Genomic DNA, 139,184 nt, shown 5'->3' with positions numbered 1-139,184 from the left:
CTTCACCCCTTTTTATCCTTTGGGATGAATGAGGATTGACCATTTTTTTCTTGGATGGCAATCCTTGAAGCACTTTCTGGTTATGGCAGGTGATGTTGAAGGACTCAACTCTTGCTCACATTTGTCCTCATAATAATTCTCAGTGGCCCTTCTGAGCTGTGAGGACATAATTCACAGCATACTTTACAACATAGCTGCACATGTAAGTGCACATTGAGTCTTCTTGCAGAGATGCAGAATTGGGAAACCAATGAGTGTGGGTGTCAAAATTGTTTGCTTCAATTCTCAATCCATCTGCTGTCAGCTACAGAGGTTATCCAGCATCATCTGGTTTCTCTCTCTTAAAGGGATGTGCTCTATTAGATGTAGATGGCAAAGCTTGATTTTTTTTCCATTGGGAAGATTACTCTCTTATGCATCTTTTTTTCTTTCTTGTTGATCAACTAAGGTTTCTTGTATATTTCAAATTAAAGTTAATGTAACAACTAATCTAATATCTATTTTGAGATTTTTAAAACTAATATCCTATGAGGATAAAGAATCATACTACAGTCTTATCGAAAGAACGAAATCTTAAAAAGTAAGATTTTATTCTTCTATATATCTTTATAGCCGATAGAGAGAGATAAAAAATGCAAGAAATATTTTTAGCGCTCTTAAGTTTCTTTCGAGGTTGTCGAAAAAGTGTGTATTATAGAAAGGACGAGTAAAAAAGTATAAATTCTGTGAGAGTATATTTGATTTTACATGATAAAAATTTTAATTTTCTCTAAAAGTGGATCGATTCCTATTCAATTTAACTTGTAAACATTGATCAGACTCCATGTATTGATTAATCAAAAGTAATGATCCGATTTCCATCCTATCCAGTCTAAATGCAAAAGAAAGGATTAAGTTCTATGACTGTTCCTGTGCGTTATAAAACTGTATCCTCAAAACTATGCACTCATACCTTTCCTTCCACTCCGAAACTATTTTCTAGTGCTGTCTGTAGGATAAAGCTAGTCAGCAGAGTTATTTTGTGTGAGCTGAGGAATAAAGAAGAACATATTCAAATGCAAATGCAATTTTTTATTCTGCTCTCCTTTATGATTCAGTAAACAAATAATATTAGAATTCAGAAACAAGTCCTATCCTCTAGAAACCAACTGTAAAATGTCAGAGCTCAGTAGTAGGTCTTCTGAGTAGTCTCTTTCACTTCAAGTGGCACACAATTATGCACTAAAATAAGCAATCTTCTCTGTAAAAGTTGGCCACTCCATGAGACAAAACAAGAGGATGGCAGATGAACAGGTTGGGTTGCCTTTTGATCTTGACTTGAGAAGTGGCAAACCAAAGGAAGGAGTCTAAACTTGGATTGACCTTAAACCATTGGGTGCTGATCAACTTAGATAGAAGAATCGCAACATGTCAATCTACACAGACACACAAAAAAGCATCTTTAGAATGTATTATTTATTTATTTATTTTGTCTGCATTATGAAATTTCAAACCTAAAATTTATCTTCAATATTATATGTTATGAAACAGTAAAAACATTTATGGTTGTCTACAATTGTTTTGCCAGTAAAAAATTGAGAGAGATCATAACTTTTCATGAAGTGAATGCATTCAAGAAGATGATAGGAGCAAGTAAATTCTAGTAGAAGGTCATAATATATAAATGTTATACTGTAACATAATACATCAAATTATTTCCACCAAACAGAAGCAAGTGCGAGCTTAATGCTTTTGTTTTCTTCACTCAAATCTCTCAAGAAGCATAGTGCAAGATGCCATCGCTGGCTTTGTTTTTGGTTTTCTCTTTGATGCAATTGCACTGCTTCTTTTTGTGATTATAGGAAAAGTGTTTTGGAAAAGAAGAAGAAGAAGAATAAGAATGATGATGATGAGAATTGCCATCAGCTTTGAAGATTTGTCGTGGGTCGGCAAAGGTGGTATGTGCTCCCGAAGTGATAAGATTCGAAGGACCACGAGCATAAACTTTGTGCCAAAGGATTAGCATCTCAGATTGCTGACTGTTTTGCGAGATTATAAGAAGATAGAAGAGAAAATAATTAGGATGAGAAGCACTTGGTTCTTGTCATGTGGTCGGATTGCCGACTGTTTTGTGAGATTATAAGGAGAGATAGAAGACAAAAAGTATGGTCATGTTGAATCCAAACTGAGTTCATCTTGATGGATTAGCATTGCCGACTGCTTTGTGAGAATGTAAGATAGAAGAGAAAATCCACTTCTTTCGCTTCAGTCAAATGCAAACTGTTCAGGTCATCTCAGGTTGCTGAATTTTTTGTGACATTGTAAGAAGGTAAGAAGAGAAAAATGATTGGCCATGATAAGAAGCACTGATTTCCCTATGCTCAAACGCAAACTGAGTGCCACTGTGGGGTGGAAGCTAGAGGTTGTCAACCTCAGCTTTTCTTTTAGCAAGCAAGATGGGTTACACACGCTGCAAGCTGCACTCATTCCATGGCTTAAGGAGCGACTACTAGTACGTACAAAGCATGATCATGATGGTGTCTTAGGAGCTGTAAGCATCACATTTGATCCCTTTTCTTTTTCGGCTTTTTGCTCTCGGATGTATAACTTGGAAAAGAGGGAGGGAAGGAGGGGTTGGGTCTTTGCAGCGCATGCGTTGAGACCAGCGAAAAGAGAGTTTACTTAGGCCGGCATAAGAGAGAGAGAGAGAGAGAGAGAGAGCAATGAAGGTTGACATGAGCCCCTTTCAAGATGCAAACAGCATGTATGGGGGGGGGATCGCATCCCCACCACATGCTTCCTCTTTCTTTACATCAAGCATGCACGCTCGATTCCTTTTGCATCTGTTCTCTCCTGCATGGCATCTATCAATCACCACCTAAATAAACAAACACACGGCATCAATCTGGATTTCTTTTGGTGGCAATGGGTATCAGTCGACACAATGCTGCAGCATTGGGCTTGGATCACAGTCATGAGCAATTAAAAGAGGAAAGATAGACGATGCAGCTTTGAGGGACAGCATTTAGAGAGGGAGAGAGAGAGAGAGAGAGAGAGAGAGAGAGGGCGGGTGGAGTGGGGCCAGAGGAGCGGGCGATCCGAGGCGGCGCATGCAAAGCGGCCACGTCCAGGAGACCGAGGAGGCCTATGGTCGCTACGCGACAAAACCTTCATTGAATCTGACGCGCGCTCGTCGTCGTCCTCCTCCTCCCTCCTGCTGCTGAATGCTGTAGCTACGTGTGCATTTGTGGCGTGGGGAGAGGGGCATCTTCCACCTCCCGACCCACGTCCTGTCGCCATCGCCCTGCCCTTTTACTTGCTTTGCTTGCCTGCTTGTTTGTTCGGTGTGTGTTTGTGTGCGTGGGGAAGAGAGAAGATAGGGTCCTCCCGAATTACCTGCTGAGTCTCTCTCTCTCTCTCTCTCTTTCACAGTAGCAGAAGGACCATATAATATAATAATGCATCCGAAATGCTTCCACTTTTCCCATGGGGCATCGTTGAATCTCTTCGTCTTCACGATCTCTCGCCATGAGAAAGGAGACCATGGCTCAAGAACTTGGATTGACCTACCACTTGGTTGCTCAATCGGCCCTCATTGCTCGGCTTCATACGCGCTGCTCTATCAAAACTCATGAAATAATATGGGAACAAATTTAAACAAAAATAGTAAAAGAGAGGAGTTCAAGTAAGTCATTTGTTTTACTGGCCAAAGTAAAAATCAACTCAAAAATAATTACATTTTATTAAACACCTTTTATTTTAAATATAAACGTTCAAATCACGTCTAATATACTGAGTTAAGCTATCATAACAAATGATAATGACAGTTTCTGTTAAAGATATATATACATACATATACACTAATAGTAATACACAAAATTATCTTCTCAATCTTGTTCAACATCAAAATTACATTTCCTTAATTAACTCAATCTGTTTTGACAACTGAGGTCACCGCATGATGTGAGGAGGATTCTCCATGATTCAAAAGCTTGGTGCGATGTGACCAGAGAAGTTGATGGTTGATGCAACGTATCAGTAGCAGATGTGACCACAGAGTGCTGATGGTAATGGTTGATGCAACGTATCATCAACGTGTGCCATCTCCCATCCCCATCCTTGTGCTTCGAGCCCTTTTTCCTGATGCCGTATGGCTTGCAATAACACTCGGTTTCCTTATCCTTCCATACCGCTACTACGCAACTTCACACAAATAATCGTGCAATGATCAAAAGACTTCACAGGTGATAATGTGGTCACAAATCCACCCACTAGAGGTGAGGATAAGATGTATTTATGACATGTTTTTGTACCATAGCTGACATCCATCAGACAAGTCTTGGATTACTATATATATATATATATATATAAGATCATGAAAAATGGATGTTTCTTCATTTGATTTATAAAACTTGACGAATAATAAAAATAAATTCAGTGATAAAAACAAGAGAAGGAACGAGGATGAGAAAGGCAACAAGAATGGCTATTAAGAACCAATTTCAACTATCATACGGAATAACATACTGACATGTACCGCTCGATATCACTAACAATAATAATAAAAGGTTTGGTTGGTATCGATCATTGATAGGACTAATGGATATCGATTGGTATGTGCAGGCCTCTTCCGGCCAACTTTCAACAAGCCAATGGGTTCACATGCACTCCCCCACCCCTTTAAATCACAGTTCACTGAGAAAACACAAAGTTTTTGGTATAGAGGATGTGGATTTTTGGTTGCAGAAACACTGAAAACAAATTGTCAAAGGCTTCCTTCCTGCCTAGGGGTCACGAGTTGGTCATTGTGGGCAACTCAGACTATAAAACAAAAACATGCCAACTCATCATGAAGCATTTCCTGTTCCATAAGTTTCAGAATGAACTTGCTGAACACAGAAGCAAAGCATGTGACACTGGTCCAAATCCAGATTGCTTAACAAGTTTCATGTTTTCTGAGAGGGGGAAGGGCAGAACATGTCAGAAAATACGTACAAGAATCAAAGCACTTCAACTTGGATATCCAAGACCATCTAAGAAAATGGCCATTTGCTCCATCACTTGTTTATTCGGATTACACCATAGACCTGCAAAGTTACAATCATCTGTAAGTGAAAAAGAAGGCTTTCGAGAAAAGAGACTCGAAGGTCAAGCATTATCTTGAAAAACATATAAACATGAGAAGGACACTTTAAATTGATGGATGTAAAATTCAACAAATAAGATAAAAAGAGCAATAGCAAATGATGTACGTATAACCTTTAGGGTAAAAGGAAATGATTTCAGCCTCTCTTATTGTAGGCCCCTCGGAATTGGAAAAATAAATGAAAAGTGAGGGCTGATCCTAACAACATACTAGTGGATGACAGCATCATGTCATGCTGCAAACCTGCACAATGCAGTCTAAAATTAACTAGGTTCAGCAATGTCAGGTTTGTTCACATAGTTCAAACAAATTCCAATATGCAAGGAAAAGAAAAGAAAAAATAAAAAAAAAAACGTAAGCAGAATGAAAAAGGAAAACAATGAAATAGCGTATATGGAGTAACACAGACAACCAGGATGTCAGACATGCAGGATGAGTAAGCTTCCCTTAAGGAGGCAAGTATCTCATGCTTTTAAACCCACACTTGCAACCTTATGAAGAACAAAAATGATGATGAACCTTCAACCGATGCCACACTCTTGGAACTTCATGAATTCCAATTTGAGAAACGAAAAAAGGTAGATAGTGAATAATGAAAGCTTCTACGGCATCCAAGGTGCATATGGCACCAAGATTTTTGGCAGTATAGGCAAAGCATAAAGCAAGGCATGTGTCTGTGTAAGAGAGCATGTTTGCATGAGAATCTAAAAAATAAAAAAGAACAGATCAAATATAACCAAGCGATGCTAAGACTATCATTTTGATAAAAAATGTCGCGCTCATGAACAACTCAATGCAATTTTGATAGAAGATAAATTTTTAAAAAATATTTCAATTGGTATGAACGTAAAGTGTTCAAAGAAGACTTATAGATGCTACATTTAGATGAGATAAATTAATTTAAATTAGCACCTCAAAGAGAAATAACACGGCCAAGAAATCTTTACTATACTTGACGATGGAAAAAGTTCTCTGTATAAAATAGAAGACCAATATATGAGGTTCCAACCAAGGCCATATATGGGGAGAATTAGTGTAGATAAACTTGCTGCTGCAAGTAGATAGGCTACCGTTGTGACTTAAACCTTGGTCACCAAGGATGCAAAGGGAAAACTCCACACAGCCAATCCACATAGTTAGGCCAACTTAGCTATTACATATACTGGGAGAATGCTTTTGACAGAGTGACTTCTGTGCAATTTGATCAAGATGACAGAGTCATACTGGATTTTTTTTGAATCATATCCAAATGAGTCAGTAATAGACTGATGATCTAGCCATTTGGGTTGGAGTAACCTATTCTAACTTTTTAAAATTCTTAGCCCCTTTTAATCTATTCTTGAAAGGTCAGTATGGCATGGTTCAAACCAATGCTAATATTAGTTTTGCATTTGATGAGAAATGCAACCAAACTTTTCCTGATTTCAGATTTCAGAGAAATGATTGCTCTGATGGTCAGTAGATATGGGAGACCGTTAACTAATTATTTTGTCACTTATTTTGTCTTTAGATGTTACTTGTAGTTTATGAGTAATGCAAGATTATCGGGAAAAAAAATGTAAAATACATCTAAGTGACCAACTGGCCATGTTTACATCTCTTTTCTCCTATGATCCTTCTTCTGGAATGTCTCAGTTGTCCATGTTTCTTCTCCTTTCTCCTCTGATCCTTCTGAAAAATAACTTTTCTTCTAGCATATCTTTTTTCTCTGTCACCTTTCTGACCCATCATCTGTCATTCAAAATGAGAAATTATATTCTATTTGGTGTTAATGATGCTGCTTAGCATGCATGCATAACTATGCTTTACTAATCCATCACACCATTCAAGTAGGGAACTATATACATTTCATAAGCTCGGAGTAAGGATTGAAATTGCCCCAACTTCTTGAAATTTATACAATTTCACGCATGCAAGAGATTGGTTCCCTTGTCCCATAATACGTGGCCTCCTCTATCTTCAACCTATTGCACAAGTCAAAATCATGCAAACCACATTCATGACACTTGTTTCCCCTCTAATTCCAAACCTAGTATAAGAATAAAAATATGGAGGGCATGAAGCATGAATTCTACTTCCCAACTCTTAAAGATGTCTAAGAGAATCAGATAATCAATACAATATTCATGGTTGCAACTTGCAAGTATATATTATCAAAGTCCAAAAGTTATCGGAATGTTTTGGATTTTTTTATGAGATAAAGTCAATCCCATGTCCCAGCTGAATTGAACTTGCATGGGTTTATGGTAATGCTTAAAACTTCAGAGTTTTTTAAACTAGTTACTTTTCTACAATTTTATCAAAATCAGTACACTTAGTTATCATGTCTGTCATACCCTAACTCCTTAATAGATATCCTGGTTATGCCACTGACACTAACTTATCTGTATTAGTTGTTTACTTCATCCCTTTTTTTTATAACATAGGGAAAATAAAACATACATCCAAAATAGCCTTTTTTATGTAAGATGACCTATTTATTCTTCTTCAATAACAACTTCATTAAATAGCAAATGCTTTTGACTATAATCTATAATTTTATAAGGCATATAGTCTCTTAAACTTCTTCTAGCATGTTGACATACCTATATGAAGGCACGGCATTGCTTAGACCAATAAATTTCAGCTTTGATGATTTTGTTAAAACTGAACTCTAAAGCAAATGGAACCTGTGTTAACAAAATTCATATATCCAAGTTTTAGTAAAAAGTTTAGCTATCAATGACTTACTATAAGTTTAAAATGGAAGTGAAGAATAAGACAAAGTGAGGACGAGAAAAGGAGGAGGTAGCAGCATCGAAATACAAACAAGAAAAAAGGGAAGGATGAATGAGTAATAAAAAGGGTAGTAAATTGTGAACTAACGGGCATTAAGATTATTGAATTTGAATTTAAGATACCAACAAAATTACTACCAAATCATCGATTTCCAATTTAATAGGCAATGGAGAGTCAACCTCATTGGTAAAATGAATATTTTGTTTGCAAGCCAATACAAGGACAATTAATTTTCTTCAGCTTAAATTGGTGGATGTGCAGTAAGCCTGCAGAGATGTATTGATTTTTAGAACATGTCAGACTAAACCTTAAGTATGATGAAGTGATCTATGCAAATTTCAAAATTAATGTTCAACGAGCCTATATGCATCTACAAATCATATCAGAATTATATGTAATTAGAATAAGAATGTAGGACACTGCACAACTTCTAACATGGAGATGTTTTGCTAGACCATCAAATTGGCCTACAGGAGAAAAAAATTCCCCAAGAACTGCACAGATGAGTAAGAGCTTATATATATATATATATATATATACATACATATATATATATATATATATATACATACATATATATATATATATATATATATATATACATATATATACACACACACACACACACACACACACACACACACACACACACACACACACACACACACACACACACACACACACACACACACACACACACACACACACACACACACACACACACACACACACACACACACACATATATATATATATATATATTGCTTCTTAAATGTTATCAACAGCCTCTTTCTTTACGTGCCAGAATCAATATAGTGCCAAGATCAGATTAACTGTTAGTGCATCAGTAAAATCGTTCCTAACAACTTCATCTGTAGCTTTTAGAGGATTCAGAATATAATTAGTAGTTGATGGTCATGATCAGTGACTGAAACCTTTCTTCCTTTCGTTACCAGTCATTCTATGTACGGAACCTCCAACTCAAACATGGGCAACAATTACTAGATAACCTAAAAGACTAGAGAGCCTTAAAGAAAGATGAATAATTTAGTAAAGAGCATTCGTGTAGCAACTAAATGTAAAGGATATAGATTGGGAACTTGACACGAGGTTACACTCATCAAGTAAGGCCTTCCTTATGTTGGTCAACAAAAGTAGATAAGGGGAGAATAAGCATAAACCAAGAATAAAGACAAAATATTAGTTAAAAGTTCTGTTGAGTATTGGGATGGTAAGAATCCAACATATTATTGTTCATTTTTGTATCTTCAGCAGGTAAAGTTCAGTGTTATATTATAGAATTACCTTTGCAAGCAAGTATATTATAATCACTGTACGAAGGGAATCAAAATCATTGTTCAAAGATGCAAATGGTTGTTGCAACTTGGCAGGACAAGCGGTCATCCAATGATAATTGTGCAAAGTCTCATCACAATGTGATGCTTTCAAGCCGTACCCTTCGAAGATGCCAACAGAACAAACCAATGCATTGAAACGTAGAAAGAGTTGGAAGACTCACTGGGAAATTTTATCACAAGTACAGTTGGAGGAATCAACATGTTTCAGAAAATTAAACATATAGATCCTAAGGGAAGCGATGACTAGCTTTGGATAAATGTTATCGACAGACAAGCCAGATAATGAGTCATCTCACGAAATAATGTTATCGGACATCAAAATCCCTAATCCATCAACTTTAAAACAAATCCCCAAAAAGACCATGAAGAATCTACCTAAAATAAATACTATACAATTTCCCAAAAATCCAGAGTTCAGATAAAGGATCTTCATAGGAAGAGAAGGAAAACCTTAAGAGGGGGCCGACGTCGCATTACCCGTCAGTGGTGGGTGGTGGAGTGGGCATCAGGGCGGTGGAAGTAGTTGTAGGCGGCCTCGCCGGCGAGGTAGACGCCGAAGGCGACGACGGCGATACCGAGGCCCGGAGTGGCGCGGCGCAGGTTGTTGGTGAGCATCGGGTGCTTCCTCCACTCGTCCCTCCGCCGGAAGAACTCCCCCGTCGGCCCCAGCGGCTTCGCCATTCCCAGATCTCTCTTCCGCACCGGTAATTGGGATCGAAACCCTCCCTCTGCCTCACCACTGCCTCGACTTCCAGAAACATCATACATCAAATATCACCAGGGACGGGCCCCAAAGGGGTCCCTCCTCACTACTTCAATTACAAAGGAGGTACGTAAATCGAGTCGACAACAGACGGGGATTGTTCAGTGACACAGACCTTAAATGGGAACGGGCAAGGCATCCTCTAATTTGTGCCCGAATCCGAACACAAACCGGATCCAGGTTTGTGTATAATATAAATGACTAATATATATAATATATTAGTATATATTATATACTAATATTAAATATATAATATAAGTCAAACCACTGAGTAGTATATAATATAAATCTTGATGCAGTACATATATATATATATATATATATATATATACATACATATATATATATATATACATATATATATATATATATACATATATATATATATGCATATATGTACTTTTTGTTTAATATTAATATTTTGTTGTTTTAATTGTATTAGAAAAGTGACACATGCTTTATATATGCTCATATGGATAGTTAAAGTCAACATGCATCTTGCAACTTGCTGATACTATTTCATGAATTCATCATCATCCCATATGGCATTTTGGATTCAAATGGACCCAATCTGATCTAAACCAACCAAAATTTTTGTCTTGTGAATATGACAATAATCCATGAATCTATGAAAGAAAGAAAGAAAGAAAAAGAAATCATAGCGTTATTCTGAAGAAGACTACCAAAGCCATGCAATGGTGCAGCAAAATCCATGCAAGCAAAGAGGCATTATGTTGTGGGCGTCTTCTTCCCACATGCCATGCTCAGAGGAACCGGAGGGTGCGAGAACTCCCCGCCGGAGATGTGATGGAATACCCACTTGTTTGCAGCCTCAGTGTAATGAGCTCCGTCCCAAACTATTCTCTGCCATGGCTTCCTGCACGACTTCCCCAGCAGGACTCTCGTGCCGTCCACCTCCGCCGTGTCGCCGCACCAGACGTCAGCGTCGAAGTTGTACGCGCCGCCGCCGTGGCCACAGCAAGCTCGCAACGGACGCTCGAATCCTGAAACGTTGCATCCTTCACATCTCATCAACAGTGTCGAGAAAGAGACCAGTGCGTAAACTACGGGTGAGCATGTGACTCCTTTTGCCTTCATGGATCTCTAGAACATGGCTAGCGGACGAGCCATGGCGCATGCATGTGAACTCGATAGTTCAGCTATAAGGTTGACTTCGCAGAAGGTGGTGGTGTTAGCGTTACCGTAACTCGCGGCGCGGCGGAAGAGGGAGTACTTGACGGAGAAGATGTCGGTCAAGATCACGGAGGCGAGAGGGAGGTGCTTCCGGAGCTGCGCTACTGTTTCATTCAGCATCGTGTTGAATTGCTCGGCCAGTGCGTTGAAGAGGATGGAGCAGCCGGAGGAGTCGAACCGTGAGGCCGGCGGCGGCACGCGGACCAGCACATAGGGAAGACATCCCAAGGGGCCTGTGTTGTGGATCCAGAACGACCTCCCTCCTCTCTCATACACCTTCTGTGCCAACACAATTGCCGTCGTTGGAATGCATGCAACAAGACGATCGACGTGCTCAGAGTTGTTGGAAGGTACCTGCACAACTCTTGAGAGCTCCTTCAGTGCAGCTGAGAGGTACGGCGTTGCGGACACGTTCTGGAAGTACAGCGCAGTGAGATCATTCTGACCGATGTCGAACATGTAGAGCGCTCGGGCGAAGTGTTCCTCTTTGGGCATCAGATGGCCGAAGACTCCTCCTGATGACTTGGTAGGATCAGAACCAGATTGCTGCTACTGTTCCCTGCACGCTACTACTGCAGAGACATACCTCGTCTGAACACTGCTCGAGAACGGTGCCTGAGCTGCAAGAACTGCTTCAGCTGCACGTCCAAGGAGAAGGGACTGTAGCCGCCGCGAGCCAGCGTGACGTTCTGCGGCAAGATCGTCGACAGGGAGGTGGCGAAGTTGGCGCCATGGCTGAAGTTGGCGGCGACCGAGTCCAGGAACGCGCTTATGTGCGGCAACCCGAGGCTTTCGGCTGAAGGTTCATGGCGATGCGAGTGAGAATAGCGATAGATGCATAGAGGGAAAGTACTGACGAGGAAGGAGACGATGATCACCGGCGAAGTCGATGATGAGGCGGCCATCGGAGTATCTCCCAGCGGGCATCTTGAAGAAGGTCTCGCCGTAGGGCCAGGGGACGGGGCCGAAGGCGGCCGACAGGCCGCCAGTGTCGGAGTTGGAGTCGCCAAAATTGAAGATGGCCGGGAAATGACATGGCGAGGCCACTGTCGGCAGTAGTAAGATGCCAAGGAGGAGGAGAAGCCTCATGGCAGGAGTGAGAAGATAGATGCCGTCGGGTCGAAGGAGAGAGCGGGAGGCTTTTGGCCTGCGTTCGAGTGGGGTGGCATGTGAGGAGATCTCAAATTGGGGGAGAGGATGAGCTGCTGCTTGGATTGCACGGCTGCATAGCTTTTTGCAGTTAGAAACAGAGGCTGTTGTTTGCGGTCAATAGAATAATGCATGCCTGACATTGCAGTGCTCATGAATGCTGCTGCAGTATTGGAATTGGAGACAAACTTGATTCCTTTGATGGTTCTTGTTGCTTGTTTTTCTAGTTCTTCTTGGATCTGTGTGTGTTCCAAGAAGGTGCTACTATGTAGTATCTTTGTATTCTTATGAGAAATTGACAACAAAAATTGCAAATGGAGGAATATTTTTATGTTCATGGAGTTTCAATGTGTGCAAACCTTCATAAATAGTCTATTATACATATAGTTTAAGCCTTACAAGTTGTAGATGAAGTCAATATACTAACTTTATGTGTTGATTTAGTTTGGATGATCACCACTGTAAATTATGCAATCTATTAAATTTGGTCAGCTCTTCTAATTTTGATTAATTTATGTTCAAAAGTGCTTGGCATAGGTTCTCACTAAGTCCAAGTCTTACACCATTAATATATTTTACATTCATGTTTTAAATAACAAATCAATTTGAAGAGTAAGAACAAGGTGAGTTTATTTTATGAGTTGGATTGTAGTCTCCTATGGAGCATCTTCATAGTAGACTACAATCCATATATGTATATATATATATATATACATATATTTAATAAATATATGTATATATATATATGTATATATATATATATATACATATACATATATATACATATACATATATATACATATACACACATATATATATATACACATATATATATACATATATATATATATACAAGATCACCACAAACTTACCTCAGCCAATTGAATAAAGATACTCATGATCAACAAGTGAACAATGATATGCATATCATCCACAAAAAAATCAACTGCTAAAACTAATCTTTAGATAAATCTGATAGAGAAGCATAATTCCAGGGCCTTCATCATGCACTAGAAGAACAAAATCTGGGGAAATACTTGATGGCCTAACAAGAGCAGGTTGGTATCACTTGAATTAGTTTACCATAAGGTATATTGTATATGTATTAATTGAAAGAACTACACTGTAAAGTGAAAATGATCATAACATTGATGTAGAATATGATACCATTCAAGTAATGGTGCTCTGATACTTTTGTCAAAGTATGAACTGGAATACTTTTCCAATACTTTCAGTTAAATATATGAAAATTAACTAAAAAAACTACAAATAAAATGTACATGATCATAATGTCGATGTAGATCACTAGATCAGCAACAAAAATGTTATGCAAAACAAATATGCTCAAGTAATCCTATGTCATGGCACTGTTGTGTGCCAATAATTTTCTGACAAAGTATGAATTGTCATACTCGCCAACACAAAAATTGGTCTAACCAGATGGTGGCACCTTCGGCACACATCATGCTGTGCCATCTTTCCATGAAACGTTTCATCTTTTACAATATGAACCAATGGGAATAACAATGCTTGACACTATTAGACAAGCTCTTATTTGTTGCTGCTAGCATGATAAAGATACTTGATTCTCATCTCAGTGATTATGTGGTAATTTTGATGTCTGACAAGATACAAGGAAAAAAGAGTATAATAGAAATTCATTGGTTTAGGACTATGAAATCTTCTATCAGCTCAGAAAATAAATTGTTCTTCAAGAAAAAAGCAGATTAACCAGGAGCACTGAGGTGAATCATTGAAGCAGTTGCCCGATTCATTGCAAGCCGATAATATTTCTCATAACAAATGCTTCAACTTAGGACTGATTAGGACAAAATGGCTCATCTAAGTTACCTTTATACTCGTAGAATGAAAAGGCTTGCTGGCAAGATAAGATCCAAGTAGCTGACCCCAGATAGTTGGGACATCACAGTTCTTGTTATATTTGAATAATAGAAAGGCAATTGGACACAAATGGTATGAGAATGTACTCACTGAGGCGTAAAATCTGCAAATTTCTCCCATTCATTTGCTCAACCTGTCTTCTGCTGACTTCAGCTTCACACACTGCCCAAACAATGAGAGTCGACTAGCCCGACTAACCCTTGGTGACCTTAGAAGGATTCCCTGCTTTACCTGATTGTCACAGAATTATAAGGCTAAGTTTTTAAAACTCTAAAAAGCTCATAGATGAGAAAAAGAAAACAAGAACCAATTGCAACCTTTCTTCCACGGCTTTTGGGGTTTTTCCAACAGAGAATCCCATTGCAACCAGGTCCTGATTCATATCCCCTGGAATGCAGTATAGCAATTTAGATTGATGTGAAAGAAATGGACTACATCAAGCTAGACTGAATCACTTTGTCATTTCTGTATATTAATGTTATTACATGACACCAAAAGAAATGATAATGCTTAACATTTTCCAGAACAAAATATCTTCTTACTCATTAAGAAACAAGCTCTAAATTAGCCCAGAAATGTTATTTTAGACCACGGTTCAGATCAAGAGAGGAAAAGAAAATTCATCAAGATCAACCGGTCACCTACAACTGCAAAGGTTTTACAACAACTTGTTCTTTTCTATCCATATTAGGATGCCATGATAAGTAATTCACATACAAATTTTACCCATTAGTCATACTTTAATTAAGAATCAAGTATCCCTTTCTTGTACTAAGATAACACAGTAACAAAAACAACAGATAAATGAAAGATCAACAGATGGATGGCTCTGATATGCACATGATGCCCACCCTCTATAGAGATTAAAAGAGTGAACTCTGCAAAAGTCACAAATTCATCAACTGCATAAGGAACTTAAAAATAGAAAAAAGCCTCCAAAACTATTGTCAGATATGTGGAAAACAATTTCATCTAAAACTCTTGTGTAAATAATTCACCAAATTTTCTGTCCTAACATCTTAGGTAATAATATGCAGAACTGGATATCTACACTTTCTTAAATATATTTACTGAAAGCAAAAAACTTACATCTTCTGCTTCTCAGAGTTGCCTGTCTTGTAACAGTGCAATAAACTTGGAGAAATGGCATAGTGATCGGCTCTTTCATATTGTTCCTTGTGATGGTCCTCAGTGGCACTGGTTCTTAAAGCTTTGATCCCTTGAACCAATTCATCATCCCAATTCTTTAATGATTTCGGCGTTGTTGTCAAAGATTGTTTACTACTCAGATGGTTTACTCCATTCTGTGGAAGAATTTGGTTCTTATCAGGCTTTGGCTGACTTACATATCCAGGCTCTGCAGTTTGAAGCCATGCAGTCTCCAACCTCTGCTCATCAGTAGCTGCTTTTAGAGGCCTTTGGGCTAAAATCCCCTGACCTTTATCATTACTGTTACATGAACCATCTAATACTGGTACACTTGTCTGTACATAGTCCATTTCTCCAAGTGCAGATATGTCAGTTTTCTCATGGGCTCTTTCTGGATTTCCTTCACAGGAATCCAGAATTTTGCTTCCTTTGATCTTTCCTACATTGGGATGGCTAATAAGGTTATCAGATCTTGCCTCTCTTTGCTTATCTTTTTCCATTTGGTTGCTTGCTAGAGATGGCTCTGATTGTAATACATCAGAATGAACTTTGGGTAGAAGTGCCATTCTAACTTCTACATTGTATCCCAAGACTATCTCCATTGAGTTTGTGATGCTGCTCAGAAATCTCTCAGCTCTGGATTTTGTAACACTATCCTCAAATCCAATGAAAGCAATCAATATGCCTGCCAAAAGGTAGTAAAGGTCCTTCTCATAACCAAAGAGATTTCATTATGACAAGGAACATTAATTCAGCAATCTAGTTTCCAAGAAAAAAAGCTAGCTTGGAAAGATTTTGTGAAATAAAAATGAGGACATAAGGTAGAACCATTTTTTTTATTAGTTTTCATTGCAATATGCAGGGACGAAGTCAGGATTCTTCAATTGAGGGCACTATAATCATAGGTAGTTCATATTTTGAACCTGATATGGAGATACATGTAATGGAGTTTAAAACTAAATAAACTTTAGGGGCTGTGTTATTGAACATGGATAAGGGGGTGTGGTATGTTACAGAACGTGGATACTTGATTTCACGTTTGCTCATCAAATTTTAAATTTCTAGTTGCAAATCAAAATCTTCATATAAATGAAATAGAGCGCATAATTTAACTTAAATAAAGATAATGGAGTGAATATAATACTAGGGAAAACATACGTCTAAGACACCACTACCAAAATGATCAACAGAGTTTGTAGGAACCCAGTGTCAACTCAAATTGGTGCGGCACACCTGATTCATAAAGGTTGAGGAAAATAAATGTGAAATATACAAGGCTGGAGTAGAGAAAATGTCATCATGTGACAAAGCAACAACTATGCTGGTATGCACCATCCTCTTAATAGTTACCAAAGGAGGACCTTTGAATGATACAGCACACCATGGTTTACCGCTGAGAAAATTGGTCAAAAAGAATGGCTAACATGTGGTTTCAAATTCCATCCGAGACCCATACCGGTCACTAACTGGACCTATGGGGGTCCCTGTATATGAGGTGTACCAGCAGCTTGCCTGAAGAGAAAGCTGTTGAGAGAACAGAGAAGGGATCATCACAATTGGGGCAAGGAGAGAGAGAGAGAGAGAGAGAGAGAGAGAGAGAGAGAGAGAGAGATTAGCAGTTGTTTTCAGCTGTTCAAATTCCAAAAATTAAAAAACTTTGATTTCAAACTGGACCTGGTGATTTACATGCCAGAACCAGGTTTAACTGGTAAATACTGATCGGTATATACCAGTCCAACTGGTTTCTTCAACTTCGGTATTACCTAGGCATAATTGGAATACCATGTGCCAATACAGAGTCGGACCAGCAAATGTTACATTCTCTGAAAGATTTTAGGAGCATACATTCCCAGAGATGGTAGAGTACAGATGGAAATTTGACTCCCTAAGATACTTTCTGCTGAAGATTTAGGAGCACATAATTCCCTAGAGTGAACTGCATGCAACAATTAAGCTTGGTATAACAAGTCTTTACATATCTCAAAGTATACAACACTGTTCAAAATAAACATACAATATAACATGTGCTCATCAGTTGTCGATATCCAAAGTTGGATGATGAATGTGCCACTTACATCCAGACTGACATTTTCTGGCACATATCTCACAATATAATAATGCATAATCACATAAACAATCTGTCTATGAAGATATAGAGGACAGAATCATGCATCTTGAAAATTTTATTATGAGGCAATAAATTTATATCAAAGCAGCTACATTTCTCGAGATCTAATAAAGCGAGAACCCAATATATGAGGTTCCTTGATATAAATTGGGTTCTCGAGATCACATAAACAGTCTTATTTAGAAGTTGTTTCCGAGACTTGAACATTGGTCTCCTAGGTCCTCAAGGAACAATTTTACCATTGTATCAAGGCTCGCTCTCTTGTCCAAAGCTGATCAGGGAAATATTATCCTTTTTATATTTATGTAGCTCTATTTCACTAATAAAGTTACATATTGACAATTCATAATGAAATGTTGACAAACTCATTAACTTCCTATTTGGACTATACCTTTTGCTAGAGGTAGTTTCCTATCAGTTTATTATGAATGTTATGCAATAGACCTTTGCCTAGTTTACCAAATCTCCCAAGAAGGGCATATGTGATGCATGCAGAACTTTCAAGTGCATTGTGGATACTCGGGAACATTGCCACCTAAATCAAGTTGACCTGTTTGCTAAAAGTAATCCCTTTAAATAAATGACCATCAATCTTAAAAATAACAAAATGCCTGAATATTTCATAAAACATTTTAACTTGAAATTTGATCATATATTCCAGAAATAACAATTGAAGCAGAAAGAGATGCCTTACACACTGATACGTAACAAGCAGCCTACAATTCATATATGATAGACTGTTACCAAGTACCAAGGTTTGATATGAAAGTCAAGAACAGATAATGAAACAAAAGAGGTAAAATAGTCATCAGATAAAATCATTGCCTACCTCCATTTTCAGAAATTGATAGAAGTCTTCCGTTGGCAGAAAGCAACTGTCTCAGTGTGTTTGAGTGGCATCTATGGATGCAAAGATTCCATATCTCATTCAGCATTTCTGGTGTCATAGACCTGAGTTCTCCCTTGCCAGTAGCATCACTTGTATGAGAAAAATTATCTAATATTCTGTCAAGGGATCTCCTGTTTGCAGGCAACACTTTACAATTAGCCATATATGCCGAGTCGATGTAAGGATTAGAGTATATGTTGTTAGTGTAGGATATGAAACAAAAATTATATTCTTGAAACTCAGTAACTTGCCTGTTCTTGTGCATCATGGAGAGACTGTCCATGTCAGACACACCATTACTTTTTCTTCTAGCACTCTGCCTGCTGCTGCTGCTTGATCTATTAGGTTCTGTATTATTACCAGAACCAAGCTGTAGCAGAGCAGCAGTAAACCATGTTGATCGTTCACTTGACTGTCTTAGCTGCTTTTCAGCATCAGAAAGAATCTTTAATGCCAGTTGTAGTCTTTCTAACTCAGCTTCAGTTACTAGGAACAGTTTGGAGGTAAATGAAACAAAGTCAGAACTCAAAGAAGAACGGCCAACTTCATGCAGAGTGACAAATAAATAATAAAAAAGAAATTCAAATGGAATAAACCTCTGTAATAGAAATTACATTACATGGATTGGTTAGATGTAAATGAATAAATTGTGATTTTGTATTCCTTTGTGACTTGGGAGAACATGTTTCAAGTCATGGAAAAAGTTTGTGTAGTTAGAGAAAGGCTGCATATATTGACCCTCCTTAGACCTCTCATTGGTGGGAGCCTCGTGGATTGGGTATGATCTTTGTGATTCTGTGTTAACATAGCGGTTCCATATTAATGAGTGGCCATTATCACGAACAGAATGAAGAAGACCAATAATCTTTCTCATCAACAAAATTTACAGTAAGAAAGCAATTAATTAACATGCTTTAGAGGAAATAGGAGAACTCTATGACCTGTATCAGCACGAAAACAGTAAACAGATATTGAATAATGTGTAACAAAAATCAGAAGTTGGCCCTTCATTTGACCAGACTGTGATATATTCCCCTATTGTCACAAAGCTTTCTTCATGCCCTTGTAACAGGGTTTCTTTGAGTATCACCTCCCACCTTTAAACTTTTGATAGGAACCTTTACTGTTGCTTAAAGATGTATAGCCATATTAAATGTGTAGACCATGATAGCATCAGTATAATAAAAAAAGTTAGTGATATTTATGAAAATCTGAGAAATGTATGTAATATATTGTTGGTACAGGTGTACTGTGTATATGTCACAGGAGGTGGAGTTAAGAGCTTTGAATGGCATGGACATTAAAGTCAATTTGACATGGGGAATTTGAACCAAATCTCTCAAGAATTAACTACAAATAAATAAGCTTTTCCGAGTCTAGAATAGGAACAGATTCAATCCAACATCAATGGAGCAATTTAGTTCAGTCAGCAATTCTTTCTGGTCTGAAAAACCATACTGATTTTTGTTTTACCAAATTTAAAGTTTATAAACATTTGAAATTATCATCAAACCACAAACGTAACATTAACAGTGAGTCATCCATAAAATAAGTTGTCACAATTAATGAACTACTAAACACTACAGAAAATGAGAATCCAATCAATTATGTCCTAACATACCTGGCTATAGACATAAGATATCTAAACTCCTGCATGAAGCTCAGAAGAAATAAATATTTGTAACTATTTTTCTAGACCAAATTTTAAATTAGAACTCTACAATTGGACAAAACTTTAATGTAAGTTGTTGCCTATAACATGTAAAGATGGGCACATATTTTTATCTATCAATAGCTGTATATTAAATTATCTGAAAAATAAAATTGATTCCTTAGGACACTAAGCCTACTATATTACCTAAATAATAATCTTACACTTGCATGATACATTCTCGTAAGTGATGAACAGGAAAATTTTCTTTGGCTTGGCGTTTTCATGATAATGATCTTCAACTTTTCCCACTAAACTATGTATAAAAACACAAAAACCCAGTCAGCTCACCAATACTAGAACCAAATCAATACAATGTCTTGTAGAATCCTGCTCCACACCTTTTTACTCTGCCAAAAGCTGATCTTTTTATGAATTTCTTACACCCGACTGAGGTACTTATCCTTCCTAGAAAAATCTCTTCCTTTATTCTTCCCTACTCATGTATTAGCCCATCTCATAACATTTTAGTGGTTCCCCCTTCAAACATAAAATACGGAAGTAAACTTTGTGATATAATATGGCAGTTGAGAACTGCATCATAGAACCCTTAAGCAGGCTCTGACTTGCAATGGCAAGTCATATATAACCTTCATGTATAACAGTTAATTTCCTCATTAATTTCCTCAAGCTATACTTAACTGATTGAGAGAAGCTAAAATATTGGCCAGTTTTACATCAATAAACTTTAACATAATATAACTGACCATGCTTTTAATGGGCCTGGTATCTTATACTGTAGAAACCCTCCTGAACCAATATGCTACTTTTGACTCAAGCATTGGCAAAAATATTTAGCATGCAACCAGTGATTTCAATAGGTGCTCGGGCGCTCGCCTAGGTGCTTAAGCGAGGCAAGGCCCGAGTGCCTCACTTCATTTCCAAGCGACACGCTTCAAAGAGGTGTCGTGTGGGCACTCGCCCAAGCCCAGGCGCCCGGCGCTTCGAGTGAGTGCCCGGGTTAAACCAGGTGACCGAACTAGCGTTTTAGGTCTGGTTCGGTCTTTGGTTCAGTCTTCCTCTTGCGACTTCCCAACCCTAACCCTGCTCGCTGCTCCTACTCCCGCTGCCGCTGCTCGCTGAAACCGCTGCCATTGTCGCCGCTCCTGCTCCCGCTGCTCACTACTACCGTTGCCACTGTCGCCGCTCCCGCTACCGCTGCTCGCTTCTACCACATTTGCTCGCCGCTCCCACTCCCACTGCTCGTTGCTACTGCTGCCGCTGCCACTATCGTCGCTCGCCGCTCCCGCTGCCACTACCGCTGCTCGCTGCTACCGTTGCCGCTGCCATTGTCGTCGCTCGCGGCTCCTGCTCCCGCTACCGCTGCTCGCTGCCACTATCATCGCTCACTGCTCCCTCTCCCCACTACCGCTGTCATTGCTCTCAATCAGCAGCCTCGATCTTCCTCTTACTCATACTCTTCTCACTTCGATAGTATACTATTAACAATATATTAACAGTATACTACTAACTGTATACCAGTAACAATATTTTTATTTATTAGATTAATAATATATATATTTTATTTTAATACTATTAATTTTTATTTATTGGAAATTATTGTTATCATTTTGAATTTTGAGACTTTTTGTTAATGTGATATTGTAATTTTACAATATTTTCTTAATTTAATATCATATTTTTATTTAAATAATTATATTTATTAATTATATTATATATTTTTTTATATTTTAGCGCCTCGCTTTGCTTGAGCAAGCGCCTATCGCCTCGGGCATTTTTTAACCTTAGTGTCTTTTGACGTCTAGCGCTTTTTAAATCATTGTATACAACAGAGTCATCAGTTATGAATACACGTAAAATCATGGCAACTGAACATACTGGAAGAATCTTCAAGCAAGCATTCTCTATAATAATCAAGGGACTGGAAGAACCTATAAGCAAGCATCATTTTCTACATTATCAAGATCACTGCCAGCTGCCAAATGTTTGTCAATCGAGTTGGCAGTAAGGAACACATCTACTCAGAGAAGAGAAGATATATACTAGTGCCTCAATCACCAGAAGGCAGGAAGGACTAGGTTGGATCTCAATCATCAACACACGAACAATTGATACGTTGGCAAAAGATGTTGAAACGGAAGCAGAACTAAATCAGCCACACAGTTTTTCCTGTTTTATTGAATATCTTGTTCAAGTAAAAATTTCTATCCTTTCTAATTTTTATGCTTCCAGTGTTCTAGTTCACTTACCCCTCCGAGATTCTAAGCAAATCAAGGCATGATATCTGACAAATATAGCATTTCTAATAAGAATCACATGATAATAGCAAATAGTTATTGTTCTCAATTCGGTTAGCCCTCCTGAAGCATTGCATTTAGAACAATAAAAAGTAGAGAAACAAGAGATATGATTGAACATCATCCAGTGAATGGCAAGAACAAAAGAACATGATCTGTCTGATGCACTCACAATTTCGCCCACCAAGAGTTGTACCACCAGAATGTAGGTCTGCCAATCGGTAAGTTCCAGCAATTATGTCCATTATGAGACCAGCTAATTGGGACATCAAGGCTATTGGATCAACACCAGAATTTATCAGCTCTCTAGACCTTTTAACCGTTTCAGCAGTATCTGATGACATGGCTATCTCCAGAAGATCAAGTAATTTCTCATCTGGCACAACTCCTACCTGTAAGTTATCATAATAAGATAACTTGCTTATTGGAGAAAAGAAACATAACCTATTAAATCTAATAGAAGAAAAAGCATAAGCATGCTGACATTGCTTTAATTCAAACATAAGAAAATTATACACAAAGAAAAAGTTCTATCAATAGGTTTAGAACAATTTAAATTTTAACAGAAGTGATGTGCTGAACACTATTTGACAACTCAAAGCATCCATTGAGAAAGATGACATCAAGTGAGAAATGAAAAAAAAAGTTGTAAATAAGACAAAAGATATGCAAGAAATAAGAAGTTCAAACATTTGCTGATTGAACTTGTCCTTTAGAAGGCAAAAAAAAATCTCTCAACTTAGAAAATCAAAGAGCCTTAAAAATACTTATCATCAATGTCTAAAGATTTCCATTTTCAAGCCCAAAATAACAGATGCATATTTTGATGTCAAAAATGATTTCCAAATTCCAATATATGTAGACAGTTATTAATTAAATATAAAGTCAAGAACAATATATGAAGCCCCTAAGTCAAACAGATATCAATATTTAAATGCTTAATTTTAATGAAATTGAACATAAAAGACTGTAGATACAGAGACAATGTGGAAGCAAACTCACCAAGTCATTTACAAGCAAAGTAGTTATTCTTTTGCCCAGCAAACTTAATTGATCCAACATTATTTCTGCATCCCTAAGTGAACCATCCGAATTTAGAGCAATTAAATCTAGAGCATCCAGTTCAATATCAAGATTTTCTTTTACAGAGAGAGTCCTCAACCGGCAGACTATATCAACATCCTTGACCTTCAAAAAGATGTATTTTTGACATCGTGATACAATGGCACGAGGCAAGCTACCTGTTCCAGTAGTTATAAATATGAATACAACACGAGGCAATGGTTCTTCAAGAAATTTCATGAATGTGGACCAATTTTGTGAAGATAACATGTGGCATTCATCAATGACAAAGACTTTATACTGTGAAATTGTTTTAGCCATTGATAGACTTTTCAGCAAATATCTAACTTGATCTATGCACATCTTATTTGTTGCATTGGCTTCTATAAAGTTTGTTCCATGTCTACTAGAAAAAGCAGTGCATTCTCTACAAAACCAACATGGCTTGTTCTCTTCACTAAGACAATTTAAAGCTGCAGCAAATATTCTTGCAGATGAAGTTTTTCCTGTCCCACGAGGACCATGAAATAGGTAAGCAGGAGCTATTTTTCCTCTTGAAATGGCATTACCAAGAGATTGAACAACAATATTCTGTCCAACGATTTCATGAAAAGACCGTGGCTGGTACTTTTGGCTCAAGGTTCTTTGATCTGCTATCTCCAAGGAAGTTCTTCCAGGTAGGTCCATTTCCAGTCCCTCTTGACTTTTGCAGCTAGACCATCTCCTCCCATTCAAACGGCTCATCGCTTCCAAATCAAGCTCCCCAAATTTACTTGACAGTTCATCACTTGAAGTATCTAATGATGAATGGCCTTCGTCACAGCTATTGGTCAGCAAAGGTAAACCTTGAGAAGATTTTGACAGGTAATTTTGCTTGTGACAACCTGATAAATTCTTCTTATTAGACAAAGTCTGACTCCCACAGAGAATGCTACTGCCTTTTCTTTTTAGCGTATCTGATAGTGAAGGAGAAATAAAACCTCCACCACCCCTAGCTCTAGTTATCTTTGACCAATAGCTAGGAATACCACATTTTTTAGCCTTTGGTAACTCTAGTTGATCCAGGCCGTCCCCATCAAACGAAGTAGCAGTTCCATCCCAAGAACCAATAGTGCTGGGGTCCTGACCACCATATTTGTAGTAAGAGCAACTTGAAGCAGGAGTACAAGATTGAGATGATCCCACTCTTTTACTAGTTCTAGGAATTCTTGAAGAAGACAACTGACATCCATGTCCACATCCATGTAAAATTGGTGATGCAGAGCGAGAAATAAATCCAATTTTTTGGCTTAGATCCTGTGCCAAATGCTGCAAATTCTCAGAATTATAGTCCCCACTGTCATCAGATCCCTCAATTGAGTCAAGAATTCCTAAAGAGCTTGATGTTGTATCCAGCAGCTTTAAGGCAGCTGAATGCTTAATCAATCCCCCTTTCGAAATTGATTTTCTTCTAAATTTTCTGATAGTTCTTCTAACAGGAATTCTTGAATCGATAGCTGCAACATTATACATGTTTACAGGAACTTCAAGGCAAGTATCACTCTTAGAATCCACAATGAGAGAACTGCTTAAACTGAAGTTTTCTGGACTTTCTTCTGCAAGAAGAGAATTGCTTACGCTGAAGTTTTCTGGACTTTCCTTAGCTGATTCTTCTCTGTCTTCCTCATCTAGTTTCTGTGCTCTTTCAATGGGCTTAGAAGAACTCAAACTACAGAGATGTAACTTTTGCCTTCCATTTTTACCTCTGGATAGTAAATTAAGTAATGAGCCATGATTAATTTCTCCTGTAAATTTTTCTATCATTCCATGTCCATTTTTTGGCTTAGAGTTTGCAAAAAATGATTTAGAACTCAAAGACGACCTCCAGGATGAACAAGTTTCTGGATCACGTAAGAATGGTGCCTTTCGGAGGGCAACAAGCTCCCTCTTCAAGTGAAGTTCATTTGGAGCAACAGAAGTCTTCAACATTCTCTTGCAATTAAAACCTCAACTGAAGTACACAGATCGACAAGGCCAGAATCCAGGAAAATTTGACATACATTGCATACTAGCACATACCTAAACTACAGGAAACATCACTGTCAAACTATAAGTTAAAAAAAGCTAAGCTGCAACAAAATATTGTACCAGAGACACAAGGTTGTATAACAAACAATTGAAAGGGATAGATACAATTAATAATTTTCATTCAAAACAAGATGATTGATAAAAAGCAATTAAAACTCTAAAAGGAGTACGAACTCATGAAACTTGTGAATTATTGTCTAAGACCTCTCTAAAGAAAATTGGCTCCTGTGGTTTTGGTCATGGACCACTTAAGCCTTTATGGTTTACTCATGTATAAAATAACTTCTACATTTTTAAAAACATAGCATATAAGCCCCTCCTATCAAGTCTGAGTTAACAGACGTTAGAGTTTGCTTACGTGATATGATGACTTATAATAAACTATTAATATAATAACACATGTAATTTAAGTTTTAAAAAGGAGTCCATTTTAGCTCCTGTGTTTTTTGTCATAAAACACGTAAGCCCTTATGATTTTGTTTGTGTCTAAAATAATCCCTATATTTTTAAAAACATAGCATATAAACCCCTCCCGTCAAGCCTGAGTTGATAGATGTTAAAGTCTGCTTACATGACATGTTGACTCATAATAAAATACTAATATAATAACATGTGTAATTTAAGTTTAAAAAAAAGTTCTATCTTGTCGAGGAAGAGGAAGTGGCAGAGGCCGTAGCAGTGGACGAAGGCGGAGAGGCAGAGGTAGGAGAGGTCGAAGGCGGAGGTGAGGGAGAGTTGGACCACACGTCGTAGGCACGACGGGTGCGGGCGTAGGAGAGGACGAAGTGAGAGGCGATGGGGATGAAGATGCCCAAGAAGAGGAAGAGGGACCAGGAAACCATTGCATGCCTAGCGTCGGATCAGTCATCGCATATCCACTTGAGGCAAGAGCAGAAGCTCCTAAGCTTATCATCAGCGTAAGAGAGGCTACATGCGTACGACACCCTGCTAGGCAGTAGCAACTTGATGCTACTACTGGTGGTCGCTTCCACAATGATGCCTCCTCATACCACTGATGGTAGTCTCAATTTTTTTAATTTAAATTACACATGTTATTATATTAATAGTTATTATGAGTCAGTATGCCACGTAAGCAGACTCTAACATTTGTTAACTCAAATTTGATAGGAAGGACTTATATACTATATTTTTAAAAATATAGAGGTTATTTTAGACATGAGCAAAACCAATAAGGGCTTAAGTGGTTTATGATCAAAACCACAAAGGCTAAAATGGATATTTTTTTAAACTTAAATTATACATGTCGTTATATTAATAGTTTATTATAAGTCAGCATACCACATAACTTTAACGTCTGTTAACTCGGACTTGACGGAAGGGGATTATATGCTACGTTTTTTAAAATGTACGAGTTATTATAGATATAAGTAAACCATAAAAACTTAAGTTGTCTATGATTAAAACCACATAAGCTAAAACAAAAATTTTTAAATAAGAATCAAGGAATACTAGAACTAGCAATTAACAAAGATTTTTTCAAATGCATGAAAGTGAATATTTGAAGGGGTAAATTAAATATATGTCCCAAATAAATGGTTAATTTTGCTGCATTATTTTTTCTACCTACACTTTGAGCCTCTACTCCAGAAAACTTATAGCTATATACTTCAAACTTCAAAGGACTAGCATCAACTTGCAAAACCTAAGTACCAACTGTAGGCTTTCATGCTTACATGACAAGAAAGATACTTGACAAGCATGCAAAACCACTATCAAGTCAGTACATGATCATTGAGGACCTTGAGGATATGCAATCAACTCTGATCTTGTAAAAGCTTAATCAAGAACAAACTGGTACCAATTAACAGTAGTCTAAGTAAAAAGGAAACAAATTAATGTATGAACAATAAAATGAGAGTTTACATTGTTAATATTACAGATTTTTGACATTTAGTTTGAGCATACAAAATATTGCATCTTATCAAACTTCAAATTGCTATGTAAAGATTCTAAAAGTGCATTATTTAGACAATACCTATTTAGGCTCTCAAAACATGATTTGATTCCTTTGCATCCCCTAGAGTATCTTCTAATTATTCTGTTAAATTTATATCTTACTGATCTGCAGGTGGTAATATGATGCCAGAACAATCCCAATGGATTCTAACTAGAAAACTTCACAAAAGACATACAGTGACTTCAAAGGATAAATTAGATTGACTAGGGGCTTCATGAACAATAAATTTAAATGTTTTTAATAACAAAATCATTTACACCAAAAGAATATGAGCATGGCAAATGCCCAGTCATGCATCTGCAAGAGTCAATTTGGCCTGCTAAACAAAACTGTAGCAAGCAAAAAATTGATCAAGGTGCAGGGGAGAAAAGCTCTATAGTCTATACTACTCTTTGGTGTTTGCAACCCAAACTAATGTACTTACTTTGTGACGCTTTAAATTGTAGTCCCCCTCCTCTTTTCTTTCGGAAAAACAAGGACATCCAAGCCACGTTACAAATGTTTCCTTCCCCACATTTGCAGATTCACTACGTGGAAGACATCACCTTTGTTCAGTTAGATCCACTCATGTTGCTCTCAGTTATGCATCAAGCAAACAAGGTGGAAGAAGAAAGGAAAGAGTCCATGGAAATAAACTATCTAGTCAGGATGAAGATGCAGAACATGAAAAAGAGCATCTAGTTACAAATTCCGTAAATAAGTGACCCAGCATAGCAAATAGCAACAAATAAAGTCCATTTTCTACACCAAGGTCAACACCCAACATCATATTAAAATGCTGATAGGGTCTTCATAATGCACGAAAATATGATTGACATGAGGTCCAATCATGAAATTTCTGAGGATGAGATATGTAATGACAATATTCCTACCACAGATGCTTATGGAAAGTAAATATAAGGAGTTTAACCAATAACAAACTGCCATTTTAGGATGAAGGTCCGTCTATAAGTGAAACTGGCCAAAAGAAACAAGCAACGTATGATGCTCATAGATTCAAGTTTCAAAATTCTGGCAATGAAATTTTCATCTGCCCACAAATTGACTTATCTCAGCCGGAAATACTGAAGAACATAGCAACATGTGGGGGTTCAATGATCAAAGTGGTGTACATAAGCAAAGTTGAGATGAATCAGAAAGATTTGTATGGCACCATATGAACCATAAAATCCACCCCCTAAGACTTAATTGATGGGACAAGAAATGCAATGTCTTTTGTAATACGGGTTCCTAATTCAATTTTAGTCAGGCTAAATTTGGCAGATAAGACTCACAAATATGACAATAGTTTTGTAGTATAAAGTATAAACCAGGTGTAGGTGAAAGAGCACCATGATGAGCATGAAATTGAAGGCTCCTTCATGATAATTCCATACGCATGTTTTGCACTTTCAAATTTGATATTAAAATGAAAGTAGCATTAAGGATAACTGTGAAGTATCTAAGGAGCTCACTAAACTAATCAGATGTTACTAGTAACATAGATAGAATTAATTACATCTAGGGCAAGTATTTACAAATTGCTTAAATTTGAGGGCAATGAAGGGAACAACTCACTACGAAAAGAACCTCATGAAATCGAAAACCATGCAGAAAATAGATAACTGAAGAACAAGTTAAAATGAATGCAAACTCAACCAATGATTACTCGTCTTTCTTTTTAGGCATAAACTATAGAAGCCATGCATAGATGAGTAGAGACCAAGTGAACCCAAGAATCAAGACAGGTGAGATTTCGAAGTCTATGAAGCTCATGTTAAGTAAAACGAGGCTGATCGTCAGCCACACGAGGATGTCGAAGACAGCATGTAGCAGGCATAATTTAGACAAAAATTGAAAGGAAAGCGGAACAGAGAACTAAGATCAAGGTCCCCAAGTCTAAGCATGAACTCATCAAGAAATATTACAAAAATCCACCCAAAAAAAAAACGAAGTGACGCCCACCTCACTGAGCATCAGAACATACGAAAATCAATTTTCGGCACAACCGCGATACATTTCCTTGATTGCATGCCCGAAAAAGGTGATCTTTCCGTGATTTGGCGTCAGGTAGGTGAGTGATCTACACAAAATGGCGCATCGAAAGCGGCATTACTCGTAAGCAAAGAAAGAAACACCCACCGACAACCAAACAACGATAAAAATGGACGATAAGAATCACCTGGAATTACCGAGTCAATGAACAGGACGCAACCGGCAAACAAGATATAAGCGAACAAACTAAAAAGGGTGTGAGCTGGGCCGGATCAAGCCAAATTTCCACAGTGAGGTGGAGGAGCGAGCTTTGAATGGTCCACGGACAAGCGGAGACCCTTCGATCCCGGATTAATTTACACTTTACAGTGGGAATCCATCCTTACTACAGAGAAAGGACGTATTTTTAGGGTTCCTGCCAGGAAGGGCCCCTCAAGTGTCACTCTCGTCACACACCTCCAAAATTCAAACTCCTTCCCCAAACCCCAAAAATCTCTCTCTCTCTCTCTCTCTCTCTCAAATTATTTTAAACATGAACTTTTTATTTATCAATTAAACATTTTTTATGTTCATATTCTGTCAGAAATATTCATTCCTTTTTCCAAAGATAAATTTTCAAGGAAAAAAATGGAACTAAACATGTAAGATTTAGTTTATAAGCAAGATTCAAAATCAACCACAATTATCTTGAAAAAAATAGAAAAAACATAATAATCTTGGACATGGAAAGAAATTAAATGTTCTTTAATCCTTGATAGAAGCCTATGAACATTGAACAGGAGATTCCACAATTATTATTATTATTTTTAGATTCACAAAAGCAAAGATGAAGACTGAAGAGAACTACTTGAATTAATTCAGAACATCTCATTTGCTTGGATTATTTATTTATTTGATGGCCTCCTTAAACAGAGGAACTCATGACACCTACTGCTCTCTTGGATCCTAATGATCATAGTTTTTGTCGGTAAATTAAGAAATTTGACATCGAATAATATTATTAAATAAAAGAGAGCCTAATGATCATAGTTTTTGTCGGGAAATTAAGAAGTTTGACTCTTAATTTCTCTAAAAAGTATTATTTCTCTCTCTACGTTATTATTATTTTCTTTAAACAATCTTTTTCGCTCTCTCTCCAGTGTTATTTCTCTCTCTTAATCATGGCTCTCGATGAAATAAGATAAGTCCTTAACACCTAACACCTATTGCTCTCTTGGATCCCACACAAACTCTCTCTCTTAGCTTTTTTGAATTTTCTAATGTGGTATGAGAGTCAAATGAACAAAAAAAAACGATCTGAATGAGTCAAAAAATATATATATATATATATATATATATATAATAATAATAATAATAATAATAATAATAATAATGAAACAAAAAAAAAAAGGGATTAAGCTAGTTAGGCTATGGTTTGAGTGAATAAAGATGAGTCGCGCTACTATAGATAAATGCAAATAAGTGAATCTAGTATCGAAAAAGATATAAACTCGAAATTTAGACCGTAATGAGAAGACGCTAAACTCACACAAATGAATAGAAAGAGTCAGGTTACATATATTAGGTTTGGCCAATAACTTAAAAGTTTAAGTTTTTAGTTTGAATTAAAATTTTGTTAGATTAAGTATTATAATCTTTTTATGGAGCAAAGTTCCCCAAAGCTACTTTACAAGCGCAAAAAACACCTGTAGATCATTTTAATATTTTTGTTAATTATTTTTTGAAAGCTTGATGCCTGTTTTCTCACTAAAGTTCATCCATTGGGAAAAGAAAGAATCTACAATCATAAATAAGATTTATTGAAGTCGATTCAGTAAATGTATTATCGCCGCTAAGCTTATGATTCATATATGATTCATAATTGTAAGAAAAATGGATATTTTTATCATTTTTAAAATTAATTTATATTCATTATATTAAACAATGTACAAGATATTTTTATATGAACTCAACATTAGACCTAATTAACAATACAATAATTGTATCCTAACCACTAGGATGTCTCAATAGAAAGTGACCAACTTCAAATTCTAAGAATATTATTGCAAGTTTCTCTTGTTTCTGTTGTATGCAATAAAATTCTTTGTTGCAATTTTATCATTTGAATAGGTTTGAGCACATCCCTGCACAATATAAACCAATTTAGTTAATCATCAGAGGTTAATTAAAACAGATACTAACAATAAGTAATCTTGACAATCTCTGCAGCATTTCAAATATCTGACACACCACCATTAGAGGTCTGAGATTTTGAGAAAAGTTCAAAAGAATTGTTCTGCATAGGAATGCATTAGGGTAGCCTTTCTGAAGAACACAGGGACCCCCCCCCTATGTGTCCTAAAGTTCCATCATGATGTCTTACTAGTTTGAACCTTTACTGAAGCATACACTGACTTGGCCCCCTCCAAAGGAGCCAGCTATTTAATGTTCCATCATGTGCAGTGTCTCTGATCTGGGCCAAGAGCACTGGCATTTTAGTTGCATCACACTATTTCAGAGGAATACAATCTCACATCATGTTCTTTTTTAGTGGAAAATGAACTTAGTCTATGACTTTGATGACATACAGATTTTTGATATTATATGATTATAGATTTAGAATCACTCCTTCCAGAACTAAATGATCAATGTTCAAGTTGCAAAGAATAGTTTTCTAACAAAGATAAATTCTGTCTACTTGCTGATTTTGAAGATGAAATCTGTCCACTTGTATTATGAACACACTGATTCCTTCTCTGAATCTTGTTACCATGGATCTGTTTCCTCTGGAAGCAGTTTAGTCCCCTTTGCCATCATGTCAAACAACTTTTAGCTATGCACTAATCATCTTCATATGATGAAATAACATGTACTGACAAAAAAACCCATGATTGTGCAGTTTGAAGTCATGCCTAGAGTTGCACCATATTCTTCTGGGGCCATTTTGCACAATAAATATTCTGACTGAGGTTTTGCTGTAGATGGAAAACATAGATGAGAAACAAAGGATAGAGTAGATGACACAACAATAGAATGCATGTCCAAAACTCTAAGCAATGCCAAAGCCATGTGAAGCCATGTTCCAAACTTAAATTGGCAACACTATATTAGTTTGTGTGATAAAACTGGTGACTTGGGTCCCCCTCCTCCACTGGTACATATGCCACTGAATGGAAACAGTGCAAAAATAATTATGCAGCTTAGTTTCACTACTTAAGTATTAGATATAGAACATCAAAAGGCTAGAAAAAGCTTCTGGCAGAACCTCCATACAGTAGCCTAGGAATTATTTCAGTTCTAATCAACCTACATTTCTGAGAACAATCAAAAGATTGGTTTTGCATACCTCGTATAACACCAGCAGAGCATGGGTTGCATTCAAACCTCCAACTGCAGCAACCAAGTCAAATGAGAACAAACATGGAATAGGTAATGATCAGGGCCTAACTTCTATCTTGCCCTTTGGATCTGTTATTCCATAGAATGCATTAGAATTTGGTTCACAGGGTCATGAACATAAGTGTTCTGTAAACAAATCTACAATCTTGCATGAATTATCTAAGAACATGAAAACTTTTATTTAGAGGAGGATCTGGAGGAGACCTAACTTACATGGAAAAGGAAGGATTTCTTTATGGTCTCTAAGCTGCAGTTTAGTGCCAGACTTCCATCATATAGAGTATCTTCTATGACTATCGGATGTTGTTGGAAGTCATGACTGCCAATGCACAAGAAACATGCATAGAATTGATAGCATAAGTTTGTACTAATGAGATGCTGAAGTAGTAAAGATAACTCATCTGTCTACTGTCTACATGCCACAGAAACACTAAATTTTGCATATGTCGTTTAAAAATGGCACATTAGAACATCCACATAGGTCCTCTAGAAGCTCACATGAGCCTGCACTTATAATAACCATACACATTAGAAACATACAACTGCCATATTGATACCACATGGATAGATATTTACATCAATAGACCTAGTGTATTTGTTTTGTGACAGTTTTTTAACAACATAAAACACTCTCCCTACGTAATCTAAAATTCAAATACAAAGAGCATATTTGTTACGGTCTATAATTTTTCAACATCATATGAAAAAATAATTAAGTTTTGTTAGATAAAGAAAAACATTGATGAAACAAATAAAACCAGACTTTGAAGTGTCTACTCACTCTACAACAAAGGCCTTCTAAATAACAGAAGGAAAAGATATAACAAGTTTTCCTTCAGTCGTAGTTTTACAGAGAACATGAAGAATCATAATTTTATGAACTACAAAATTCACAACAAGTGCCGTATAAGCAAGAGATGGGGAAAACAAAAATGAGAATCTTCAATACAAGGATTCTTAAGGAAAACATGGTCCGCATATAAAGGTTCACAAATCTGAAACACCAATTCGCTAACATCAATTGGCTACTGCGGTCTAGTCATGGATGTTACGCATGCCCAAATTACAAATATGTGTTTGCAGAACCTTACTAGCACATTAATTGACTGTTTATGGTGCTGAAACTAGTTGTTTACCAAAAACAGGAACTTCAGATGATAGAACATACATTACGGAGATAGCATGTCCAAAAGCAACAAAATAGATTATCTACAGGAAGCAGTGCATAAGAAAGTTAAGATTTGTTCAGATACAAAATAAAATATAAACAGTTCACTTGGTCCAGTTTGCTAAATACTAATAACTATAAACAACAAGCAATTGTCACACCAACATAACATTAAGTTAGTCTAAGATAATATCATAGAGACTCCAGCATGCAGTCCCAGTAACCGCTGCATCCAAAATGATTCTTCCTTCTGAAGCCCCATATATCTAAAACAAAAAACACATTCTTCCTGTTCATTCAAGGTCGGGCTCTCTTCGTACTGCATGCAGGACATTTGTACTGCTTGATATGCTCAGCCCGTGCAGGCGTGATCCTAACACACTTTCCATGGAACCATTTTTCACACATGTCGCAGCAAATCCAAAACTCATCATTGGCATAGTTGTCCCCGCAGGCACCACACAAAGTGTTCCCATGCTCTTCCTCATCCACATCCTCTCCTTCACTCTCTTCCTCTTTTGGTGAAGGCATCTTTGTGGCCTTTGCATGAGACTCAAATGATCTTGAAGGCTGAAATTACAATGCAGTACACACCAGTAAGAGACAAAGTAAATTGTCATATCAATGATAAAGCGACAATTTACACCAAGCAATCACTCAGACCACCTTTGAACCAGACTTGTTGCTCTTGCCATTGCTATTACGGATTTTCTCTCTCGATTCTTTCTTGGTGATTCCTGTCACAACTTCATAAATGGTTGGAAGACCATTTATCATGTTGAAGAGTCGCTTCCTGAAATTATAGCGGCGGCACAATATATCAAGCAGCAGATGTGTTTTCCTTAAGGTCTCTAATAAAAATGCTAAATGGAAGTATAGTTATGTAATCTACAGGCTAACAACATATCAAGCAGCAGATGCGTTTCTGTGATGGTCTTTTGATTAAAATGCTAAGCACAGTTACCTAAAACTTCATATGGTGGTCAATCTGCCGTATATTAACTACTTGATGTGATTAATGTCTAGAACCCAATAAATAAATAAATAAAACCAGGGAAGTATGGATGCTCCCAATGGTCGTATTTCAGAATCTATCCAAGATAGAATGTTTAGAAGTTCAGTAAATCATTAGCTAGGAAGGCATTATTTACCTTTCAGGATTGATGATCTAACTTCAAGGTATACATGCACAAATCCAAAAAGAACAAAGGAGAAAAAGGGAGAAAGAAACCTTTAGGTGTTTCACATAGCAGGGAATGGTCAATACAAATAGCAGATTATGAACACAGTGCAACAGCATGGTATTGAGATTATGCATGGGAAAGTGAAGGTTGGTAGAATATGGAAATTAGATGCAATAGTAAAAGAAAGTAAACAATATTTAATAGCTCTCATAAGAGTCCCAAAATAATCCCTGCAATTAGCCAGCCTTTTAACCTTCCCCAACATGCCAAATCTAGCTCCAAGATTGCCAGCATATAGAAATATATGTAGTTCACTTTTGATAAAAACAAATAATTCAATCAGCACAAACAGAGGATATGAATAACTCAAACCTCCAAAATGGAGTAGTTTATGCTTTGATTTACTTCTCATATCGTAATCCCAGCTACATATTGAGCCATAGAAGGTAAGGCGTATTTAGTGGGCTTTGATTTAAGAAGATAATGCAACCTCATGTCAGAATTATGAAAACTGAGGCCCAAATATTACCAGAAATCTATTATCATAATTCACTATCAATTTTCGCAAAAAGCAAGTTTACATGTAGTGAAAAAGCAGTAAGAAAATCCTTCTTAAAGCTTTTAGAAATCCAGAATTCAGATCCATTCCTGCATGAGGGTTCTCTGGTTTGTCCAATAAAATAGGCTTGTGTCAGTCTAGAAGCTCACAGCATTAGCAAAGAACTATTGCAATAAGCTTAACAATATAAGTTCTGCAAATGCTGCAAATAGGCAATGACATACAGCCTTATGGTAAAATAGATACGGAATGTTTACAAAAGAAGCAGACAATATAAAGATCAATTCACATAAATGATAAAACTACTTGTTCCCAAAGAGTTCGGAAGAACAGCTGTAGTTGTCATGGTTGTTATAGCTGTATATTTGGTACATTTATATAAACAGAACCGCAAAAATATTGATATATAAGTTACAAAAGATATCATTTAATTGCTCTCAGCAAACAATTTTCTCCTTTTCTTCAAATGTCATTCAGCTCGGATTAAAACTTATGATACCAGTTTAATCAGAATATTCAGTTTTGACTCAAATTTTTATTTAATTAACAATATATGTCGTTGGTAAGAGCCCAAACCAAAACCCAAATGCAAATGTTATTCTGTAAAGTGTCAGCGTAATCAGGAACATGACTAACACCTGACAAAATAAAAAAAAGCGAAACCTAATACAATTTCAAATTTCATGCCAGAATAAAAAAAAATTAAGGAAGATCAGTGTCTTTAAGCAGACTTCACTCAAGTGCTTTGTCTAAAATGGAACAGAAAACTAAAAAGGGCAAAATTACTTGCATCAATGAAGTATAGAGACTTCCCAATAGAAAAACATCCTGGAATTGGAAGTCTTAGGTAAAAGGCAAAAGCTTTAGTAATAGTCATAGCACAAGCTGCTAATTGAAAGTAACAAAACTCAAAGAAAAGAGAATACCTTGACTCCTTATCAAAACCAAAGCGTGCCCCAAAGTAAAAGGAAACAGCCAACAACCATGCATCACTATGAACTGCAACTAGCGACAACCAATCCTTTTCATCCATTCCATCCCGAGCAAAATTAATGCCTAATGCAGGTTCTGGAAGCTCAGGAGGAACTTCCTCAGCTGGCAAGTTCACTTCCCACGTCTCATTAGGCAGTCCATATAGACATAAGTTCTCCTTTTCTGCAAAAAAATCTCAATCTTTACATATTTCGCAATAGATTTTCATCCAAACAAATTTCCATGAGTCTGCAGGTTTACACCTTTGTCCTTGAAATAAAATTTTCTCATCTAGTGCATAATTTTAAAAGTAGGCAACAGCTAGAAGTCCAAGTCCATTCTGGACCATAATGATCTCCATGTTTCTAAAAATAAAAATAAAAAGGAAATCTTTATTTATTTTTTCATGTCCAGTGATCAACGCTTTATCTCATTGGAAGATTGAAAATCGAACAGTTGCACTATTGCAAAGATTGATGGTCATAAAGCTCAATGAGTTTAAACTTTAAAGTTGATAATTAAATATAATGGAAGCATAAACCTTCTAACATTTTAGAAATTAAGAAAATTTTCTAGCAGACAAAACAGTACAAATGAAGTTATGAACATGCGTCACTCTTTATTTTCATATAACAAGCCGGTACATCATTTGATCTACAACCAATGTTTAAAATGATCGATTCAATGCCTATGAATAAAAATAATAATTTTTTGACATTAAATTTCGAAGCATAATAGTTATCAAGAAAGATGGATATTTAGCCTAAAGACTTCTGGATTTATGTATTAAAGCTCCAGGTCATCAATACCATTTGTTAGATGTTGCAATTGCATGATACCTCTCATATGCATCCTTAGGGTAAATTTACCTAGTCCTGAAAAAATAAAAATGGAATATTTGTCATCCAATAAAAAAAATTTAACTATTGATTAATTTGGTCAATTTACTATTAGCTTCTGAAGTGACTATTTTGTTATCATATTCTCAAGGCATCCATCTTCTCATGAACCTGATGCATTTCTCCTCCACAACTCCATTCCGGTCGTCATTTTCCTTTTGGTTTTCCTTTTGTCCCCCTCTTCACTTCCATGAATTTATTTTTTATTCTAGTCAGATCCACTTCCCATCCTTCATTGTTCCATTTAGGGCCTCTGTGCCTACTGCCAGACTCATACTGAGTGTACCTAACCTTAAAGTTGCACAATAATCTAGGTTGAAGAGCCGACCAAAGTTCCTTTTGGATCGAACCTATCTCTCATATATGTTTTCTGGACAATTTTATTTTTATTTTGCTTTTTTCTCTTTTCCTTTCTTATTGTGGCACTTGATCCAGTCAACCATTGTTGAACATTTCCTTGGAAGAGCAGCCCATGATTAACAATGAACCTCACTGTGCAAAAAAGAGCATTACATGTTCCTTCAACACTATCTTCCATTCATATTACTGATGCATCATGAAACCGTATAAACAACATAAAAGAGTGCATCATATCATCTCTCAACCATTTCTCATAAGACGTAGAACAAAAAGCCAAAAGAATTCTCTTGCTTCATGAAAAGCAATATAGCATAATGGTCATATTACATCAGGCCTCATGAAAAGCCTGATGAGATTCTAGGGACTAGTATGCAATATTAAAGATTCAGAGGATTAAAACGCAAATCCAAAACAGATGGCAGTAAAACAAAACTCAAGAAAAGTACATAAGCGATTTCCCAAATAGGCCCTTCATTTTTTCATTTAACCCACTTAAGGCCTCATTTTTCTTCTATTCACACCTAAAAACCCTCCACCCTCAACAGGATAACTAAAATATAGATATTATACAATAATAAAACAAGGCGAGGCTTCAAGTGGAAAACCAAGAAAGAAGTGATTTTTTCCAGGAAAATGCCAAATAAGAATCAATTCCCAAAAACGATTAAGAAAACAAGAAGCAAAAAAGTAAAAAAAGAGCGCAAAAGGCACTCAACATCTTAGCCACTAAAAATAGTCCGGTCTTGGGCTCTGACAAAGAAAAAAAAAAAAAAAAAAAGAAGCTACCCTCTCTCTCTCTCTCTCTCACTCTCCTCCCTTTCCTCTTCAACGAAACCACGAGATAAATGAAGGGAGCGGGACCAGAACCGTCTTAACTCCATGATATATGCTGACGTCAAAGGACGGAACCAAGAACGAGAGACCTCACCAGGATCGCATTGCCGGTAGAACTTTTCCACATCTGCAAAAAAGAGCAATAAGTAGCAATATTACTCCGAACAATCACTGAACAAAATCACCTGCGTAAAAGGACGCAAATCTGAAGAGAGAAGACAGGAAAAAAAATCGATTTTGTTAGTACCAGTTGTGAGAGCCTTGACTATTCCGGCCCGCCGGCCTCGGAAATCCCTAAAGACCTCCTCCGGCGACCGCTGATTGCAGCCCCCCGCACCCCCTTCCATTTCCTACGCCAGATATCCCCGAATAACCTTCCTCTTGGACTATAACGACGACTCGGAAGCCGAATCTCGCCACCAAAGTGCTCCTCGAAGGCCAGAAAACACACACACACACACAGAGAAGAAGAAAAAAGAAGAAGAAGAAGAAGAAAAGTAGGATTTCTTCACCGACTAGGGCTACGGTTTCCTTCCAATAGCGGGAGAATCCGATCAAGTAGGGGGAGAGAGAGAAGAAAGGAGAGCAGAGGAAGAAGGAAAAGGTAGGCTACGGTTTTGAAGAGTTTCTTTTACCTTATTTTCTCTTTATTTTTCTTTTCTTTTTCCTTCACCAATCTACTAATAATTCGAAGGATTCTGCTCACCGCGGTGACCTGACACCTTTCAGGTCAAGGAGCAAAATAATGCTTGTCCTTTTGCACATACAACCCTACATAAAACAATATTTGTACTTCTAAGGGTCATTTCCAGAGAATTCTTGCACATATACCCTTCATAAGATTTATATTCACGTTCATATTCTTCAACAAATTTATTGATGCAATAGCCAAGGCATTTAGGGTTATGCTTTTGCTTCCATTTAGAATGCAAACGTATCTAACGATCAAACGATTGACCATAAAGAAAGGAAAATTAAGAGTAATTCTCAAATAGAATTATTATGCATGTATCTTACCTTAAAATAAGAATTTTTTTTGTATATTTAAACCTACTAACGTCATGGAAAATTAAGACAAAATCTACAACTTGTACTAAGTGATCTGTAAATTTTCCCTGCTTAGGTTTAGATAATTTTGACTGCGGAATCTACAATGGCCTAATCATTTAATCATAAGGGTGCATTAGACAAAATTAAGACTATAGGGATTTTTTTTGCATGTTGATGACAATAATGGTAACAGTAGAATGCACAAGCATAATTCATATAGATGATATAAAGATACATGCAAATATCACTGTTATGAAGGATATGCATGAAAACACTTCTAACAAATTACTTCTCTTTCCAATCATCATCACATCAATAGAAGCAACAGAGAATTACTACCATGTTGAAGAGCTGCATAAAGTTAAGCAAGTCAGCTATCAGCTGATTGGGCATCTAACATCTGTTGCTATAGTGTTTCTCTTTTTTTTCTTTTTTTTTTTTTGCCTATTTGACAAAAGAAAAAGAGATATTGAGTCGAAAGTTAATACTTACTGCTAGTTGTTCTTTTCAGTGAGTCTATGTCACGCAAGCAGCAGATATAACATCACTTCAACATATAAATTGTGAATGAAATTTCAATCTTCTTCAAATAATAATTTAGAACACAAGATTAATGTTCTAAAAATATCATAACATTGTTAATCATTGTCATAACAAGTGTAGCACACCACTAAGGAACTGTGCTAGGAACAAAATGACAAGATAGTCCAACACAAAACTCATATCCCCAGCACACTTGAGGTAGCATATCCATCATGAAAGCTTGTATACAGCTTAATTGAAGGCATTTGGTTAGATTTTCTTACACTGGAATATTTTCATTGGCTGTATCAGCTATCTCTCAGCTGTTACTATCCCGACCCTGGTGTTTCAACATCTGTCTTTTCCGATGCTTTATCTATCCTAGCTCTTCATCCACACACAGTTTAAACCAAATATATATGAAGAGTTACTTGAGCTTTTCCTAGCATGGCACATCCAGCATTATAACATTCGCCAAAGTGCAGCTTTGCAAAGAATAAATATTATAACAAACCGCAGATAAAATTCTTTAAACACTTCACAATAATTTTGTGGTAGGATTGATGTCCATAAACAAACTACTGTCAACAGGCTAACTCCAAGCTTTCACCAAATCCCTCATGAGTGCAAACATTTGGGGTTGAAAGAAACAGGACACTGTGGAACAGGAATCACTGAAATACAAAAAGGTGTCATCACTAGTAATTTTCAGATAATACAAAAAACCAAATCCATATAGGATTTTGCTAGTAGAAAAATCCGAATGGATACATCTGCAGCAAGTAATATTAAAGCAATATGATACTAAAGCAATCGGGCTAAAAGCGGCCATACAAGTTAATGATGCTTGACAAAACTGCCATTAATTAAATTAAGTCATCTCCTAAATATATGTTACATGAGCAGAACCTAGCCAATAGCACTGGACATGAATACCTTGGTATCACGTTTTGATACGATGGACAATCATCCTACAGCTTTTGGAAGTTGCTTCTAATGATGAGATTTGTGCATCACTGTTATGCCTGTAGCTGAACCAGAAGGATCACCAGTTGGTCAAATCTCAGGATGAGATCTACTGTTTCTTTAATGCCCTCAGTTGTCAAGCAACAACAATCGCTATGCACCTAATGACAACATACAAGTTGTAGAAATATCAATTGATATTCTCACATGCTTAATCGTAGTTGTCGAACCCTGAACGAAAGGACTACTAAGCTAGCATGCACAAGATTCATATCATGTAAAGTAGGTCTACAAATGAACCAAGGGTTCCACAATATTAAAATTCAGACCAAGCATCAAATATAATACAAAGAATACACTGGATGATATATGATAACTGTCTCCTGTACTCCAGTCGAAAGCCACTGCTTTGAACATTAAATACTGCAACAATTATAGATGGCCAGAAGACCCAAAGTCATCTGTCAGGACAAGGAGTTATCTTGTTCTCATTTTTCCCCTTTACCTTGTTGAAAGGCCACAAAACCCTTTTCATACTCTTGAATTCTCGTGTGATGACCAACTCAAATAATCAGATGCAAAGTCAATGTACACAAGTCCTCTTCCACTTTGCATTAGGAGGCAAAGAGATATAATTTCCATCAACAACCATTTGGTGGCTCCTGCTGATATACTTACCAGGATCTGATGTGTCAAGTCTAAGCATTGGATTAAGCTCTAGAGGGGCATGTATGCATATCACATATTAAAACCTACGAAAGAAGACCAATATGGATTCTATTTTGTGTTCTAAAAGAGTGATAATATCACACTACACAGATATGGATAAACTTTTACAGTGAGTTTATATATAGAGAGAGAGGTGGTTTTAGATGGATGTTTTGAAAGTGAACTGTAAAAGTGCTAGTTATAGCATTAATATCCAAATCCCTTCAAATTCAGAAAATCTTCCTATCCAAAAATGAAAAAACAATGTCCCTCTTTCCCACCCAGCTAACCTCGTTTCTTAGTTCCCTTCCTTTTTTGTCATTTTTTTCCTCTCTTCATCTTCAATTCACTTACCATAAAAAGCAAAATGCATATATGTGCCTTTGTTAGACACTATTCAGTTCCCAATTGAAAACCAGAACAGAAGATAATTGTATGAAATTAGAAACTGACTTAGATATAGTGGAATAACCATAACTAACTTGTCACTTGTTCTCAATAAAATCATCTGATTTTAGAAGAGGAAAAAGTTCCATTACTCAGATGACTTCTGGATTCTTAGTGACATATTCATGAAGGAAATGCATTGGTACCAAAATAAGCTGTTTAATATGAAAAGATGCTGGTTCATTATTTGACAATTTAAGCCAGACAATTAGTTTTCAAGCACAGTTAAATGAAAAACCATATTCTTATAAAAAAAAGGCCTAGTGATCCATCATCATGGAACCAGCCATTATTACACAGGCAGTTGTGGCAGAATGAGAGCAATTAACCAAAAGTTCAGTTTCAAACATGACAGTCTTTTAGAGTACAAGTTCAACAAAAATCAATCAACCATATTACGATTTAAGTTTATTGCACAGTACTGCACATTATTAAACAGTGAATGCCAAGCTCAAGTCAACTTGCACAAGTTCAAGCTAAGTTTACTAAATATCAGCATTTCATTGTTTCAGATGTACTAATCAACTAACCAGACCTAGAAGTACCAAACATAAATAAGATAACTGCCAAACAAGTAAAGGAAAAAACCAATGCAGGCAATGGAAATATCACAGTTGAAAGATATAAAACAAGAAAATGTGGCTAACTCCACAACAGAACATACCATTGCACTTCTTCCAACTTAATGATGGTTTCCTTTTCTACAAATACTGGTGCGAGACTCGATTATTAGTAAAGGAATCACTGCAAAATATCACAGTTTACTCCAATGAAAAGCAAGATATACAGGTTACATCAAAAGAAAAGGTAAAAGTCAAAGGAGCAATAAATTACTGAGTTAATTAAAAGGTAATAAGGTAAGTGCATGTCAACACACATCAAACAGACAAACACATGAAAAACATGTCAGATGTTCCAAATCTAGAGCCTATTGTGAACTCTGGTCTGGCACTAAAATAACAGCCATCTGGCATCAAACTAGAAAATGAGCAAGACAGATAGGAAGTAGCAGCAGCAACACATTGTTAAGAAAGTTTTCTTTACTAGCATATGATGAGTAAGGAGGCAAATGCAATGACAACCAATCATAAAAGATTGTAAAAACAAGCTCGATAGCAGCATGACATCGTCTTCCATATCCATCCTCTTGTTATGCAATATCATGAATGGAATACTAAATTCCTGTTGACCCTTTCAAGAAATCCTTTAGATGAATTAAACCCACTAGAAAAATATATTGTATTTTAATGAAAAATCCAAATACACAGTGTTCCAATATGAAAGCACATGAGTTTAAAAATATCACATCATGTCTTGCAGGAAGTTAGAAACAAGCGAACTATATCAAAGTATACGGAATCTTAAACTATATATATATTTTTTATCTCAAACATTATCAGGTAAATTAGTCTGCAAACAGTTCTATGAGACAAGCTGTTAGCAACTAGCATCAACAGCCCAATATTTAGTTTAAGGCATCATTTTTCAGAAGGGCAAACACAAGGTTTCTAAACCCAATAACAAATATCATGATGCACAAATATTGGAAATTAATCACTAGAGTCTCAAACCGAAAAAAAAAGAGCCAATGACCAATATTTACTAATCAGCACTATTGCCAATCGACCAATCAAGTGGTAGAATGTCATCCTCACAAATGTTCTGCGAAGAACAGAGTGCAATATCCTACACTGCAGTGCATGAGAAAAGAAAAAAACGAAGAATAGTGATCTCACATTTCAAGATTATGTCCAGTATCACTGTCTCAATATGCACTGCAGCAGTGAAGTTGTTCTTTAATCAGTTCGCCAACCACCAGAAATTTTATCCTCATCAACAATTATCATAGGGAAATTACTTCACCTTCCTGATATAAATTATCAAATGGAGGACAACAATGAATATAAGTTCAATGAATTTATAAGGCAACGAAGAAAGTTTACAGAAAATAAACACATGGTTACTATAAGACCTTTCACGTTATAGGTCTACTAATATGGGTTAACAAGTCTGCTGCATTACACTGCAGTCAAAAGCCCAATGGAACAAAATTACTTAAACACATCAAATTAATAAATCATGACCAATCCAAGATACTTGTTAAATTAGATATATACAGAATATATCCAAGCTCAACAATGGACTGGTTCGGTAATCATACCATCAGTCCTCAACTCAGTTACTTGCTTTCAGCTAATTGAATCCTAACCTTCTCATTTATTTTGTTAAGACTAGTCTAATGCAATGAGCAACAATAAGCTCATTATGTTAAATAAATAACAACTTACCTGGTCTGTTGAAGAAGGAACCTTTCTTAGTAGCTAAGACTTCAGCAAAAGCCTTCTGCAAAGCGCCCTTTGCAACTTTATATATTACTGCTGAGGTAGCCCCTTCCTCTGCAAACTTAATGGCATCACGACAGAGATCATTGCACCTCCAAGCCAAAGCTTTTCGAGAATTACGTTGACATAAACCACGATCTTCACAAGATAAACCATTACTCTTGGCATTCTTCATCCATCTTCTCAAGATATAATCATCTGGAAGTGTAAGAACACTAACTACTATCAGCACTCCTAACACATGCCTACAGAGGATGCCTGAGAACTCAAACATGAAACAGCTACAGGTTATGTGCTTGTTGGAAGCATTATATGTGACCATGTATGCTTTACTGGCATCCTCAATTTTAGTCACCCGATACATATATTCAACACCATCTGCAACTTTCTCCTTTAAAAATCCTGACGACCCTGCAAATTCCTCCTGAAATAAGTCGAATATGGATTTTGTGTAAACTTCTGATGCTTGTTTTTCCATCGGTGATGGAGTCCTTAAAACAGGCCTTGTATGATTTGCATCAAAGTCTGATTGTAGTTCCTTCTCATATTGCCCAGCCATAGCTTTATCAAACTGAGAAACTAGATCACGCAGAGTGGTCGTTGTGATGGAGTGTCTCTGGAAAAATTTGTGCATGGTCTCCAATTTTGGAGTCCCAAAAAATTCCCCAAAGAATGTTCCTCTAAAGAACAAAGGAATCCATTTCTGCCGAATTGCATAAAGGGCTTGCATCCACATATTGTCCTCCAAATTATATCTATCGATTAGTGACCTCCAACAGGAATCAAATTCTTCGACACTTTCACATTCATTCACACATTTCTTAAACTCAGCCTTAAATGAAGGATGTATCAAATAGACACCTGAAAGCTTATCCTTGCACTTGCCAAAAATGTCCCTCTTGCAGAACCTATGCCGAACATTCAGGAACACTTTGCTTGCAGCCACCGCCATGGACTCATTATAGGCAGTGATGAAAGACACCGGGCAACGTCCGCTCATCAATCCAAGCCATGTCTCAAATAGCCAAGTGAAAGAAGCCTCACTCTCATCCGTCATAAATGCACAACCGAACACAATAAGCTGCCTATGGTGGTTAAATCCAGTAAAAGTTGCAAAAGGCACCATGCGCTTGTTCTTCTTACAGGTCATGTCAAAAACAACTGCATCACCAAAATAGCTATATGCCATCCTTGCTCGGGCGTCAGCCCAGAACACATTCGAGACACAATTATTCCGGTCAACTTGTATTGCATAAAAGAAAGCAGGATTCTCTGCCTGCATCCGTTTGAAGTACTCCAGGAGGCTCTGTGCCACGCCACCACCAGGACCTAGCCCACTCTGCTGTGGCTCTGTGGCGGGGGAGACAAGAAGCTCCCAAGGCTTCTTGGCTAGCTTCTTCTGAACAGCAGGCGATTGCTTAGGGATGACGCCGAGGGGATGGCAATGGTCAAGCACACACCTTGAGATGGCCCACCGGCCGTTCTCACGACGGTTGACCTGGAGCATGGCGTTGCAGCCCTCGCGGGAGGAGGTGCGGTTGCGCCGCTTCTTGGTGAGGTCGAAGGGGTCCTTCTTCGTTGGCCGGCCCTGCTTTGAGCAGACGAAGCGCCTCATGATCACGGTGTCGTCGACCCGGGAGGTGAAGGATTTGCTGTTGCGAATCCGAAAGCCGACGCGCTCGGCGTAAGCGGAGTAGAAGGCCCTGGCAGCGTCCGGGGAGTCGAACTCCATTCCCATGGCTGGCTCATGGAGATCGCCACAGGCCACCTCGGCCACGGCCTCCATTTCCACCGCGGCGGCGGCCACCAGCTCCCGCCCTTCTCCGGAGACCGGACAGTCTTCCGGCTGGTTAGCGAGGAGAACGGCGATGGAATCGTGGTGCAGGGGGTCGACGGCGATGGGCTGGTCGAGATCACATTCTCGGGGTTGGATTTGGATCAGGGGTTCGAGCTCACCTTCTTGAGAGTTATCGAACTCCATGGAAGGGTTGAGAGTTCCGATGCTCTCCATCAAGCTTCACAGCCACAAAAGCAATAATATCACCAAATCTCAGCCAAAGAAGACAGAGATTTGCGTAACAATAGAGGATTCGACTCGGGTCCGTACGCAGCTGCGCTCGATCTTGAAGAATGTTTGGGGAGTTCAATCTCCTTCCATGTGGGATTGGGGGCGTCGAAGAAACCCTAATTTGCTCGCCGAGACAGCCGCTGCGATTACCTCCACCACGTGATCCGCCGTCTAGAGATAACTTATCCAGAGCCGGCGGACTGAGGGACCATCAGTGATCCGGAAACACAGCACCGTTCGATCCAAGCTTTCCATGATGAACGATTTAGATCCGCGACTAACGCGATCAAGGTCATCGCTGGCGATCACCGTTGAGATCGGACGGTGATGATGAGCCCTATTTTTTTGGCTTTTTTTTTTCTTTCCAATGTGAGAAAAATCCTTGACAATTAAGAATAAGCCATAAATAAATTCTCCAAATCCCACAATCTATAATTATATCTATAATTATATTTTTATTCCTTGTTCAATAAAGTTGGTAAAAAACTTCATGCCATATCAAAAAAAAAAAAAAAGAAGGAAATTTCCTGCTTCTGTGAAAAACATCCTCAATGAAAATCTTCAAAGTATTTTAATAAGAAATATTGTTGTCTGTGTGATGAGTTCTAAATTTTTTGACTTTTTTTTTTGGAGTAATTATTAACTATTGATATCAGATAAACGTACAAAATAATAGTTGTTATACTGATACGCCTACCTATGAATTAACATACATTTAGGTATGAAATGTTCATCTAATCCTTTTAGATTGTATTACAGTATTTTCAGCAATATTAAAAAAATTATAACATAGTATAAAAATATTATTGCATGATATTTTTTTATATATTTTATAAAAATATTATATTTATAGGATTTTTATACTTATGGTATAATATTTTTAACAATGCTAGTAAAACATTATAGTTTTTATTTTTAGTAATACTAGGAAAACATGGTAAGGTAGTATAAAAATATTATCACATAGAGATTTTTAACTACATTATAGTGTTTCTCTGGTATTAACGCAATATAAAAGATGACTTGGTTCATGTATTGATCGATCCATAGAATAAATAATAAAAAATAAGTAGGTGGCTTGGGATATTTCAAGTATTAGTAAAAGAAGATGTGCTGTTTGAGAGTTTTGGAAATGGGAGTGTTCTTTAAAAAAAAAATCCAAAAAGAGAAATCTTTTTTTTTTCAGAATATATATATTTTTAAAATTTTTTAATATTTCTAAACTATATATTTATAAATTAACAAAAATATTATCTTCTTTATCCACCTCTTCTTTTTTTCCTTCTTTTTCCCCCATTTTCTTCGTCCTCTTTTAAGGACGACGTTAAGAGGGCGATAATATATCAATAACAATATTATTTGTAACTAGTAAAGTCGACAACAACATAAAGAAGAGTCTCAACAAAGTTTGAAATGATGTGGATCACATGAGGGGAGAGTATCGATGAAGAATAGAGTGATGATCATCGAAGGGGAGAGCATCAATGAGAAAGGAATGTGGGTTAGGGGAGCATCAATAGTGAGAAGTACAAGTTAAGGGGTGACAATTTGCAATAGGGAGTGTGAGTTAAGGGGTAATAATTGGAGTTATGGAGTGTAGGCTAGGGGGTAGCAACAACAATGAGTATGTGGCTAAAGGGTTATAAAAGATCGCAAGTTAGGAGATGACGATCAATGACAAGGAGGGTAAATTTTGGGGGAGGGGGGAGGAGGAGGGGAGCATGAGTTAAGGACAGATAAGGAGCATGGGCTAAGCGACGATAGGAAGCATCGAGTAAAAGATGACAAATGCCACCAAGGAGTATAAATTGAATGAGTGTCAATGACGATAGGGTGTGTAGGCAACGATCATAAGGGTCGTAAGGAAAGAAAAAAAAAAAAGATAAGATCGATATTAAAGAGATTATAAATAGTATAATATTATTTTATTAATTTTTAGAGATTATAAATAGTAAAAAAAATCATAAGTTAAAAAAAAGATTCTAAATAATAAACTTAGTATGATTATGGGTGATTTTTCAAAAATATACCATTGTATTTTCCAAATAATTAGTCTCATTTTGATTTTTTTTTTAAATCATATCCCTAATTTGAAAACCATCCAAATTATCTCTCCTTCACCCTCGTTGTCATCGATTGCCCCACTAGACCCATCATCACCGCCATGTGTCTTGCATCGCCTCCCCTTCCCTTTGCTTCACCGAAAGTCATCGTCCTTCGCACCTCCTTCTTCGGGCAAGGGTTACGGACAGTAACTCTAGTTAGGTAAAGGGTGATGATAAAACAAATGGTCGATAGTGACTCACGTGCTCTCTCTCTTTCCTTGTACAAGGGTTACACATGACAATTTTGGTCGAACTAAGGACGATAATAGAGCAAGGGCTAACAACGACTCTTGTGCCTTCTCCTTCCCCACGTGAGGTTACAAGTGACACTACATGTGACAAGGAGGAAGAGATGATAATGAGTCCGATGGGATAATCGATGATGATGACAATGTTTAAAAATAGATTAAGGTAGAGGAATGATTTAAGTATATTTTGAATTAAAAGGTATTTAAGAATAAAATCAAAATATGAAAAATCCTCAAAACAAAGATATTTTATAGGGAAATCGCATCTCGCCGACCGACCGAACCCATCACAAGATCTGAAGAATCCAATGCAACCCCACGTGTCCATGTCAACATTTCTAAGTCAAAGGAATGCTCTCCGGCCGCCATCTACACGTCACCACCAGTTCTTGTCATTCGTCGCAAGATCCAACGACGTTCTGTCGAGAGCAAGCTCGAACGACCCGCTCCCACGTAGTTAAAGTCGCCGTGTGCTCGCTGTGGTCTTCCAGACAGCCATGGCGTCTGATTCCGAGGCACTGCTCCGTCGCCCCATTCCCAAAACTTCCATGTTTATCTCTATTGTTCGAATCCATCAGCTCAACGCCTCGGCCTCCCAATCTCCTCACCAGAATCCGATTCTAATTTTCCTTTTTGCTGGGTACTTCAGGCGATGGCGCGGCCGGCGAATCTCACTCTGTACTCCTACTATTGGAGCTCATGTGCGCACCGAGTCCGCATCGCCCTTAATCTCAAAGGTTCATCCTTCTGCTACCATACGCTTGCCACAAATTCGTTCTTTTGACCTTTTTTTGGCTGTTTATATGTCTCACGATAGGGTTGGAGTACGAGTATAAGGCTGTGAATCTTTCGAAAGGCGACCAATTCGATCCAGGTTAGAGAGTAATCCCCTTCTTCAGATTTCGCATCAGTTACTGTTCATCAAAATGCTTTCTTCTTTATATTTCCGCTTATTTTCTTCCTTTCTTGCATTGATTCCTCTTGTTAAATTCTAGAGTTCGAGAAGATTAATCCACTTAAATTTGTTCCGGCACTGGTAGATGGTGATGTAGTGGTTGCTGACTCGCTTGCAATAATACTGGTGAGCAAAAAGACTATTTCCTTTGACCTAATTGATCATGTTCAAAACTTATTCTGAGTTTAAATATACGCTGATCCCTTTCTTATAAGCTTAAGCTTTTGGAAATACGTATATCTTTACGTCTTGGATATATGCTTGTTTTTTATCCTCTGGTCGGTTAGTTGATGTCGTTTCCTTGATTTGTGCAGTATTTAGAAGACAAGTATCCTCAACACCCTTTGCTGCCTCAAGACCTGAAAAAGAAAGCAATCAACCTCCAGGTGAACATGCTTGGCAGATGTTATTCCTTGAATGTGTATTTTGGTTTCTAATGATCATATGTTTGTGCTTCTGCTTACCATTCTATGTTGACATGACTTGTAACTTTGTTATTTTAAGATATAAACAGAAATATTTTTGAGGCGGCAATCTAATTCGGATAATGCAAACGAAGAATCATATTTTTTAGCAGTCATATTCTGCACCTACAAACACACTTCAAATTTCCTAAAGCGAATTAGAGATTGAATATAATGTCTTAATGTGGTCAGCATTTTGACCTCTTGCTATTATAACAAATGGTGATAATGGTATCTTGTATTTGTCTTAAGAAAATTATGCAATTGATGTTGAATACTAGATATAGATGATTTGTTTTTATTGTTTATATGAATTTAATACCAGTTATTATAACAGTGCATATTTGTTTGTGTTAGAGACACCTGGATTACCTCCTATCATTCTTCATTTTCATGCTATACCTCATTCTAATCTCTTTGTTCGGATCTCATCTGATATGCTTTGTTTTAATTGCACAACTTCAATAGTGTACTTTGTAATTTATTCCCAATTCACTGAGTTGTCAAATTTCAAGTGTTTTCTCTTTCTTGTGAAGGCTAAGCTATGTTTTGAGTAGAGGCAAGACTCTTAGGTACAACTTAGATATTTTTCTGCCCTTTGATACATGTACTGCAAGAAATGTACTTTTAGTTGGGATATTCTTAGTTCATGTTCTAAGTTACTCTTGATTTGCAGATCCCAGTGTAATGTGCTACAATCTTTTGTTTATACAGGTTGCTAGTATTGTCAGTTCAAGTATTCAACCACTTCAGAGTTTTTTTACACGAGTAAGTAAAAAGCTGTATCTACTTGTTTATTACTTCATTTGTTATGATGAGATTAGTGCTATGCATCTTCACAAGTTTCAATTACAAAATTCTGCTTATGAATTTGCAGCAATTTTTCGAGAAAAGAATCAGTTTGGATGAGAAACTCACATCATCGCAGAATCATGTCAATAAAGGATTTGCAGGTTGCCTTTTTACTCTTTAATAAATACTTTTCATAACAGATTATAAGTGTTTGATTGGTAGCTTCCTAGAATGAGTGTGTTTTTCCTATAGACTCTTCATGCAAGCTAATGCTAGTTGCCAATAGCTATGGTGCATCATATCAATAAAGGATTTGCAGGTTGTCTTTTACTCTAATAAATACCTTACGTAACAGAGTATAAGTGTGTTTTTTTTTTAGACTCTTTGTGCAAACTAATGCTAGTTGTCAATAGCTATGGTGCTTTGCACAACCAACTAGCAAGTCAGCAACCAACTCCAGTGATTAATACTAATGCCTTTGAAAATGATCTGTATTAGCTACTATGTATAAATCATCACCAAATTAGTAGGTAATCTTCAGCAGGACTGCTAAAGCTGTCAGTAGTTTTTATTTAGCTATTAGTTTCTGCTATTTCTTGCTCATGGTAACAAATGGTGTGTTTTATTTAAACAATACTTCACCAAGAACAGAATTGGGCAAATGGACTAGTAGAAGGCAAATGGTTGCACATTAACTTTTATATAGTCCTTTCCATTTATGATCTAGTAAAGCTCGAGAAAATACAAGCAAAAAAAGATAGTTGATTCTTGAGTGATAAGCTTGTCTTGCAAAAGAGAAGAATTTGATCAGAAATAATAAAGAATAAATGAGAGAAATTGTTAACTATCACCTACTTGTCATAACATTGAACAGATCATTCTGTAAGCCAGTTAATATACACACCAGTGCTTACTAGCTGTATGCTTATAAATGGTTAATATTCTAACTATGTTGCACTCTTTAGAAAGATAATACACTCAAGACTTCAGCTTGCATTTGAGAACGTTATTGTTGCTGATGTGCTACTTGTATCATATTTGGGACAATAATTTTCACACATCAGCTTCTTTGGAATTAAATTGAATATATATTCTTTAGCTGTATATGCAAAGCACCAAAAAAAATCAAAATGGAAACAAATGCCTCGAAGGATACCAAAATGAAGTTCTAGTGCTAGATGTTCCTGTATGTTGTTGCCTGATAATCTTTGTCATGGCTAGTTACTCAAGTTTGGTTATTATATTTTATGACAGTATTAGTTCCTTTGGAAGCTGATCTTAAGTTTGTTTTTCTTCAGCAATCGAGAAACTCATAAAGGAGATTGCCGGCAAATATGCTACCGGAGATGAGGTCCAGCTGGTTAGTCCGACAAAGCTCTGATTATATCCTTGTGATATAAAATTCAACAGATGCTTATTAACAGATGCTTATTAAATACAAGATGATCCTTCATTTGCTGTCATTTAGATTTTTGTCACATGCAATTAACCACTTTATTAGTCTATATATGTTTTGTGCCTCCTTTGTCCAGCTTTGTGTTTTAAAAATGCATGCATAGAAGCCAAAAGATGCATCCTGCACATCTACCTGAGTTTTACAGGAGAGCAAACTAAAGCAGAGTGATGTTACATGTTCATTGTCATGTGCAGGCAGATGTGTTTCTGGCGCCCCAGATCTTTGCAGGAGTAGCACGGTTCCAAATTGACATGGTAACATTAGTTGCATCAATCCAACTAATCTTATTTTCCTCTTCTTAGAGCACTATGTTTTTAACCTAACTGTATTATTAAGCTTATTGCTAGGTTTAGAATCATTTACATCTCATAATTGATTCTAGAGGACTCTGACTTTTGGAGGTTATGGTTATGTATGGTTATTAAAATTTCCTTTTAATTTTCATTTGTTTTTCCCCCCTAAAAAGAACTTCAAGGATCTTTCCCCCAGTAAAGTTTTTTTATGATGATAGAAATGAGAGCTACAATAATGAAACATAAAAAGAACTAGAAAAGAAAACAATACAAAAGAAAAGTGAAAACTAGAAAAATACAAAAAAAAAAAAAAACAGAAAGAGTCGAAGAACTATTTATGTATTTCTATAATAAGAGGGAGAACTCTGAACATCCACCAGCAACAAGCAATCCATGGTTCCCATTCCTGTCAGCATTAAGTTGTCTAGCCTTGTGCAATATTTGTACTGAGATCTAAGCAGTCTCATTATTTTCCCTGCTAATAAAAGGACACCATGCCATAACTAAGCCCAAGTGCATTTTATTTTTGTTCTCTCAGCATCCTATCCTTCCTCATGCATGTAACTGGTACATTGTCTGGCCTACGCTACATTCTTAATTTTTGGCATAATGAGCAAATTGACACTGCTAGAACGAATGATCTCTGTCCTTGTTACCATGATTACATAAGACACGATAGAGCAAACCTTTTTAATGTCAATCTTATACTTAGATGGTAGGCCTGCAGAAACAGTTAATCTTCATGGACAAAGGATTTGGTCATAGAAGCACCTGATGCTATCCATCCTCATCTAATAATATCCTTTAGCTACATCATTGATAGTGAATCGAGAGCTTGATTCTTATAGTGTCAATGAAATTTAACTGATAAATAGTTGGTCAAGAACCACCACCAATGGAAACAGAACTAGACTGTCTGAAATTTAACTCGAAGAAGTAGTGAAACTTCTCTCCGATCGATTTCCCATTCACGTAAATTAAGATGAATTCCTAACCAAAAGTTACACTTCTGTAGAATCTTTTCAGCATGGTGAAAACTTCTGAAGAGTAGACATTCATTACATTAATCCTGAAATGTAAAGTTCATATGATGTCTTACCAAAAAAGCCTTTGATGACTGAATTAAGTGTTTTTTTATGGAAATTTGTTTCATTACTTGCTTTCATTCATCAAATCTTAAAATATTTCTTTTTTTTTTCTTTTTTTTTTCTGGGTACAGTCGCTTTACCCTACGCTAACCAGGCTGAATGAAGCATATGCTGAGTTACCTGCTTTTCAAGTTGCCCTTCCTCATCGGCAACCAGATGCGCCTTCCACATCCTAACAATCACTCTGTTGTTAGAAGTACCTGTGAGGAATTCCATGAAGGAGAATAAAGCTACATGCTGTTTTGCTTTCTCTATTGTCTATTATGATGTTCTTATAGCTCATGTATTTGGCTAATCATTGAAGACAAAAGAGAACTTTTGCCTGAAGAAGTTGAAGGTTGATCTTTAAGATGCTAATAAATAGAAATAAACCCAGAATGTGAAGCTTGTCTTTCATATAAATTAGCTCCAGGTGATGATGAAGATATCTGTAAACTTGTGATGTGTTAAAAAAAAGTTTGAAAAGCATCTAGCAAACTTGGATTGAAGTGTTCACAGAATGAAACAAGTTTCAGGAGGCAATTTTTAACTGATGAAACTCATGCAGCAACAACATATTGTTGAAGGCTGAAAAGTTCTTGATTCTCCAACCAAGTTTTGGTTTCCAGATTACATGATTATTAAGATCATGAAAAATTACAGTCAAACATTTTTTTTGTTTTTTTTTATGAATTGGAAGGAAAACTGCATCTTGAAAAAAATCATTCTTTTAACTTTCATTGGTTGTGTCACAGATCCTTCTTTGTGATATCAAGAATGATAATGACACCATTGTTATGGTACCATGCAACTTATTCCATACACATCTCTTCCATAATACACCCTTCCCACTGAAATTTTTTTTGTTTAATGTAGTCTAATAATTCATTATTTGTTAAAAAAAAAAGGTTCTCCAAGAAAATGAGAATCATCAGGCGCAAAGCGCTCTCTTCCAATCAATTTCTTTCAACATTTATCCATTCTTCATGATGCATTACTCCCACCATGATTGTTTTACATTAGATAGAATAAGGACAAAGAAAAAAAAGTGCACCCATTTTCTCAAACTCACTTGATTTTTTATCATCAAATTATCTTTTTAGCAACTTCCCATCAAACTCGTTAATGTTATATAATATATATATATATATATACCATTTAAATGTAAAATAAAATATAATTATACGAACTAATAAACATGATTCGTTTTATCGGTTTGTACCGATGTACCGATCAACTATTAGTATAATACGTATCAAGTTATATTGAATTATACCGAACGTACTGACATAATATATAGGGGTATAATAATATACTGTTCATATCAATCTCTTATCGAATTGATATATACCCCTTATGTCAAACAATATGTTGTAGTATGACAAATCTTGCTAAGAAATTTATTTATCACACTAATATTTGAAAAGTTATTTGACAAAAGATGAAGAGGGAAGTATTACTTAGTAAAATTTTATCAAGTCCATATCATCTATAGACTAATCATGGAAACAAGTTTAGGATTGTTTTTTCTTTGCAAAGGAAAAGGTTGTTTTAATAAAGAATAAGAATGCTTGCATTAAGCTTCAAGTCATAACAATAAAAATGCAAATTTTAATCAATAATAAACCCAAGAACATTGACCCCATTGACTCCATCAAGTTTGCCCATCCAGTGGGCTCATTGGACAAATAGGAAAGGGGAAGGCACTATTTATGTTCATGCCAAAACTTCCTACAGGTGTGGCAACATGAGCCACCCAACTTTGTGCTGTATCCTTATCTTTCTATTCCAATCTAATTGCAAGTGCACCAGTGATCTTATTTTATGTGGAAGATGATGATATTATTAGACCATCAGTTCTATGAGCAGAAAATGTATGCATCAGGAAATAATGAGGACATAGCTACAGACGATCAGTTAGACCATCTTTCTATTAGACAAGGCAGCAGGCAATAGCTACAGACGAGGACAGGCAACTTTGCTACCTTTAAGAAGTCTCTTCAGCATCACTAGCAGCCAGATAATGAGGACTGATAATTTATGTGAAGGACTGATCACGAGAAGGGGAAAAGTTCATCGACCTTTGTCAATAATAATAATAATAATAATAATAATAATAATAATAATAATAATAATAATAATAATAATAATAATGAAAACAAACTTCATGCTTTTAGTAAGTCATGATATGCAACAAAATTAAATAAAATCATAATCAAATAGAACACTAAGATATACGTGAAAAATCCTCCAATATGAAGGGTAAAAACTACGGGGCAAACTAGAGATAATCCACTATGAAAATAATGAATATACAAATCTCAATCTCTTGCCCTAAACCCTAGCAACAATCACAAGAGAATAACTGGGATACAAGGATCATATCACTGTCCACAATATCTAAAACCTCCCTAAGTAATCACAGCAAGAGTCTACTGTAGATTGGATCTAACCTGAGATGAGAACACTACTAGATGATTGAGAACAATCTCTTTGTGTTGTCCTTGTTTTCTTCCCTTTCTTTCTCTTGTTTTTTTATCTTTTTCTTCTCCTCTTTTCTACTGCAAAGATCTCTTAGGTTGCTGCCCTTTTCTGCCCCAAAAAAGCATAGTCACATTCTTCTCAAGGCGCAGCCACCACACCCCCCTTATATTGATATAGGGTTAGGTCAAAGGGGTGTGGGCTGTGGGCTGATAAAGCCCACCATGGGATGAACCCACTTTGGGCTGTCAGCCCAACAACCTCCCCTTTCAGCCCATAAGGGAGGCTGTCCCATGACTTCTCAATGTAAAGCCATGCCGACCAGCTATCGGCATATCTCCTATCTTTCTTTTGGTAAAGTTTTTGTCAACATGTCTGCTCCGTTGTCATTTGTGTGAATTTTCTAAAGGTGCAACTGCTTCTCTTTCTGCTCACTTTTAACTACTTCCTGATAACTCTCTGGTTCACCTACATCAGTAAGCATCACATACTCATCCGTAGAGTATCTTCTGAAAGGTTGACGTTGTTTAGAAGATCTTCTCAACTGAGGTTTTGCGGGAAGTTGCTCTCCAACTTCTTCTTGTTCAACATGTCCTGCAGGTAGATCAACATCAGACTCTACACTGTCTTCCTGCACATCTCCCCCATCACCCTAATATACTTGAGGAGTAATTAGGTCATAATCTGCTAATCCTTCTATAGAAGTATTGGCTGGTGCCTTCTTCTTCAAATCTTCAAAAGTTTGATCCTTAAAGAAGACTACATCTCTATTTCTAAACACCTTCTGCTTTTCTGGATCCCAAAGCCTGTAACCAAAATGATCATGTGAGTAGCCAAGAAATTAAATACATTCTTTAGACTTACCATTCAGCTTGGACCTCTCATTGTCTAGAATATGTGCAAATGCACGACAACCAAACACTCTCAAATGCCTATAGGAAATATTTTTCCCTGACCATACATGCTCTGCAACATCACCATATCACCATCTAGGGTTGTACATAGTGATAAGTTGATCACATCAACTGTAGTTCTCAAAGCCTCATCCCAAAACCTTTTGGGTAGCTTGGCCTATGAAAGCATACATCTGATCTTTTTCATGATGGTGCGGTTCATCCTCTCTGCAATTGTATTATGCTGAGGTGTACCAGGAACTTTCATCTCATGGATCTCATGTGACATACAATAATCATTAAATAATCCTGTATACTCACCACTATTATCTGATCTTATGTATTTCAATTATTTTTCTGTCTCCCTTTCAACCATAGCATGAAACTTTTTGAAGATATTAATAACCTGATCTTTGGTCTTCAAAGTATATGCCCAAAATTTTCTGGAAAAATTATCTATAAAAGTGACAAAATAAAGTGCACCACTTATACCAAGAACATCAACAGATTCACCAGGAGTTTTTGTCCTCAAAGGATCACATACATCTGTATAAACACGGTCTAAGACATGCATTTTTCTAGACAAAGCAGGACTAGCAAATGAAACTCTATGTTGTTTACCAGCCAAACAATCAATACAAGGGTTCAGATGTATACCTCTAAGGTTTGGCAATACCTCTCTTTTGGAAAGAGCTTGCAGCCCCTTCTCGCTCATGTGACCCAATCGCCTATGCCACAACTCCATACTGAAGTCTTTTTCTGTAGCATTTAACTGCTCACCATAAGCTTTAGCTTACAACCTATACAAAGTATGACATTTCTTTCCATTAGCTATAACAAGAGAACCCTTACTGAGCTTCCATTTCCCTCTGTGAAATCTGCTATCATAGTCTTCATCATCTAGCCTTCCAACTGAAATTAAATTCAACCTCAAGTCAACCACATGTCTCACATCCTTAAGCACAAACTTGCAGCCAAGATTGGTCTTTAAATAGATATCACTCATGCCTATGATGTCTGTTGTGCCATAGTTGCCCATCTTGACAACACTAAAATTTCCAGACCTGTATGTAGCAAAAAACTCCATGGTATAGCATGATAAGAAGCACCTATGTCAATCACCCATTCAAGATTCTGACACACATAAGAAAAAATATCATTAGAAGGAGATAAAAGTAAATAATCACCATCCTGCACTTTAGTTGTGATATTATCTTTTGACTTTATAGACTCCACTTCTTTTCCCTTTTTCTTGTTCTTCTTAGGTTGCTTACATTAGTTCTTATAATGTCCTTTCTTACCACAGTTATAGCAAACAATATCTTTTCTTATCTTGACTTACTCCTACTCATGCGTGAACTATTTCTAGACTTTGACCATCCTCTGTTATCTGAGATAAGTGCTTGTGAATCATTATGAGATGTTACTGTACTCTTTCTTCTCAACTTCTCATTCAATAAACTACTTGTTACTTAACTTATAGTGACAACACCATCTGGCGCAGAATTACTGAGGGAAACCACCAGTATCTCCCAACTTTCTGGTAATGAATTGAGAAGTAAAAATGCCTGCAACTCATCATCAAGAGATATTTTCATAGAGGATAACTGGTTAGTAATACTTTGTATTTCATTCAAATGCTCAACAATAGAAGCACCCTCTCTACATTTTCATAAGTTTTCTGATCAAAAAAGCTTTGTTGCCAACTGTTTTTTTTTTCATAGAGACTTTCCAACTTTTTCCAAAGAGAATATGTAGAAATTTCAGTAGAAACATGGTGAAAGACACTATCATCAAGCCACTGTCGAATAAACTCAATTGTTTTTCGATCTAACATCTTCCACTCATCATTTGTCATAGTTGAGGGTTTTGCATTATCACCCTGCAAAGGTCCATACAAATCTTTGCAATACAAGACATCTTCCATTCTTGGTTTCCATATCATCCAATTATTTAAATTTAAACTAATCATGCGAGAAACATTACTGGTCTCTATGTTCAAATACAAAATTAAATCACCAAAACCCTTGCTCTGATACTAGTTGATGGGATATAAAGTGGAATAACTTTTGTATATGAACAAATTCTAACAAACCATGATATGCAGCGAAATTAAATGAAATCACGATCAAATAGAACACCAAGATATACATGGAAAACCCCACAATATGAAGGGTAAAAACCACGAGGCAAACTAGAGATAATCCACTATGAGAATAATGAATATATAAATCTCAATCTCTTGCCCTAAACCCTAGCAACAATCACAAGAGAATAACTGGGATACAAAGATCATATCACTGTCCACAATATCTAAAACCTCCCCAAGTAATCACAGCAAGAGTCTACTGTATATTTGATCTAACCTGAGATGAGAACACTGTTAGATGATTGAGAACAGTCTCTCTACGTTGTCCTTGTTTTCTTCCCTTTCTTTTTCTTATTTTTTTATATTTTTCTTCTCCTCTTTTCTGCTGCAAAGATCTCTTAAGTTGCTACCCTTTTCTGCCAAAAAAAACGCAGTTACCTTCTTCTCAAAACATAGCCACCACACCCCCCTTATATTGATCTAGGGTTAGGTCAAAGGGGTGTGGGCTGTGGGTTGATAAAGCTCACCATGGGCTGAACCCACTTTGGGCTATCAGCCCAACATTGCCCTCCTTGTAGATTTCAACATTTATCCACGATCACATTTCCTCAACATGTCTTTACTATTAGAAGCTGGAAGCATATGACTATATGGAATACTACAAATCCATTAGGATTTGGGTTCCATCTTTTTTTTTTTTTTTCCGACCTTGATTTTCCCGGGTCTTCACCCATCAATTTCCATTGTTTTAGTACTATTTTATAGTATTTTTAACTTAATTATATATTGAAAGTAAGAGATGAATGGAATTAATTTATAAGGAGAATTGCGATAAATATTGAACATGATGAGAAGTGTGAGAAAAAACAAGACAACCATGAATGAGGCTAAACCGCTAAAGAATTTTTTTTTATACCTTAATTTTTCCTGATCTTCACCCATCAATTTTCATTGTTTGTTTTATTTTTATATATACAATTTGTAGGAGATTAGTGAAATTAATTTATAAGGACTTGATAAATTATCATAAATATTGGACATGACTAGGAGTGTGAACAAAAAAAATACTGTCATGAATGTGGAAAAAGACCTGCTGTGAAGATATCATCACTAGGTTTGATCTTAAGTGATTTTAGTCTATTTCTAATCAGAGTATTATTATTAATTTCAACTTAACTTTATCATAACACTATTAACTTTTTATAAAATTAATGTATCATTAAAAAAAGAAAAAGTTGAAATCAGATGATAGGATTGGCAAATGTCTATTTGAGACTGCTGAGGAAGAGAAATCTGCTTACTGGCCCTCTTTCCTTGTCTTAAATGAGTGAGGTAGGGATATACTGCTATTGATGTTGATGTTTCTTGGATTGTTGAAGAAATGATGTGATTGCAAATAGGACAGGGAACATCCTGAAAAGTCAAGGTTCTGTTGCCACAGATTGGTGAAGGGCAGTTGTTTCTTCTGGTGAGGTGATTGAGAAGGAGAAAATCATTAAATAGTTTCAACATCATTCTGTTAGTGGTCAATTTCTAGTTGATAAAGATTAGCTTTAAGATAAGATCCACCAGGATTCTTCACTAGTCAAGCTCAAAGTGAACATTCTCCCTTAACCAGATAAATTCCCATGGAGTTATCTAAAAATAATGGATTTGAACCAGTCAGTGAGTCACCATCATCCTTGACAAAGAAAGAGCTCCATGTGTACCAAAATTAAGAATCCCATAACTTGAAGCCATACTACATGTTCCAGCTGAATCAATGCAGTGGTAGTCATGCTGAGTCTCCACAGGAAGCCATCCAAGCAACAAGTTATTTTATGTTTATCTTGGCAACATGTCTTCCACACAAGTTTGAGAGCTTAGAATTGGTTCTTCAGAGTCTGTAATGGAAGAGGTGCATCAATGATACTGATTCTTTGGATAGAATCAGTCAATGAGTCACCATCATTCTTGACAAAGAAAGATATCCATCTGTACCAAATTAAGAATCCCATAACTTGAAGCCATATTAAATGTTCCAGCTGAATCAGTGCAGTGGTAGTCATGCTGAGCCTCCACAGGAAGCCATCCAAACAACAAGTTATTCTGTGTTTAGCTTGGCAACATGTCTTCCACACAAGTTTGAGAGCTTGGAATTGGTTCTTTGGAGTCTAGAGGGGAGTCCATGATATTAATCTCCATGGCGGTGGTTTAAGGAGGGTTTTAAGGCCTTCTTCTTCTTCTTCTTCTCCAGGAAGTGTAAAGGATTATAGGCATTCAGAGTTCAGTTGAACCATGGAGTGTGGTTCTTGTCTTCATGGTGTGGGACTGGGCTGTCTAGTTTGCTTACTGATCCTTGCGCTTGGGACTTTGTTCACTTCAGCAGATACACTTCCTAATGAAGGTGAGGGCTCATATTGTTTTCCTTAATGATTCTGACCTTAGCTAGTGTTCGCATCTCTTTACGCCATGGTCGGGGAGTCAGCACGGCTAGGGTCGATTCCAGATGCGTAAGGTTGCCCGGTCTAGTGCTCGGGTCCCATAAGCTGGCGTCGGTCATCCCGTGTCCGGTGCAGCCCTTTGTTTCGGAGTCCTCGATGCACAGGGTCTCCCACGTTGACGCTCGAGCGTCGGGTCGGGTTTGAGCCTCGTCTCCCGAGGGTGACCTTCTTTCTCAGCGGGTGGCTTCTCCGCTGCAGGGCTCCAGTACACAGGTCAAGATCGGGAGGGAGATTTCTCGACTCGACCCCTCCGAAGTTTAAGTTAGCTTTCGGTTGAATGAGTGAGAGTAGAATGCTTGAGGGGAAAAAACCTGCACCGTGTTGGATAGGCGATGGGTTTTTACCCCTACCCACGGGGTTTGGCTGCCCCCAGCCTCTTAATGGTCGTCGACCTCTTAAGCGGCGAACCCATACCTTTCGTGCTGACACCAGTAGTCTTATACGGCGTCGCTCCCGAGCGGCGATGTCCCTACTTTCGTGGGGCGGAGTTGTACTCGAGCGGTGCTGTTCGACTCTTTGCGGGACGGCATCGTACCCGAGCGACGCCGTCCCAATTCTGTGGGGGGTGGTGTCGTACCCGAATGGTGCCGCTGTCACACTCGAGCGACATCGTTCTACTCTTTATGGTGCGGCGTCAGACCCGAGAGGCGTCGTCCCAACTTTTGCGAGGCGGCGTTGTATTGACGTGGTCCGCCACATAGACTTCAAAGCTTTTCGTTGGCGCTGATGTGGCTGTGGACGGTTGCCTGGAGGCGTGCTATCAAATTGTGCCCTATCAGCTAGAAATTTTGGAACTTAAAACTTTAGCCAACATGCACATAGGAGTGTAGATCTGATCATTTTTGTTATGAGAAATCCAAAAGCCTGTCTCCCCATTTAATGTTCATCCTGTGTCTGTATCAAGTTAAACTGTAGTGAGATTTCTTCAGAGAAGCACAATCTAGAATGGACAGAAGACCGTCAATCCAATCATATTACTTTCATTCAAAACCAGCAAATAGAAATATGGAAACTTGGATGAAATTTGTTCCTTTTGTCATCATATATATCATTTTCTGGATACTGGTTGCAGTACCAAAAATTATCATGAACCCTTATTGAGTTCTGTTTACTTACAGATGGTAACAAGAATAACCAGCCTAATGAATCTTTGTATATTTTGCATAGCTTCTGCTCTGGTTGGTGTGGCTAGTAATTGGCAGAACATTCCAAGTACCTGGGCTGGTGAGGATCCTTGCAGCAGCCACTGGGATGGAGTCAAATGTTCAAATTCTCATATAATTTCAATGTCAGTTCCAAGGATATGTTTCTTCAAGTATTTCAAGATTATTGCAACATAAATTATTTAACTTGCAAACTTCAATTGGAATTCTTGTGCATCAGAACCTTATCAAACTTGGGCATAAGCGGGATTCTGTCTGAAGAAATTGAGGGTCTGCCAGAGTTGGTTCATTTGTAAGTTTCTCAATGATTCTATTTTTATCAACCAAGGGGATAGGCTCAAATGTCTATTAACTGGGCTTACATGTTTGCTCTTTCGGTTAGTGAAGTTACAGTCTTTGGATTGAGGTTGTGATGCACCAAGTGTACCATTAATGTTTCGGCATTGTTCAATTAAGCTTCCTATTTCTTGTGATCATTCTCATGTGTTCTGATTAGGCTTTTTACCTGCAGGGAACTGTCGTATAATGCAGATTTGAATGGACCAATCCCCTATTCCATTGGGAATTTGGTGAAATTGCAAAATTTGTAAGTTATGGTTTCCAAGTTCATTATCGAGTAGTTGCAGGAAGTTCACTAAGCGCGACAGCAGCAAAGAACTGAAACTTTCTTGTTCATTTTTTCTCTCCAGAATCCTTGTTGGTTGCGGATTTAGTGGCAACATTCCAGCAGAATTAGGAAGGCTATCGAGTCTATTGGTTTTGTAAGATCTGCATCTCCCTTAAAGTTCGATGTCTTGCATGATTAAACCTGGAAAGGCCACATTATGTCACAATCTTATACACATTCATAAATATGATGACTTTTCATTTCCTGTAGAACTTGTCATAACTATATGATTCTTAGATTGACATCTGACTCTGAAAGATGTATGATTAACTTTCACCGTTTTCATTGAAGTTTGGTCTTCAAGATCTATTAACATTTGGAAACAGTTCAACATCTATAGTACTGTTGTGTGCCAATTAATAGTTATTTCTCATTGTTATTACACTAGTAAGTGATTGCTCTCTATCTATACAGATCTCTGAACTCCAACCATTTACATGGACCAATTCCCGGAGCTCTTGGTAATTTGTCATCAGTGCACTGGCTGGATATTACTGATAATATGATTTCCGGATCGATCCCTGTCTCTGATGGCACAAATCTTGGTTTGGATATGTTAACTAACTGCCAGCACTTGTGGGTGACTGTGTTCCTTTACCACTTGAGATTTAGATAATTTATTTCATGAGCCTGTTTTGTTATCTAAATGATCAATTTGTTTCCAAGTTTCAGCCATTTTGGCAAGAACAACCTCTCTGGGCCAATTCCACCCAGTCTCTTCCATTCAGAAATGAAACTGCTACATGTGTAAGATACTGAATCCCTTATCAAACTCTGTCAACTATGGTCTGAGGTTTTGGTGATACATTGATTACAAATTGCTATGTAGGGAGAACTTCAGAAGAAGATAAATCTGAATTACTTGTTTTTGATATACTAAGGTTATTCTTTGCTCAGGATTTTAGATAACAATCGTTTATCAGGAAGCATCCCAACAACAATCGGATTGATTAGAACTCTGGAAGCTGTGTAAGCAAAGCTGAAGATATGCTGTAATTGACACTGAATGCTGCATCCCTGCTGGTGCTTTTTGTGATGTTAGTTCTTGTTTGATTCAGGCGGCTTGACGGGAATGAACTCAGTGGAAATGTGCCTCCAAACCTCAACAACCTTACAAGATTGGTAGACCTGTGAGTGTAGTTGAATTAATCAAGAAACTATTTCAACTTCAATTACTCTCAAGAACATGATCACTTCTTGGTTGCAGGCGCCTGTCAAATAACCAACTTACTGGTCCCTTGCCAAATCTAACTGGAATAGATGGACTAACATATTTGTAAGCATTTAAAGAAAAAGTATTTCTATATGGTTAACAATTTTTTATAGATTTATTGCCGATGTAAATAATGGTTAGCTTCATTTAAGCCATACGGCACTTGGCCAGCTGTGGATTCAAGTTCAACAAGCAAACATTTGGACCGGAATATTATTTTCATGTCGTGGCATAAATTTTTTTTGCTTTATTTAAATTCTTTTCAAATAGTTTATCTAATATTTGACTGGTTTCTAGTGTCACTTCCTGATCAAACCTTTGGCTGTTTCATAATTAATGACTGTTGACTAACCAGATTGATTCTTGTGCAGGGACATGAGTAACAACAGTTTTGACGAATCAGAAGTTCCATCCTGGTTTTCAACCTCTCAATCATTGACAACAATGTAGCTCTCCCTCTCTCTTTCTCTTCCTCTCTCCCTCCCTCCCTTATAACATTTTGTGTCTATCATGTGTGTATGTGTTTCTCTTTAACCATCCAAACTCAAAAAAGCATGGAAGCTCTCCATTAGATAAATCAGAGGTCATCCAAATTATGGAAAGGCAGGGAGATCATATTATCGGATAAAATTCAAGTGAAGTTTTCATAAGTTGGAATTGGAGATTGTAACCAATGCTGTAGCAGATAAGTCAAGCCAACACATGCACAAAACAAGTCCATCGGAGATCACAGACCATTAATTTAATCCATTTGTCTTTCAAATTCAAGAATCCTTTATCAAGCAAGCTGGGGTCTGAATCTTGGTATCCTTGTCACAGAATCCTGGAGTACTTGTCTATTTCAGGGCAGATACCGACATCTCTATTTGTCTCACAATTGCAGACTGCGTGAGTGTATTTTTATAAGCAACATTTTTGTGATTAAATGTCAGAAAATATGTGGCTGCACAAAATTATCGAGCTGATGCTTACGATGGTTGATGCAGGAGGCTTAGAAACAATCGCTTTAATGGCACTCTGGACCTCAGCGGCCAAATCAGCAGCCGGCTTTCACTTGTTGATTTGCAGCATAATAATATTCAGAAGATAAACACTGGAAATTACTTGCAAGAGCTAATGTTGGATCCTGCCATTATCTTTTCTTGTCTTCATTTTGCTGGTCTTGTTTAACATGAGCTAGGGTCATAGTTCTTCATCTAATTATTGCTCTTACACTATGACTCCATACCTGCAGACTTGTCGATAATCCATATTGTGAGGAAGGAGAATCAGGAAGCAAGTATTGCACAATTCCACAGCAATCCAGTGATACCATGTACTCCACCTCAACACCCAACTGCAGAAACAGTTTATGTCCTCTAGATCAAGATATGGACTCCCATTGCTGTTGTTCATGTCCATATAGGGGAACTATATATTTTCTGCTCCAAAATTTCTCTGACATTAATAATTCATCACACTACTTTTCTTTGGGAACTTCTTTATACAATGGATGTCTGGAATATCAAGTTCCTGTCAGCTCAGTTTCTGTCCTAAATCCTTACATGAACAATGACCGCTATCTTCAGATTGATTTGAAGTTCTTTCCAGATAGAAAAGTTTATTTTGATGAATCTGAGGTTTTCCTTATCTCATCTTTGTTCAACAATCAGAAGTTTACTGTTCCACCTGAATTCGGACCCTATTCTTTCAGAGGAAAACAATATATATTTCAAGGTAACTGCAGATATAACAGAAGCTGATTTCCTCCCAATTGTTACATCCAACAAATTTAGGACTTGCATAAGTAGTTTCTAAAGAAAAAATTTTATGTTCCTACTATCCTCTTCAGGAACAGTAACTGGTTCAAAATCAAAAAAGGGTCCCCCTGTAATTGGTGCAACAGTTGGTGTAATTGTTCTTTTATCAGCAATAATATGTTTGCTCATTCTTCACAAGAAGAGAAAGGCTAAGGAGGCTGCCTCACGATTTCAATTTTCTGGTAAGATCATTCCTCAGATGGACCATGGCATGCATTTTGAGCAAACTTTACATGAATTATGTTTTATGCAAATCAACACTAGCAATATGTAAACTACTGAGCCTTTGACAGGAATGTGGAATCTCAGCACAAGTAGCAGTAGCATTCCACAGCTGACAGCGCCAAGAATTTTCTCATTTGAAGAGATAAGGAAATGCACCAAGAACTTCTCAGAAGAGAACTGTATCGGAAGTGGTGCTTATGGAAAGGTCTCTCCACTCCCTTTTTCCATCTCTCGCTCTCATATTTTGGAAGTAAACATGCAGTTTGATATCGTTAAATCTAAAAAGCAATGAATCATATTTCATCTACTGACTGAAGATCCTAGACGCAATGACATTGATAAAAAAAATTTAGATTGTATGAGAGTCGAAGGTCCTACATAAAAATTATCTAATTCTTGATTAATTTAAACTACATATGTCGGATTCGAATGAATTTATCACTCATGTGAGTGTTAAATCTAAGCTGAAAACAATAACATAATCAGAAGATGCCTATCATTCTTTTTTATCTGAGATATGATGGATTAAGTACTTCATTACAAGGTAAGGAAACCTAAAGATCAATCCTTTTACTGCTGCATCAGTGGGAATGAAGATATGGTATAAACATGCATGTTAGACTCCTAAGCCAAAATGGTGCTGCATGAGGTGATTCTTGAAGTCTTTATCTGTTAGAGACATTTTAGTGAAGCAACTGCTGATCATCTAGATTTTGCTTTCTGAAAGTTGCATTATGTTTTTCCTACACAAAACTTTTTAGATCAAGAAATCAACCTCAGCTTCAGATTACTGGTGGTTACTTCTGTAGGTATACCGAGGAGTATTAGCTGATGGACAAGTTGTTGCCGTCAAAAGAGCTCAGCAGGGATCAGCACAAGGTAATCAGGAGTTCAAAACAGAGATTGAGATGCTGAGTAGGGTGCACCACAAAAACTTGGTCAGTCTTGTTGGTTTGTGCATCGACCACAATGAGAAAATAGTGGTGTATGAGTATGTTCCAAATGGCACTCTCAGGGAAAGCCTATCAGGTACTTGCAATCTCTTTACAGCATACTTCTTGTCAGTTGAGCTCCATGCATCACCTAGATTCTTATCTGTTCTGCAGTCCTTGTTTCAGTCATTCTTTTCTCCAAGCAATATCTCTTCCTTGAATTGGGCATGTCTAAGTGTTCATCACGCACAAGAAATGTTGCCATAGAAAGGGTCAGATAGAATGAGTTCAGTAGATGAGATCACAATCTTTCTCGACCAAAAAAAGTCTTATACAGATAATCATGAAACCTAGTTGGCTCATCTTTGAACTTTGTTTCATATGGTAAGTTTTACTAATAATTTCCTAGTTTTTCTTCACAGAGAGAATTGATTCCTCTTTTGTGGTGTGCAGGTAAGTCTGGAATACGTATGGATTGGAAGAGGAGGCTTCGAGTTGCCCATTGTGCAGCCAGCGGTCTTGCCTATCTGCACGAGCTCGCAAACCCCCCCATCATTCACAGAGACATCAAGTCCAACAACATCCTTCTTGATCATCGTCTCAACGCAAAAGTCTCCGACTTTGGTCTCTCCAGAACATTGTTTGATGACGCTAAAGGCCACATTACTACGCAAGTCAAAGGCACAGTGGTGAGTACACACATCGCAGAGGAAAAGTTCTGCAAGTTGCATCCGATGAACACCCATCTGCATCCTCCTCATCGCAGGGTTACTTGGATCCCGAATACTACATGACGCAGCAGTTGACGGAGAAGAGCGACGTCTACAGCTTCGGCGTTCTACTGCTGGAGCTGGTGACTGCAAGAAAGCCATTAGAAGAAGGACAATACGTCGTGAGACAGGTGAAGGATGCTATAGACAAACAGAAGAATCTGTTGAATCTTGATGAGCTTCTCGATCCGACGATTGCTACTGTCAGTGCCTTACGTGGGTTGGAAAACTTCATCGACTTGGCAATGAAGTGCGTGGAGGATGAAAGCCGAGACCGGCCTTCGATGAGCGAGGTGGTGAAGGAAATCGAGAACATCATGCAGGTGGCGGACGTAAACTCCACTGCGGAGTCTGGATCGATTTCTCCACCCTTTGCAGGTAAGAGTGGGGGAGGACTTGCAGGGACTGGTGAAGATTTCGAGTACAGCAGCGATCCATTTTCTCCAAGAACAGAGTCCAAGTGAGAGTATCGATTTCCATGATCTATAGTGCTGATGTTTGAGATGTAGAATTGGAGAGACAAGAGTTTGATGTTGTTGACCTGTAAGATATTAAGTACTGATTGAGAAGATAGTGTGTTATGTGCATTCAGTCTTCTTTAGTCTCGTTGAAGGCGAGGAAATCATAGGAAAAGCACGCCTTGAACAGCTGACATATCCCTTTGTTTAAAGAGAGTATATAACATCATGCACGGGACTCGAAAGAGCATACATAATATATGCAACAGGTAGCCTCTCATAACCCACAAAAATCCGGTTCGATGTGGGTCATTATTATAGTTGTATGTGGAACAGTGTACTGAGTCGAGGGAAGGGGGACCGAACCGGTTTAATTTAGATCCGGACCGCTGCGGCTGAGAAGACGAAACCCGTGAAGCTAACCGGCGTCACCACGCGCGTCCACCGCTGCGGCCCCACCTCCAGAATCCAACCGCGGTGGCCCCCACCGCCGACCTCGGCCTCGGCCACCGCCTCTGCCTGCGCCGCCACCACGAACACCCTCTCTCCGGCACAGCTCACGGCCGCCGCCGCGCACGGCCTCATCCCTCCCGGCAGCGGGGCCACCTCCCTCCACCCCTTCCCGCTCCCCTCGTACTCCCTCACGCCACCGACTCCACCGCCGCCCTCCAGGCTCCACATCCTGCCCCCAGACACCCACACGCAGGTCGCGCCGCCCGCCTCCCCCAGCCCCTCCTCCCTCGTCCATGTCCCCGCTTCCGCGTCGTACCACTCCGCCGCCCCCACGAATCGGCCCTGCCCCTCCGTTCCATACCCGCTCACCGCCCAGAACCGCCCCCCCGCCGCCACCCCCCGGCACTCGTCCCGCTCCTCCCCCATCTCCGGCAGCGCTGACCACGCGTCCGCCGCCGGATCGTACGACTCCGCCGACCGCAGTGCGTTCTTCTGCCCGTCGTGGCCCCCCGCTACGTACACCCGCCCCTCCACCGCCGCGCACGCGAAGAAGCTCCTCGCCGCCTTCATCGCCGCCCCACGACGCCACCCGCCCGTCGCCAGGTCCAGCACCCGGACCTCCGCCGTCGGTTCCAAGCTCGCTCGGTCCCAGCCCCCCAGCAGGACCACCTCCCTCCCCACCGCCGCGACCTGCGCGAAGAGCGGCACCTGTTCTGGCGTCACCACGCGGTGCCACGACCCGAGCGTCGCATTGTAGGCGCTAAGCCCATACACCGGCGGCCGGCAAGCGGCGGCCCCACCCTTCCCCTCCTCCTCCCCCTCGTCAGAACCGCTGCCCTTGTCGACGGGGACGACGGCCTGGACGAGGAAGATCAGGTCCTCCGCCACTCCGATGCGTTCCCTGTGGCGGTGGAAGGAGGGGGCGGTGACCAGATCGCGCCAGCGGGGGCAGACGAGTCGGAGACCCGGGTGGAATCGGAGCGGGACTCGGGCGAGGCAATCCAATGCTATGTCATCCGGCAAACCCGGTATCAAATCCTTGTAACACTCCTCTCCCTCCATCCCTCTTCCTCTCTTCTCTCTTCCTCTCATCCTACAGCTTGTCTCTCGCTATGCACTCTCTCTCTACTCATTTATGGAGCTTTTCTTCTCATCCTCTCATTCGTGAATACTGTTGCCACTGCATGGTAAACTTGTGATGCAAGGATGGGGTTGGATGGGGGTTTAAATAGAGAGGGAGCAAGTGTGTTTGATGATTTCATTTCTTGTGGATCTGTATATTTGTGGTTCTTGGGGCATCATGGTAGGGACCCATAATTCTAGAGATGCTACCATTACCAGTTGCAAAAATTCCATAATTCATAGGAATAATATTTATTTTTGGTATTTAAAGATCTTGGGGCGAGTAAGATGAGGGACAATCAATTAATGATAGGATAGGCATCATCATCCATGGAATTTTTTTTAATTGTGACTTTGTATGACTCAATGGTTTGGGGCCATGTGTGAGGTGTGCGGGACAATCAGTGCTAGGTCTTTTGGGTACTGGAAAGAACAAATCACATGTGATTTGGATGGATATGTAGAGAGAGATGGAGAGGACAATGGATTGGCAATTTTAGCTTGGAAGGAACTGCCAGAGAATTCCAGAAGCAATTACGGAGTGGTGACTCTGTTCATTATAATCCTGAGGTGGAAGGAAAACTTGAAGTTCTATTGCTTCTTTTGTTTTCAAGCTATAGAATTTGGTTCTTGGGAGACTCTTTGAGTCATTGAAATGGTGAGGCTTGATGGGTATGGAGACATGAGATGAGATCTTCATCTTCTGTGCCATATGGAGCTGTTTGTCTTGGGGTCAATTGGTGGAGTTTGGCTGAGTGATGCCACTTATTTTGCTTGTTGTTTTGTTGCACTGCATGATAGAACAGTAAGAACAGGTTTTAGAGGTTGTCAATTTTAGGAAGAAAAGGATATTCATCTGGAAGCATTGCCTCTTTTTGACAGAAGAGTGATAGTGACTCCATCTTGGAGCAGTTCTGGAACATCAATGCAACTGCACTTCATTAGAAAAATGTAATCAAAATGGCAGGTTTGATGATGATCTTGAGTTGAGAAACATAATAAAAGGTCAAATAAGTCCAACTTCACAGTTGACAGACTCAAAATTCACCATTTCGGTTATGATGTTTTGTTTCTTGTGATTAGCTCTCTGACCACTGGTTATTTTCTGAATGAAAACTTAGTTATTTTAATCACTTATTTCAAACGCAGATAGTGATCCATACTCGAGCATCATTAACAACATGCTAATTGTCATCCATGGTTGAATACACTTGTGCATATCCTGTGAGATGTGGTTTTAGATTCTTGATTTTCGTGGTTTACATGTTGTCATCAGAAATCTTAGATCGAAATGTTTAATGAATCCTACTTTTTCCATGTGTTCATTTACGCTCAGATCAGATTAGGACTATATCGAACAATGTTGTCGAGGAAGAAGATGAAAATAATTGGGCTTAAAGTCAGTTAGATCCTTCAAAAATTCTATCTTGCTACACTTAATATCCTGAATAGTTGAATGTGCGTACCGGTGGATGGTTTTAGCAAATTTTCTGCTTTGCACTTCATTGTGCATATGTAGCATTTAACTGCTATTGGCTATTAAAAGATGCCAAGGAATTTTCAGTGTTGTCCTTATAATATTCACCTCATTGGTCTAATCACCATTAATTTAGCTCTAAAACCTCTGCTGGCTTAAAATTCCAGTATTTGATCTAACTTCCATTTTGAGCTGTGCTGATAAAACTGGTTTTGCTAGTGCTATATGGATTTGTTAGCTAACATGGAATTATATGCTTAGTTTGCAGTGTTTGATACTTCTGGGCAACCAGTTCGTATCAAGAGATGGTTTCCATGTCAACAAAGATAAAAATAATGTTGTCAGATAGGTGTGCCAATTCTTGATTTTTTCTTTGGCATAGAGTTCCTTCTGCCAAAACAAATGCAAACAATCAGATATGCAACAAGTTCTGAAAGTAGCAAGTTTTTTCCACCATGCTCGAGAAGAGCTTTCAAGAAATTGGATAAAAGACTTCAAACTTTTGTTCTGCTACATGTCAAACTTTGCACAATATGCAAGTGTTTGATACCCATGCAGAAGCTCTTAAGTACAACACTGGGACTTGTACAAGACTTCATCAATCCTTATCCTTTCAGATAAGGAAAGTGCTCAAATGTAGTCCCCAGTCCCAAATAATTTCCAAAGATCTTTGTATTTTTCTCACAACTTTAGATCACATCTCACTGCTAGTGTGCTGGCTGCCACAGCCAGTCTTTGACTATAATTATGAAGCAAGATGAAAATGGCTGACAGTGGGTCTGGATAAGTCAAGTCTGTCTGCAACAGATTAGTGTTCTGATTCCTGTCAAACAGCATTTGTTGCAGGAAGATCTCAACTCAGTACCCTCATATCTGATGAAAAATTACCTTGGAATCACACCAATGAAGAGGGAAGTATTACTTAGTAAAATTTTATCAAGTCCATATCATCTATAGACTAATCATGGAAACAAGTTTCGGATTGTTTTTTCTTTGCAAAGGAAAAGGTTGTTTTAATAAAGAATAAGAATGCTTGCATTAAGCTTCAAGTCATAACAATAAAAATGCAAATTTTAATCAATAATAAATCTAAGAACATTGACCCCATTGAGTCCATCAAGTTTGCCCATCCAGTGGGCTCATTCGACAATAGGAAAGGGGAAGGCACTATTTATGTTCATGCCAAAACTTCCTACAGGTGTGGCAACATGAGCCACCCAACTTTGTGCTGTATCCTTATCTTTCTATTCCAATCTAATTGTAAGTGCACCAGTGATCTTATTTTATATGGAAGGATGATGATATTATTAGATCATCACCAGTGATCTTATTTTATATGGAAAGATGATGATATTATTAGACCATCAGTTCTATGAAGTCTCTTCCGCATCACTAGCATCTTGTCCAAAAAAAAAATAATAATAATAATAAAAATGAAAACAAACTTCGTAACAGGCCATAATATACAGCAAAATTAAATAAAATCATAATTAAATAGAACACCAAGATATACGTGAAAAATCCTCCAATATGAAGGGTAAAAACTATGGAGCAAACTAGAGATAATCTACTATGAAAATAATGAATATACAAATCTCAATCTCTTACCCTAAACCCTAGCAACAATCACAAGAGAATAACTGGGATACAAGGATCATATCACTGTCCACAATATCTAAAACCTCCCCAAGTAATCATAGTAAGAGTCTACTGTAGATTTGATCTAACCTGAGATGAGAACACTGCTAGATGATTGAGAACAATCTCTCTGTGTTGTCCTTGTTTTCTTTATTTTCTTTCTCTTATTTTTTTTGCCTTTTTCTTCTCCTCTTTTCTGATGTAAAGTTCTCTTAGGTTGCTGCCCTTTTCTGCCCAAAAAAACGCAGCCACCTTCTTCTCAAAACGTAGCCACCACACCCCCTTTATATTGATCTAGGGTTAAATCAAAAGGGTGTGGGCTGTGGGCTAATAAAGCCCACCATGGGCTGAACCCACTTTGGGCTGTCAGCCCAACAACCTCCCCCTTCAGCCCATAAGGGAGGCTATCCCATGACTCCTCAATGTGAAACCATACCGACCAGTTGTCGGCATATCTCTTGTCTTTCTTTTGGTAAAGTTTTTGTCAACATGTCTGCTCCGTTGTCATTTATGTGAATTTTCTAAAGGTGCAACTGCTTCTCTTTCTGCTTACGTTTAACTGCTTCCTGGTAACTCTCTGGTTCACCTACATCAGTAAGCATCACATACTCATCTGTAGAGTATCTTCTGGAAGGTTGACGTTGTCTAAAAGATCTTCTCAACTGAGGTTTTGTGGGAAGTTGCTCTCCAACTTCTTCTTGCTCAACATATCCGGCAGGTAGATCAACATCAGGCTCTACACTGTCTTCCTGCACATCTCCCCTATCACCATGATATACTGGAGGAGTAATTGGGTCACAATCTGTTAATCCTTCTGTAGAAGTATTGGCTGGTGCCTTCTTCTTCAAATCTTCAAAAGTTTGATCCTCAAAGAAGACTACGTCTCTACTTCTAAACACCTTCTGTATCCCAAAGCCTGTAACCAAAATGATCATGTGAGTAGCCAAGAAATTAAATACATTCTTTAGACTTACCATTCAGCTTGGACCTCTCATTGTTTGGAATATGTGCAAATGCACGACAACCAAACACTCTCAAATGCCTATAGGAAACATCTTTCCCTGACCATACATGCTCTGCAACATCACCATCTAGGGCTGTACATAGTGATAAGTTGATCATATCAACTGTAGTCCTCAAAGCCTCATCCCAAAACCTTTTGGGTAGCTTGACCTGTGAAAGCATACATCTGATCTTTTCTATAATGGTGCGGTTCATCCTCTCTACAATTGTATTATGCTGAGGTGTACCAGGAACTGTCATCTCATGTTGGATCTTATGTGACCTACAATAATCATTAAATAATCCTATATACTCACCACCATTATCTGATCTTATGTATTTCAATTGTCTTTCTGTTTCCCTTTCAACCCTGGCATTGTTACGGTAAGTAACTTTTTTAGCCGTGATCTCGGAGTCAACGCGGCTGGTCCAGGGCTCCAAGTGGTCAGGATTAGACACAGCTCCCCTTGGGATCTGGTGGTGGCTGACGCAGGGGGTCTGGCTGGGAGGTCCGCGGCGACGATCAGGTTCAGCTTCGGTCGTCAACCTGCACAGAGGTCGGGTCAGTAGCTCGGCCCGACCCCTCCGACAATCAAGTAAGCGATGTGGAGTGGTGTTTTTGAGTGAGGTCTTCTCCCCCTTGGCTCGTTGGGGGCCAAGGGGTATTTATAGGCGGGTTTGATGTTACCTGATGTGCCATCCTGCCAGAGTTGGGCCGTACTTCTGATGCCGTCTGCCGTCGTCATGGGCGTTGCGTGGATGGTCGAGCTGCTGCAGGGTATGGGGAGCGTCAGTCGACGCCTCCCCATGCCTCGGCCGGTCATGAGGGATCGGCCGAGGAGGTCGTTTGGGCGTGGATGCCTGTCACGTCTGTGTTAAAGCTCGCTTCCTGGGGCAGTGTGCCGCACAGGGATGTCTGACGTGGGGGTGTATTACGTCCAATCTCGGGGTGTTATGTCAAATCAGTTTTTACCCCGATCAAGCATGAAACTCTTTGAAGACATTAATAATATGATATTTGGTCTTCAAAGTATATGCCCAAACTTTTCTGGAAAAATCATCTATAAAAGTGACAAAATAAAGTGCACCACTTATACCAAGAACATCAACAGATTCACCAGGAGTTCTTGTCCTCAAAGGACCATATACATCTGTATAAACACGGTTTAAGACATGCATTTTTCTAGACAAAGCAGGACTAGCAAATGAAACTCTATGTTGTTTACCAGCCAAACAATCAATACAAGGGTTCAGATGTATACATCTAAGGATTGGCAATACCTCTTTCTTGGAAAGAACTTGCAGCCTCTTCTCGCTCATATGACCCAATCGCCTATGCCACAACTCCATACTGAAGTCTTTTTCTGTAGCATTTAACTGCTCACCATAAGCTTTAGCTTGCAACCTGTACAAAGTATGACATTTCTTTCAATTAGGTATAACAAGAGAACCCTTACTGAGCTTCCATTGCCCTCTGTGAAATCTGCTATCATAGTCTTCATCATCTAGCCTTCCAACTGAAATTAAATTCAGTCTCAAGTCAACCACATGCCTCACATCCTTAAGCACCAACTTGCAGCCAAGATTGGTCTTTAAATAGATATCACTCATGCCTATGATGTCTGTTGTGCCATAGTTGCACATCTTGACAACACCAAAATTTCCAGACCTGTATGTAGCAAAAAAACTCCCCCCGTGGTGTAGCATGATAAGAAGCACCTATGTCAATCACTCACTCAAAATCCTGACACACATAAGAAAAAATATCATCAGAAGGAGACAAAATCAAATAATCACCACCCTGCACTGTAGTTGTGATATTATCTTTTGACTCTATAGACTCCACTTTTTTTCCCTTTTTCTTGATCTTCTTAGGTTGTTTACATTGGTTCTTATAATGTCCTTTCTTCCCACAGTTATAGCAAACAATATCTTTTCTTGATCTTGACTTACTCCTACTCATGCGTGAACTATTTCTAGACTTTGATCATCCTCTGTTATCTGAGATAAGTGCATGTGAATCATTCTGAGATGTTACTGAACTCTTTCTTCTCAACTTCTCATTCAACAAACTACTTGTTACTTGACTTATAGTGACAACACCATCTGGTGCAGAATTACTGAGGGAAACCACCAGTGTCTCCCAACTTTCTGGTAATGAATTGAGAAGTAACAATGCCTACAACTCATCATCAAGAGACATTTTCATAGAGGATAACTGGTTAGTAATACTTTATATTTCATTCAAATGTTCAACAATAGAAGCACCCTCTCTATATTTTAGGTTCACAAGTTTTCTAATAAAAAAGCTTTGTTACAAGCTGTTTTTCTTTCATAGAGACTTTCCAACTTTTTCTAAAGAGAATAGGTAGAAATTTCAGTAAAAACATGGTGAAAGACACTATCATCAAGCCACTGTCGAATAAACCCAATTGTTTTTCGATCTAACATTTTCCACTCATCATCTGTCATAGTTGTGGGTTTTGCATTATCCCCCTGCAAAGGTCCATACAAATCTTTGTAATATAAGACATTTTCCATTCTTGGTTTTCTTATCATCCAATTGTTTCAATTTAAACTAATCATGCGAGAAATATTACTGGCCTCTATGTTTAAATACAAAATTAAATCACCAAAACCCTTGCTCTGATACTAGTTGATGTGATATAAAGTGGAATAACTTTTGTATATTAACAAATACTAACAAGCCATGATATGCAGCGAAATTAAATGAAATCACAATCAAATAGAACACCAAGATATACGTGAAAAAGCCCTCCAATATGAAGAGTAAAAACCACGAGGCAAACTAGAGATAATCCACTATGAGAATAATGAATATACAAATCTCTTGTCCTAAACCCTAACAACAATCACAAGAGAATAACTGAGATACAAGGATCATATCACTGTCCACAATATCTAAAACCTCCCCAAGTAATCACAACAAGAGTCTACTGTATATTTGATCTAACCTGAGATGAAAACACTGCTATATGATTGAGAACAGTCTCTCTACGTTGTCCTTATCTTCTTCCCTTTCTTTCTCTTGTTTTTTTACCTTTTTCTTCTCCTCTTTTTTGCTACAAAGATCTCTTAGGTTGCTACCCTTTTCTGCCCAAAAAAACGCAGTCACCTTCTTCTCAAAATGCAGCCACCACACCCCCCTTATATTGATCTAGGGTTAGGTCAAAGGGGTGTGGGCTGTGGGCTGATAAAGCCCACCATGGGCTGTCAGCCCAACTCTGCCCTCCTTGTAGATTTCAACATTTATCCATGATCACATTTCTTCAACATGTCTTTACTATTACAAGCTAGAAGCAAATGGCTATATGGAATACTGCAAATCCATTAGGATTTGGGTTTCATCTTTTTTCTTTTTTTTCCGACCTTGATTTTCCCGGGTCTTCACCCATCAATTTCCATTGTTTTAGTACTATTTTATAGTATTTTTAACTTAATTATATATTGAAAGTAGGAGATGAGTGGAATTAATTTATAAGGAGAATTGCAATGAATATTGAACATGATGAGAAGTGTAAGAAAAAACAAGACAACCATGAGGCTAAACCGCTAAAGAATTTTTTTTTTACCTTAATTTTTCCTGATCTTCACCCATCAATTTCCATTGTTTGTTTTATTTTTATATATACAATTTGTAGGAGATTAGTGAAATTAATTTATAAGGACTTGATAAATTATCATAAATATTGGACATGACTAGGAGTCTGAACAAAAAAAATACTGTCATGAATGTGGAAAAAGACCTGCTGTGAAGATATCATCACTAGGTTTGATCTTAAGTGATTTTAGTCTATTTCTAATCAGAGTATTATTATTAATTTCAACTTAACTTTTATCAAGTTAATGACTACTCATTAAATTATAACACTATTAACTTTTTATAAAATTAATGTATCATTAAAAAAAGAAAAAGTTGAAATCAGATGATAGGATTGGCAAATGTCTATTTGAGACTGCTGAGGAAGAGAAATCTGCTTACTGGCCCTCTTTCCTTGTCTTAAATGAGTGAGGTAGGGATATACTGCTATTGATGTTGATGTTTCTTGGATTGTTGAAGAAATGATGTGATTGCAAATAGGACAGGGAATATCCTGAAAAGTCAAGGTTCTGTTGCCACAGATTGGTGAAGGGCAGTTGTTTCTTCTGGTGAGGTGATTGAGAAGGAGAAAATCATTAAATAGTTTCAACATCATTCTGTTAGTGGTCAATTTCTAGTTGATAAAGATTAGCTTTAAGATAAGATCCACCAGGTTTCTTCACTAGTCAAGCTCAAAGTGAACATTCTCCCTTAACCAGATAAATGCCCATGGAGTTATCTAAAAATAATGGATTTGAACCAGTCAGTGAGTCACCATCATTCTTGACAAAGAAAGAGCTCCATGTGTACCAAAATTAAGAATCCCATAACTTGAAGCCATGCTACATGTTCCAGCTGAATCAATGCAGTGGTAGTCATGCTGAGTCTCCACAGGAAGCCATCCAAGCAACAAGTTATTTTATGTTTAGCTTGGCACAAGTTTGAGAGCTTAGAATTGGTTCTTTGGAGTCTGTAATGGAAGAGGTGCATCAATGATACTGATTCTTTGGATAGAATCAGTCAATGAGTCACCATCATTCTTGACAAAGAAAGATATCCATCTGTACCAAATTAAGAATCCCATAACTTGAAGCCATATTAAATGTTCCAGCTGAATCAGTGCAGTGGTAGTCATGCTGAGCCTCCACAGGAAGCCATCCAAACAACAAGTTATTCTGTGTTTAGCTTGGCAACATGTCTTCCACACAAGTTTGAGAGCTTGGAATTGGTTCTTTGCCATCTGTACCAAATTAAGAATCCCATAACTTGAAGCCATATTAAATGTTCCAGCTGAATCAGTGCAGTGGTAGTCATGCTGAGCCTCCACAGGAAGCCATCCAAACAACAAGTTATTCTGTGTTTAGCTTGGCAACATGTCTTCCACACAAGTTTGAGAGCTTGGAATTGGTTCTTTGGAGTCTAGAGGGGAGTCCATGATATTAATCTCCATGGCGGTGGTTTAAGGAGGGTTTTAAGGCCTTCTTCTTCTTCTTCTTCTTCTTATAGGCATTCAGAGTTCAGTTGAACCATGGAGTGTGGTTCTTGTCTTCATGGTGTGGGACTGGGCTGTCTAGTTTGCTTACTGATCCTTGCCCTTGGGACTTTATTCACTTCAGCAGATACACTTCCTAATGAAGGTGAGGGCTCATATTGTTTTCCTTAATGATTCTGACCATAGCTAGTGTTCGCATCTCTTTACGCCATGGTTGGGGAGTTAGCACGGCTAGGGTCGATTCCAGATGCGCAAGGTTGCCCGGTCTAGCGCTCGGGTCTCAGAAGCTGGCGTCGGCCATCTCGTGTCCGGTGCAGCCCTTTGTCTCAGAGTCCTCGATGCGCAGGGTCTCCCGCGTTGACGCTCAAGCGTCGGGTCGGGTTTGAGCCTCGTCTCCCGAGAGTGACCTTCTTTCTCGGCGGGTGGCTTACTTCTGATGGAAATGATAGAAAGATTTTCTCATATAGTTGGAGAAATCTTCCTCATTTAGTTGGAGAAATCTTATCTTTTATTATGCCCCCGCAAGATAATGCTCCTGATGAGGATACCAATCTTGGATTGATGCAAAGAATGGTTTACAAGCGAGAGACTTCGTGAGTAGGGCAAGAACAGATTATTGCTGCTGTTCGATTGCTGTTACTGTGAGGGCATAAACGTTCCCTTCGTTCTCCTTGAGTCCGCCCTTCGTTTTACAAGCAAGAGACTTCGTGAGTAGGGCAAGAACAAATCGTTGTTACTATTGCGATTGCTGTTACTGTGAGGGCATAGGCATTCCCTTCGTTCTCCTTAAGTCCGCCCTTCGTTCTCCTTAAGTCCACCGAGATTAGCCATGGAGCCTCAGAATATGGTTGCAGCGACATTGGTCACTGGCCAAAGACAAAGGCGAAGCTTCGCTTTTCTCAGCGATGTTGGTCGCTGGCTAAAGACAAGAGCAAAGCTTCGCTTTTCTCACTACTCTGATACCATGACAAAAATAATAGAAGATAAGAACAATTATTGAAGAAACTTTATTAAAAAAGTAAAGAAGCTTTATTGAAGAAATGAAAATGTTTCAATACATTAATATGTTCCCTCTCTCTCCTATTTATATAGAAGGAAGGATTTCCCTCAACAGAATAGAGGATTTTCCTCAACAGAATAAAAAATTTGGAAATCTTATTTCTATCAACTTCTCCGCTGCAGGGCTGCAGGACATCGCTGCTCGCGTCGTACCCGAGCGGCGATGTCCCTACCTTCGCGGAGCGGAGTTGTACTCGAGCGATGCTGTTACTCTTTGCAGGACGGTGTCGTACCCGAGCGACACCGTCCTAATTCTGATTTTGTGGGGTGGTGTCGTACCCGAGGGGTGCCACTGTCACACTCGAGCGGCGTCGTTCTACTCTTTATGGGGTGGCGTCAGACCCGAGAGGCGTCGTCCCAACTTTTGCGAGGCGGCGTTGTATTGACGTGGTCCGCCACATCGACTTCAAAACTTTTTGTTGGCGCTGATGTGGCTGTGGACGGTTGCCTGGAGGCGTGCTATCAAATTGTGCCCTATCAGCTAGAAATTTTGCGACTTAAAACTTTAGCCAACATGCACATAGGAGTGTAGATCTGATCATTTTTGTTATGGGAAATCCAAAAGCCTGTCTCCCCATTTAATGTTCATCCTGTTTCTGTATCAAGTTAAACTGTAGTGAGATTTCTTCAGAGAAGCACAATCTGGAAGGGACAGAAGACCGTCAATCCAATCATATTACTTTCATTCAAAACCAGCAAATAGAAATATGGAAACTTGGATGAAATTTGTTCCTTTTGTCATCATATATATCATTTTCTGGATACTGGTTGCAGTACCAAAAATTATCATGAACCCTTATTGAGTTCTGTTTACTTACAGATGGTAACAAGAATAACCAGTCTAATGAATCTTTGTATATTTTGCATAGCTTCTGCTCTGGTTGGTGTGGCTAGTAATTGGCAGAACATTCCATGTACCTGGGCTGGTGAGGATCCTTGCAGCAGCCACTGGGATGGAGTCAAATGTTCAAATTCTCATATAATTTCAATGTCAGTTCCAAGGATATGTTTCTTCAAGTATTTCAAGATTATTGCAACATAAATTATTTAACTTGCAAACTTCAATTGGCATTCTTGTGCATCAGAACCTTATCAAACTTGGGCATAAGCGGGATTCTGTCTGAAGAAATTGAGGGTCTGCCAGAGTTGGTTCATTTGTAAGTTTCTCAATGATTCTATTTTTATCAACCAAAATGTCTATTAACTGGGCTTACATGTTGCTCTTTTCGTTAGTTAAGTTACAATCTTTGGATTGAGGTTGTGATGCACCAAGTGTACCATTAATGTTTCTGCATTGTTCAATTAAGCTTCCTATTTCTTGTGATCATTCTCATGTGTTCTGATTAGGCTTTTTACCCACAGGGAACTGTCGTATAATGCAGATTTGAATGGACCAATCCCCCATTCCATTGGGAATTTGGTGAAATTGCAAAATTTGTAAGTTATGGTTTCCAAGTTCATTATCGAGTAGTTGCAGGATGTTCACTAAGTGCGACAGCAGAAGAGAACTGAAACTTTCTTGTTCACTTTTTCTCTCCAGAATCCTTGTTGGTTGCGGATTTAGTGGCAGCATTCCAGCAGAACTAGGAAGGCTATCGAGTCTATTGGTTTTGTAAGATCTGCATCTCCCTTAAAGTTCAATGTCTTGCATGATTAAACCTGGAAAGGCCACATTATGTCACAATCTTATACACATTCATAAATACGACGACTTTTCATTTCCTGCAGAACTTGTCATAACTATATGATTCTTAGATTGAAATCTGACTCTGAAAGATGTATGATTAACTTTCACCTTTTTCATTGAAGTTTGGTCTTCAAGATCTATTAACATTTGGAAACAGTTCAACATCTATAGTACTGTTGTGTGCCAATTAATAGTTCTTTCTCATTGTTATTACACTAGTAAGTGATTGCTCTCTATCTATACAGATCTCTGAACTCCAACCATTTACATGGACCAATTCCCGGAGCTCTTGGTAATTTGTCATCAGTGCACTGGCTGGATATTACTGATAATATGATTTCCGGATCGATCCCTGTCTCTGATGGCACAAATCTTGGTTTGGATATGTTAACTAACTGCCAGCACTTGTGGGTGACTCTGTTCCTTTACCACTTGAGATTTAGATAATTTATTTCATGAGCCTGTTTTGTTATCTAAATGATCAATTTGTTTCCAAGTTTCAGCCATTTTGGCAAGAACAACCTCTCTGGGCCAATTCCACCGAGTCTCTTCCATTCAGAAATGAAACTGCTACATGTGTAAGATACTGAATCCCTTATCAAACTCTGTCAACTATGGTCTGAGGTTTTGGTGATACATTGATTACAAATTGCTATGTAGGGAGAACTTCAGAAGAAGATAAATCTGAATTACTTGTTTTTGATATACTAAGGTTATTCTTTGCTCAGGATTTTAGATAACAATCGTTTATCAGGAAGCATCCCAACAACAATCGGATTGATTAGAACTCTGGAAGCTGTGTAAGCAAAGCTGAAGATATGCTGTAATTGACACTGAATGCTGCATCCCTGCTGGTGCTTTTTGTGATGTTAGTTCTTGTTTGATTCAGGCGGCTTGACGGGAATGAACTCAGTGGAAATGTGCCTCTAAACCTCAACAACCTTACAAGATTGGTAGACCTGTGAGTGTAGTTGAATTAATCAAGAAGCTATTTCAACTTCAATTACTCTCAAGAACATGATCACTTCTTGGTTGCAGGCGCCTGTCAAATAACCAACTTACTGGTCCCTTGCCAAATCTAACTGGAATAGATGGACTAACATATTTGTAAGCATTTAAAGAAAAAGTATTTCTATATGGTTAACAATTTTTTATAGATTTATTGCCGATGTAAATAATGGTTAGCTTCATTTAAGCCATACGGCACTTGGCCAGCTGTGGATTCAAGTTCAACAAGCAAACATTTGGACCGGAATATTATTTTCATGTCGTGGCATAAATTTTTTTTGCTTTATTTAAATTCTTTTCAAATAGTTTATCTAATATTTGACTGGTTTCTAGTGTCACTTCCTGATCAAACCTTTGGCTGTTTCATAATTAATGACTGTTGACTAACCAGATTGATTCTTGTGCAGGGACATGAGTAACAACAGTTTTGATGAATCAGAAGTTCCATCCTGGTTTTCAACCTCTCAATCATTGACAACAATGTAGCTCTCCCTCTCTCTTTCTCTTCCTCTCTCCCTCCCTCCCTTTTAACATTTTGTGTCTATCATGTGTGTATGTGTTTCTCTTTAACCATCCAAACTCAAAAAAGCATGGAAGCTCTCCATTAGATAAATCAGAGGTCATCCAAATTATGGAAAGGCAGGGAGATCATATTGTCAGATAAAATTCAAGTGAAGTTTTCATAAGTTGGAATTGGAGATTGCAACCAATGCTGTAGCATATAAGTCAAGCCAACACATGCACAAAACAAGTCCATTGGAGATCACAGACCATTAATTTAATCCATTTGTCTTTCAAATTCAAGAATCCTTTATCAAGCAAGCTGGGGTCTGAATCTTGGTATCCTTGTCACAGAATCCTGGAGTACTTGTCTATTTCAGGGCAGATACCGACATCTCTGTTTGTCTCACAATTGCAGACTGCGTGAGTGTATTTTTATAAGCAACATTTTTGTGATTAAATGTCAGAAAATATGTGGCTGCACAAAATTATCGAGCTGATGCTTCCGATGGTTGATGCAGGAGGCTTAGAAACAATCGCTTTAATGGCACTCTGGACCTCAGCGGCCAAATCAGCAGCCGGCTTTCACTTGTTGATTTGCAGCATAATAATATTCAGAAGATAAACACTGGAAATTACTTGCAAGAGCTAATGTTGGATCCTGCCATTATCTTTTCTTGTCTTCATTTTGCTGGTCTTGTTTAACATGAGCTAGGGTCATAGTTCTTCATCTAATTATTGCTCTTACACTATGACTCCATACCTGCAGACTTGTCGATAATCCATATTGTGAGGAAGGAGAATCAGGAAGCAAGTATTGCACAATTCCACAGCAATCCAGTGATACCATGTACTCCACCTCAACACCCAACTGCAGAAACAGTTTATGTCCTCTAGATCAAGATATGGACTCCCATTGCTGTTGTTCATGTCCATATAGGGGAACTATATATTTTCTGCTCCAAAATTTCTCTGACATTAATAATTCATCACACTACTTTTCTTTGGGAACTTCTTTATACAATGGATGTCTGGAATATCAAGTTCCTGTCAGCTCAGTTTCTGTCCTAAATCCTTACATGAACAATGACCGCTATCTTCAGATTGATTTGAAGTTCTTTCCAGATAGAAAAGTTTATTTTGATGAATCTGAGGTTTTCCTTATCTCATCTTTGTTCAACAATCGGAACTTTACTGTTCCACCTGAATTCGGACCCTATTATTTCGGAGGCCAACAATATATATTTCAAGGTAACTGCAGATATAACAGAAGCTGATTTCCTCCCAATTGTTACATCCAACAAATTTAGGACTTGCATAAGTAGTTTCTAAAGAAAAAAATCTATGTTCCTACTATCCTCTTCAGGAACAGTACCAGGTTCAAAATCAAAAAGGGGTCCCCCTGTAATTGGTGCAACAGTTGGTGTAATTGTTCTTTTATCAGCAATAATATGTTTGCTCATTCTTCACAAGAAGAGAAAGGCTAAGGAGGCTGCTTCACGATTTCAATTTTCTGGTAAGATCATTCCTCAGATGGACCATGGCATGCATTTTGAGCAAACTTTACATGAATTATGTTTTATGCAAATCAACACTAGCAGTATGTAAACTACTGAGCCTTTGACAGGATTGTGGAATCTCAGCACAAGTAGCAGTAGCATTCCACAGCTGACAGGGCCAAGAATTTTCTCACTTGAAGAGATAAGGAAATGCACCAAGAACTTCTCAGAAGAGAACTGTATCGGAAGTGGTGCTTATGGAAAGGTCTCTCCACTCCCTTTTTCCATCTCTCGCTCTCATATTTTGGAAGTAAACATGCAGATTGATATCATTAAATCTATAAAGCAATGAATCATATTTCATTTACTGACTGAAGATCCTAGACGCAATGACATTGATAAAAAAAAATTAGATTGTATGAGAGTCGAAGGTCCTACATAAAAATTATCTAATTCTTGATTAATTTAAACTACATATGTCAGATTCGAACGAATTTATCACTCATGTGAGTGTTAAATCTAAGCTGAAAACACTAACATAATCAGAAAATGCCTATCATTCTTTTTTATCTGAGATATGATGGATTTAGTACTTCATTACAAGGTAGGAAACCTAAAGATCAATCCTTTTACTGCTGCATCAGTGGGAATGAAGATATGGTATAAACATGCATGTTAGACTCCTAAGCCAAAATGGTGCTGCATGAGGTGATTCTTGAAGTCTTTATCTGTTAGAGACATTTTAGTGAAGCAACTGCTGATCACCTAGATTTTGCTTTCTGAAAGTTGCATTATAATTTTCCTACACAACATTTTAGATCAAGAAATCAACTTCAGCTTCAGATTACTGGTGGTTACTTCTGTAGGTATACCGAGGAGTATTTGCTGATGGACAAGTTGTTGCTGTCAAAAGAGCTCAGCAGGGATCAGCACAAGGTAATCAGGAGTTCAAAACAGAGATTGAGATGCTGAGTAGGGTGCACCACAAAAACTTGGTCAGTCTTGTTGGTTTGTGCATCGACCACAATGAGAAAATAGTGGTGTATGAGTATGTTCCAAATGGCACTCTCAGGGAAAGCCTATCAGGTACTTGCAATCTCTTTACAGCATACTTCTTGTCAGTTGAGCTCCATGCATCACCTAGATTCTTATCTGTTCTGCAGTCCTTGTTTCAGTCATTCTTTTCTCCAAGCAATATCTCTTCCTTGAATTGGGCATGTCTAAGTGTTCATCACGCACAAGAAATGTTGCCATAGAAAGGGTCAGATAGAATGAGTTCAGTAGATGAGATCACAATCTTTCTCGACCAAAAAAAGTCTTATACAGATAATCATGAAACCTAGTTGGCTCATCTTTGAACTTTGTTTCATATGGTAAGTTTTACTAATAATTTCCTAGTTTTTCTTCACAGAGAGAATTGATTCCTCTTTTGTGGTGTGCAGGTAAGTCTGGAATACGTATGGATTGGAAGAGGAGGCTTCGAGTTGCCCATTGTGCAGCCAGCGGTCTTGCCTATCTGCACGAGCTCGCAAACCCCCCCATCATTCACAGAGACATCAAGTCCAACAACATCCTTCTTGATCATCGTCTCAACGCAAAAGTCTCCGACTTTGGTCTCTCCAGAACATTGTTTGATGACGCTAAACGCCACATTACTACGCAAGTCAAAGGCACAGTGGTGAGTACACACATCGCAGAGGAAAAGTTCTGCAAGTTGCATCCGATGAACACCGACCTGCATCCTCCTCATCGCAGGGCTACTTGGATCCCGAGTACTACATGACGCAGCAGTTGACGGAGAAGAGCGACGTCTACAGCTTCGGCGTTCTACTGCTGGAGCTGGTGACTGCAAGAAAGCCAATAGAAGAAGGACAATACGTCGTGAGACAGGTGAAGGATGCTATAGACAAGCAGAAGAATCTGTTGAATCTTGATGAGCTTCTCGATCCGACGATTGCTACTGTCAGTGCCTTACGTGGGTTGGAAAACTTCATCGACTTGGCAATGAAGTGCGTGGAGGATGAAAGCCGAGACCGGCCTTCGATGAGCGAGGTGGTGAAGGAAATCGAGAACATCATGCAGGTGGCGGACGTAAACTCCACTGCGGAGTATGGATCGACTTCTCCACCCTTTGCAGGTAAGAGTGGGGGAGGACTTGCAGGGACTGGTGAAGATTTCGAGTACAGCAGCGATCCATTTTCTCCAAGAACAGAGTCCAAGTGAGAGTATCGATTTCCATGATCTATAGTGCTGATGTTTGAGATGTAGAATTGGAGAGACAAGAGTTTGATGTTGTTGACCTGTAAGATATTAAGTACTGATTGAGAAGATAGTGTGTTATGTGCATTCATTCTTCTTTAGTCTCGTTGAAGGCGAGGAAATCATAGGAAAAGCACGCCATGAACAGCTGACATATCCCTTTGTTTAAAGAGGGTATATAACATTATGCACGGGACTCGAAAGAGCATACATGATATATGCAACAGGTAGCCTCTCATAACCCACAAAAACCCGGTTCGATTATTATAGTTATATGTGGAACAGTGTACTGAGTCGAGGGAAGGGGGACCAAACCGGTTTAATTTAGATCCGGACCGCTGCGGCTGAGAAGACGAAGCCCGTGAAGCCAACCGGCGTCACCACGCGCGTCCACCGCTGCGGCCCCACCTCCAGAGTCCAACCGCGGTGGCCCCCACCGCCAACCTCGGCCTCGGCCACCGCCTCTGCCTGCGCCGCCACCACGAACACCCTCTCTCCGGCACAGCTCACGGCCGCCGCCGCGCACGGCCTCATCCCTCCCGGCAGCGGGGCCACCTCCCTCCACCCCTTCCCGCTCCCCTCGTACTCCCTCACGCCACCGACTCCACCGCCGCCCTCCAGGCTCCACATCCTGCCCCCAGACACCCACACGCAGGTCGCGCCGCCCGCCTCCCCCAGCCCCTCCTCCCTCGTCCATGTCCCCGCTTCCGCGTCGTACCACTCCGCCGCCCCCACGAATCGGCCCTGCCCCTCCGTTCCATACCCGCTCACCGCCCAGAACCGCCCCCCCGCCGCCACCCCCCGGCACTCGTCCCGCTCCTCCCCCATCTCCGGCAGCGCTGACCACGCGTCCGCCGCCGGATCGTACGACTCCGCCGACCGCAGTGCGTTCTTCTGCCCGTCGTGGCCCCCCGCTACGTACACCCGCCCCTCCACCGCCGCGCACGCGAAGAAGCTCCTCGCCGCCTTCATCGCCGCCCCACGACGCCACCCGCCCGTCGCCAGGTCCAGCACCCGGACCTCCGCCGTCGGTTCCAAGCTCGCTCGGTCCCAGCCCCCCAGCAGGACCACCTCCCTCCCCACCGCCGCGACCTGCGCGAAGAGCGGCACCTGTTCTGGCGTCACCACGCGGTGCCACGACCCGAGCGTCGCATTGTAGGCGCTAAGCCCATACACCGGCGGCCGGCAAGCGGCGGCCCCACCCTTCCCCTCCTCCTCCCCCTCGTCAGAACCGCTGCCCTTGTCGACGGGGACGACGGCCTGGACGAGGAAGATCAGGTCCTCCGCCACTCCGATGCGTTCCCTGTGGCGGTGGAAGGAGGGGGCGGTGACCAGATCGCGCCAGCGGGGGCAGACGAGTCGGAGACCCGGGTGGAATCGGAGCGGGACTCGGGCGAGGCAATCCAATGCTATGTCATCCGGCAAACCCGGTATCAAATCCTTGTAACACTCCTCTCCCTCCATCCCTCTTCCTCTCTTCTCTCTTCCTCTCATCCTACAGCTTGTCTCTCGCTATGCACTCTCTCTCTACTCATTTATGGAGCTTTTCTTCTCATCCTCTCATTCGTGAATACTGTTGCCACTGCATGGTAAACTTGTGATGCAAGGATGGGGTTGGATGGGGGTTTAAATAGAGAGGGAGCAAGTGTGTTTGATGATTTCATTTCTTGTGGATCTGTATATTTGTGGTTCTTGGGGCATCATGGTAGGGACCCATAATTCTAGAGATGCTACCATTACCAGTTGCAAAAATTCCATAATTCATAGGAATAATATTTATTTTTGGTATTTAAAGATCTTGGGGCGAGTAAGATGAGGGACAATCAATTAATGATAGGATAGGCATCATCATCCATGGAATTTTTTTTAATTGTGACTTTGTATGACTCAATGGTTTGGGGCCATGTGTGAGGTGTGCGGGACAATCAGTGCTAGGTCTTTTGGGTACTGGAAAGAACAAATCACATGTGATTTGGATGGATATGTAGAGAGAGATGGAGAGGACAATGGATTGGCAATTTTAGCTTGGAAGGAACTGCCAGAGAATTCCAGAAGCAATTACGGAGTGGTGACTCTGTTCATTATAATCCTGAGGTGGAAGGAAAACTTGAAGTTCTATTGCTTCTTTTGTTTTCAAGCTATAGAATTTGGTTCTTGGGAGACTCTTTGAGTCATTGAAATGGTGAGGCTTGATGGGTATGGAGACATGAGATGAGATCTTCATCTTCTGTGCCATATGGAGCTGTTTGTCTTGGGGTCAATTGGTGGAGTTTGGCTGAGTGATGCCACTTATTTTGCTTGTTGTTTTGTTGCACTGCATGATAGAACAGTAAGAACAGGTTTTAGAGGTTGTCAATTTTAGGAAGAAAAGGATATTCATCTGGAAGCATTGCCTCTTTTTGACAGAAGAGTGATAGTGACTCCATCTTGGAGCAGTTCTGGAACATCAATGCAACTGCACTTCATTTGAAAAATGTAATCAAAATGGCAGGTTTGATGATGATCTTGAGTTGAGAAACATAATAAAAGGTCAAATAAGTCCAACTTCACAGTTCACAGACTCAAAATCCACCATTTCGGTTATGATGTTTCTTTTCTTGTAATTAACTCTCTGACCACTGGTTATTTTCTGAATGAAAATTTAGTTATTTTACTCATACCAAATGCAGATAGTGATCGATACTCGAGCATCATTAAAAACATGCTAATTGTCATCCATGGTTGAATACACTTGTGCATATCCTGTGAGATGTGGTTTTAGATTCTTGATTTTCGTGGTTTACATGTTGTCATCAGAAATCTTAGATTGAAATGTTTAATGAATCCTACTTTTTCCATGTGTTCATTTAAGCTCAGATCAGATTAGGACTATAACGAACAATGTTGTCGAGGAAGGAGATGAAAATAATTGGGCTTAAATTCAGTTAGCTCCTTCAAAAATTCTATCTTGCTACACTTAATATCCTGAATAGTTGAATGTGCGTATCGGTAGATGGTTTTAGCAAATTTTCTGCTTTGCACTTCATTGCGCATATGTAGCATTTAACTGCTATTGTCTATTAAAAGATGCCAAGGAATTTTCAGTGTTGTCCTTATAATATTCACCTCATTGGTCTAATCACCAGTAATTTAGCTCTAAAACCTCTGCTGGCTTAAAATTCCAGTATTTGATCTAACTTCCATTTTGAGCTGTGCTGATAAAACTGGTTTTGCTAGTGCTATATGGATATGTTAGCTAACATGGAATTATATGCTTAGTTTGCAGTGTTTGATACTTCTGGGCAACCAGTTCTCATCAAGAGATGGTTTCCATGTCAACAAAGATAAAAATAATGTTGTCAGATAGGTGTGCCAGTTCTTGATTTTTTCTTTGGCATAGAGTTCCTTCTGCCAAAACAAATGCAAACAATCAGATATGCAACAAGTTCTGAAAGTATCAAGTTTTTACCACCATGCTCGAGAAGAGCTTTCAAGAAATTGGATAAAAGACTTCAAACTTTTGTTCTGCTACATGTCAAACTTTGCACAATATGCAAGTGTTTGATACCCATGCAGAAGCTCTTAAGGACAAGACTGGGACTTGTACAAGACTTCATCAATCCTTATCCTTTCAGATAAGGAAAGTGCTCAAATATGGTCCCCAGTCCCAAATAATTTCCAAAGATCTTTGTATTTTTCTCACAACTTTAGATCACATCTCACTGTTAGTGTGCTGGCTGCCACAGCCAGTCTTTGACTATAATTATGAAGCAAGATGAAAATGGCTGACAGTGGGTCTGGATAAGTCAAGTCTGTCTGCAACAGATTAGTGTTCTGATTCATGTCAAACAGCATTTGTTGCAGGAAGATCTCAACTCAGTACCCTCATATCTGATGAAAAATTACCTTGGAATCACACCAATGAAGAGCCACCCTCTTCATGCAATGCAGAATATAAAAGAGACATAATCAAAGCACAATATGGTCTTTGTCATCTTCTTGGTAAATCAGTGATCAAATTCTGGATTTTAGAAACACAACCACTCTGACAGCCACAAGTTGTAAGATATCATAGTCCTTATAATGTATGTGCTTGTTTCAATTCTTCTAGAAGCTTTTGGTAGTGGTGCTAGGGGCCAGATCATCCAAGTAGGAGGCTCATTCATTATAGGTGATAGTTACCCTGACACAGCAATACTAACTTTGCTGGAAAAAGACATCCTTTCTCTTCTCTTCCTCAGCTTTTGAGATACTACTGAATTTAGTGTCCCACCTTCCACTGGAAGGTAGCAAATGAGTGAGAGGAAGAGGACACCAGGAGAGGTTCCTACATGACATCAATTTTCAGAAGATTTTCTTGGGAAAGTGGACAAAGAGTCTGACAGCAGACCACATGAATTCACTTGCCCACTTATTGTTCTGGAAGGCTTGATGGATGAAATGCTTTTAATTGTGAACTGTGGTGCAACTTTGCTGAACTAATTTGTTCTCCTTAGCAAGTTGGTAAAGTTCATCAGTAACTTAGGCAAAAGAATTTAGAACTAATTCAAGAAACTTAATGAATTTGTTGATGGTTCTGATAATGCCTCTCCAGGCATAGATTGATACTTCCATAGTTCCATGTCCATAATTTGCTCTCCTTCAGCAATTTGGTAAAGTTCATCAGTAACTTAGGCAAAAGAAGAATTCAGTAACTTAGCAAGTTGGTAAAGTTCTGAACTAATTTGCTCTCCTTTAGCAATATGGTAGAGTTCATCAGTAACTTAGGCAAAAGAAGAATTCAGAACTAATTCAAGAAACTAAATGAATTTTGTTGATGGTTCCAGCAATAGGCTGATACTTCCATGTCCATAATGCAGTCTCAAATATTTGCCAAAATAAGGACTTGCTTATTATTTCTGCTTGATCTGTTACATTTGATTGTTCATATATAGACACCAAGACTTTTATGTGGCTTCTGCAGTGTTATATGGTCAACCACAAAATGACTTTCTATTTGTGTGATATCTTATACTTTCTCTTCCTTTTCACTGGATGAAAGTCTCGTTTTGATTTAGCAAATTTCTGAGTTACGACTTGTTATTACTTTGAAGGAATAAGCATCTGGAAATTGAAAAAGAAAAAAGAAACAAAGAAAATGCGAGCAAAATTGACAGATAAATCATTCGGGTTCTATGTTTGGATCTATCATAGCCATGTAGAATAGAAAATAAGGTAAAAAAGAAAAAACAAATTCTATGGGGCAGCACTGATAAAGCAAAAAGCTTAGCTAATGATATATTGTTCTGTAGGTAACAAAGCAAACACTGATTGATTAAGGGGTCTCAATCAAAGAGATAACAAACATCTTACATAGAGCAAAATCTGGAACCACAGAAAAGCAAAAGGCTTGGCTAATGATATATTGTTCAGTAGCTCCATGATTCTTCTTTTTGCATATTAATGTATATCAGCTTTCTTTCAGTATGTTCATTCATCATCAAGTGACTGATAGAGTCTTGATGATTTGGGTAACAGGAGCACATATCTCCCAACTTGTAATTTTGAATGCAAGCAAATAAATTAATCTATTGGTTGATGGACAACTAAGTAAATTGCATGCAGTCAAATATAGATCTTGTAAGTAACATCCATTTACCTTATCTGAAAAGGCACAATTGTCTGGGCATCGTAAGATTCTTCTGTTTCAGTTCAATGAGCTCTAAAGGAGAATCAGATCATCTTTTTATAACTTTTTCAGAATGATCTTCTATCTTTGCCAAATCTAGCACTTGTCTTAAAGTCTCTTCTACTTTGCTTAGGTTCTGTAAACTCTCTCATTTGACAAACTCTTTTTCTGTGATTCAGAAGAACACAGAAGCTCTGCCAGATTGAAGCCCCAAGTTACAAGCTTCTAGGCTCAAGGTCAGGAAAAACCATTTGGATCATGGAGGACTGATCCAAGCAAAGCAGATCTTTTGTGCTTACAGCAAAAATTATTCTGAGTTGAGTGCTGCTGTCTTGCTGCTGCTGAGCATCCTCAACAGGACCCTCACTATAAATCAAAACACTAGAGCAGTCTCAGCTCCTTTTTTTTTTTTTTGCCAGTCAAAGATTTATCATATTATCGATCAACTGAGAAGAAATCAATGACAAGGGCTTGACTCAAACATCAACCTGTCCAGTCTCATCTGCATCAGCAAATTAATTATGCAGTAGAATCATAAAAGAATGCTGGTCTTATCCTCCATATAAGATACTGTTGGGAAATTATTTGATGTGTTCACAACATCCTGCTAAGGATGGAAGTGAAGCAAGAGCTCTCTCTCTCTCTCTCTCTCTCTCTACACATTCTTTCAACAGCAAAAAAGAAGCAGATGTGTGGACCAGCTGCTTCAATCATTGACACCAAGTCAAAAAACATAGCTTGATAGAAACTTTCAGTTATGCATTATTGAGAAGCTATCAGACATACCTATGAGACATGCTGCAATTGTTAGTCCTAAATAATTTTATCCATTTGAGGATACAATGAGGTGCCACTCTTTTTTTTTTTCTTAGTAACAAATTTGTCCTTTTTTTCCTTTTTAGTAAAAGAATCTTTATACACTGCTAGAATCTTTAATCCAAAAAGAAAACTATGCATTAAAGACTGAGACAACATACAACCATATCCTCTCATATCAAATAAGAGCAAAACTATCCTTCCAAAAACTGTCCACACTATTCACCCATGCATAATTGAACCTTTGCCTCTACAAAACAATAAAGATACCTCAAAATAACAAAAAAAATATGTTAGATATCATCTGAAATTTACACCAAAGCTACAACATACCTCTCCACCTGCTGAATATTTTTGTAGTGCTTTCTTTTTCCAAAATAAGAAGTGTTAATTGACAATGAAAACACTCTCAGCATAGGAGAAAATCAACTCATAAAGCTCAAAATGAAAATTTTCATTCCACAAAAAGATGAACTTGGTTTCTGTGTTGACAGAACGATTGATTTCTGTGATTAAAGATGATACATGAAAAATATCTTTGATGATATATATAGCAATAGTGGTGATAGACTGTAGGATGGTTGACAGCAGTCCATTCTCTTTGAGTCTGATTCAACATAGAACATGAGTGTATCCATGTGATCATTTAGCCTTTAACCCCTCTAAAATAGCTCGAGCTTCACAAGCTTCCCCATCAGCTCCACAAAAATATAATTTTCATCAAAATCACATGACAAATAACCCACAACACTATGAAATTATCTTGACTCTAAGATCCATCATTATTATGTTTGATCCAACAATCCTTAGGTTTTTTTTTCACTTAAAATGGACTTGGGTCCCCTTAGGGTTCACTTTCACTCAAAAGCCTAGGTTTTTGTTTATATCTCTCCTTACACAAATGTAAATATAGCAAGTTTAGGATACAAGTCCCTCCAGATATTTACATATTTCTTCTTGAAATATAAATCCTAAATACTAGATTAACCACCACCAATCATATTCAACAGTAGCTAATTTAATTAAAAATAAAAATTTAATATTCTTGTAATCATTCATGCAGTTTTAAAGGGACAATCAGCTACAATCAACTCCACAAGAGGATATATGTTAATTTAATTATATATATATATATATATATATATATATATATATATATTTTTTTTTTATGTATGTATGTATGAATTTATATACTAATATGGTTAATCTTCATCAAGCCTGAAACTTCAAATAACATTATTAATAAAAATGAAAATTTTAAATAATTTATATAATTTTGAAATATATAAATATATCTAAAATCTATTAATTCATAATGATTAATCTAAGTTTATTGAGTAGATGTTAAAAAAAGATAACATATAATTTATATGAAGGATTAAAATATCATATTATACCGGAGTTTCGATATTTTCTCGGTACGATACGGTATACCATTCGGTATATATATATATTAATTATATATATATAATTAATATAATATATATATATATATATATATATATATATATTTTAATAAAAAAGAATAAAATCTCCAACTTATCCATCAATTTGAACAAGAAATTATGATTACAGTCTACTGTAACACCAGCAAAGTAATCTAAATTGCCCTTTTTTTCACACCATTAATAGCAGACTATATATATATATATATATATATATATATATATATATATATATATATATATATATATAGTTCTTCGAAGTCAATAATTCTTATGTTTATTCCTTAGTTTAAGCTTATCAGCATATATATTACAATAAAATAATTAAATTCGCATTTATGTTCTTGTGGAGTTAATTATAGCTGAATTGTCACTTTAAGACTATATAAATAATGATGATAATATTTAAAAAATATGTTATAATTTTTTACCTTTTAGTTAAATTACCTACTCATAAATATGATTGGTATTTTGCAGTGGTCAATCTAGGTTTTTGATATCTTAAACTAAGGAATAAATACAATAATAGTTTAATTAACATCTTTAGTATTTTGGATTATGTGACTATGCTTTATTTATCGAAGATATATATTTTTTATATAAACATATATATAACATATTAATTTTTTTTATAAGTAAACAAGAAATAAATGGGGACACACATATAAGACAGATAATTTTGGTATAACACAGCTTGGATTAATCATTGTTAATTAATCAATTTCCAAAATTTCATTGTTGATTTGATTTCTCAATTTTTAAGGTGACAAATGTATAATAATGTATAACAATGTTAGTTGAGATTAACCATAATGTATATATTATAAGGATATATTATTTTAACTAAAGCTCTCCAAATCTTCGGATACATTGAACTACTTTTCAGTTTTTCAATCAAAATATAAATATAATATATTAAAAACTCCTTAAAGGAAACAAGAAATCATCTTTATGTTGCATGTTCTGTCTATGCCTAAATTAGTGGGACACGTATAAGGCATTTTGTTATTAAAGCATAATAGGTTACCTTCATTAATCTCTTAGATTAATCATTATGTTAATTATTATCATAATTATTTAATTTCTTATTTTCTTAAAAATAATAATCTATAATAATGTTGGTTGGAATTTCAAGTTTGACCACAACAGTGTATATTTCAATTTATATTTTATTAAAAAAACATTTAATTTTGGAGACAAAATTATATTTAAAAATAAAAAATATTTGTAAATAGAAACAGAAATGCGTTATAATGCAATCCAAATCTTCTGTTGGCCGCCACGGCGGGCGGGAGGGGAGAGGGGAGAGGGGAGAGTGGAGAGGTGAGGGACGGAGTGCGATCGCTCGACATCGGGAAGCCATGTTCCGTCGCCTCCTCTCGCCGAACCCCCGCCGCAGTGCGGCCACCGGCCTCCTCGCCATCGCTGCCTTTTACGGCGGCTCTTCGGACGGCCCCTCCCATCGCACCAGTAAACCCCCCTCTCGCTCATTTCGACGATTTTGTAGCTTCTCACATTTGTTTCCCCTCCCCCTTTCGACAGATGTAGGCGTTTCGATCTCTGTTCCTCTGCGGCAGCTTCTGTCGTCGACATCGGAGATCTTCTTGCGAGACTTCGCTCGGCCATCTCTGTTCTCGATCGGAGGTTTCGGTTTCAAGAAATGCTTTATGATTTCTTTTTCTTCATTTTTTGCTAGTAGCTTTGGAGTTGGCTAGCCTTTTGACTCAAAACCTAGGTCTCTATCCAGGGCGATCTCCCGCCGCGAGCCCCTTCCCTGATTCGGATTCAAATGAGGAAGCTTTGGGGAAGAATCACGCTGATGCGCCATGCTCCGCTACATCCACGGAAACGAACTTCATTGCTAAAGCGGCTGCATTAGCTAGCCCTGCCGTGGTGAACATATCCGTCCGTAAAGGTGAGGAGATTTTTTTGCTTCGGGTTGTGTCGATCTACAGGATCTACTTTTGGTTTCTATGGGATGATAAGTTCTTTTAATACGATTCTGCAGGTGGTCTGATGTCTTCAAAGAGTATTGGGTCTGGTACTATAATTGATCCTGATGGGACGATCTTGACGTGTGCACATTGTGTGGAGGACCTTGATCGCAAGAAAAGGGTCTGCAATGGCAAAGTAGAGCACAGACTGACAATATTTTGTGAACTTTTCTCCTTAAATGAACTATGGAAATTTGTGGGACTTAAAAGGAGCTCTGATCTATAATCAATTTGATGAAATAGTAAAGTAGGCATTATTGTTCACATATTATTGTAATTTAGATTGCACGATTGCTGAGAGTTTGATGTTGCAATTAGGATTATTTTGTTGGACACAAGTCTGAGGCCTTTTGTTTAGCATGATGTTTTAGTCCTTGCTGGTTATTACTCATCTATTGCAGTTCATTCTTCGTAGATTTTGTATATGCACATAGTTTAACTATGTTTTCTTGTTGACTATATCATGCATGATGAGGAAATTTATACGTTGAACTTTCTATTTAACTTCATGAAATTGATATCATTTAAATGATATAGACATATCATGCCAACTTAGTTTGAAATATGCTCAAATTATTCTTTTATCATAATTACTGTGCTTTTCTCATCTATGTTTGTCAACTTTATAATAAATTTTGGTATTTCTAGTGAATAGGAAACTTAAGTACTCAACCACTAATGATTTCAACCAACAATGCTTTGATTTTTTTGTAGTGTCTTCTATTTGTAGTGGTGAATATGTACTATTCAATTATGCTTTTTAATCCTTATACTTTGTTATGCATGTATATTTTGGGTAATCAAATATTGTCTATGATGTTTTCTAATTTTGAATTGTCTTTGGGCATAATTAATTTGTCTTTTTGTATTGATAGATACTCATGAAAAAGGCCTAGAAAAATTAAATGCTTGAAGTTTCTTCAAAAATAAAAATCTACTTACAAGAGCTAGGCTTGTATGATCCAAGTTTATTGTTGGAAGAGGGCTTAAACAAATTATTTTTTTTCCTCACAAAATCAGCATCAGCATAGTTGTATACTTTTGAGAACAAACCTGGGCCATGTCATGGCCCAGTCATTTGGGACCTGGATAAGGTTTGGCTTTTATGGAGTCATTTGTAAACCAAAAGCCTTGCAGCTGTCGGTCGCAGACCACACTAACCCTTATTTCATGAAACCTATTTAATATTTGATTTTCTTTTTGGTATAAAAATATTGTCTTTCGTAGAAAGAAAGGGCTACTTATTTGTTTAATGTCATTCTGATATCTTTTCAGTCATCAGTTCAATAAATAATTTTCCTTCTTGTCTCTGGTGTTACTTACTATCCTTTCAATAAAATAAATAGGTTGGTGTTACTTTACAAGATGGTCGTGAATTTGAGGGCACTGTCGTGAATGCTGATTTTGTTTCAGACATTGCTGTTGTGAAGATACAATCAAAAATTCCACTACCAGCAGCAAAACTTGGAATGTCATCAAAGCTTCATCCAGGCGACTTTGTTATTGCTTTAGGTTGCCCACATGCTCTGAAAAATACCATTACATCTGGCATTATAAGGTATTTTAACATAGAATTCATATATTTATTTCCTAATTTCTATTTTATCGTAAGAAAATTTTCTCATTTTCTATTAAATATTTAAAATTTAATAGGCATGTTATTTAAATTGTTGTAAGTTGACTTGGAATTGTTCTCCTTGTTTTGACTCTATTTCAATGTTGTATTTTAAGCTTGTGGCTTCGATGTTGATTTTAGTAATATGGGTTTATGCTGTCAATTAAGACAACCTTTTGGTTTTCCCTTATTTTGGGATTACTTTTATAGATTTATTTTGTCAAAGAACACACTTTTTTTGGTTTCTCTCTACTCTGAATTCTTTTTCGCCTTTCCTTTTTTATGTAGCTGTGTTGATCGTAAAAGCAGTGATTTGGGTCTTAAAGGAGTTCAAAGGGAATATTTGCAAACAGATTGTGCAATTAATAAGGTGAGACTACCTGTTCATTCACTTTAACATTGTTTAATAAGATTTATGCCATGTTGTTCATTCCATTACCTTCTCATGAACCTTTATTTTCTTGGTTGAATGAAATATCAGTTTTGCATTGTTGAAGAACATAATTATTTATACAGTCTCTTCTAATTATTTTTGAGCTGGGATCCTATATTTTGTGAACATCCTGTATGAAATGTAAGGTTGGATTAAGTAAATTAGGGCCAATTGTGAAAGATAAAATGTTTTCATATAGTTTGTTCTTCAAGAGATAGTTAACCTATGGGAGTCTTTTGTTATTCAGAATATCATTTTAACGGAAGCTTTGATGTCTCTAAAAGCCATGTCAGCTAGCATTTTTGTCGTTGACTTTTGGTGGTCATTTAGCAATTATGTAAGTATTTGTTGATAGATTTAATGAAAATTTTTAAATACAAACTGAATTTGGAAAGTTTGTGAAGGATAAACAACTGACAGTAATTTGAAATTGTAGTATTGAAACAGAATTTTAGAATTTTTTTGCCCTAATTTTAGCCCAGATTATATTTGCTCCACAAAGTCCCCAGTTTTTATTATATGAATGCTACTAGAAATCTATAATGTTGATTTTAATAACTTTGGAACCTTCAACTCTCAATATTGTTTGGTTATGAGAGGGTCTGAAGCAATATTGAGCAGCTGTTGACATCATAATTTACATTTTTTTAAGAAAAAAGGCAATGGGCATGATTGTTCTTGATCCTTCTAAATCATTATTTCTGCTACACACAATTAAACATTTCCTGGACATGATAAAAAATATCTGACATACATCCCAGCATATGTAGAAACCTCAATAGTTATCTAGTTTTTTTTCAGTAAGTTAGAGATGGATAAATACATACATTAAGGTTATCTCTGCTATCTTAGTTTTTGGATTAACAATCAATCTTTTGTTCTTGATGCATCTAAAAGAAAGTTCTGGCTGAAGGATAATTCTACTTGCAATTTCTGTTTTACTCTTGCGACTCCATTTATCATGTTTTGCTGAATTGCCTTCTGTACCACCTCTTGCCTGTATCACGTGTTGCTGAATTGCCTTGTAAATTATCTGGATCCTGGATGATCATTTTTGAAGTTTCTGATTGAATTTAAGAAGGTTGATGCATCAGCTCAGATGGAGTATTTAGTAGCTTTTTAAATTCTTAGGAAAGGAAGGATGGAATCTTGTATGGGGTTGTTTTAATCAGAGAAAGTGAGAAAACCTTAAATGCAGCTCCTTCCTAGAGAGAGAAGTTTCCTAAAAAGAAATTAAATTATTTTTATTTCTTTTCTACTTCTGTTATCTCATTATTCCTTACAGTCTTTACTAATGAGATTCTGATTGTCGTTGGCCTATCTTTGCCTAAAAAGGAAAAGAGGATAATTTCTATCTGATCGTTAAGAGTGGCTATTGATTTGTTTAGCTGCTACTAATATACTAGATAGCTAGTTCTTAGTTCATCATTGTCTAATTTTATTAACAAAATCATAGCTCACTCTTTAATTATCTGTACTGCAGTTTTTGCAACTTGCAAGGATGAAGGGTTTGCACTAACATATTTGATTGTCCAACCTGGTCCAACTTTTTTATCATGATTTGTGAAATAATGTATGATCTCCTTATGTGGCTTTCTGTAGGGAAATTCTGGAGGACCCCTTGTGAATCTTGATGGAGAGGTTGTGGGTGTTAATGTCATGAAATTTGTTGCAGCTGATGGATTGGGTTTTGCAGTGCCAGTTGACTCAGTCGTCAAAATAGTGGAGCAATTCATGAAGAATGGGTATGTTCTGCCTGTTTTGACTTATTTTCTCTAATTTTATGTGCTACTCCTCTTTGGCTTTTTTGATTGATTTGCTTAATCATTCTTTGTTAAATTTTGAATGGCGTCCTATAATGAACATCCTTATCAAAGCTGGAACATATTGATTTAGCCTACTTTATCTTGGCCACGTGACGCATTTATATTGTGGCATGACATGTTGTCTGCAGTTTTGAAAAAACCTAAAAGGATGACACCGAGAAGATGATATGGTAGATAATGTACCAGCACCAGATCTATGAAATTTATTCAGCTTGCAGTTATCTTATATCTTGCCATATATTTGCAGCAAAGTTTGTTGGTTTTGATTATCTTTTGATTTATGTGTCTTGATCACTTGTATACCATTTTGTTCACGATGACATTACAAATTATGATGCCATTTTTCTTATCTTATTATCCCGAGAACACAATATATTCTGAATTATTTCTGTATAAAATTTAAGCCTTTGCATCTACTCACTAACTTTATGTTGTCTGTACAGAAAAGTAGCTCAACCATGGATTGGACTGAAGATGCTCGATCTTAATGAATTGAAAATTGCACAGTGTAAGGACAAAGATGCTTCGTGTCCCGATGTAAGGACAGATATTGTGCCAGTGGTAAGTATTGTAGAGTGACAGTATGCTATTAGAAAGCGGAGATGTTTTTTGAGTCAGGATATCTCTTTAGTGCTTGTTAGGTATCAGAAGATAACGGAAAAAGAACTGGATCTGAAATTGGGGTTTGCTTTAAGAAAATTGGGTGATTTGCCAGAAAAAAGATGCCTTGGTAATTTTGACTTTCATCATAGACCAATGACCAAAAAGATGCCATGGTTTCATTTTTTTCCTTTCGAATGACGCCCCTTAAAAATCACATCTATTCCCTAACTTTTTGAGTGGTCGGACACAGCTTTGATAGGACAAATCGATTTAAGATAGGAAGTATGGAAATTTTGGGTTATAACTCAAGAAAGGGTAAAATTGGAGGTACATTCAATTACTGTTCAGTAATTTTTGATACCTAGATCATTTGTAGAAACCCAGGGCCTTTTTCTAATAAATTTCCCAACTAAGCCAAAGTGAATACTGCATTGATATTGTTTAAATATGAATTTTCATTCATTATCATTTTTTCCCACTTTACCTGCAAGCATGTGGAGTTATAGTTGGTAATGAAAAAAAATGTATGGGTTGTATTTTTTCACAATAATATGTCCTGGGGACAGATTGTCCTAAAGCAACAAATGTTAGCTGATTGTGAAAAGTCAGCTGAAGACGGATTATGATTATACCTTTTCAGTTGACTCTCCTTTTGAGCTGATTGCTGCTATCATTATACATGAGATATGCCAAACAAATTTTGCTTCCTACTATTCCACCAAAGATTATACATGTTCCATGATCTGTACCTAGTATAGCATGTCTCTTATCATCAGAACTGTTCAACTCTTATTTTTCTTTTTTAAATATGCATGACAAAATCTTAGATAAGGCATTCATAAACTGTGGTCTAGACAGGGTTTCATTTCTTGGTAACTCAAAAGTTTTTCTTATAGAGATTGGAATTCATCTTCATGCTTGAATCTAATAAATGATACATTGTCAGGTTTTCAAGGTAACTCCCGCATCCCCTGCTGACCGTGCAGGATTTCGACCAGGTGATACAGTCATCCAATTTGATGGCAAACCAGTTCGAGAAATTAAAGAGGTACTGCCACTAATATTTTAGTAGAAACCAACCCATAAACAATTTGCAAGCTTGAATCATGTATGAAGGCAATTAGCTTTCATTCTATAAGAAATTAGACTGAGCACTCAACTTAGATCATGTGCTTTGATCAACATCTGAAATCCCTGTACTTCATGATTGGATCTTATTTCCCTGTAAATTTTATTCAGCATACATTATGAAACATGATATCTGTCGTTTGATATTTTAGTTGATGGCACATACATAAGGATGTAGATGTTGATGATTTAAATCCATATTGATATCATTTACCTGCAGAGTTGAAATAACCTAATAACAATTTCTATTTCTTCTGCAGATTGTAGATTCGATGAGGGATCAAGTTGGGAAGCCCTTGAAAGTGCTTGTAAAGAGAGCAAACAACAAATTAGTCACATTGACCGTAGTGCCAGAGATGGCAGACATGGATAGGTGCAATGCTGCATGAAAGCTGCAGGATTTCTCCAATAAAACAAGCTCAAGTACGTATATATCACATGTGACACAGCATAGGTAGAATGGTGCAGGAATTGAATAAAAGATTTAGTGTTAGAATCAATGTGTGTAATTGGTTTAGTCACATCTGTTAGGTGATTTGTTATGAAATAGAATTAATAGTGGTTTGTGAAGTTTCCTGGTTATTTATAAGATGAAATAAGATGCTTTCAAATTTGAGTATACACCTGCCTTCATTCGAGATTAATTTTGCAAGTGATCTTTAACAATATTAATCTCCGATAACTACTAAATATCTAATTTACATTTTTAGATCATTTATGATTCATGATCATTTTGTATTTCTATACATTTCTTTAAATCAAATAAATCGATCCTCATCATGATAAGAAATTGTCAACATGACTTCTGGATGGATGCTATTGTTAATATTGTATACTATGCATGCCAATATTTCAAGGAATGTTATATGCTATAACAAAATTTACAAGTATAAACATGTTATCATCAAAATGTGTAAGAATCATGCGTATGCTATTCTCATATATAGATTCAATGGTTAGCCCAATTCCATTTGGTAGCCACTTTGAAGAGTTGGCCAGAAGCCACTTAACCCTTGCTGTAGACTCATTGTCAAAGTTTGATGTGTTACACATGGTATGCAGTATCGAATGGTATCACTCAGTACGGACGGTACGTATCGGTCTAACGATATATCGGTACGTGGACCGTTCGGTACTGGTCGGAACGTCCTTGATGTACCACTCGTCCTTATCGTACCGAGCCAACCTCGAAATACCGATACGGGGCATACCCTGGTGTTACATAACCATCCATCGAGATCTTTTTTTCTTTTGTCTTTTTCAATTTCTACCTATAAAATTCGATAATTTTGGAAAGAAAATAATATATTAATTCGATTATACAATAATAACAAGTTATTTAATTATTTGAAATCGACGACATGATTCTTTTTGTTGTTGAACTCGTGTATTTCAATGTCAGCTCTTCATCAGAGAACCTCACTTACACCTTGCCACAAGCCTTGGATCTCATCCTATCCCAACACCAATTTCCTGCTCCACCAGGCTTGTTGAGAGCAGAGGACAAAGAGATGAGAGACACAAGAGTGGGATGCAGTGCAAGAATAACAACAAAGATGCAATGATTATTGTTGTCTGCGTTGACCAGCTTCGAGTCACTTTCTCATGACAGTTGACATTCTACTTCTAACGTAGCGCTCGTTTGCATGTTTACATGGATCATGCAACATCCCAACATCATCATCATCGTCATCAGCCCCTCTTCAGTATGCTTTCAGCAACCCCTGCAAACAAAGTCGTTTTTGGTGGTAGGTTGACGAGCAGCTAAGACTGTAGATTGAAGATGTTCTTGCAGACCTTACAGTAGTTCCTGTTCGGTGGTGTCCAGAATGCAGATTTCTCAGTACATGCAGCAGGAGAAGACTAAAGACTACCCCCCTCTGCCATGAACAAGACAATACCGAGACAGAGTCCCCTCAATTGCTTATGGTTTGGTCCACCCACTACAAATAGAGCCTCCGATACCATTTCCAAATCGAATGTCTTGTGACCAACAATATGGCTTCATCATCGATCTCTTGCATATTTGGATTACGGTAACGCTTGTCAAGCAGAAAGAAATGTTCATCGTCTCTGTAACCAATAACTAAGAAATCCTTCTTTGCCTTTGTTGGATTAGTTTCCGTGGATGTGATATGATACAAATACCTCATGTACAGCAGAGTGACCACATTTCGGTTCCAATCTATCATAAACTAGTAATCACCTCTGTAGAACTATCAGTAGAGTGAAAAAGACGTAGCTCAAATCCCAACATTTCTACAAGGAAGAGGAAGTAATGTTTCTTATGTCTGAAGGCATGAAAGCTAGGATCATCAGCACAACAAGTAGGCCTATGGGAAGCAGAAGCAGCATCGAAGGTGGCGGCGGCAGTGGCGGCAGTATGAGAGGCAGTATCAGCAGAGACACGGTCAAGCAGATCATCACGACAAACGACTCCGTGCTGAAGTAATTTGTAGGGGAGCCTCTGTGCTCTGGCTCTCGAGGTGGGTGCCTTCTGCCGTCTGCGTCCGAAGCGCTCACCAGCCTCTTCGTCCTCCTCCCTCTGCCTTCCGTCGAACCGGCTCGATTCGGTTTACTATAAATCTCATCCTTTCGTGTTCTTGACCCTGAGCTCAAGTGGTTCATGGTGCGTTTAGGTTAACGCAACAAGCACGATGAGGTCGCAAGTTATGGCACTTCTCATGAGATATGATGGTGTGATGGCCTTCACTTGGATTGCAGACAACTCGGTGGTCTGAGACAGATTTTTCCGGGTTGACAGTACTCAATAGGCTCAGATGTTTAGTTTCCTGAAACAGGAACAAATTGAGAAGCTTCAGCATAATGGAAATTTTGATCTTGATCCAGCAAAAGGCCAAAATGCAACCTCAAGCACATGTTTGATTGCAGAAAGCAAGTATACAAGTGGAAAAGAACTTCAAAGCTGCTCTTTTCAGATCAAACAGATGCAGGAAACCAACTACGTTCCTTCAGGTTGAACAAATCGAAAGAACAATGGTGTGAGAAACAAATGGTCTCTTTGAGGAATCCATGTTGCTGCAGAGCCTCCAATCAGAAAGCACTTACTTCAAGAAAAGCAGTCGTCAGAAACTATACCTCTCAGTTGTTCCTTGGAAACCACTGCACAGGCTGCTGACTTCCTTAAAGAAACTCTCACTCAAATCCATCACGCATCGGACCAGTTGTGCTAATCAGGAGGGAGGGAGGGAGGAAATCAAAGAAGCTTAATGAGAGGGTAAGAAGAGGGGAGTATGGTGAGGAATGCAAGTGACAGGAATGTTTGATGAGATGTATGCTTCAGAGGAGAAGACAGTTCCAGTGAGGCTGAGATGGACGGATGCTGCTTTTCTTTTCTACATGAGTTTGGTGAGAGGAAGTCTGCAATCTGCCTTTGCTAATCTGTGGGAGGATGAGGGAAAGGAAGAAGAGGTTTGAGACTTTGGGGTGGATACACTGCATTCTGTCCTCCCAGGTCTCAACTATTATTCACCTCATGCAGGTGGTGGGGGATGGTGAAGTATGCTTCTTTCTCTCTGGGCGAAGGGAAGCCAGTTTGGTGTGTAAGGTTCTTCTCCCCTGGCCATCTTTCATTTTCCTCTAATCCCCTCTTGTCTCTTTCTACATCATATCACCAAGCCACAACAAGACTTCCATTCCCTGGTCCTTGGGCTTTCATAGGATGCTCCATGATGTGGCTTAAAATAACTCACTTTCATATATATCTAAATATAATGATAAGATTACTTCTTTATGATCTGGATGATGGAGTTATGAGTCATGAAAAATAATTTTACTTTCTTAACATTTTTTTTGTGCATTGAAATATATATATATATATATATATATATATATATATATATATATATATATATATATATATATATATATATATATATATATATATATATATCCTGTTTAAAATGCTCAATTGGATAAAGTAGGAAGAGTGCCTTGCTCTAGTTCTTTGTCCATTCATTTCATTGTCTCTTCTTTTGTCTTTGTGTGATTTCCTCTTCATGTCAAATCTTATGAAATGAACAAAACATTTGTCCTGTTTTCTCATGAATAGACTTTGGCCTTGTTTGATGAAATTGCTAATTATATATGTTTTGATTTCATATAACTTTCTTTTCCCTGGTTTGACTGACTCACCTAGCATAAGACCTGTTGTCTTATCCACCCACCATTAGGTTGAGTTGGCAGAGTCTGCAATTACAAGTCAAACATTGAAAGATTTTGTCATGGTATATGTTGCAGTGAGCTTTTTATTTTAATAGCCAAGAAATGATCCAGGAATTCACTTCCTCAAAAGTTTTTTTTTTGCATCTCATCAGATTGTTCTCAGCACATACCTTTCAGCAGTACTTGATACTATTGTTAAGCCCTTCAACTTCTGATTCTCCTACAAACCTTTTCCTTTTGTTTTGTTTTGATTAACACAAGTGCTAAAATTCTATCTTTTGGTAGTTGCTAACACAATTGCATCTCATCTTGGTATGGCAAGTTAGACATTCCAAGATGTTGCTGCTTCATTGACCACTCTTCATCTACAACTTGGTGATTTAGTCTGATCATGTTGAAGTTGCAGAAACCAAACAGGACTCTCTCTCTCTCTCTCTCTCTCTCTCTCTCTCTCCCTCACTCATGTGGCAATTGGCACCAAAAAGTCATTAAAAGGAAGGTGAAAAAGGACAAGGAGATGTGGGGAAGTTTAGCTGGAAAGTGGCAGGAAAGATGCTGCCCAAATGGCTTCAGTACCTCTCAGCTTCCGTATACCAATTTGCATGTTATCAGAGATCGATGCGTTCATCCATGGAACGGTGGCTCCCAAGCAGCTGCCAACCTGCTTTCCTTCTTCTGCACACTGCTCCTTTCTTCTTTCCATCTCCCAGCAAAAGCTTACAACTTCCTACTTTCTTGATCCTATTTTGGATTTATCCAAAGAATCCAACTCACCTTTCTTCTTCTTCTTCGGATATAAATGGAGAACAACTGTTCAAAGACCAGTATTTTTCTTAAAAGATTCAAGTACAGATTGTGATTCTGAAGCAGTGCCTACAAGAAGATAGATACAATGCCATAAGAAAGGAATCAAAGAACATGAATAAGGAACCACAAGACACACAGATTGTCCAGTGACACTGTACCTATGTGTGTCTCATTGAGTTTGGGCCACTGACTTGGTTGTGCAGTGTATTTGTTTTGTGCTTTTTCTTCTCTTCCCTGTTCCTTGAGCTTTGTGGTATGGACTTCCCACCATTGCCTGTAGAGAAATCCAACCTACAACAAACTGTTAAGACTACAAATTCTTGAGATTGTTCTGGCAGACTACTATTATAATTCTTTAGGGATTTAGTTCCATCAAACAAGGACATAATCTTCTTTAATGGGTGTACCAAAATAAACTGAGAGAACAGTATAAGAGGGGTTGTAAAGCCATTCAACTTTTTAGTTAATAAAATTTTTCTTCTGTTCATTGCTCTGTTTTTCTTTTCTATATTATCTAAAGTTTAGTTTCTTTCTCCTCTCTTGTTAGTTTATTCATATCCTCAATACCAACTCCTTTTAGGAGACAAGGTCAAATTAATGATTTTGTTCAAAGTTACTTGGGTAAACATTCATATACATGTATGTTTATTCTTCAAAGCCAGTAATTTGCATACTTATCCATCTAAATTAAAGTTTTCACATATATTAATATACCTCTCTAACCACTAAAAGCTTGCAAATAAACAAAATCCATTAGCTGCTATGAATTGGCTGTCTGTTGAAATTATAATTTACATCAATAATCTTTAAAACTCATTATATACTAAAAGTATTTTTTTCTAATTTTAGATATTTTATATTTTTAAATATATTTCTTTATATCAATCTAGCTAAAGTTAATTACACTCAGAATTGGTCTCTTCAAGATCAAGAAATAACAAAAGCAAATTGCTTAAAACAAGTCAAAAAAAGGATATCCTGGTCAAGTTGTGTTCTTTGTTCAAAAAATGGTATTTTGTCAAAACTGGTCTAAGTATTTTGTCATCTCAAGAGATGTGATCCTATTCCATCCTTTTCCCATATCATCCATTGAACCAACTTAAGTTTCAACCTTGAAGGGGCAGCCCTTGTTGAACACTTGACTGTAGCAAGTCAACATGTAAGGATTCCAAGACCATTCATCTCTTTGAATTGAGGTCCAATTTGGTGCTTCATCATCTCTTGTGACTTCATTCTTAGCCATTCAACTCAATTTCCCTCCTGCCTGTGAAGTTGGAAGTTAGACAAAATAATTCATTGACTAATAATTAAGTAACTGTTTGTCATCTTAAAAAAAAACAATTTATCTAGTAACAAAAGGATCCTCTTGTGACAATGAAAAAGAATAAATAAATCCAACTTGATATTGATAGGATTAGAAAAGGATTAGATGATAGCTCAAACACAAAGGGATTAAATTGAATATTTGTGTACCAAAAAGCTATAAGATATACAAGATTTTCCTTATTCAATAAGGTTGTGATTCTGCCAACATTGGTTTGCTCTTTCCACAAAAAAAGGGTTTAGCAGACTGGAAGTCATTACAGTATGAAAGAAGAACACTAATTTAGGAGAAACCTTGATACAACCTTATAGAATACATCCAAGCAAACTCTGAGAAAAGATACATCAAGGTATCTTTTAGACAGAGAAGATGGTCTGTGTCATTTAATTCAGTGTGTAAACAGGACGGATGTCTCAGAATTGTGTTAGCATCATCCTCTGTAATGTCCATATTAAGTCCATGATTGGAAAGAAATAGTAGATTGGTTTCAAAGGATGATCACCATTACTGAATCAGGGACCCTCAAGTCAGATTTGTCTTAGATTATTTCAGAGAATAATTCAGCACAGTCTCCAATCATTGTGGCTGCTGGCAAATATGGTCCCCAGATCTGTCCATGAGATGAACCTGGACTTAAGGATCAACTCAACAATCATTTTTTCCAAACTCCACTTGGTCTTTTTGTTGTGTTCCAAGCGTTTATCAGTTCATACAGATTGGTAGATGGTAGGCACATGAGACAAGAAATTTACACAGATGTATCAGCTTGTTCTTGTCACTTGTCTGTCTTTGGGTTGCTCATACAATGTGATGGCTTGTCACAGCACATTTTGGTGAAAAAGAACTTGATATCTTGCTGATCCAACATGGTATCAAATGGGACCAACCAACAAAAATATCTAATCCAGGATCTTATCTTCCACCATAGTTTAGTAATACTCACATTGAACACAATTTTCTGCTTCATTGCTTGCTTGGTAGTGTTGAAGCACATTAGAAGACTTCAAGCAGGAAAACCAAGCAGGATAAGACACATGCAATCCATTAATCTTATAGATCTCCAATAGCTGCAATGACAAAACTGCAATCCATTAATCTGAATTCTGAATTCTGTATCCTAAATTGCTTTCATATCTTGAATGAAGATTTTCACTTTATGGTATCATTCAATCATAACAAGAAAACATTGATAAAAAGAGAAGCAACAGCAAATGACATCTATTGTCAAATTCATTCAGGAGCTTCTCATTATGTTTTGCATCTGATGCAGCAATGGTATGAGACAGAAAAAGGTCATAATCTCATAATGCCTTATTTCTTGCAATGTCTTGCTTGAATTCAGAATCATATATGGAAGAAATCATGGCTAGGAATCCCAGCAGGTTATTTTTCGCTGGTTCTCTGCCTTCAACTGTGTATCATGAAATGGCACAGTGTGCCAAAATCAGTGCCCAAGACCTACACTAGACAAACAAGGATTGCCAGTAATAGCTCCACACACCCAAAACTTGTTTGTAATGGATTTGGGAATATTGTCATTTATGCTTTCCTTCCTCAGATATTTAAATACAGAAAGTATGCCACCCCATGTTGGTGTCAAAATTCAATAGCTTAAAATGGACTCATCACAATTAGCTGCGTGGAATTGTTCAGAGAATATTTCTGAAAATTATCATCTAGTTAGCTCCTTACTAGACAAACACCTTCAACTAAACTGAGAGACCCATTTATCTTTCAACATTGTTGCAATGATCTTAGAAAGATCATTGCAACAATGTTTGTAAGTTCATTTAAAGCCTCTACTGTTGTTCTTTTCCTTTTCCTCTTTCTGAATGCCACATAATCATAATCTGGAGTTAATAATCATCTAATTTCATTTAAATCTCCATTAATCAGCTTAATGCTGATTTAAATTAATTTTTTCTTTAGAATATGATTTATAAATTGTGGACTCAAATATCAATCGCCCTTATGGCTCAGTGGTAGAGCGTCAGTCTTGTAAACTGAAGGTCCGTAATTCGATCCTGCGTGAGGGCAATTTATCGTCATCGATGAGACTACATTTGATTTTTATGTTCTCCTATTTTTGTTGCATTCGGAGAACCACAATTATGTTGGTAATTAATCTTTACAAAATCTTTTAGCCATCCCATAATATTCGTGAGTGGATTTAATTTTGACTTTTTTGAGGACCCGATTCTCCGTCCTACGATGCCATACTCGCCGCATCGTCGACCGTCCGATGAAACCGATTAAAAGATATTTTGCAGGGACACCGCAAACGCCAGCCCGCCACATCCGGATCCCGATGTGGACCCGAATCCGACAGCCGAAGCGCCAGCCCGCCACATTCGAGTCGGTTCCGTCTCCGGATCCGAATCTGACGACCGTCTTCGGCCGTCCGCCTTCTTTGGCGCATTCCGCGCTCCCCCCAGCGGCTCCCTCCGATGGTCGCCCAACACAGGACGAAGAGGAGGAGGAGGAGGAGGAGGAGAGACATGGCTTCCATAAAGCGGCTCTACGCTCACCGCCTCTAATTCCTCGCCACCGCTCAAGTGCCAACCATCTCTGTTCCCTAAGAAGCTCACCTCTGTTTGCTTGCCTTCATCGATCTCCGCGTCCTCCTCCTCTGGACCTTCATCGTTTGTCCCACGGCGTCGGGGATGGACCCGTCGGAGCTGAGGCGGGTCTTCCAGATGTTCGACCGCGACGGGGACGGCCGCATCACGAAGGCGGAGATGAGCGGCTCGCTCCAGAACCTGGGCATCCACGTCCCGGAGGTGGAGCTCGCGGCGATGATGGAGCGGATCGACGCCAACGGGGACGGGTGCGTCGACATGGAGGAGTTCGGGACGCTCTGCTGCAGCATCATGGACGAGCGGGACGAGGAGGAGGACATGCGCGAGGCGTTCGACGTGTTCGACCGCAACGGGGACGGGTTCATCACCGTGGAGGAGCTGCGGCTGGTGCTCGCCTCGCTCGGCCTCAAGCAAGGCAGGACCGCGGAGGACTGCAGGAAGATGATAAACGAGGTGGACGACGACCGGGATGGGATGGTGGACTTCAAGGAGTTTAAGCAGATGATGAAGGGGGGAGGATTCGAAGGCTTGAGTTAGTAGCATTGGCTGCCGTGGACGGAGATGGAGAAGCTCTTTGTTACATAGGGTTGTAGATACTGATCAGGAAAGAATCTTCTTTAAGAAAGAAGACAACAACAAGATCTTGAGCTTTTGGCTTCATGTTGATCTCTTCTTTGCTTAGAAGTGAATCGATTCAATCTGAGTTCCTCACAATCACCAAACTAAAGTGATTCATATAAAATTGCCCAGCTAACAAGAAGTGCCTTCATCTCTAGCATTTGGTTTGATCCATGGCAGACTGTACTGCCTTCTCAGAAGAACCATGTGCACTAAATGTGACATGAGCTTTTCTTACTAGCAATACAGAAATCATAACATCCTTTTATCATGCAATTGTTCAGATCTCCAGTTGCAGTGAAATCTGCAAACTATAGGGCTCTATGCAATCTCACAGCTTCTACTTGAGCTAATCTTCCTAGAAGTGCATGCAGCTGCTTCCAGCATCCAGTGAGAGGCACCATCATGGCATATACAAACAGGTGTAATATATCTGAGCAACACTGAATTGAGTGACACTGTAATGGAATTATCAGGTCCGAAGAGGAAATGAATTGGAGTTAGAATCTCAATCAAGCAAACAAGTCGACACCACTTCCCGGCTCTGGAGAAGATGTTTCCTCAACCTGCAGATGCAGTCACCGATATTAAGATCACACTGTTGTAGTTTATGGTGATCTGTTTGAGTTCACCGGCGCCCATAGATCGGCGCCATTGCTTTGAGCGATTCTGCGTGTGGAGGCGACCGGCACGAGACAGAGGCCACGGCTTCTTAGGCTGTGATGCTCACCTTCCTAGATTGCATCGCAAGAGATATGAATCAGCATAAACGAATGCCAAGGTAAGGATTATTGTCTCCTGTTCTTGTACTTCCTATGATGAAGAGAGGAGTGATTGATGGAAGAATTAGCTCACCTCCATCTCCCCCGTCACTGTCGTCTGCAGATAAGGAGCGCTCAGCACCTGCCATGGACACAGCTTTATCACCGAGTATGATTGCTGTTGAAGCATTAAGAGAGAGGAGGAGCCAAGGGTGGAACCTGGAGTTGATCATGCAAGAATTTGATGTAGGCAGTGGCCTCGGAAAGAACAGATGCTGTGTCCGACTGCGTTCACCAAAACCTTTTGCTGTTGGCTTTCCAACACAGCAATCTCGAACAGAACAAGAAGTGGAGAAGGTCAAGTTGATGTCTCTCCTACCTTTCCGAAAGGCGAGACCAGCTGTTGCAGCTTCGACACTCGCTCTCCGATCTTGTCCTTCTTCTCCTGGACACCAATCTTGACCTGCTGAGTACAGACATCAATCTCATGGAAAGAGAAGAGAAGAAGAGAAGACCAACCTTGGGAGAGACGGCAGCTTTGAGCCTCTTTTCTCCACTCAAGTTGCCAAGAACAAAGCCATCGTGGCCTCGTCGTTTGTGATCGACCACTTCTGTCATCATCATCTTCTTCTTCTTCTTCCTCCTCCTCTTCTATCTGCTCTTCTGGTTTGGAGAACACAGTCCAGTGTTAGTCATGTGTTAGACAGGACAAGTTTCAAAGTCAACGAGATCCATGAGAATGAACTCAAGCTTTGACAAAATGGTCTTGCTGCCTCCTCCAATTCTGTTGCACCTGTCTTCCTGTCTCTCTTCCTCAATTTGTTTATTTGGATCTGCCATTGATGCACTGAACCTTCTCCATTTCCCCACAGGTCTGAAAACTTAGGGAGGGCATAGACCAATAAGACAAGAGCCCATGTTGACTAAAGCTGTACCACCCTCTGTGCTCTACCATACTAAGCCTCAACCTACTCAAGATTTCGCTCTTGGCACCTCAATTCTGCCACTTCTCCTCATCTGTTTTAATCTCATCTTCTCTGTTGTTGGAGTTCAAATCCATTAGCTAACCTTAAAAATCCATGACTGCAAGCAACAGGAATGGCATTTATGCTACTGTGGAAGTACTATGAAGTGGTCGACCAGTCACTGTCCTCACATCTCATCCTTCCCACCATGCTAACAGCTGACAACTATCTGTCCTAGTTATGAATCCCGAGGTCCACAACTGGTGGTGTGGTTGCTCCTAATCTCGCTCATCAAAGTTGAAGGCTAATAGCTGCAAACAGCTGATGATGAGTTCTGGTTCAAGCTAAAGATCAGGAACAAGACTTACCAGGATCCCAGGAGAAGAGCTGTGTGAAAGCCCAATAAGAAGCAGCTGCAGGAAGAATCAGATCAGATTGAAGACATGGGAGCTCAACACCTTCTGCTGCTGCTTCTATCCATCCAAATCAACCTCGACAGTGAGAGGGAGGAGGAGTGGCAGATATATACAAACAAATTGCTTCATGGAATTCTGTGACAGCTAATATCCAACACAGGAGAGGGCCCTCAGGCCTGATGTCATCCTCTAGATTTGGTCTAACTCTTGCCTCTTCAGACTTTTGTCTCCCACTGGAAATTGATGACAAGGTTCCAAGGTTTTCTTTCAAACATCAGGCTGCAGGGTAGTCTGAGATTTCTGAAGAAGTTTGTCAGGGCTATTTATTGCAGCATCAAATTTGGTTTTTTGCCTGAGCTTGGATTTCTATAGGTGTTTTACTCACAGTTTAAGGGCTAAACTCCAGTTGGTCTTGCTTGCCTGAGCAATTCATTTTGGATTGAGAGAAAATTTCTAGGTTTATGATGAACAATTAACTATTATGTAGTTAATATGAATGATCAAGATTTATTATGTTGATCTTCACGAAGAAAAATCATATCATTATACAAGAATAATATTCATAGTATAAGAAGATTATTTCTTTATTGATCTAACCAAACCTCTAGTTTAAATTCCATTGTTCAGTTTCTCTCATAAATTTTGTCCTATATTTACAATGCTGAAGCACAAGCATAGCTATCAAAGTTCTAATAGAAAATTAAAACCCAAGTTGACTATATTATAGTTTCTAATAGGAGTTAATACAAGTAACCTAAAAGTCAGCATTTTGACTATTTCATGCCAATGTTTAAATTCCCAAATATAATTAAGAATATAAATCATCATATTTCATCTACTGACTTAGTCCTCAGATAAAGACAATAGTATTCAAAATATTAAGATGGTATCATATCTAAAAGCCTTGTAGTTAGATTGCAACTACTTTGTAGTAGTTGCTAAACCTCATCTTAATAGATTTGGTTGATTTAATTTATAATCTCTTGAGTTTGACTACATGAAGTAGCAAAAAATATTAGTAGGTATCAAAAAATTAAGAAAATATGATGCAAATAATTTTCTATGAATTGGAACATTCAAAGTATAAAAACTTGTATCATAAATTTGTGCCAGTGACAGGGGCACAAAATCCTCTATCAACTATTGCTTGATCTCTTCAACTCTGTTTGGAAGACAATTCCTGTTGGTATTGGACCATCTTCTATCACAATGATATAATAAATTTGCCAATCTTAGAGAAAATATTGAGGAGAAAACCTACATGAAATTTTGAGTTATTGTATCTCTCTTCCAATCATGATAACTTCTTCATAATCCAAGCAATGCAATTAGAGAATGAGTTATGATATAAAAGTAAGATTATTCCTCTGTGATATGAGTAATTAGGGTTTGAGTAACTCTATTTATTCTAAGAAAAAGTACTCTCCCTTCTGAGACACACTCTGTTTTCCCATTGATTGATGCTACATGATGATGCACTCATGAGTCTAGAATATGCACCAAATATGTTGAAATAATGCTTGGAATAAGCCACCATACCCTCACCATAAAGCTTTGTTTAATATAAGCTGGCATACAGATCTACCAGTGGGTGATGTATCATTAATAATTATTCTGTGCATGGACAAGATAGATTCTCCTGCATTTTAATACTGATTGCTGATCTCTGCAAAAGGCTCTGATGAACGCAATTTTATTGCCCAGTTTAAGATGAAACAAAACATTTCAGTGTCAAGATGACCACTGATGGGACCTTTTTCCTCTCACAAACTCAAATTTATTTGTTAGGCCTTGATTGCAGTTTTTTCAGATATTTGGAATAGAAAAACATGCAGGTTCTTTTGAGCTCTGATTGAGATATTTGTGAGAGAATGACAACCAGTAGAAAGAAGGAAAAAAAAGGAAGCTTCTTCTCTTCTTCCTCCTGTCCTATCCAACCATTGTTAGATTGTCTGGCATTTGGCCAACCAGTATCTGATCTTTTGACAGTCTGATGGCTCTCTATACACAACAAAATGTCAACCTTCCAATCCTCTGTTCTACCTTCATCCTGTTATGATGTCCAATTTGTCAAGCGACACTAAAAGTTTGGCAGTATCTTGGAAGGTGACAAGACCATGTTACATGCTTACCTTATGTTTCTTCAGTATTATATTGATCATCGAGAAAGCTTTATCTGATATGGTGCATGATCCATTGGGGTGAAGGAATTAGCTGTCACTGTGTAGTTGCAGATCATCGACTTCCTTGATTACCTCTGTAGATGGCTACTTCTCCACAAATCTCTTCCAACCTTGACTTGGTTGTAACCAAGTATAATTATCATCACATTGCCAAACATGCAGCTAACTGAACCTAATCCATTCACAAAATAATATGAACTGATCATGTTCTTTTTCAGCAAATGTAAGTTCTTAGGGTAGGGGTCTAACAGCAAAAGTGGAGAACCTGAACCAGAGAACTCACATCCTTGGTGATGTATCAGAGCACATACACTACTGTCAACATAAAGGCAACTTGAACTCGACTCTCTTCTTGCCACAATTCAGGTCTGTTGTTGCCATGAAAATAGCATCAATCAATCAATGTTGGAGATGTGAGTGGTGTACTCCCTGGAGAAGAAGGCAACAGGACATGGGACCTATCACCTCTGTGAGATTGTCCTGGTTGCAGTGCTGTTTGGTAGCTGGTCAGAGATCAATTTCACGGACATATGACTGCCATTTAATGAGCTGGATTCAGCAGTAAACTTTACATTGGCTTGAGCTGAAGACCCCCCAATAGCCCTGACCAAACGAAGGAGGCATATGGTCTTTTGTTGCCAGGGTTGTGAGAGGCTAATTATCAATTATCGATATCTTAGTTTTTTAATATGAACAAGCTTGAGATGACTCTCCCAGAGCTCCTCAATATATTGAGGAAGGTAAAGAGTACTATTAAGAAAGAGAAGCCAGTTTTACATACTGATGAGACCAGAAAGAAAAGGAAAACAGAAAGATCCCTTAAGAAGGGAAAGTGCAAGGGCAGATCAGGTAAAGCAAAGGTTGCTAAGAAAAACCCAGCAAAGGACAAAGGCCAGTGCTTCTACTATAGTAAAGATGGGCATTGAAAGAGAAACTACAAATAATACCTTGCAGAAAGGGCGAAATAGAAGCTTGGAGAAGCTTCTGGTATATTCATGATCAATCTCCAATTGTACCCCACATCTTTCGTTTCATTGATGAAAATATAAAAATAATAAATAAAATGATAATTTCAATGTTTCGATTGATGATGACGGACGTTGTCAACGTCGTCAGAGGTCGTATGTCACTGTTGTGGATGAGAAAATAGAATGATGATGAGAAATGAGGACCACTTGACATCTATATTGACGTCAACGTAGTTGTTGAGCAATCTTTTACAATTACATTAATGTTGATGTAGATACTAAGCAATCCTATCGTGGCTCAATAACTGTGTTGGTGTCAATGTAGATGTAAAATAATTTTCACCTTTCGTTGTCGGTCTCCCTCCTTATTTACAATAATCACCTGTGACTCTCAATGCCGTCATCATTCGCTATCACCGACGTCATCACCAGTTAAAATATTAAAATTATATTTTTATCTATTACTTTTGTACTTTCATCAATAAAACCAATGATGTTATGGTAAATAAAATTAGTTATTTTACTTTTATAATTATAGAGATTTCAATATAAATTTTTTAAGTTTAGAGATCGATATGCTAAAGAAATCTAATTAGATTGAGTAACCTATAATTAGCTCGTTGTGAGCAAGAAGAACAAGATGGAGTTCTATTTAAAGAAGCTTATCTTTCCATTACTCGAATGGCATTGATGCCCGTAAACCACTAATAGGTGGTACTCTTGTAGCTCAAAACATTCTCCTCACACTTGCCCTATTTGCATGATGAATATTGAGGAATCAGTCTAAACCTTCGACAACTACATATAGGTATACATATTCTTATAACGTCAATTGGCTATTATTTGTTAATTGAAACTCGAATTGAGATTGATATCATTTAAAAATTAATTACTTCAAAATTATATTGGGGAGTATGTGTTAGTGTAAACAACTTTTTAGCCGTGACATCGGGGCCGACGCGGCTTGGTTCGAGTCCGGATGACGGGTCGTCGATTCCTCCGGGGGGGAGGGTTCCTTGCCAACACGCCCGGAGAGAAGCGCCTCGCCTTCGTTCCTGCACACAGGTTGGGACGGGAGAGCTCGACCCGACCCCTCCGACGATCCAGTCAGTCAATAATTGTAGGGGGGTTGTTATCTATGTTGTTGTCCTCCTTCCCATTTAGAATGCGAGAGTATTTATAGGGGAGTTCAGTGTTACCTGACGTACCTGCCCGCAGGGGGTAGGATCGTACTTTCTGATGATGTCTGACATCGCTATTGGCGTAGCGTGCGGAGTCGAACCTGAGCGGTCGTTAATGGGCCTCGGTTGGCGTTACGACCCGTGTCAGTCACGCGGTGTTAGCCTAACAGGGGAGCGGGGCGTCAGCGGGTGTCACGTAAGTCTTATCGTAATTATTACCCTCATCAGTATGTAAAAGAATTCGTTTATTGAAGTTAATTACTTGAGGATTATGAGAGGATTTGGCTCGGCCGACGCTGTGTATTCTAACTCGGGTTCAGCGAGCGCCTCGAAAAGTGTGATCGAACCGGACTGGTTCGGAGAAATCGACCGAACCGAACCAGCAATCACATAAGTGGCCGTCCCGGCCGATTACTTGATTTCGGCGCGAGCTATCGAAGGGTTTCGTCGTTCCTTTCCACGCCGAGCGCGACGACACGGGATCGTCGAGCGACGGCCGGAGGTGAAAGAGGCCTGGAGATCTGCGCACTTTCGGCTACGATCGGTATGTGAATGATTTCCCCTGTTTCTTTATCTTCCTTGTGAGGGTTTATGTTGTTCGATGGTTGCTGGCGAGGCCTTGCTATCTAGAATCAGTTACTTTTCGAGGAAGAGCTGTAATCACCGATGATTTTTTTTTCTCTGTTAACATAAATCAAATTATTACTTTGATTTAAATTATTAACTTCCTTGTTTGTATAATATGGTTAAAGAAATGATTAAAATTTATTTCCTTAATCACGTGGAAGAATTTTTTTCAATTAATTAAATTATCAATTGATTTATTTCCTAATGTGTGACGTAATTTTTAGAAAGTAAATAGTTCAAATTTTATTTTTGTGTGAACCATAAGTAATAAACATTATAATTCCATCTTTGTGTATGAAAGCAAAATAAAAATAAAAAATAAATTATTTCTTGTCTTTGGTGGAGAGCTAATCTTCTCCTATATAAAGAGGCTCTCCCTCCCTTATTCCTCATGCTCGAGAGGACTCTCCAAGGTGAGGATCTTCGAGGAAGGGTAGGATGCTCTATTTTTTTCTTATTAGATTTTATTTATATTTTAAAATATTTGATATTAGAATTGTTATAATTTATATGATACCTAATAATATTTTAATTTTAAAATTTTATGATTGATAAATAATGATAATTAAATTGTGATGTTAGAATGATTAGTTAATTTAATAATAGTTCTAAGACATTTATTTAGATGTATTTATGTTTCAAGGAATTATGTGTGAATTTCTATGATTTAATTAGTTTAAATTTTGAATCATGAATTTTAAATAGTTAATTAATGAAAAAGAATAAATTTGAGGTTATCTGTTGTTTTGTAATATATTAAAGTACTTCTGAAAATATTAAAATCTAATTTAATAAGAAGGATAAAATTAGGGTCTAACCATAGTTTAGTTAATTGGTCAGACCAACCCATGTGACTAGATATAACCTAACACATGTGGTCAGGCATAATCTAACCCATGTGGCTATGTATGGTCCAACCCATGTTGTTAGACATTACTAGGTACAGCTCAGCTAATGTGGCCAAGCATGATCTAGCCCATGTGTCTAGGTATATTTCAACCCATGTTGTTAGGCATGGCTCAACCTTTGTGGGCTAGACATGACTCAACCCATGTAGGCTAAGCATGACTTAGCCCATGTGACGAGGTACGATGCAACCCATATAGCCAAGTATGACTTAACTCATGTGACTGAGCACGGTCAAGCTCATATAACCAGGCATGACCCAACCCGCGAGCCAAGCGTGGCCCAGTTTAGTTGTAAGGCTTAGTCCAACTCGTGAGTAGGGCTCAACTCAGCTTGTAAAGTTAAGCCTGCTTAGTTATACGATTGTCGCTAGATACATCATCGCTTCTCTTTCCAGCCCATTGTACCTCTGCCTAGCCTGCTACTTGGGACAGGCATGTACGGTGTGCGTGACCCGTTCAAGGCTCAAGTGGGTCGGTTCGGTTTGGGCTAGCACAATGGAACATAGTCCAATTTCTTTTCTCTATATTAGTTTGTGCTCATTAGTTGACTGAATCAAACAGGTTTGATCGATTCAGGGTGATCCCACACCAACTCGACCGATTCAAGCCTACTTGATCTAATTGAAATCAATCAAATCTAAATTAGACCAGTCTAGAGTGATTCCAGACCGATTCTATAAAGATTTGAGGTTGGTTCCGTTAGGTCCTAATTGAATTGAGTTTGGTTTAAGTCAAGTCAATTAGGCTATTCCAATTAGGGTTTTGGTTGATTGAGGATTATTAAGATATTAATGTCTTTTATCTTTATGATTTGATTAACTTAAAAGTTTTATCTGAAAGAGTCATTTGGAAATTATTATTATTTTTTTCTTATTTTTTAGATTAAATTGATGATATTGATGTGATGTTTACCATGTAGTATATGTGACTATACCGAGTCATCCACATTGAAAGTGCAACCTATGAAAGGAGATACGGGTTCATCACAGTGTGGGTCTATCAATGGACATAGTTTAGCAGATCATACATCAAGCTTGGTCTCTCATAATATTTTATCATATTACTTTTTGGATGCATGCATGGATGAATGGATTAGTGTAAATGAATGAACATGATTGTTTATATATCCTCGTTTAGAGCAAGTAGGGCGATTCCCTTCCGGGATTAACGGGCCATCAGACGTGATGATTAGATAGTTTCTCTATTCGTTGTTGGGAACAACGTGTCTCCACATGAGCGGGTGAGAGATACCACTTCATCCGCTATTGGAAGTGCGATATGGGTTCTCTTCAGTCGCTATTGGGAGGAATCCATCCCATAAAGTATGCATCTCCATTCGTTGTTGGAAGGGTGCACCATTAGTGTGATGTGTGCCTTTGTTATTTGACTGTTATGAATGTCATCGAGATGTGTTGCATGTGACTAATGCATGACTTTGTTTATTGCATAAGAATTATCATTGTTTTTCTGATATATGAGTTTTATAATGAATTGATATGTTATCATTTCATATTAAATTGTTGACATTTGTATATATTGCACGAATGTATTTATTATTTTTATGATTTTTTAGAGGTTCTTATCAGTATGTGTGGTTGTTGATGTATTTTTATCCTATATTTATTTTGAGAGTAACTTACTACTTTGTAATAGATCTAGGGCTTCGGTGGAGAAGACTTTTTCGTCACTTGTGGCCCTACTAAATAGATGTGATGTTTTTGCACTTAAAAAATATTTAGTGTTGTAGAGACAAGGATTTGAATTCAAAGATATAAAAAAGTCTTCTATAAATTATGAATAATAAAATGATGGGTTTTTTTTAATTTGGGATGTAACAAGAGGTGTGTTTGGGATGCAAACAGATCTAATCTATTCATATTGGTGCATGCCTATGTTGTTGTCTTCATAGATTACTTCACCAATCAAGATCATACATGGATGGTCCATGTTTAGTGTTTATTGGATTAGTCAATTGTGTAGTAAACAGTGAAATAATCATCAACATGTTTCAATGGTTTAATTTCATAATCGTGTTCATGTTTCATTTCTCGCAGATGATTCTTGATGGTTATTTTAAATCTTAAATATAAATTATCTAAATGATGTAGACTACTTTCCGTGTTATTGGCACAGGACATGCTAGGAAAAGTTAATGCTTGTCAGCAACAGTAAAATGTGCTGGAATACAACTCTTAACCATCCTATACATGTCTCTTTATAATGTTTTGTAAACTGTAAACATGTGTAAAAGATGTAGACTCATGGTTGTAAGTGGCATATGCCAAGATGTTTATTGTGTGTTTGTGGGAGATGTTGCAGTAAAATGGAGACAGACAGCTTTTGTTATTCAAGACCATACATAGGGATAAAGTCATAATTTTGGCTAGAACTGACATTAGTCATGTTGGTGAAGCGTAATACATGTCTTAAGATTGATTTGTTTTCGATAAACTGTAAAAGTTCCAACCAGGGAACATGGTCTGGATTACAAGTTGGTCTTAAGATTGATATGTTTTGAATAAATTCGTAGGCTTCAACCCTGGCCACATGGCCTAATTACTTGTATTGTTAGTCAGATTGAAATAGGGATGTAATCTTACAGGAGGTTGTTAAATTGCAAGGAGAAATAAATAGGAAATAAGAAATCCCTACTTAAAAAGCCTAAATGTGGACATATCCAATAAGGATTTCTAAATCCATTTGATATCTTTATCACCAATGGAATTTGGTATTTTGTAGATTTTTCTGTATATGTTTGGTAGCTTGTCATCAAATCATTATGGTCTCATAACTTTATGCAGAATAGGCACTGCTTTTCTGATCAAGTTTGCAAGATACCAGAACTGCTTAAAGCTGAAGACTGACTTCTTTTTAAAACCCTTTGAAGTTTACACTACAATAAGGGTCCAATGTCTTCTCTTGTTCAATCACCAACATTGGAGATACTAGGTACACTTTTGTAGCTTTTGTATAATTTTCTCCTATGCTTGTGTTACTAATTCTTTGTCCATGTTATTCTTTTTATTACTTAAGCACGAGAACCAGAAGTGTTCTCCATCTGGAAAGGACCTCCATTCAGCAATGGCCAGCCGCTTGTCAAACTTGAGAAAGTTCCTTGTACCGCTGCAAGGTTCAGTGAAAATGGATCTAGGCTTATGGTGACCAAAAGCAATACTGTCATCAGTGTTCAAGATTGTTGCAGCTCCACTGAGATCAGATCCTTTGACATACCCTCCCTTCTTGCTGCCACTTTGTCTCCATGTGGGACCTATCTCCAAACATTCCATAAAGCCACTACACCACAGGATAAAAATGTTGTGCTGTGGGAAGTACAGACTGGTGCAGCTGTTTATCAGCATTTCCAGAAAAATATGTCTAAGACCACATGGTTTGCATTTGTGACTTTTCCCCCTCTGTATAGGGTGTAATACGTGAAATGCTGCTTATTTAATGTTGGTTAAATTCTCAGGCCATCGATTATATTCACCTCCGATGAATCTGTTGCCTGTCGAATGGCAACAAATGAGATACAGTTTTTTGACTCGAAGGATTTCTCTAAAGGAATTATTCATAGATTAAGACTACCTGGTATTGCTGCAATTGAGCTGTCAAAGGCTCCTGGGCATTACATTGCAGCATTTGTACCGGAATCAAAGGTTCTTAATCCTAATCTATCTAGTAAAATATTTTGGCAAAAAGTTCATTCTGAAAACATTTGTCTTCTTGCTCAGGGTATTCCTGCCAGTGTTCAGATCTTTTCTTGTAGTAAGGATGCGCAAACTCAGCCAATTGCGAGGCGGAGTTTCTTTCGTTGTTCCACAGTGGCATTGCATTGGAACAAGATTTCATCTGGAGTTCTAGTAGTTGCTCAATCTGATGTTGATAAAAGCAACCAGAGTTACTACGGTGAATCAAAATTGAACTATTTAACAACTGATGGAAGTCACGAGGGACTTGTTCCTCTTCGTAAGTCTTTATTGTTAAGTCTCTCATTCTTATAATCCCTGGTAATAGCAAAGTCAACTGGCTTGATTGCTGCAAGAAAATGACAGGAAAAGAGGGACCCGTGCATGATGTTCAGTGGTCTTATTCAGGCTTAGAGTTTGCTGTTGTTTATGGATGTATCCTTGTCTTTCTTGTTTTCCTACTTCTTTCTGCATTTCAATTGTTGATGGCTTGTCTAGCTTCTGTTTGATCCTTCACTTGTCTCAGTCATGCCTGCAAGAGCAACAATATTTGACAGGAAATGCAATCCACTACTCGAGCTTGGTCAAGGTTCTTACAACACAATTAGATTCAACCCAAAAGGAAGACGTATCCTTCAGTTATTAATCTGGTAACTTGTTAATGTTGATACAAGGCGCTCTGTATGTATTATTTACTGGGCAGTTCACTAAGTGAGATGCCTTGTGCATCAGCTCATTCTTGTTTCCTTAACTTCTTTTTTGTTTCAGTTATATGTTTGGCTGGCTTTGGCAATTTGCCTGGTGACATGGTATGTTTTAGGGATGGTAAATGCATTTATTCTGTTTGTTTGTTTCATGACACTAGTTAATTGCTCTTTCATTTTCAATTTATGTTCATCATGGTATGCTTGATCCATAGCCACCCCAAAACGTTTAGGCTTGTAAGTTATGCTTGATTACTTCATTCACAAAGTGTTGTTTTCCCTCGGTAACTTTCTTTCAGCAGTTTTGTCCTCCCTTTATGGAATTCACAATAGTTCCACCCTTTATTGTTTTGAAATGTCTGATATGTAGCATATAAATTTTAACTTAGCATTTACGTATGTGACGGATGCTGCTTGGACCAGCGGGAGTCTACACCTAATAGTCCTTTAATAAGGCATATATCTGCGTTGATGTAAGGTGTTGCTACAATGGATTCTCAGAAGTCATCCTCAACCTGGCATAAGTATCCCATGTCGAGAAATAAATCTAATTGTCTGATGGTGGCAATAATCCCTGCTAGTGCCTTGAGTGAAAATGCCTTCATTGGACCACAGAATAATTACTGGAATAGTTGAAATTGCTTTCCTGCTTGGAAGATTCATCATGTATACAAAATGAAACTATATAATAGAAGGAAAAAAAGCAAGGAGGGCTGGAAAAGTGTGATGACATCAGCACATTCCTTCTGCTTGTGGGAAATCGATGGCCACACTTCTGAGGCATTTGAAGAGTTGGATGAGATTTTTTTGGCATTTTCTGTTCCACTGTCATGTTTTCTCATTTTACCATGATTGTTGGGTCCATGTCTCTAGCTGAAGTATTAGGAATTAGAACTACAAGATGCTACTTCAATTTGAGAAGAGAAGCTTCCAGAAAGAGATTTAGGGAAATATAGGGCAAGAAAGAGGGGGAGCAAAAGTTATTGTTGCATTAGAATGAAAACATAGTCCAACAAGCTACCACGGAGGCTCAAAATGTCCTCTCTATTGTTTATGATCAAAACCCTAAACAGTATTTAATAAATAATAAAAGAGTAACCTACCTTTAGGAATGCTGCTCTACTGGGCCTTTGTTGGTTTGACCATGGTTTCTCCATATGGGATTTCTCCTTCTGTCAGTTCCCTATCTGATCTGAGTAAAGGGTGTTTTTGAACCATTTCCTTTGGTCAGGAAGTGACTCTTTATATTACCTAGATGCTGATCGTTGGGGCTATCCTAGCCCTTCTGGACCAGTTCATTTGGCCCATGCTATATACCCATGCGAGCTTAGCTGGTTGGTGACAGATGATGTAATCCAGCTGTGCATCGCAACACTGATATGATCTCATTGATGCTGAATTATAATTGAGGATTAGATAGCAATCGTGATTATTATTGTGACGAGGCTATTGAGGATTGTAGTTAACAGAAACTTGTAGGTTAGAATCTTATAGTTATGACAAGTAAACAGTAGAGAAATGTTGAAATTTAATAAATGAGGATTAAGAGAATTAGTTGAGAGATTGGGCGGATTCTAAGTTCCTATTTATGGAATCAAACACTTCATCCTAGAAATACTGCTGACTCAGCTTTCCAAAGCAAACACTTCATCCTAGACTACAGAGAAGCTTTCCCTGCTCATAGCCGCTTCACCTTACGAGGTTAACACAGTTCTTATCAAGGTATGCAATTTCAAATAATATTGTCGGGTACGGGCGGTACGTATCGGTCCATCAGCTTACTGGTACATGGATCACTCATTACCGGACGGAACGAAATATATATATATATATATATATATATATTAATATATATAAATATTTATATATAAATATTTTATAAAAGGCGACGTCGTCGAGGTGAAGCGACGTCGCCTTATATATATATATATATATATATATATATATATATATATATATATATATAAACGAGACGATGTCACCCCACCTGGGAGAAGAGAGAGGCGACATATATATATATATACCGAGCGGTATACCGAACGGTATACCGCTTGGTATACAGTTTCGTACCATATCGAGCGAACGTCGAAACTCTGATACGGTACGAAATTGCATACTTTGGTTCTTATCACTTCAGCATGAACTGATATATCTATCTTCTAATGTACTTTTGTTCAGTCATTGTTCATTTTCTTTCCTTTTCCATAGGCATTTTGGGACTATACAGAAAAGAAGTTGCTTGGAACAACAAAAGCAGAATGGTCAGTGACCAGTGAATGGTCTCCTGATGGACAGTATTTCATGACTGCCACAACAGCACCAAGACTACAGATAGACAATGGGTATTTTCAAACTTTCACTTATTTCTTGTTTTCACTATACCCTTGTGGTTAATGCTCAATTTTCTCTTTTAAGGATAAAAATCTTCCGATATGATGGGTCCCTTTATTTTAAAAAGATGTTCAGTAAGTTGTATCAGGTATCTGATAATCTTTCTTTAGCATGCCAATTTATATTTAAATCCCATAGAATTGCCATACCTAAAATTAGTTGATGAACTATTCATAATGGCCCACTCTATTGATGCAGGCCGACTGGAAGCCAGAGGCACCTGAACGGTTTGATGATATAAATGAGCTTGTCAAGTCTGTCGAAACTTTGAAGATTGATAATAATGAAAAGAAAGGTTGGATTTTTCACAAGTGCTATGTTGACAACATAATCATTCTACTTGGCTTAGTTTGGTTATATTGATTGTTTCAGTTCAAGTTCCAAAATCATCATCAGAGACAAGAAGCAACATTCAAGCTAGCAGTGTGCAAAAACCAGCTGCATACCGCCCACCCCATGCTAAAAATGCTGCTTCAGTGAAGGCAGAGGTATTTATGTTTCTCATGCTCTTGTTCAAGTTAATATGTTTGTATCATAATTTTACAATCAAGTTGTGGAGATTACTGGTCTTGACTGGTTATAACTATCAAATATAGTTTCTTCAGTTCTGTATTGATCATTCCTATTTGTGGATGGCAGCAATCCTTAGTTTTACATACAACAGATGGATTACATTGTATTTATGTTAGCAGTGATGGAATCATGGAACCATCAGAATCATAGGTTATCAGCTAATAACATAGTCAATGAAACAGGTAGGAAAACTTATTGCATAAGATGAAAACTTTTAAGTGTGAACTATTCTTTGACACTCTTGACTAATGATATCCTAAAGCCTAGAGGCAGAATCCTGAATCTCTTTTATTTATTCATTTGCATACAAAACCAACAAAAAAGTGTCTTTTAATTTATATCCTTGCAACTTACTATGTGCATATCGCATCTATAGCTCTCTTAAACAACTTCTCCTGTTTTTTGGTGCATACACTTTATTCTGCTTGTGCCCATGAATTAACTAGAGTCGAGGTTCGTGCATTGGGTTCACCCCATAAAATTGTTATTAGCTAATGAGACAAATAACTCAAATACTTCCAATATTGACCTAGCCTGCCATGGAAGAATGGATCTTGTACAAACAACTTTTGGACACTGAAGCATAGCTAGATGATGGTTTCGAGATCAGGCTCATATTTACTCTTGCTTGTATAACACCAAAAGGGAGACAAACACTTTTGTTCCATCCTTGGATGTCTTAGAAAGATATCTTTGTCAAATGAACTGAAAAATATGGTATTAAAAAAGAGGTTTAGAGGAACATTTTGCATTCTATGACTCTGGGTACACATGCTAACTATAGAAGGCTATATATGCCAGACGTTTTCCTCTTCTTTTTTTTTGCTTATATCTTCTTTCTTTCTTTTCTTTTTATTTCTCGGTGTATGGTGTATTATGCTGTAACCAGACTCTGTTTAGTTGTAATAATAGTTAGATGGTTTACCCAAAGGACATTTGTACTTATCACAATTGTAACTATAGAAGGCTATATATGCCAGGTGTCTTCCTCTTTTTTTTTTTTTTTGCTTATATCTTATTTCTTTCTTTCTTTTCTTTTCATTTCTCAGCGTATGGTGTATTATTCTGTAACTAGACTATGTTTAGTTGTAATAATAGTTGGATGGTTTACCCAAAGGACATTTGTACTTATCACAATTGTCAAATTATCTAGACCTACACAATGTGCCTGTCCTATAGTCCAAGTGACTAGGCACACAGGTGGTAACATAGATACAAATTTTAAGATAACTCATTTCATCCTTTTTTTTTTTTTTGTACATATATAATGTTATAGTTATCTCATATATGCTATCATTGGAAAATTAACATGTTAACACACTTTGTTTTCTAGTCTAATGATGTTAAGATATTCAAGAATACTTAAAAACTATATTACATTTTGCATAAACAATTGGAATAAGGAATTTGAAATTTTAAAGTCTATACATATTATCTCAAATTAAACAATTTATAAGTGAAAGTATTGTATGTACAAACGTATGGCGATCCAGGGGAGCATATTAAGGTGATTTACCAGTGACAACGTTGATACTGTTGGGCACTGTGACAACACTGATAATGTTGGCATTGGCATTATTCTTTGTTTTCTTGGCAAAAGATTGCAATGACAACAAAATTGAATCACAAGTCTGTTGTTCACTATGATGGTGAAAACATTTGCCCTATTCTCCTGATTTTTGAATTGATATATTATGAGAATTATGTTCTATCACTATGGTGTTTCTTTCTTGTACCATAGGCACCTGTGCTTTTCTATACTTGAAAATTTCTTGTACCAAGGTTAAATTATTGTGCCAATACTAGTACTAGAGAATGGTTAAGTGTGAGGTGTTCCGTAACTATGATGTTTGTTTCTTGTACCATAAGCAATCGTGCTTTTCCATTACTTAAAACAATCAAATATTCGCCCCTAGTCAAATTCTTGTGCAAATTCTAGTAATAGAGAATGGTAAAGCGTGAGGTGTTCTTTCAGCAATTCATATGTTAAAATTTTTTTAATAGAATGCCAATATGGGGTGTCTATGGTCTCCATTCAATCTCAAATAGAATGCCATGCTGGTGAAACTATGATCATTCTTCTGAATCATTTTTATTATATTTGGTAATGACCAACAGTTCGCTCATTGTTTAGATTTTCCCACATAATTCCAGTGTTGTACTAATGCTGGTAGTTTTCCTGGTCTTACATTAGAGTTCCTGTTCATTCTTAAAATCAGTTTCAGCTACATTCACCACATGGTTGTGTCTTTTGTCACCCCTGGAATTTAAGAGAACACGACTGTCTTCCTAGGATCTTTGTTATACATTCCTAAATATCAAACTGGGTTATTTAGTGTGTCAGTATTGGCAAAATTCCTGTTAATACATTTGAACTTATGAATATGAAATTATTATTCTGGTTCAGTGCTTGGAATCACTTGATCACATTGCATCTGCATGAAATTAGTTGATAGATTCTTCGACATCTATTTCTCTAATTTATTGAATTTCTTAGACTAGAATATCTGTAGCTGTCAAATTTGATTATGGCCTCTCTTTTGCTTTGCTCACCATTGTATTATCGGTTGCTGTTGATAACATTCTGTTTATAAGAAAAATAATTTTTAGTTGGTTTCTGTAATAACTTTCAGTGCTACTGCAAAATGTTTTTACACTCAAATAACTAGTGGAACTAGTAAGCAGTTCATGAGAAAAATCTGTAGTTGTGGCATATAAAAAGAGAGGTAATGATCTCCACTTTGTAACACTGATCCCAACTATAACAGTGTATTGGTTGCATTTGGTGAAAATTATAGAGAACATCTTCTTCAAGTTAATTGAAGTTCAGTTAGTGAAAGTAACCACGGTGTCTTTACTATTTAGCTTTTTTCCAAATGCTTGTCACTTGTCAGGTGGTGTGATATCGTGTGCAAATTTTTTCTTCATTTGCATTATTTAGTACATAACAAAAGTTAGTATAGTTTGTACCTCGAGTCGCTTTCTTAAATATATGGCTGTAAGATCATATCTTGAAGAATGTATATTAGTATATTAGGCCCACTATTACATATTATTCAATGATGGGAGATGTTTAATGGTACTTTCCTCTTTTAACTGGCAGCTTTTCGGAGGAACGGCCCCTTCAGAGTAAGTTCCTCTGTCGTCATCGTCGTTCTCTCTTTGGTTAAGTTTTCATTTCAACCTCCTTCCTATCATAATGGACTAATCACCATGCCGTCTGTATATTCAGGGAGATGAGCAAAAATGCATTGCGAAACAAAAAGCGCCGTGAGAAGCAGAAAGAGAAAAAGGCCGCAGAAGCATCAGCTGCTGCCAGTAGCAGCTGATCTTGGTTTTGCTATTTCTGTTGCTGCGCCCCAACCTGCGGACGTTTGCCTCCAAGAAGGTTATTACGGAATGGCAATAATCATCCAATTGGCGAGTGTGGTTGTGACCACTAAATTTTCTGTTAGTTATTATTAAAAACATGGATTTCTTAAATAATTTCATTTCGGAAGAGGAATAGTGTCACATTATGAAGTTTTCATCATTCTTGACCCTCGGGTAACTGGAGCTCTTTTTAGTTCATACGCCGACAATATATTTGTGAACCATTAAGTATCACCAGGAAACATTTCGTATGCTGTGAGTTAAATGAACGATGACCTATGGAAAAAAATATATATATATATATATTTTAATATTTATGAGATGAATATCTCTTATGGTACTCGCATGGCAACATTATGAAATGTTCTTCATCCTATTTTCTTGTCTCGTGCCAAGGTTTTTTTATCTTAATTTTATATCTGTAAGTTGAGTTATCTTAATTATTTTGTCAAATTTTTATTGAAATAAAGTGTATATATCTCGAAGTTCCTTTTTAACTTTAGCACCATGCAAGATGAGTTCGTTCCATTAGAATGAGAGACCTATGGAACAAAATGAAATTGTTTGTTTTTGTAAGAGTTCATGTCCTTGACCTATTTCAAGAAAATCTTTGTACTTATGTTTTATGTTTCGTCTTTTATATCCACTTCATTCATGTGACTTGGGCACTTCATCAAGTTTCACCCAAATTTCTTCGCTTCTCGGTTTGTATTAAGTTAATGGTGGCCCTCGCGCCTATTATTTCACGAGTTAGCTCTATATTAAGTTTGATCTCCACATCGATGTCTTTACGTGGTGTTGTTTTGAGTTAGTTCTCCACTTGATCTCATAATGCGTCCACCAACATATTACCCCATGTGAGATCATGCATCAACTCATCGTTGCTCGTTCGATCCGTTGAGCTTGATGAAATTATTATCTTGAAGTACCCATCCTCAACATGTGCAACCTATTGCACATGATTCTCTTTTTAGAGAATCGAGACTTACCCTTTCTAGATATCTATCATGTTGGAGCAATTTTTTTCTTCACATCCATTCCTTTGGAAGTTCCGGAGATCACCATCCCCTTATACTACTTTTTGCTAAATAAACTATGCACGGTATCATCCCTATGAACACACTTGCTACATTATGACTCTTCGCTAATATAACTGCTACTACACCTTTCAAGGCTTAACAATATGTTGAATTTGTTATACACTTCAGCTTTCTACGAATGTGTCCTTATGTCGAAGATAAAGTTTCAATACTTCATAGCGTCAATTTCGATCTCTTTGAGATGGCCACGAATAGTCTATCATCCATATACAAGCCCTTACATGAGTACCAAATTCTTCGTGTTAGCAATTCTCCTCATTTCAATAAGATTCGTACAACTCTTTTGGTCGTCAAGCAACTCATCCCTCCTTGCATAGTCTCATCATTTGTCAAGTACCTCACTTGCCTTGAGCACCATTAAGTTGTGTTGTCGATGTCAAGTTATAGCTCAACTATCCTAACTTTTGTGTGCTATATGTTCTTTCTAGCTCTCTTATCCTTATGGTGCCTCTCGCGTGAAGGATTAGTTATTCCTCTAAATACCAATCTTGGATGCCTGCTCCTCTAAGTGATTCCTTTCCCTATATTTTAACGCTTGTTTTATTCAAACATTCACGCGTGCTAGCTACCCTCAATACAACCCCGTTAGATCCCCCACGCTTGCATACCAAATGTTTTTAACTGTGCGTGTCCTACTCTGATACCATCTGTCATGAACTTAGTTGGTTTTGCTTAAGTCATACAGCACCCTTGTCTGTCCGTTTATAAAAGAATTACTTCCCAAAACTTTTTATGATCTTATACGATTTGTAAAAAAAAGGATGAGTTAAATGAAACATTTAAATTGGGATTCAATAAGCAACTATTTTAGCAAACACTTAAAAGATAGTATAATTACAAGTTTAGATTTCGTAAGCTCTAAACGGTTACATAACAAAAGCTCCAAGGTGGTTTGTCACGATAAAAAATCCTCACAAGTGTCACATAATATTACTATAACGAACTAACCCTATACACTACGTTAAGAGCTCATCCAACTATGTATGTACCACTCGAATAGCAACTCTTGAGTATTGTATTGATTGACACTCCATACCACTTTACACAGACTACATGGATAATTTGTTTCCAGGTCGTTTAATCTCTATGTGACAACTATACACGATATATATATATATATATATATAACGGTAAAGACAGAAGGCACAACTCGAACTCTTTTTAATCAAATTAGTTTTTGATTATTAAACCATTTATTACGCCTCATAACCGTGCCAAGACATTAATTAGACGCATCAAGAACGATATCCTTTTGGGCACCAGCAGTTCTCATTCGATATCGACCTGTTCAAGTGTCGGATCATTGGGTCATTAATAACATCGATAGATCAACTGATAGAATTACGTTACCTCAAAAAATATAAAACATGAAAACATTTTAGAAACATAACGGAAAGGAAAGAAATGTAGAATTGTAAGGAGCAAGCAAGCGAGTAGACACGTTGAGGAATAAAAGATAATAAACATAATAAAAAATATTTATAATCTCATATAATTTTTTTAATATATCAAAACTTATCATTTCTTAAATAAACATAAATATTTTTTTCTTCTTCTCTTTCTTTCTATACTTCCTCTTGAAATCTTTAACAACGAATAACAAGTTGAGGACATCAAATCTAATTAGAGAAATGGGTTCGAGGTTGGATTTTTTATATCGAGCCTGCCATTCTGTTCGTGTCAGGTGATATTTAGTATAAGCCAATCCAAATCCAAATCCATATGTGAGACCTCAAAAGCATTAGAATGAAACAAGAACATAAAACGAAGAATATGATATCTCACACACGGTTTAAAAAATACGAAAATAGTGAGGACCAATCTTTGCTGCTTCAACACACCAAGAGGTGTAGTTCAACCGATAGCATTGCCTCTGCAACAAGTTAGAGCTCTACAACTGAGAATCCTGCCTGCACCTACAATAGGCCTATTCTATGGTCCTTTCACCAATATTATATCTATAACACCATAAGTGTAACACCCACATTGAAGGAAGACAAATTTTGGATTCATTTATAAGGACCATTACGGATGGGTATACTTACTTCCATCAACTCGTTACTAAGCATTTTAGACCGGTGGCGTAAGCTTAACAAATTGGTTGGCTAGAGTTCCCATATTGGAACTTGACAATAAGCATCCACTTGAAGCAAGATCGACATTGGCACCATCCATGCCTGAAAGCTTTAATTACGTGTCTCGTTAGTTCATCTGTACAAGGACTTGTGCCATTTCTTCCAAACTGAAACCGATAGCCAAGGCAAAACTTCAATATCTTCATGTTACAATTACACCGATATGCAGCTGAACAAATTTACTATGAACATTGTAATTTTGCACCTTACAACCCATACAAATCGCATTTGCATTATTCATGCCTCATTAGTTCATCTACCGTCGGAACCATCCACTTTACATCCAAATTTTCGCCATTCATCCCTCAAGTTTGCAACTAAGTGCCTCATTAGTTCATCTTCCGTCGGAACCATCCACTTTACAATCTAATCTATGTTATGCATGCCTCAAGGCTCTGACTAAATGCCTCATTAGTTCATCTTCCCTTTGAACCATCCCACTTTACAATTCATTCACAACCAAATCTGACAATTATGCCACATTAGTTCATCTTCCCTCAGAACCATACACCTCCACAAACTTCTAAACCAAGAGAAGCACACTTGAATGCACTTAAAGTAGCTAAGATTAATCTTGCGAGTCATATGCAATAATTTCAATCATCCAAAAATAGAACTATCATCTTAAATCTTCAATGTCATTTCATTGTAACCATCACCATTCTAACCTTCTCAGGTCATAACAGCATAATTCAACAGTCAATGACCACCATCTTGTATCTTTCTTTTCTTTTTGTTGCTTAGTAGGTGGCTCAGAAAGCCAGTGTAGGTTATGTACTAATACACTTGTTGTTCTGCTGCTTTCAATTTTGGACTGCAAGTTTCCAACCATTCTAGGTCTCATTTCACAGCTACAGTGTAAACAAAGCAACGAACAGAAACAAATGCAATAACATCAACAAAAAGACATGCATGATGGAGCTATTGTTAGTTAAAATAACATCTACAAACTTACATAGCTGAAATCATATCAAAAAGCTTACCAATTGAAGGGTTTCTGATTCAAGGAATGAGGGACCTTTAGGGTTTCCAAAGCTGCCACAAAACCCTAATAGGAAACCCCAAACTCACAGCTGCCGATCCGCTGCAGTCGCCACAAGCGGCAGGTGCGGCGTCCTCCCGAGGACGCAGCTGAGGAGGGCGTACAAGAAGCAAGTCACCGAGAAGGCAAAGATGGCGTGGTAGCCCATCTCCATGACCCGGAACCCTACCCCCCTCGACGGGGTGCCGAACACCCGCTGCAGGAGAGCCGGGAGGGCGAGGAGCACGTCGAGGACGACGGCTTGCATGGCGTTGAAGCGGACGAAATGGCTGAGGCTAGGGTTGCGGACGACGCCGAGGTAGAGAGCAAAGAAGGCGACGAAGGCAGCGTAAGGGACTGAGCGGTAGGCGGCGGCGAGGGGAATGATGGGGGCGACGGCAGCGGCCGCGGCGGGGACGCGGGCGAAGAGGAATCGACCGTAGTGGAGGGAGTCAAGGAAAGGGAGGAAGTAGGCGAGGGCGGAGATGAGGCGGTCGGAGGCCGGGACCGCAGTGCGGGCCATGGAGACAGTGACCGACCGTCGGGCAGGGAGGGAGGGGATCGCGACCGCTGGCATGGACCGGAGGCGGAGGTGGATGGCGGGCGGTGGAGAGGCCCGGAAGCGATCGAATCGGGTAGGAGGAGGGAAGCGGAGGAGAGCCAGCGTCGCCATCTGGTTGTTCGCCGCCGCTGCCTCCTGTTTTGGGGGTTTTGATGTGGTGTTCGGGAGGGACACCGGTCATGTGTCCGAGGGCGGTGTTCGAGAATTAATCGATCATCATCGACCGTCCGATGATGGAAATAGTCAGATCTGTGCCGTTAACAGTGAGGCGATAAGCCCATGTTCTGATGTGATTGTTTATGCATTAATATATATATATATATATATCAAAAAATAATAATGAAAATACATCAAAAAAATTATTTGTTGTGTGAGAAAATCTTAAACAAATATAAAAAAATAGCCTTTGTTTCATGATTTACATATTGATAATTTCTTTTTTATTTTTTGGTTTTATTTTGGGATAATTCTCCATAATTATTCCCACATAGAACTCTCCTGAGATATTGCATGCGCAAAGCAAGTTGTGTGCTTCATATGCGATCTCTTACCCAAGAAATTGCTCCGGATTAAGGTTAGCTTCTGTGAGCAGAATCCATGGGGGGGTTTCCCTGTGCTTGCAAGAACTGTTAATACTCTGATGAAAGATGCCATCGGATATGCTGGTTAAAGATCATGTAGTAGCTCCAACCCCAAGCAGCAGGTAAATGAGAGAGCAAGCAATCATTTTTCTTGCTCCATCTTATTGGACTACAAAGTATTCTATGATTGATTTATTCCTCAATTTGCTTACACATACTTATTCAGCATGAATCACTGCATGAAAGCAGCAACTGAAGAGCTATGAAGCTTGTTATTTATCTCGGTACTTGCAAGCTTGTGCCCAGATCCTCACATGGAGCTCACCTCTCCAAGCACTTCTTGTGGAGCAGTGTGTGATGAGAACCATGGGCCATGTTCTTCTACAATAACATGCTGACTTCTACTGTGACACGGAAATCCTCGGCCATCCACAATAATAAGATACTCCTCAGCCTTCGCTCTGCTAATTCCCAGGCACGGAACGACGAGCCACCGGCTTCTCCGGCGGTACGATCGATATATTCCTGCATGATTAGCTGAAATCAAGGGGGGCATGCTTAATAACCACTAGCACTGGAAGTTACGTTCTTCCGAGTCCATAGCTGCTGCCAGATGCTTCCAACACCGAGGTCAAGGGGAATAGGAGCCGTCTTCCTCATCGTTCTTGTCGCAGCCGTCGCCGTGAGGACAGGCAGCGCGAGGCAAACACCCCATGGCGAAGGTGGGAGGGGAAGGGTAGCAGCGGCCACGGGCTCGGTTCGTCCGGTGTCCCACTCGGTGCACACGACGACGCATGCGAAGGCGAGGCCGGAGAAGACTGCACGCCTGACGGCGAGGCTGGCGTCCGGGCCGAGCCCGAAAGGTCCTGGCCATTAGTGGCACTGCGCCGCCACGGAGCTCAGCTTCTTGTCGAACGAGAGACCGGATGGAGATGCCGCATGCTCGCATGCACGCAGAGGCCGAGTTCACGAAAGAGGCCAGTAGTGTCATTTGATTAGATCTCTTTTGGGAGAGGTAACTTTTGAGGCTACAATGAAGCATATGTATGCTTACTCATGAGAATTTAGCTGAGCTGCAGGTTAAATTCTCCAGTCTTCATTTGGTCTCGTTTTATTCCTTCATTTGATCTTTCTTTCTTACTTTTTTCCTCGCTTAGATTGGTATGTTCAAAATATATTTAGGTATATGCATGTCAGAAATATAAGCAAAAGGTGCATATAATAAATAACCTTAATCATTGTATGTTGCATTAATTTTATTCTTTGTCAATTGCAATGTTTAATGTGTTGGCGTCAAATTTTTACAGTAGTATCGACTTATATAAAAAATATCAAATATATTAATTTTTAACCCTATATATATATATATATATATTATAAATGATAAATGAGATTCAACTCATTTTTTATGAAAAAAATATTAATATGAGTTTTGCGACAAAGAAAAGGTCCAATTCAGTCGACAATTTATGTGCCGATAGAGCTAAAGAAAACCAATCCATATGTGCCGATAGCCCTTTCTCATCTCATCCGGTCGCCTCCCTCCTTTCGCCGCCCTCTGCCATCCTATCGACGTTCAACTTCGATCCACATTGGTTCGGTCCCAGCGTCTCATCCAGTGACCATCTTCCACGTCAACAAACAAGAGTGGGCCCGGTTCTCTGCCCTGGGCCGGCA

General features: G+C 38.1%; 15 protein-coding genes, 1 long non-coding RNA gene and 1 other non-coding gene across 39 annotated transcripts; 7 read left to right on the top strand and 10 right to left on the bottom strand.

Moving 5' to 3' along the window:
* Positions 1 to 4,823: 4,823 nt before the first annotated feature.
* On the bottom strand, positions 4,824 to 10,022 carry LOC135615574 (NADH dehydrogenase [ubiquinone] 1 beta subcomplex subunit 3-B-like). 5 transcript variants are annotated; one of them, XR_010488075.1, is made up of 3 exons: positions 9,739 to 10,022; positions 5,239 to 5,382; positions 4,824 to 5,066 (listed from the first exon to the last, which is right to left on the bottom strand). XR_010488075.1 is itself a non-coding variant. In XM_065114259.1 (2 exons), the coding sequence occupies exon 1, from the start codon at positions 9,940 to 9,942 to the stop codon at positions 9,742 to 9,744; it is 201 nt and encodes a 66-aa protein (XP_064970331.1). In that variant the 5' UTR covers positions 9,943 to 10,021; the 3' UTR covers positions 4,824 to 5,066; positions 9,712 to 9,741. The 5 variants fall into 5 exon arrangements, 2 of the variants coding, with proteins under 2 accessions (XP_064970331.1, XP_064970332.1); XR_010488072.1 differs by having other exon boundaries at positions 5,239 to 5,368; positions 9,712 to 10,021; XR_010488073.1 differs by having other exon boundaries at positions 5,239 to 5,368; positions 9,739 to 10,021.
* Positions 10,023 to 10,631: 609 nt separating this feature from the next.
* Positions 10,632 to 12,553, bottom strand: LOC135586555 (GDSL esterase/lipase At3g26430-like). The gene is made up of 5 exons (XM_065110699.1): positions 12,097 to 12,553; positions 11,805 to 12,014; positions 11,573 to 11,733; positions 11,227 to 11,497; positions 10,632 to 11,028 (listed from the first exon to the last, which is right to left on the bottom strand). The coding sequence occupies exons 1-5, from the start codon at positions 12,305 to 12,307 to the stop codon at positions 10,754 to 10,756; spliced, it is 1,128 nt and encodes a 375-aa protein (XP_064966771.1). The 5' UTR covers positions 12,308 to 12,553; the 3' UTR covers positions 10,632 to 10,753.
* A 1,444-nt stretch (positions 12,554 to 13,997) lies between these two features.
* LOC135581142 (protein STICHEL-like) lies at positions 13,998 to 29,923 on the bottom strand. Of its 5 annotated transcripts, XM_009408181.3 has the most exons (10): positions 29,673 to 29,922; positions 29,456 to 29,573; positions 27,936 to 28,038; positions 23,407 to 25,529; positions 22,577 to 22,796; positions 18,687 to 18,921; positions 18,376 to 18,566; positions 15,359 to 16,103; positions 14,587 to 14,656; positions 13,998 to 14,500 (listed from the first exon to the last, which is right to left on the bottom strand). In XM_009408181.3, the coding sequence occupies exons 4-10, from the start codon at positions 25,432 to 25,434 to the stop codon at positions 14,390 to 14,392; spliced, it is 3,600 nt and encodes a 1,199-aa protein (XP_009406456.2). In that variant the 5' UTR covers positions 25,435 to 25,529; positions 27,936 to 28,038; positions 29,456 to 29,573; positions 29,673 to 29,922; the 3' UTR covers positions 13,998 to 14,389. The 5 variants fall into 5 exon arrangements, with proteins under 5 accessions (XP_009406456.2, XP_064970327.1, XP_009406453.2 ...); XM_065114255.1 differs by having other exon boundaries at positions 18,376 to 18,921; positions 29,673 to 29,923; XM_009408178.3 differs by having other exon boundaries at positions 18,376 to 18,921; positions 23,407 to 25,524; positions 29,673 to 29,923.
* A 4,125-nt stretch (positions 29,924 to 34,048) lies between these two features.
* Positions 34,049 to 39,492, bottom strand: LOC103989356 (PHD finger protein ALFIN-LIKE 8). Its single transcript, XM_009408176.3, has 5 exons — positions 39,087 to 39,492; positions 38,934 to 38,966; positions 36,701 to 36,929; positions 34,698 to 34,824; positions 34,049 to 34,601 (listed from the first exon to the last, which is right to left on the bottom strand). The coding sequence occupies exons 1-5, from the start codon at positions 39,184 to 39,186 to the stop codon at positions 34,329 to 34,331; spliced, it is 762 nt and encodes a 253-aa protein (XP_009406451.1). The 5' UTR covers positions 39,187 to 39,492; the 3' UTR covers positions 34,049 to 34,328.
* Positions 39,493 to 40,499: 1,007 nt separating this feature from the next.
* LOC135581139 (protein FAR1-RELATED SEQUENCE 9-like) lies at positions 40,500 to 47,103 on the bottom strand. 5 transcript variants are annotated; one of them, XM_065114248.1, is made up of 5 exons: positions 44,821 to 47,103; positions 44,269 to 44,399; positions 43,197 to 43,276; positions 41,348 to 41,538; positions 40,500 to 41,085 (listed from the first exon to the last, which is right to left on the bottom strand). In XM_065114248.1, exons 1-2 carry the CDS (start codon positions 46,883 to 46,885, stop codon positions 44,392 to 44,394), a joined length of 2,073 nt encoding a protein of 690 aa, XP_064970320.1. In that variant the 5' UTR covers positions 46,886 to 47,103; the 3' UTR covers positions 40,500 to 41,085; positions 41,348 to 41,538; positions 43,197 to 43,276; positions 44,269 to 44,391. The 5 variants fall into 5 exon arrangements, with proteins under 5 accessions (XP_064970320.1, XP_064970324.1, XP_064970321.1 ...); XM_065114249.1 differs by lacking the exon at positions 40,500 to 41,085 and having other exon boundaries at positions 41,087 to 41,538; positions 44,821 to 46,889; positions 46,982 to 47,099; XM_065114252.1 differs by lacking the exon at positions 41,348 to 41,538.
* A 2,555-nt stretch (positions 47,104 to 49,658) lies between these two features.
* On the top strand, positions 49,659 to 54,787 carry LOC135581133 (glutathione S-transferase zeta class-like). 2 transcript variants are annotated; one of them, XM_065114247.1, is made up of 10 exons: positions 49,659 to 49,810; positions 49,945 to 50,032; positions 50,113 to 50,169; positions 50,291 to 50,376; positions 50,565 to 50,636; positions 51,429 to 51,482; positions 51,592 to 51,667; positions 52,805 to 52,866; positions 53,157 to 53,216; positions 54,475 to 54,787. In XM_065114247.1, the coding sequence occupies exons 1-10, from the start codon at positions 49,793 to 49,795 to the stop codon at positions 54,577 to 54,579; spliced, it is 678 nt and encodes a 225-aa protein (XP_064970319.1). In that variant the 5' UTR covers positions 49,659 to 49,792; the 3' UTR covers positions 54,580 to 54,787. The 2 variants fall into 2 exon arrangements, with proteins under 2 accessions (XP_064970319.1, XP_064970318.1); XM_065114246.1 differs by having other exon boundaries at positions 49,718 to 49,858.
* A 7,090-nt stretch (positions 54,788 to 61,877) lies between these two features.
* Positions 61,878 to 69,684, top strand: LOC135615571 (leucine-rich repeat receptor protein kinase HPCA1-like). 3 transcript variants are annotated; one of them, XM_065114245.1, is made up of 20 exons: positions 61,878 to 62,231; positions 63,496 to 63,616; positions 63,712 to 63,783; positions 64,003 to 64,077; positions 64,181 to 64,252; positions 64,573 to 64,734; positions 64,825 to 64,905; positions 65,056 to 65,127; positions 65,217 to 65,288; positions 65,366 to 65,434; positions 65,743 to 65,817; positions 66,191 to 66,259; positions 66,358 to 66,489; positions 66,606 to 67,087; positions 67,203 to 67,352; positions 67,464 to 67,600; positions 68,205 to 68,424; positions 68,781 to 69,016; positions 69,094 to 69,228; positions 69,306 to 69,510. In XM_065114245.1, exons 1-20 carry the CDS (start codon positions 62,123 to 62,125, stop codon positions 69,360 to 69,362), a joined length of 2,598 nt encoding a protein of 865 aa, XP_064970317.1. In that variant the 5' UTR covers positions 61,878 to 62,122; the 3' UTR covers positions 69,363 to 69,510. The 3 variants fall into 3 exon arrangements, with proteins under 3 accessions (XP_064970317.1, XP_064970316.1, XP_064970315.1); XM_065114244.1 differs by having other exon boundaries at positions 61,880 to 62,231; positions 64,831 to 64,905; positions 69,094 to 69,684; XM_065114243.1 differs by having other exon boundaries at positions 61,880 to 62,231; positions 69,094 to 69,684.
* Positions 69,685 to 69,737: 53 nt separating this feature from the next.
* On the bottom strand, positions 69,738 to 71,266 carry LOC103989836 (F-box/kelch-repeat protein At2g44130-like). Its single transcript, XM_009408781.3, has one exon. The coding sequence runs from the start codon at positions 71,098 to 71,100 to the stop codon at positions 69,931 to 69,933; it is 1,170 nt and encodes a 389-aa protein (XP_009407056.3). The 5' UTR covers positions 71,101 to 71,266; the 3' UTR covers positions 69,738 to 69,930.
* Positions 71,267 to 80,036: 8,770 nt separating this feature from the next.
* LOC135615569 (leucine-rich repeat receptor protein kinase HPCA1-like) lies at positions 80,037 to 88,440 on the top strand. Its single transcript, XM_065114240.1, has 19 exons — positions 80,037 to 80,485; positions 82,269 to 82,389; positions 82,485 to 82,556; positions 82,762 to 82,836; positions 82,940 to 83,011; positions 83,332 to 83,493; positions 83,590 to 83,664; positions 83,815 to 83,886; positions 83,976 to 84,047; positions 84,125 to 84,193; positions 84,502 to 84,576; positions 84,950 to 85,018; positions 85,117 to 85,248; positions 85,365 to 85,846; positions 85,962 to 86,111; positions 86,223 to 86,359; positions 86,961 to 87,180; positions 87,537 to 87,772; positions 87,850 to 88,440. The coding sequence occupies exons 1-19, from the start codon at positions 80,377 to 80,379 to the stop codon at positions 88,315 to 88,317; spliced, it is 2,868 nt and encodes a 955-aa protein (XP_064970312.1). The 5' UTR covers positions 80,037 to 80,376; the 3' UTR covers positions 88,318 to 88,440.
* LOC135615570 (F-box/kelch-repeat protein At2g44130-like) lies at positions 87,367 to 90,007 on the bottom strand. Of its 2 annotated transcripts, none has more exons than XM_065114242.1 (3): positions 88,669 to 90,007; positions 87,830 to 88,394; positions 87,367 to 87,749 (listed from the first exon to the last, which is right to left on the bottom strand). In XM_065114242.1, exon 1 carries the CDS (start codon positions 89,845 to 89,847, stop codon positions 88,678 to 88,680), a length of 1,170 nt encoding a protein of 389 aa, XP_064970314.1. In that variant the 5' UTR covers positions 89,848 to 90,007; the 3' UTR covers positions 87,367 to 87,749; positions 87,830 to 88,394; positions 88,669 to 88,677. The 2 variants fall into 2 exon arrangements, with proteins under 2 accessions (XP_064970314.1, XP_064970313.1); XM_065114241.1 differs by having other exon boundaries at positions 87,830 to 87,940; positions 88,669 to 90,006.
* A 7,534-nt stretch (positions 90,008 to 97,541) lies between these two features.
* On the top strand, positions 97,542 to 104,479 carry LOC103989835 (putative protease Do-like 14). The gene is made up of 10 exons (XM_018827255.2): positions 97,542 to 97,731; positions 97,804 to 97,905; positions 98,009 to 98,176; positions 98,270 to 98,391; positions 99,602 to 99,813; positions 100,159 to 100,240; positions 101,906 to 102,048; positions 102,573 to 102,690; positions 103,679 to 103,780; positions 104,121 to 104,479. Exons 1-10 carry the CDS (start codon positions 97,623 to 97,625, stop codon positions 104,247 to 104,249), a joined length of 1,287 nt encoding a protein of 428 aa, XP_018682800.1. The 5' UTR covers positions 97,542 to 97,622; the 3' UTR covers positions 104,250 to 104,479.
* A 761-nt stretch (positions 104,480 to 105,240) lies between these two features.
* LOC108953212 (uncharacterized) lies at positions 105,241 to 107,514 on the bottom strand. Of its 3 annotated transcripts, none has more exons than XR_010488069.1 (3): positions 106,960 to 107,354; positions 105,658 to 106,652; positions 105,241 to 105,584 (listed from the first exon to the last, which is right to left on the bottom strand). It is a non-coding gene; the product is annotated as an uncharacterized LOC108953212 (long non-coding RNA). The 3 variants fall into 3 exon arrangements; XR_010488070.1 differs by having other exon boundaries at positions 105,663 to 106,652; XR_010488068.1 differs by lacking the exon at positions 105,241 to 105,584 and having other exon boundaries at positions 105,948 to 106,652; positions 106,960 to 107,514.
* Positions 107,515 to 112,141: 4,627 nt separating this feature from the next.
* On the top strand, positions 112,142 to 112,213 carry TRNAT-UGU (transfer RNA threonine (anticodon UGU)). The gene has a single exon. It is a non-coding gene; the product is annotated as a tRNA-Thr (tRNA).
* Positions 112,214 to 112,707: 494 nt separating this feature from the next.
* Positions 112,708 to 113,721, top strand: LOC135615568 (calmodulin-like protein 3). The gene has a single exon (XM_065114234.1). It carries the CDS (start codon positions 112,840 to 112,842, stop codon positions 113,290 to 113,292), a length of 453 nt encoding a protein of 150 aa, XP_064970306.1. The 5' UTR covers positions 112,708 to 112,839; the 3' UTR covers positions 113,293 to 113,721.
* Positions 113,469 to 115,630, bottom strand: LOC135585587 (transcription factor bHLH153-like). Of its 4 annotated transcripts, none has more exons than XM_065114237.1 (6): positions 115,468 to 115,630; positions 114,654 to 114,794; positions 114,514 to 114,597; positions 114,354 to 114,419; positions 114,229 to 114,276; positions 113,469 to 114,107 (listed from the first exon to the last, which is right to left on the bottom strand). In XM_065114237.1, exons 2-6 carry the CDS (start codon positions 114,756 to 114,758, stop codon positions 113,982 to 113,984), a joined length of 429 nt encoding a protein of 142 aa, XP_064970309.1. In that variant the 5' UTR covers positions 114,759 to 114,794; positions 115,468 to 115,630; the 3' UTR covers positions 113,469 to 113,981. The 4 variants fall into 4 exon arrangements, with proteins under 4 accessions (XP_064970309.1, XP_064970308.1, XP_064970307.1 ...); XM_065114236.1 differs by having other exon boundaries at positions 113,507 to 114,107; positions 114,654 to 114,797; positions 115,468 to 115,628; XM_065114235.1 differs by having other exon boundaries at positions 113,507 to 114,107; positions 114,654 to 115,629.
* Positions 115,631 to 120,240: 4,610 nt separating this feature from the next.
* On the top strand, positions 120,241 to 132,430 carry LOC135615567 (uncharacterized). 2 transcript variants are annotated; one of them, XM_065114232.1, is made up of 14 exons: positions 120,241 to 120,391; positions 124,184 to 124,331; positions 124,416 to 124,770; positions 124,852 to 125,038; positions 125,114 to 125,348; positions 125,435 to 125,503; positions 125,595 to 125,696; positions 125,837 to 125,877; positions 127,981 to 128,114; positions 128,188 to 128,251; positions 128,362 to 128,458; positions 128,536 to 128,651; positions 131,840 to 131,865; positions 131,969 to 132,430. In XM_065114232.1, exons 2-14 carry the CDS (start codon positions 124,292 to 124,294, stop codon positions 132,063 to 132,065), a joined length of 1,563 nt encoding a protein of 520 aa, XP_064970304.1. In that variant the 5' UTR covers positions 120,241 to 120,391; positions 124,184 to 124,291; the 3' UTR covers positions 132,066 to 132,430. The 2 variants fall into 2 exon arrangements, with proteins under 2 accessions (XP_064970304.1, XP_064970305.1); XM_065114233.1 differs by having other exon boundaries at positions 120,275 to 120,391; positions 124,189 to 124,331.
* Positions 132,431 to 136,238: 3,808 nt separating this feature from the next.
* On the bottom strand, positions 136,239 to 137,120 carry LOC135615566 (protein TIC 20-II, chloroplastic-like). The gene has a single exon (XM_065114231.1). The coding sequence runs from the start codon at positions 137,035 to 137,037 to the stop codon at positions 136,411 to 136,413; it is 627 nt and encodes a 208-aa protein (XP_064970303.1). The 5' UTR covers positions 137,038 to 137,120; the 3' UTR covers positions 136,239 to 136,410.
* Positions 137,121 to 139,184: the final 2,064 nt, after the last annotated feature.

This window comes from Musa acuminata, chromosome BXJ2-6 (assembly GCF_036884655.1).
Source record: "Musa acuminata AAA Group cultivar baxijiao chromosome BXJ2-6, Cavendish_Baxijiao_AAA, whole genome shotgun sequence".
Taxonomy (NCBI): domain Eukaryota; kingdom Viridiplantae; phylum Streptophyta; class Magnoliopsida; order Zingiberales; family Musaceae; genus Musa; species Musa acuminata.
This window is presented reverse-complemented; position numbering and strand designations above follow the sequence as displayed.

What these genes read in the sequence shown, in the direction of transcription:
- LOC135615574 (XM_065114259.1), bottom strand. Translation starts at nt 9,942, where the DNA reads ATGGCGAAGCCGCTGGGGCCGACGGGGGAGTTCTTCCGGCGGAGGGAC.
- LOC135586555 (XM_065110699.1), bottom strand. Translation starts at nt 12,307, where the DNA reads ATGAGGCTTCTCCTCCTCCTTGGCATCTTACTACTGCCGACAGTGGCC. An exon ending in CCTCATCATCGACTTCGCCG is followed by an intron (nt 12,015 to 12,096) that starts GTGATCATCGTC and finishes ATGAACCTTCAG; the next exon opens with CCGAAAGCCTCGGGTTGCCG. An exon ending in TCGAGCAGTGTTCAGACGAG is followed by an intron (nt 11,734 to 11,804) that starts GTATGTCTCTGC and finishes CCAAGTCATCAG; the next exon opens with GAGGAGTCTTCGGCCATCTG.
- LOC135581142 (XM_065114255.1), bottom strand. Translation starts at nt 25,434, where the DNA reads ATGTTGAAGACTTCTGTTGCTCCAAATGAACTTCACTTGAAGAGGGAG. An exon ending in CTTTGCTTGTAAATGACTTG is followed by an intron (nt 22,797 to 23,406) that starts GTGAGTTTGCTT and finishes GATAACTTACAG; the next exon opens with GTAGGAGTTGTGCCAGATGA. An exon ending in CCAAAAGCCGTGGAAGAAAG is followed by an intron (nt 14,501 to 14,586) that starts GTTGCAATTGGT and finishes TGTGACAATCAG; the next exon opens with GTAAAGCAGGGAATCCTTCT.
- LOC103989356 (XM_009408176.3), bottom strand. Translation starts at nt 39,186, where the DNA reads ATGGAAGGGGGTGCGGGGGGCTGCAATCAGCGGTCGCCGGAGGAGGTC. An exon ending in AGTCAAGGCTCTCACAACTG is followed by an intron (nt 38,967 to 39,086) that starts GTACTAACAAAA and finishes TCTTTTTTGCAG; the next exon opens with ATGTGGAAAAGTTCTACCGG. An exon ending in CTACCGGCAATGCGATCCTG is followed by an intron (nt 36,930 to 38,933) that starts GTGAGGTCTCTC and finishes ATTTTTTTGCAG; the next exon opens with AAAAGGAGAACTTATGTCTA.
- LOC135581139 (XM_065114248.1), bottom strand. Translation starts at nt 46,885, where the DNA reads ATGGAGAGCATCGGAACTCTCAACCCTTCCATGGAGTTCGATAACTCT.
- LOC135581133 (XM_065114246.1), top strand. Translation starts at nt 49,793, where the DNA reads ATGGCGTCTGATTCCGAGGCACTGCTCCGTCGCCCCATTCCCAAAACT. An exon ending in AGGCGACCAATTCGATCCAG is followed by an intron (nt 50,170 to 50,290) that starts GTTAGAGAGTAA and finishes GTTAAATTCTAG; the next exon opens with AGTTCGAGAAGATTAATCCA. An exon ending in CCGGAGATGAGGTCCAGCTG is followed by an intron (nt 52,867 to 53,156) that starts GTTAGTCCGACA and finishes TGTCATGTGCAG; the next exon opens with GCAGATGTGTTTCTGGCGCC.
- LOC135615571 (XM_065114243.1), top strand. Translation starts at nt 62,123, where the DNA reads ATGGAGTGTGGTTCTTGTCTTCATGGTGTGGGACTGGGCTGTCTAGTT. An exon ending in TTGGTGAAATTGCAAAATTT is followed by an intron (nt 64,078 to 64,180) that starts GTAAGTTATGGT and finishes TTTTCTCTCCAG; the next exon opens with AATCCTTGTTGGTTGCGGAT. An exon ending in AATTACTTGCAAGAGCTAAT is followed by an intron (nt 66,490 to 66,605) that starts GTTGGATCCTGC and finishes CCATACCTGCAG; the next exon opens with ACTTGTCGATAATCCATATT.
- LOC103989836 (XM_009408781.3), bottom strand. Translation starts at nt 71,100, where the DNA reads ATGAGAGGAAGAGAGAAGAGAGGAAGAGGGATGGAGGGAGAGGAGTGT.
- LOC135615569 (XM_065114240.1), top strand. Translation starts at nt 80,377, where the DNA reads ATGGAGTGTGGTTCTTGTCTTCATGGTGTGGGACTGGGCTGTCTAGTT. An exon ending in TTAACTAACTGCCAGCACTT is followed by an intron (nt 83,494 to 83,589) that starts GTGGGTGACTCT and finishes TCCAAGTTTCAG; the next exon opens with CCATTTTGGCAAGAACAACC. An exon ending in TTCACGATTTCAATTTTCTG is followed by an intron (nt 86,112 to 86,222) that starts GTAAGATCATTC and finishes AGCCTTTGACAG; the next exon opens with GATTGTGGAATCTCAGCACA.
- LOC135615570 (XM_065114242.1), bottom strand. Translation starts at nt 89,847, where the DNA reads ATGAGAGGAAGAGAGAAGAGAGGAAGAGGGATGGAGGGAGAGGAGTGT.
- LOC103989835 (XM_018827255.2), top strand. Translation starts at nt 97,623, where the DNA reads ATGTTCCGTCGCCTCCTCTCGCCGAACCCCCGCCGCAGTGCGGCCACC. An exon ending in GAACATATCCGTCCGTAAAG is followed by an intron (nt 98,177 to 98,269) that starts GTGAGGAGATTT and finishes ACGATTCTGCAG; the next exon opens with GTGGTCTGATGTCTTCAAAG. An exon ending in ATTACATCTGGCATTATAAG is followed by an intron (nt 99,814 to 100,158) that starts GTATTTTAACAT and finishes TTTTTTATGTAG; the next exon opens with CTGTGTTGATCGTAAAAGCA.
- LOC135615568 (XM_065114234.1), top strand. Translation starts at nt 112,840, where the DNA reads ATGGACCCGTCGGAGCTGAGGCGGGTCTTCCAGATGTTCGACCGCGAC.
- LOC135585587 (XM_065114237.1), bottom strand. Translation starts at nt 114,758, where the DNA reads ATGATGATGACAGAAGTGGTCGATCACAAACGACGAGGCCACGATGGC. An exon ending in TGGTCTCGCCTTTCGGAAAG is followed by an intron (nt 114,420 to 114,513) that starts GTAGGAGAGACA and finishes TGGTGAACGCAG; the next exon opens with TCGGACACAGCATCTGTTCT. An exon ending in TCTTGCATGATCAACTCCAG is followed by an intron (nt 114,277 to 114,353) that starts GTTCCACCCTTG and finishes TGTCCATGGCAG; the next exon opens with GTGCTGAGCGCTCCTTATCT.
- LOC135615567 (XM_065114232.1), top strand. Translation starts at nt 124,292, where the DNA reads ATGTCTTCTCTTGTTCAATCACCAACATTGGAGATACTAG. An exon ending in GTTTGCTGTTGTTTATGGAT is followed by an intron (nt 125,504 to 125,594) that starts GTATCCTTGTCT and finishes CACTTGTCTCAG; the next exon opens with TCATGCCTGCAAGAGCAACA. An exon ending in GGAGGAACGGCCCCTTCAGA is followed by an intron (nt 131,866 to 131,968) that starts GTAAGTTCCTCT and finishes CTGTATATTCAG; the next exon opens with GGAGATGAGCAAAAATGCAT.
- LOC135615566 (XM_065114231.1), bottom strand. Translation starts at nt 137,037, where the DNA reads ATGGCGACGCTGGCTCTCCTCCGCTTCCCTCCTCCTACCCGATTCGAT.